Below are 141722 nucleotides of genomic sequence, written 5' to 3'. Positions count from 1 at the left end.
ACCATTAAATATCTCATCCCCCCTCTGACCCCTATAACTCCACTTTATGGCTTTTCCACATGGCCTCTGAAGAACTCGCGGGGGCTTTATTTTGGACCGCGCCATGTTTGTTCTGGGGGGCTCTGACGCTTTGCTACTCACACTGCATCCCAAACCACAGCACCCCAGGAACCTGGGAGCAAGCTGCTGGGTCTGAGAATTGGTGACCGTGGTCAGCGCAGTTCAGATGAGGTCATATTAAAAATGGTCTGCAGTGGTCGGGGACTCGTCGCAACAGGTCCAGGGTTTCAATGTGAGGTTGACAATTAGTGGTCAGCTCAAAACGGGAACTGTTTCCCATTTACATAAGCCAACAAACTCACTGTCCTCCTCCGTGAGTTCATCAAGTTCTCACCTATGTTATTCACCCTCGATTGTGGCGCTATCGACAGATGGCGGCTGAGAGTTTGACGGAGGAAAAGGGGAGGTAGGTGACAAAATGTGGGGAGAGATGACAGATGGAGGACGGTTGTATGAAAGAAGAGAAAATATGGACAAAGGGAGCCAAAGGGAATGAGGCAGAAAGAAAGACACAGAGAGAGGGAACACAGCAGGAGGAGAGTCCAGGGTGGAGCGCAACCAGGCTGAGACCACATCTCTTCTCCGCCTCACTACCTATACCGACCATCAATCAGCACGGAGAACAAGGAAAGATCAACAAAAACAGTCCAGCAGGGACCACAACACACTGTACCATCACATCACTCACTGACACAAGCCCACAGCCTCCTACATACATCAAGAAACTCTATTCTCTCGCTTCTCACTTCCTCCTGTTGCTCCATCTATCCTTGATTCTTTCCCTCTCCCACTCAAGAATCGTTTTTTTTTTTTTTATATATATATCTTTTTCCTCTTGTTTTCCCCCCCATCCATCACTGTCGCTATGGTTGATGTTAACAAGTCACTTTTGAGTAATTTATATCTTCTCCGAGTCATTACACCTCAACCTCAGAATCAAAACTCAGCGGAGGTCCCCTGGCAGACGCACAGCCGACGCCGGCGATGAAAGAGAACGCAAGATATTTGAGGTCACATCTGAGAAAGTTAAATTGAATAACCACAGAATGTGTTCTCTGCAAACACGGACATGTTGCCGCATTGCAAAATGTGCATTGACGGCGTGCTGCTTCTGACACGTCTCAGAGCATTCGGTGAGGAACAAAACATCATGGCCGTGTTATGTTCCTGAGGCTCTGACTGAAACAGCTTCCGCCTATTTCATGTCTGGGTTTCCCCCATGTGGGTAAGTGGCCACCTGCAAAGTCTATGGACCTTCACAAAATGTAAACCTCAACTAATGACTCGCAAAAGACATTAAATACAACATGATTTGTTTCATCCAAAAACTGAGGGTAATAACTCAAATCATGTGACTCTCAAGGACTTTGAGTGCCAACTGAATAACACAGCAGAGAAAATGATAAAAAACACAAAGGCTGGCGCTCACTAGGGGATTTCTAACTCTTAACCGATAAAAGAAAAAATGGGAGACTACAGACATTATGACAAATTTAATGGATTTCGTAATATAATACATTGAATCAATAAGTAGTATTTTGATTCTTTTATAAACCCCTGAAACTGTCCCCCACTCCGAACAAGCCCGATCATCATAGAGTGTGCACCAGCCCAAAGACATATTCATGCAAAAGAATTGGTTCTATTGGCATTGGAACCAGAATTGGAATCTGCAGTAAAAGCCTTCTATTTTCTTTTTTATGATAGAAAAAAAACTGCAATCCGAGTCAAACCAAAATTTTACTTGGATCCCATTTTGTGACTTTCTTTTTTTAATATAACATTTGAGATGGAGGAAGGATCTTTCTCAGCCTGTGAAGGGGGACAGGCCAGACAAAGTTTAGCAAATTCCAAATCCAATACAATTGAAGTAAAGGGCGACCACAGCTTAGAGTCAAATTTAAGTGCCGTGTTTTTTAACCCTTGGATGACTCCACAGGAGCAGAATGGAGGCACATTATGTTTTTTCAGTTGTTTTTTACGTTTGAAGGATCGGTCGGCAGTTACTTCAACTGCATTGGATTTGCCTGCAACGCTGTTTACCCCTGAAACTCCAAAAGTGTTTTGTGGACTCAAACACTTCACCTACCCCTCCACCGGCATAGTGGTGAGTAAATAATCAGTGAATTTCTATTTAATATTAATTCCAGTCAAATTGTGCAAATAATTGTTGTATAATTTAAATATTTGCAAATGTTATCTAGTAATATTACTGTATGTCCTTTATTTCTTGTCTTTCACACTGTGAGGTTATGATGATGAGAATGCCTTCAACATTTTTAGTCAGAAAATAACATTTTCATTAATGTCCTTCTTTCTTTAATAATATAATTTATACTACTATTAATTTCTCTTTCATTGTTTTGTCATGGTTGTACAGTACTTTGATCTTACTCACACCACTCATGTTGTGTTTTGCCCCTAAATCTAACTCGATGTGCAACTGAAACATGGAATTAGATTTATGGGCAAAACATAACAAACAAATTCTGATTTTGCCCTCTTTAGTCAAACCTCCTTATTTTCCTAATTCTGTTCTCAAAGAAAACTAAACACAGTCTGAGCACCTGCGAGCCCTTGAGTTGGGGCTTGTTTCTTGAGCGCTGGCTGGTTAAAAATGCAGGAAGGTCTCTGATAGGTTACCTGATCTGCTGGATCATAGTTACAGCCCCGCATTGTCCTGATCGAGGCAGGAAAGACACACACACCTACTGTATTAAACAGGTTCGGTTTCCACAGACGTGCAACACACACACACACACACACACACACATTATTTTCCACATTTTCCAGCTATGTGGAGACAGATTCAATCACGCCCATTTAGAAGCTGTCCTTTACTTTGACTGACAAATAAGTACACCTCCACTTTCTCATTCCCTCGCTCACAGGCCCTGCTCTGTTCGGCAGCCAGTCCACGCTCAGTCCCGTCCTGATGTGAATTGCTTTTAGAGACAAGTGTCTGGGAGATGAAGCTGCTCCTCAGGACCGGGACACACCGGCCTGTCTCCGGGGAAGAGGACTATTGTACCAATGTCATTCATGATGAAAACTACCAAACACACACACAGGGAGGAGGGAGTATGATGGGCCAATAGTCATGAGTTGGACAAAAAAGCATCAAACATGTTGCTCTTGAGGAATTTTAAATGAGAGGAGAGAAAACTGAATCAAACTGCAGAGGGGGAGATGAAGTAATAATGATTGGATGGAAGGAATGAGGTGAAAAGAGAGATCCTTTGCTCCCTGACTGACAGAGAGCAGAGGAATGCAGAAGCATGGCCGGCCTCGTGCTCACTCAGTATCTCTACCCATCCTCTGCTCTGCCCACTTATTCCAGGAAACCTTAGCCGTTCCCAAGTGGGGAGAAAAGGTCAATTGCAGGAAAAAACTACAGATTGGGGATGAGAGTTTAGTAATCAGCAAAGTCAGCATGTGTGTGACTGTGTGTGTGTGTGTGTGTGTGTGTGTGTGTGTGTGTGTGTGTGTGTGTGTGTGTGTGTGTGACTGTATGAGTGGATAGCTGTAGCCTAGGAGAAGTGACGACAGGGCAGGTCACAGAACACACTGAGTCAGGAGCAATGCTGTAATGTCAAACAGTATCTTGTCATGCACCCATATGACAGATAACACACACAGGGATCATTTTCATTTTCATTTTCATTTTCATTTGGCAGAGAAATATCTCAATAACCGAACCATCAACTTAGCTGTCGGTGAAGGTGGACAATGATATCTCTCCCTGACATGTTTCACCAGGTCGGTTCCTTTTAAAGAATGGTCCAACATGATGAAACGTCTCATAACCTGTTAATAAGATGCACATTTCTCCATTTAAATACAAAAAAACACTGAAAAGATTGACCTTACTGGCTCAAACCCACGGCCCCATTGAACAACTGACCAGTATCGGAAAGGTTTTGTATTAAATGTTTATATTAAACCTGGAAAAAGTAATGAAGGGGAGTAGTACACATAGTGGGCGGCTCCATTTCAGCAACATCTCCACTTCCTCCAACAACCCAGGAATGAATCCAAAATACACAAACTGTGTCTGTGCAGCAGTGATCAGGTTCCCACAGACACACACAGCTCAGCCTCAGTCTCAGCAGGCAAGCGTCATGTTACATTCTGTTTTTATATCATCTAATAACTAATTAAAACCAAACCTAACAGAATAAAATTATTATTGGATTTTTACTTTGACTTTTTAGTCCGGTCCATGTCCCGTCCAATAACAGGGAGGAGGATGGATTTATGACCTATACTAAAGCCAGCCACCAGGGGGCCATCGAGGTGCTTTGGCTTCAATTATTGGGAACTGTCATGTCATCCATCTTTATATACGTCGACTGTACCCAGTAACTCTGGTCCCTCGAATATTCACAACTAATTACCAAAACCGACATAACAAGCACAACATGACATGAGTCAAAATAATCTGAGAAACAAAAATATAGAGATCCATTACATACTAGAGAGCAGGTTCTACATTTTTGTTTTGAAATAATTGTTTTATTATATTTTAAATTTTATTATTAAAGATTATGTGGCCACTCTGGAATTAAATTAATTGAACTCTGTGGTACAGACGGAGAACTTTAAGCCCTTGAGGCCCCGAATTACCAGAACTTATCAAAAGTGCGAACAAAGGAGACGTCATAGTGACCCACCGCCTGCAGAACCCTTTTATCTCCCTCTCTCTCTCTCTCAGGGGGTTATCGGAGGGTAAATCATAAACTGATGAGGTAACACGTGTCCTGATCTTGCCATAAAGTTACACGTACAACAAAAGCACCAACACATTATTCACACATGATTTCAGTTGGACACACAAGCACAAACAAGCACACACATAAAAAACACCACCCACTGAAAAGCAATTCTTTTAAGTATGATGTATTCAGCGAACTGCGAGGACCAAAATTCCTTGCACATGTAAGGACAATTAGGCCTAATTTTGGCCCAAATTGCTTCCTGTAATGATGAGTGGACATAGTTAGCGGGCCGCTCTCAAACTGCCGAACACAAAGAGATCTAAAGTATCAGTTCCAGGTCTAGAGTGTGATGGAGAAAAATGCTAAATGATCTCCATTGCCCCCCCGCCACCTCACACACACACACACACACACAGATGCACACCTCCAAATCCCAGCATGCAACGCACGTCCATTCCTAACAGCAGTGATAAAATCGTAAGAGTCATGGAGTCGAAAAAACATATTCAAAGATGAAGATGAAAAGCTGCCAGCTTTCTCCAGCCTTCTGACCGACTGACCCGCCCACACGTGGAAGCCCCCTGGTGGGCTCACAGAGCCACACACGTAGGATCCTGTACGACTGCACAGTTTCTCCTTAAGTTTCTGATGTTGTGTATCTGAGGATGAATGCAATGCTCTGGAGGTCCTTGCATGAGTGTTGTTGCAACGACTCCTTATCCTCTCACATATCTCAAGTATCTGTGCATGGGACCTGTTCATCGAGGCTACTTTTCCAGGAACGGTGCACATGATAAACATCACTGTTGATGTGCCAGCATTAATCTAGCAGCAAATGTTCTCTGCTGACCCCAGACTACAACCTGAAGGGCACTCAGAGAGCACATACCTCTGCCAGGGCGAATGCCCTATGGTGCCATCTTTAATCCTGGATCTGCCCATTTATCCAGATCCGCCCGGGATTGTAAATACATACTACTATCCAATACATTTTATAATCAAAATAATGGCATAGAAAGTGATTAAGACCCATAACATAGTACGGCCCTTGATGGCCTGATTGCAGCCATCGACAGACATTTTCAGGTAGTCACATCCATCTGAGGGTGTTTGTATCTTCACGAATGTTGGAGTGGGTCTGTGCATCAGGGGGAGTTTATTTGTGAGTATTATCTGTGTGTTACTGGTGTGTGTGTGTGTGTGTGTGTGTGTGTGTGTGTGTGTGTTGTTGTGTGTGTGCACACTGACCTCTGTCTGCAGAGTGCTGGCACGTTGCTCCTTGGCGCTGAGTGATTCCTTGAGCACCTCGATGTGTTGCTTGCAGTCCGAGTTCTGATTGGTCAGTGTCTCTAGTTTGGTCTGCAGGGTCTGCATCTCTGTCTCCTTCCTGTTCAGCTCCTGCTTCTGCTGCTCTATCTGCCAATCACAGCCACACACAAACACACATGAACACATTTGTGTGTGTGTCCTCTTCCAGTGAACTGATACCTGAAGGTAACAGAAAACTTTCCAAAGAGAGAAGAAATATGTCTTTTCCCTTTCAGGCAAACACAACCAACACACAAACATGCAAGTGTTAAAAAAAGCACACATTGCTTTGAATACAACAAGAGGGTTTAAATGTACTATTTCAAAAAGAAGTGGCTGAAATGAATAGATTAATAGTTATCTCATTTTCTATCTTTTGTTATTTAAAAAAAAGGAAATCTCAATATTTTCGAAGCTGTGAAACATTTAGTTAAAACTTCACTTGTATCATTCATTCAGACATGAGATTATGAATTGAGGTCAAACATTGAATTATCACCCAGCCCTATCAGTCCTCACTCAGGGGAGTCCCAGGAATACTGTCTGTTCTCTGGACACACCAAGCTAAACAGCCAAAGGGTAAAACATACATGCAGGCAGATAAAGTTATGGAGAGCAATATTACACTCGCAAAGCTGAGAGATCAGATTGTTTTCAGAAAGGTCACACAGGACAGGACAGAGAACCACAAAGGAAATCAAATGCACTAACAGAGGGAGGTTTTTCTGTGTGCTGAGGCTGGCTTTGTGCGGAAGATTGGCATCTGTCTACCGCTGCCAAAAATGCACAAAGCTGATGCGAGGAGAGATTTCTCTAATTGTGTGTGAGCAGAGTTCACCTCATAACAAGGGAATTCTGCTTGGACCAGAGCTTGGCCGAGCGAACCCCTCAGTCAAAGACTGAGAAAAGAACCCAAGAGAGCAGGGAGAAAAATGGATACAACAATAGGAGACGCAGGGGCCAAAAGATGAAGTGGAGTCACATGGGAACTAGGAGACACGTGATCCTTGAGCCGAGACTGGTGAGAGGATGGAAAGACAGTGAGGGAATGAAGCGGGCAAATGGAGAGGGCAAAAAGATGTGGAAAGAAGGAGGAGGGAATTCCAAGGATATCAGGCAAAATTGAATCAATAATGAGAGACTAATGAGAGGGGTACTTCTGCTTGTTCTGTGATCCAAGGCTGTTGGGAAGGGAGGAGGAAGCTGGGAGCTGGTCTGAAGGAAGACACACATGGGGACAAGGCCTGCTCCTAGAGAGACAAAGACAAGAAGACAGCAAGCCACTAAACTACAGCACACAGCCAGCAAGCGATACCTGCTCACCCCAAATACCCGAGGCTTTCACACACATAAAGAAATGAGTATCTGCATAAGTAAAGTCACCAGCTCGACTCAGAGGCCACTTTATGTGCTCGAGTGGTTCAAAGCCAACAGAGGAAACCAGAGAGGACAGCGACTCCTGTCCTCTCTGGTTTCCCTCTTATCACAGTCTCACCTCAACACCGGTCTCCAGCACCGCTGAAAGACCAGGACCCTAAACGCTTCAAGGATATAGAATGAATCTGTCTTGTCTTCTCTGTGTTTCTGTGCGACTGTACGCAGAAAGACAAGAAACGGGCGAGTGAGCCGGGGGCCATCACCGCGATGCGTTATCGTCTCGGGGGCGGCGCAGGTGAGGAGAGAGCTCTGTCCTCTGTACGTTGTAAGCTCACATTCATCTCTCAGAGCCCCATTCATAAAAAAACTTCTCTTTTATGATGGCATCAGGAAGTCCCCCCCCCCTCCCCAACCGATGCAATGACAAACGGGTCCTACAAAGAGCGCCATTAATGAGACATTTTCACATGGAGAGATTCTGCCATCATGGACACACAGCTAGAAACTCTGTGTAACCTGAAACCACCTTTTTTTTACAACATAGTTTCTGTGGATCCATATACATAGTTTAATTCGTATGTGTGTCGTAGTATGTCCCAAATGAATAAAAACACTACAGAGCCTGGGACAGAGGAAATAGTAGTCAGGCATTTTTAAAGCTCTTTCTGCCAGCTAATGGTAGAGGAGTAAAAAGAGACGCTGCACTGAAAGCTGATAGCGTTCCCTCCGAACGGTCGGCCATCACAGAGAGAAGCACAATGCTTGGTCATCAAACAGGTAAAGTATGTAACGAATAGAAGAACTGAGGAAATACTTTTATAGGCAAGTTTTTGGTATTCAAGGTCCAGCGTGTACGATTTTGGTGAAAGAGATCTATTGGCAGAAATTGAATAATAGTTTTTCCTCTAAATTGTACGAATTGTTGTTTTTTCTTTTCCCCAGAATGGTCCCTTTATATTTACATTGGGAGCTGGTCCTCTCTATGGAGGCGGCCATGTTTGTTACAGTCGTCCAAACAGGAAAAACACACTTTAAGCTTTTTTTTCTCTTTCATGTTAGGAAGGGGAGGGTGACTGGTATTCAGCTGCAACATGCAACCTCACCACTAGATGTCACTAAATTCTAAACACTGAACCTTTAATGCAACAAAGGAGTCCCAGTGCCTTGATGAAGCAAAAAACACAACACACTGCAACATAAAGTCTGGCATTAAGATGTATCCCCTTTCATCTCCACTATCATGCAATAAAGCCATGCAATATGCACGCAACAGGTTCTCGTGCAGTTGTCATTAAGGTATTTAGACAAACATGCATCATTGAGGTCATGCAACACGGCGGCGTCTCAGGTGACGAGCAGAGACATTCTACCTTGGTCTTCATGAATTTCGAATGGCTCTTGTAGACCTCCACGTGCTTGACCTCATCCTGCCTGTCGTCAGGGTGCAGCAGGCCGCTGGTCTTCATCATCTGGACCTCATCCTCTAAGTCTCTGATGTTCCTCTCCAGGGAAGAGATTTTGGTGTCCTGCACCAGCGACAGTAGGCAGGCAGAGAATCAGGAAAGAGCTGACCATAGATGTAAGCTTTTAGGCTCACCTGTTAATGCTCTGTCATGTTGATCTATCAATTCCTCTTTCTAAAATGTCATGCACAAGAGGAGGGAAAGATGAGGCCAACAACCCTTTGTTGAGAAGAGAAAATATTGGCCCGGTCAAGTCGACACACAAATTTCCATTGGATGGATTATATACGAATTAGTTGAGAAGAAATTAAAGTATGATTATAACAGCCAGCTTCTTTACTGAGGCATTAAAACAAACCCTGTCTATACCTGAATGGATGCCAACACTAACTAAATGAGCTGCATCAAAACTAAATATAACTACTAACTATGGAGAATAATGAGCTGACACACTAACCTCTGAGTCACTTTGAAAAGCATTTGGCATTTGGAAATATAAAAACAGCAAACTTAACTCAATGCATCCTGTAAATAGATGAGAACCTATTAATGTATTGTCCTACATCTGACTAGAATGTTTTAATTGGGGGAAATATCTAGGAAAGAGTTTGTGTGCAGCCAAGCTGTTTTCCGATGCAGTATCTATGAGGGAATGGAAGGGTCTGTCACGGACAGGTCCTGAGGTTGTTTAGCTGCATGGGATCAGACATACGTTAAATGCTAAACCTTGGAAGAGAAGAGGAAGGTAATTGAATAAATGGAAACAGCCTGCATGATGCCATCAGCACAAACCACAGGCAGCATGTAAGCATCTGACCTCTATTACATCCCCTGACATCAGCCCTGCTGAGCACACAGGTTGTTACCATCCTTAACACACATAGAGCAGGCGAGCAGGAATCTATTCAACATGAGCTGAATGCAAGGACATTGAATTTCAAAGTTTACCCAGAAGAAATTCAAATGTCAAGGTGGGGCATTCAGGCATGCAGGGGAATCGCTCCACCTTGAGCAAAGAACACACATGCACGCAGGAGACACACATGACCACACGCACTACGCTGCTCGATCACTTCCATGGCTTAAGGATAACTTCTGTATCATAAGCCAAGTCCTATGTTTAATAACTGATCGCTATCTCTTTCTGCTGCAAAGCGTGGAAAAAGAAAACATCACCCAGAGGAAGAGAAACAAGGCAAATCCAATGAAAATACAGAAGAATACAATAGGAATACATGTAATGAAGGCTGCGGCTCAAAACCACTGAAACATAAACTCCTGTACACGTTGGTGCTGCACTCCAACCAAGAAGGAATTTATAATGGGCACAGAGGGAAGCACAAGCGCTGTATACTCGCAGCCCATGCTGAGTTTACAGACGAATCGAGAGGTGAGAACTCATTACTGTACCTGCCAGATAACGTCAGGATCAAAACAGAAAGGGTGGTTGGTGTTCTGCAATTACAAAGCGCAAAATATACACAACTTAAGAGGCAGCAGCAACACAAACTTGGAGAAACAGTGACAGGAGAACAAGTCATCGTCCACATCACCCAGGAAAGTCAGCGCACATCTCCCACGTGCGATTCCTCCGACAATCTCCGTCTTGCATTTTCTAATGAATACAGTCAGATTGAAGTTTGCCTCTTTCATGCACTCACAACACTGTGGGCATCTCTGGCAAGCACATGTGCACTCTGTTAATGGGCAGACAAATAACAAAGTATGTGTGAAAAATAACTGTGGTCTCGCTGTAAAGGAGCCACATTTAGAACAAGCACTAAGCATGTGTGCGCGGGGGTGTGCACACAGACACATGTGGAGTCAAACTGCATTTTTCACAGCTTTAACGACTTCAAAGGGCTGAGATGAGAGTGAAAGCTTCCATATGTGACATTTGAAACAAATTGAATAAGTGCTCAACCCGGCATGGGCCAATAATGGACTTAACTTGGGCACGGCCGCCAATGCAGACACCAGGCAACAATAAGGCAGTGTTCCTCCAATTATTCCTACATGTATGCTTTTGTCTAAGCATTGTTGGTATGAAGCTGATATCAAACTACATCAGAAAACTGAGGGAACAATCTTCACTTTCCCCTGAATCCAGGTCACAACAAGTTATTATTACAATCCACCAATCACAGCTTAGACTCGCTGATTGGATAATGTTTTTGTGGATAAACTGGCTGAAGTTATATAAAACCTGACATATATGACAGCTGAGATCTGATCTGTTGCAGTAACACACACTCATCACACAGCAGGTTATTACTTCAATTGCTGCCTGCTCCTCTTTCAATCGCTGGAAGTCCTACCTTCATATCAATGACAGTCTGCAGAGCCCTGGTCTTGGCCGGATCGGCCTGGAGCTGGTTCCGACGATGGAGCTCCTGGGGGGGGACCCGGTAAAAATAAGCCTGTCGGCCCATCATCTTTAGTCCTCACTATCACCCACAGCGTCAGAGACACAACACTGAGCAGTCCCACTCGTCACGGTTTCTGTTTGTCCCTGTTTATTTGGTTACATTTGTCTTTTGTCCTTTGTTAAATATTGTTACGATATCCCAAACTGCCCAGCCTTAAAACCAACTTTTCCTATGATCTGATCTTTAAGCTGGTTTTCTGGTTTGGTTTGCTCTCCTGAAGAATTCTGCTGGTATCTCTTTCCCTGCCCCGCTCTCTTCCTTCTGTCTTTTCCGTCTCTATTCGTTAACAGGTAGAAAATTGCACTCAGCTACAGGTCATATGAATCCATCACTCTTTTGCTCTGATTCTTTCTATTTCTTATCGCTCACTTGTTTTCCCTGTCTCTCTCACGGACGTCTCTGGCTCGCTGAAGCTCTCGCTTAGCAACACTTACTGCCAGCACATGCGCTCACCTTCTTCTATCAATAATTAATGGTAGAGCTCTGACCTACCACAAAAATCTACACAACAGCGCACACACACATTTGTGTTAGTGGGCATGCAGAAAAACACACATTGGTACTTGTTCAAAAGGATCATTTGTTTGTGTTGTTGATGTTAAGTCCATTTGAGAGAGGAAAAAACATTGTAATCTAATGATTCATTTCTCAGTATTTAACAACTGGACTGACTGTTGCCTGCGTGTGTTCTGCTGTTGCACCATCTCGTGTCTGATCATGTATACATGAGATAGACCAAATATTAGAATTTTAATATCGAATACGAAGCTACCGATGCAGCTAAATCAACAACTTTCTATACCATAGAACAGAGGTCTTCAACAGGGGGTCCGCGACCCCTAGGGGGTCCGCAGAGGGGTTGCGAAATGTTTGGTTGATTAAACAATTTTTGATATATTTTCTAACAAATTTTTTCCCCACAAATTTAAATGTCTTTAAAACACACATTAAGAAGCCTCCAACATATTGTGAGGCTGATTTAAACCTCTGTCAGACAACCTCCATCCGTCCAAGGTTAGATAAGTTCTATGCTACCCATCAGGGTCCGACATTTCACTAATGTGGGAGTATGTGTGGCATCCACAGATGGCTTGAGGATCACTATCTCTTCTACATGTATGTTTAAAATAAAAACATGAATCTGTGAATTACTTTAATAGCTTAGTGTTGTATGCAAGAGGTTTGTTTATGAATGGCAGTGGCATGGCCACCCTGTACCCTTGCACATAAAAACATGAATATATGAACCCGTGTAATATTTGAATAGCTTAGTATTTAATGCACAATAACAGGGTTGCTATGTTTATATATGGCACTAGGCCCAGTTTAATATATAACACAATTTTATACAATATATACAGTAGGGGGTCCCTGCTCCATCTCTCCACCAGTTTGGGGGTCCTTGGCCTGAACAACGTTGAAGACCCCTGCCTTAGACATTTCTCTGCTTCTTCCCACTCACATAAAAGCTAATCCTAATTGTCCAGGATACGGGTCCAGCCATTTTGCCCATCTGACATAATTTGGGGTCAGAATCTTTGCAGTAGTGATCGTGAAGTGGAGCCACGGTATCGACCAATCGAGAGCCATTTGCAGTTGTAAATCGTGACATTCCACTTGGACATATAAGAACTGGCGTTGACATGATACCCAATTAGATTAATATATTCAAAGCCTCCTCACTCCATGATCGCAGTCAGAAGATGTTGAACCATTAAATATAGATATATAAATACTTCCACACACTCTTTCTCAGATTCTTTGGTGTCTTGATTCATAGGAAAAACTAAATCATCACGTTAATTTACTGGCCGCACGAGAGGGAGGGCGACAGTAAGCGCCCTCTGCTGGATCAGGAGGCAAACTACTTCAGTCTGATGCTGGTCTTTACTCTATATTATGAATTTGAACGGGTCGAATATGAGCTAACCTAAAACTACAGAAAACATTAAAAAAATACTTAAACATATAATTTGGCAGGAGATGGGATTTATGGCCGGTACTGCACCCAGCCACCAGGGGGAGATCAAGATGGTTTGAATTCACATTTGGGAAGCTACGATGTTGTATATCTTTTTATAGAGACTTTGCGCTGCTCTGTGTAGTTTTTTAAACCTTTAATCAACCAGTGAATTATCACTGAGAGCAGTTTTCTTTTTTTACGAACGCTTTGTTCACACCCACGCAGCCACATACATTCACTTACACCCATACGCCACCCAGCACGACCAGTCCAATCTGCTGGCCACTAAGCAGCTACACTGGAGCAGTTGAGGGTAAGGGGAACCTCAGTTGTGGTAGCGAGGGAGTGGTCCTTGCTCAGGGGCACATCAGTGGTGCCGAGCGATGGCCCCACCCAGATTTATCTGCTTGTCAAAGGTCACATCCCACCACCTCCAATTTCACAGAGGAGTCATCACAGGGTTATTGCATTGAATTGCATATTTCTACAGTGAATGCATAGGATTATAACAAACACATCTATAAATGTAATTATAACTTATGAGAGAAATCGTACCCCATACCACAATGGTTAAAAGAAAAAATCATATTGAAGTGCATGGAGCAATTAAATTACATAGGATCTCAAGAATCTATGTTATTTTGAACCTCAAATGAAAATGAATAGCTTTGAGTGGCATTGAAAAATGAGGAAAACTGCCTCTTTCCCCAGTGAGTCACAGATACACAGAGCAAAGTCACAGATGAGTTACAGGGAGAAAAACTCAAATACTATCAAAGTCAAACATGGAGAAATGAAAGACAGTCGGTGGGAAGAGAAAAGCCACCAAATCAGACAGAAACCACATGGAGATGTTCCTACTGAGGGAGTTCATCAGGCAGTCAGAGGAAGAAAAGACTCGAGATACAGGGAGAAGCAACAGGTTGGCATGGTGTCCCATCTGTCCCAGTACTTGATTAGTTCAGAGAGAAATCAAAGGCTTTATCATCTGGTCCATCAGTACATTTACAGTACACTATCCACTCCAGCAGCACAAGAACACTTTCCTCCTGGACACCGACACAATCATTGCATTCTGTACCATAGGGTCAGACCCATTCCTGTATCTGTAATATGTTCTCCCTATGTATGTGTGATTTATGTATGTATGTCGGTGAGGTGTATACGCTTATGCTTATAAGTGTATAAGCTACTGGATGACCTAAATTTTCCTCGGGATTAATAAAGTATCCATCTATCTAACTATCTATATTCCACTATCATTCAGAATTTGGATTCAGGTCATGTAAACAGCAGATTCTACTTGGATACTCTGAATTTGTTGTTTTTGCCGATATGATTCAAGTTTATGGAGCATTCTTTTGACAGTATTTCTGATACATGTGTCAATTGGGATTTTTTACGGCATAGCCGGTGCGTTTTACACAAAACAAACCATCTTTTACAATAAAGTGGTCGGAGGAATGAAAGAGGCTTTAGTTTGAAGACATGGTCAAATGAGTCCAACACAAGTAACATGGCACAAGCGGCTCCTCTCAATAATCTGCACAACTGCATGTGAACGGAACTTCTTGTAGGATATATAATTTATGAGCCATAAACAAGAATATGATTTCCTTTATTGATAAGGACAAAACTTAGACTATTATGTGCATGTAAACAAAGTGCATGCCGGCTGTTGATTGATCTTCCCACAGACGGGGGTGCCCACTGCTGCCACAACCCTAATCTTCTATTGACCGTGTGGGTATGAGTATGTCGCTGGTTTCTTTCTCTCTGCATGTGTATCTGTCCCCTGGAGAAAGTGTCTTATCTGTGCAGTTAGCGCAGAGTTCTCGAAACCGTTGTGTCCCTCAGTGGGGGAAATTAAGTCATGCAAGAGAGCATGTCATCAAAGACTGTCTTCTCAGCTCCACATGTGTCAGAGGACCGAGCATATGGAATGAATAGGATCAAACGCAACACATAGCAATAAGTGCCGACATCCTGAATGAAGGATACGGTCAAAAAGTTCAATTCTAGCCTGAAGGCAAAGGTGTCATATATGCCTCACATAGGGCTACAAAGTGCACATATTCTACATTGACACCCAGATTCACTCACGCTCACACACACACTCATCAATCACATTCATGTCCCTTTTCCACCAGGAAAAAAGGAAATACGTTTGCTTGCCAGAAATGTGAAAAGGTGACCGGCTCTCAGCCTAAAAGGGAAGTTTCCAAAGACAAAGGGAAACTCGGAGGGAGTCAAAGTTTTGCCCGAGAAACAGGGAGACGGTGAGCAGAAGGTTCGAGGGGTGTAATTTTGTCTCGATAAACTTTTCCGCTCAAACATTCTGGGAGATCAACAGAGCATGGCGGGTATGTGGTGCCCGGGGTGTGGTGCTTAGGGAGAACTGGTGTGTTTGTGTGTGTGTGTGTGTGTGTGTGTGTGTGTGTGTGGGTGTGTGTGTGTGTGTGTGTGTGTGTGTGTGTGTTGTGTGTGTGTGTTTGCTGAGGGTATTTACAGTGGTCTTCTCATTTTAGTTCCGAGGGGCTTCATTAGCAGAGGCTAAAAGTAGCCAATCAAGAACAGAGCCCTAAAAAAGTGCCCCACCCAGGACAGATTAACCAAACCACAGCAGATAGCACATCAGCCTGAAGAAAAAGAAAGAGTGAGTCAATGTTGATGGATAGACAAAGATGATAAATGAGAGAGGAAAAGACGTCAACTTTGCAGAGCTGATAAGCCAGTGGCATTGGAAAGTGAGGAAAAAGGAGGAAGGAGATTACGAAAAAGACGGATTCGGTGACATGAACTTCCAGTTTTAAAATGTTTGATTTTTTAAGTTTCATCTGTGTTTGAGACGGGGGTGCGGGGGCAGACGGAGAGGCTGTGCCAAAAACAGCAGCAGGACTTTTGAAGCCAGTCATACTATAGAAAAACAAAGGAGCCATAAGTGCTTTGCCCTAACGTTCATACTCACTGCGGATGAGATATCGTCGAATACAGTAGGGGGCCTAGCTCTACCCAGAGTACCCCTGAGGACCATATGAGATCTGCAGTAAGAAAGTAGATATGCCATCTCCAAGTAAAAAATCTCACAGTGAGACGTACGTGTGTGTGTGTGTATGTGTGTGTGTGTGTGTGTGTGAGTGTGTGTGTGTGTGTGTGTGTGCACCATTGGCAGCAGGTCAGGGCTAGGCAGGAACAGACCAGTGGTGCAGCTGTTATTATTGGGTCTACGGGGAACTGGCGGCTGGGGAGAGTCGATTAGGCCCAGATTTATGCCTCCCAGCATGTGTGTGTGTGTGTGTGTGTGTGTGTGTGTGTTGTGTGTGTGTGTGTGTGTGTGTGTGTGTGTGTGTGTGTGTGTGTGTGTGTGTGTGTGTGTGTGCCATCACACGGAATTTAGGCTCAGGGTTTGTGCGTAGATTCTTGTAGAACACTGTCACCGTGTGGACGCAGCCAGTACTACAAACATTTACATTTGAATTGAGTGTTGCAGAGGGGCTGTTTGCGAAGAACTCAAACAGTAACTGCTTTGCACAAGGCTTCCAAATCATTCTAATAAGTGTAATAGTTTTAGAGCAAAGTGACTTAGATGTGCCAGTGTTGTGTGTCAGGTCTGTAAGATTTTAAAAGCTGACAAAGTCAAAAAGGAAAGACAAGTGAGAGAACACACATCCTCAGGTGAAGGAGTGATGGAGTGCAAACCAGCAGATCATGCACACCAACAGCTGGTTCCAGTAACTCCACATCTGGCCATGCTCTGTAAGTGCTGAGCGGTTCAACAGAGAGAGAAAGGAGCAAAGCTCTCTGAGGCCTTTTACTCAATTCTCTAGGTTGAGTCATACAAGACAACATATAGGTCCATGCATTTTTACACCTGTCGCCCAACCTTTCTTACATTGAAGGAATTAAGAAAACATAAACACAAATTTAAGGTGATAATTTTCTCCTCAAAACCAGCAAAAACACCATGAAAGCCTTCCCCCCCCCCCCCCCCCCCCCCCCCCCCCCATGTCAAACCCTCCGCCACGTTTGATGGATAAATGAGAGAAAAACTGAAAAGGAAGGCATTTATTATCCCGGCTCAAGCTAAACAAGCCAGGCCATTTAAAAAAGAGTAATGGCCGCAGTAATGAAAGGCAGTTGAGCTGGTTTCCTTTGGAGCTAATGAAAAAAAAAACTAATAGTGCCACTGCTATGACCGGCCCGCCTTCCCCAGCTGTGACAAGTGTAAGTGTAAGGCTAAATTATCGCTGTGACACATAAACAAGAGGCCTTCACAAGACGTAGGTCTCTACTTACAATTAAAGTGGAGTTTAGAAATCCTTCCCAACCTTTAACACTCAAATTCCACCTCCACCACAAACAGCGCCACACTGTCTAACAACCCGACTCTTGAACTCTCTGGGATACACAGAATTTAGCATTTTAGGTCTGAAATGGCTAAAAATATATAAATATTCACTGGCATGAAGATTTTTTAGATCAGTGTTTTTGTCATTTGCACTGAAAATGTGGATCTAGTGAATTTAATGTGGTTTCATGAGGGGACTGTTAGGCCTTTGCTGCTAATATATATATACTCAATGAAAACATATATATATATATATATGCCATCCACTCAATGTAAATACAACTAGCAATTCCAATAGCTCTAAAGCAGTGGTTCCTCTTAACTGACACAAACAAGACCACAGACCCCATTTGACAAGGTGTTTTGCTTTTTGAAGTTTTATCACAGGAAGTGAATGAAATTCAGATCCTAAGTTGTCAAACATTCTGCTCGTGTGTAAATTATGGATAAACATTGACTTTGGTCCTTCTTTAACTTTTAGTGAGGCTTTCGAAAAATGAGGTGGCTGCAGGAATCAATTCAGCTTGATTCAACACTTCAAAGTATGCGGGTGTGTTTGTGTGTGTGTGTGTGTGCGTGTGTGTGTGTGTGTGCGTGTGTGGAGGCCAAAGGGGACGAGGGGCGGGGGGGAAAATGAAGGAACAACAATCACGTCTCTTTTCAATCAGGGCGGTCAGAATGTTTTCCCTCATTAATCATACATTAATATTCAGACAAACACAGCCTGTTTTTCTACCGTGGAAAAACTAGAAAAACACTCCTTCCTCCCATCTCTCTCTCTCTCTCTCTCTCTCTCTCTCTCTCTCTCTCTCTCACCTCACAGACCCGGTCAACCCTCCTCCCCCCCTGCATACACACAGTATGTCTTAAGCAGTCAAGTGGTTAAAAATAGCACAGCACAGAGAGTGTGTGTGAACAGTTACTCACCTTCTACACACACAGCATGGTCAGGTCCTCTAGACATGCACGTACGCACACGCACACACAGAAGAACACACTTGCACAGCAGTGTCTGCATTAGCATGGGCTGAAACACCCACGCTCCCCTCTGGACAAAATCACCACAGTGACCAAACACCCGGCATGGGTGGATATCCCATCAGCCACCGGCCGCCCAGCGAGGGAGTGTCCTCGCTAGAAACGCTAAGCCGAAAGGCCCCAGATGTGCACGCATGCTCCCATACACACAGACACACACACACACACACACAATCATTCTGACTGGGCCCAGCGAACAGAGGCAGATAAACAACACAAAGACGCAAAAAACAAGAACATCATGACACAAACAATAGTGAAGGCAAGGACAGACATGCAACGTCCACACACACACACACACACACACACACACACGCAGTAACACACACACACACAAACACTGATAGAGAGGTAGGGAAATTAAAGGCTAAGAAGATTTAGGAGTTAAAAATAAACAAGGCAGGAGTGAGGAGCACAGAGCAGCCTACTACTGACCCTCTGGATCAGACACACCTGTGTTACACCAACTGCGAATTTCTGGTGACCTGCAATAAAACTCTCTAAGTATAAATAATACAGAATATACAAAATAAAAAGAACTATTAGAATAAATACCAAAAACAATGTCCAACGCATAGACACCAGGCAAACAAGCAACAGTGATGTCATCATAGTTGCCAAGGAAGGTGCATACGGACGGACGGACGGACACACACACACACACACACACACACACACACACACACGCACACACTCACAGTCTGATTGTAAAACTGTATGGCTGAACACAGGCTTAGAGCTCTCCGTATGTTAATCCGGTCCATTGATAAGACCTGCTGAGCTGCTTTTTGCTTCAACACTCATCACACCACAATTACACACACACACACACACACACACAAATATGTGCACAGTCAAATATAGTTAATTAATCATATCAATTAATATGTAAATTAAATAAATACACAAACAATAAATCGTATATATCTTTAGGGGATAGTATAAAAAACACATATACTAAATATCACAATATCAGTTTTGGGGTTGAAAATCAAAAGTCAGATGATGTTTTGTAAAATCATTTTGATGCTATAAATCAGGGGTTTTCAACTGGATTTGTCCCAGGGACCACCATTCTGACTAGAAAGTAATCCAAGGCCCACTGATGTGCCCACGCGCGCGCGTATGCTCGCATATGGATAGAAAGAAGTTTTAACATTTGGTTTTCCATGATGGTTTTATTTAAAAACCTCAAACCAATCTAGAAAAATCTGTTTAAAACAACAACAAAAACGGTTGATTTTCGATGCTTAAGAATTGAAAACAAAATTAAACTGCAGTTTGTAGTTGTACTAGATTTCAGAACCATATGTACATCAATATATAACGTTCATGACTTAAATGTACAGACATGTAGCTGACATGTTGAGAGAACGTTAAAGTAACGGTGATCAATAACAATCAACATAAAATGGGGCTACAACTGAAGAGGGAAGATGACAAAGTAATGCAGAATATGTCACAAATGATAATCATACAATATCACACGAACATTTGAGGCCTATTTAAGTTTAACCTCATGATCACCAGCAGCAAATCCCACCTACTGCTAGTGTTGGGGGGGAGGGTGGTGGGTGAGTAGTACTTCTGTGTGTATGTGTCTTAGAGCTCTCCTAAGAAATTGTTTCTCAACCAGTGAACGTGGTAAAGTTGACTGTTATGGCAGGTAATTGTTTTGCCAATTTATTCTTCCTATTACAAAGTATTTGCTTTTCGCTCTTTTGTTTTATTTAATATTTTCATTATTAATTCTGTCCATTTGGGCCTTATTTTTGGGAAAATAAAAATTCCCATCATACAAACTAAATCTCCAAAACCTCCTGAGAGTTTTTCTACCTAGCTCAACCACTCTTCTACATCTACCTTTAACACGCATGCACAGGGGGAAACTACTGGCAGTTTCTAGCCCCAAGCTGGTTTCAAGGTTCCCCTCATCACCTTAATATAATTTTAGACATATATTTCTTATTTTATATGTTTTTCACGATATTCCAGAGTAATCTGGAAATGGTTTGAAATATCAAAGCGAATTTCGCGGACCCCCTGCAATGCCGTCAGGGGGCCGCGGACCCCTGGTTGAAAACCCCTGCTATAAATGAATGGTTCAGACAACATTAAGCTCCGGTGAGTGTAAAAAATTATAAGGAATAAAAACACACCTCTCTCACATGCATGTTCTCCAGCTGTGCCTCGGCCTCCTGCGCTGCCATGGTTATGATGCCTGTTCGCTGCCCCCGACTCCACTGTTGACCTTGACCCTGAAGCATCTCCAGCAGCCTCTGGATGCTCTCGTCCCTGGCGCCCAGCGTTTGCTTCTGAGAGTCAATTCTCATCTCCATCTCTTCCATGGTCTTCCTCAACAGGTACAGCTCCTTGGCCTGCCGCTCGTGCTCCGACTGCAGCCGGAGGAAATTGTCCTCTGAGGGATCTGCAGGAGGGGGCGAGGAGAAGCCGTCACACCCAGGCACCTGGCAGGGACTGCTGGGCCGAAGGGAACTAGAGCTGGGCGCTACCACCGGTCCTTGGCTGGGACCGTAGAGAGGCTGATTTGGGCTGTTCCTTGGCTTAGGCTGAAGGGTGTTGGCTGGGCTGATTCTCTGCGAGGCCACTGTTGTGTTGCAACCATACCCAGGGCTGTGAATGATGATATCTGCTTCCTGTTGCCTTGGATTGTAAGTGTTGGACGGGCTGGCTCTGGGGCTGTTCTTCGGTGCAGGACTGTGCAGGTTGCTAGGGCTTTGTCTAGGGCTGTGCCCAGGACTGAGCCCCCCTCTGTGGTCCTGGTCCATGTGGAGTTCCAGATAGGAGCCGGAGTTTCCCTGCGGTCGTTGTTGCTGCGATCGACTGTTCATCTCTCTGTGAGCCCTCAGCTCCTCCTGAAGCTCCTGGACTGTCAACGGAAGCTGCTGCAAAGACAGAGACAGTTTGAGCTCCCATTCATTCAATAAGCACATGAATATACCACATACACACACACACACACACACACACACACACACACACACACACACACACACACACACACAAAATACATGATGCACATGTAAAATAATATATTGTTGATATGTAAAACAGACCTTGTTTCTTCTGATATCCCCATGCTGCAGCAGAAAGATGTGACACACACACAAACACACACACACACGCACATGCATAAAGCCAAAATAGAAAGCAGACAGAAAAAAAACACTTTGAATGTCTTCTGTCTTCTCGATTCGTTAAATTGTTATTTGATGGTAACATGTATTGGCCACAAGAGGGCGACATCTCTCCAAATTACAAGGAGAATGCCTCCTGTGTGGCGTTTTTAGAGGCAGGAGTGACCAGGGTTCTTTGCAATGAGCATCAAAAGGGAGAAAAGACAGGGTAAAGAGTGTGGATACAGATGAGAACAACGAAAATGTACAGATCATGTGGAGAGCCTTCTGAACAATAAATCAATAATCGAATAAGGATGCAATATGAAAAAATGACAGACGCACAAACATGTACAGTTTCTTAGCTTTACAAAGGTATAAAAGTCAACTCTTAAATATCATGTGCACCATCTTAATAACGTTCCCTGTTATGTGGAAGGATGTGGATTTTGAAAACCTTCTTTGACTTAAATATAAATACATTTTTGTGAAGTTGTCTGCATAAAGTGAATTTGTGAAGATTGAACTCAGTGTATGAATAAGTGTTAAGACTTTTGCACTGACTGGTTTGTTTGTCCATTCATTTATTACTCAAATAATTGCAGAATTTAAATCTGTGCTTAAAACAGGACATGGACGCAGAGTATTGTTTATAATTGACCAAGCAAGGAAAAAAGACACACACACACACACACACACACAGTGTCACCATACAAAACATAGAAATGGAACAAACACACAACTACTCAATTGCTAATCTCTTCATTCGAGAGAAGATATTACAGATTTTTCCTCAGATATCCTTAAACCTCTGTTCAGAGTGTGGGGAGCACCAAGGACACACAATCAGGATGGAGAAGGGAGGAGAGGGTGAACATGGATAATCAATTCAACAAGCTAGCACTGAATATTAAGTTGCACACACACACACACCCTAATACATACACTACAAACAAACAGATGGTTAGCGGACAGCTCTGGTCACTGCATTGCAGCCCTGAGAAAAGGTGACATTCCTTATGCTAATGATAAACTTCTCTTGTCAGGCTGAACTCCTCCCGAGTGTCTCAAAGGGCAAAAAACAAGAGAAATGTAGAAAAATACAAGACCAAAAGAGGAGAAAAGAAAAAAACTGAAAGGAGAGCAAGAGGATGGAGGCGATAGAGGTATGGATAGATGGACAAATAGATGGGACGGAAAGAAAGATATTTGAGGTAACTTAAAGAAAACAGACTGTCTTGACAACTGATACTAGAAATGTATACGTTATATATGTGTGTGTGTGTGTGTGTGTGTGTGTGTGTGTGTGTGTGTGTGTGTGTGTGTGTGTGTGTGTGTATACTGTATATTAACACATTTGTTTGTCACATTGTTTTTCTTTATGAAGTGATACTAAACAGAGACAGATTGTGTGAATTAAATTTCAAGGGAGTGATCATGAGTTCAGCGTTTTTTTAAATCACCACAGGCTACATATGAGGGCTGGAGGACACATCATAATTTAATGGATTCTATCATTTGAGCAATGGCAGCTGTTTAGACCTCCAGGCCTCATGATATATATTCTATTGTATCGGCTTTACCTGTCACCCCTTCTGCTGTGGGTCTTTTGTGTGCCCAGTTCATCCACTCTGTACTGACACTATATGACAAGATTTAAGCTCTAGTTTGTATGTTTCCCGAGTTTCTCCAGGAAACAAAATTTCTAATAAAAATACTTTTTAATTGTTGCAAATGTCTCATCTGATTCCTGCTTTTTGTCCAACATTTGTTTGTCGTATTAGAATTCAGTGCCAGTTTAAATTCGCATTACGAAATGAACTAATTCTGCTCCAGTAAGGAAGGTATGTTGGGTTGCAGGGTTATAAATCTACTGGTACGGTTGTTTCACTAGACAAAGGTCAAAGGAGAAAGGGGTCAAGGTAGAGGACAGCACGAGAGAGTGTGGGAGAGACAGGTGAGCCGACTCTTGAAAGACAGTATCTGTTCAGGTCGGACGCTTGACGGATCAGAACAGAGGAAAACACATCCATCTATCACAGACAGGGTCAAGTCAGGAGCGGCCTGCAGATACACACAGACATACTGGTATACCATTGATTGTCCGGCTCCTCCTAAATGCTGCAGATTCTAAGTAATTCATTGGACCATTTATGGTCTCTAAATCTTACTGAATTCCCTCTGGCAGCTTTGTTGGTGATAAGATAATGTGTGTATCTTTTTGTGTAGCTGTGAAGAAGAGAATGGTGACTGCTAAGGCAGATCATCGCATTTTGAGAAACATGTATCAATTGCAATTAGTAAATTAACTCTCTGAAAGAGCCATGGTTCTGGTTTAACTTTCAAACTTTCAGTTTTTTTCGATTTTTGGAAGGTGTGTGTGTGAGTGTGTGTATGTGCTTGCGTGCGTTTGTGCGAGTCACAGTGTCTAAAATACAAATAGAAACGAAGAGGTGGCTCCTTGGTAACAAGAGGAAGGAGTCAGATGAACAAGTGCAGATAAGAAGTTTTTGCATGTTTGTGAGAGAGAGATAAAGCGATGAAGACACTAAACAGATTGTACAGAATGAAACAGGATGAAATGCATCTTCCAAGTGTTTCCCTCTGGAGAAACACTTGTGTTTCACCAGCAGACACACACCAGGAAATAAAACGCCACACAGACCAATGTAGAAACAGAATACCGGAAAGATAGAACCAGGATAGAACACATGAGAACAGAGAAAGAAAGAGCAGATACACCCGGTGAGACAGGCAGACGGGTGGTGCCTCAGACTGAGTGGGCCGGACTCCAGGGAGAGGTAGCACAGGACATACATGGCGCACTCTCCCTGCAGGAGGAGCTGTGAGCTTTTTTAGAATCTAACATTTAGACTGGCTGCCACTAGAGCATGTTCCCATGGAAACGCAGACAGCTCCGAGCCGGCGAACGTCTTTACAAATGAACGACACAGAAACCTTCCTGGGCAACCTTGGGAGACAGGGACAAAAGGTATGATGCTGCAGAGGAGTGAGGTGGGTCGACACACAGAGTCAGGGTGAGAAAACCAATCTGAGGGTTTCAGTTCAAGCGAAAATTCAACACTATTTGAAATGTGTGACGTTTTCTCGTGAATAAAGACATGACGTGTTGAAGTGACTGATTCATGTTGAGTTTTGGATGAAACTGTGTTTTGGTAACATCCATTTAAAAATTGTCCTCGACGTGGACATGTGTTTTGAATCTCACCTGCAGATCCTCTTGGTTCGTCCTGTATTGGTCCTTCGGCACTGCGGTCCTCAACCCCTCGTCCCGCCTCACCCCCTTGTCTCTCTTCACGTCAGGGCTCCAGAAGTTGACGCTGTTCACGCCGGGGCCCGTCTTTCCATTCCTCCCTCCATCCATCTCTCGCCTCAGGTTGTCATTCTCCCTCTGCAGCTCCCTCAGCTGATTCTGGAGATCAAATGAGGAAGCCTCTCCCCGTCCAGCAGAATCCAGATGTCTCCCCGACTGACGCCGCAGACTGGCCGTCCCTGTGGGAAGCAAGGTGTGGTCTCCGTACTGGTCCGACGGCTGATGCAGCCCAGAGGAGGTGATGTTTGGGCTGCTGCCCATGCCTGACATCCGAGCAGTGTAAGAGGAGCGGCTGGTGCTCCTGCCGAGCGTCATGGTACCTTTGGGATACCCACCCGGGGGTTCCAAGGAATCCCGCTCACCGGGATACATGGTGCCTGAGGTGGCATAGGCAGCACTCAAGGACTGGATATTCTCCATAGACAGGGTTTTACCACCTGGTGCTGTGGCTGAACCACGAGCTGCTCCTTTGTCTGGTACTATGGCAGGTTTGCTCTTTGAACCAGGCCTCGCCACCAACCGTTGACCTCCTGCAGGTTTAGGTGCTGGTGCTGGTACAGGCCCACCTCCTGACACAGATCCAGCTTCTAGCCCTGAGCGGCAGCCTGGCGTTGAGCTCGTGGCCTGTTTGCCTTTCCCCGGTTTGGGGGATCTCGAGAAGCGTGAATGAGACGCGCTGGCCTCAGTCGGCCCGGCACTCTTTGGGCCAGCGGACAGCCTGCTCTGTGAGGGCTTGGCTCTAATATTCAAAGGCATTTTTTTATATGGCAAAAGTTGACTTCTGAAAGGAAAATGTTATGGTTGGGTATATTTTCCTATGGTTTGGGACTAAGGCCACCTCTCAGCCTCCTAGCTTCTCCCTGTCCATCATTGATTATTTAGGGCTTGAGGCTGAGTCTGAATTAGTCCTATTGGAAGAAAGTAGCAGTGACTGTTGGCTACAGGGCTCCCAGACACAGAGGCCAAAGTTCTTGTGTTTTCAGCTACAGTGCAGCACATCATGGATCCTAGACAGGGGGGGGGAATACAAACGTTGGGAAAGAAAAAAATCACAAAACATGTTTACTCTTTAAAAAATTACTTCAGCAGTACAAAAAGAGTCAGAGAGTGATAATAATAATCAAAACCTAAAAAACTTTCGAAAGATAAAGATACAAACTGATAATAAAAAGTGTGGGTCACGGTTGGGAAGCACTAATCACAGGGACACATGTGGGTGAGAGTGACGGGAGGACAGGAAACAAAAGCCTCGATAGTAAAAATGCCGCAGATATGTGGTACGGCATGCTACCGGTCACTCGTGGGCCCGTCTCATGATGCTTAAAACACCTACAACACAGCCTCAGTCACCACAGTAGATGGTGAGAGGGAAAAAAAGGTGAGGGATGACAGGACCACTTCAGCACCATGGACAGCACTAGATAAAGCACATGGAGTCCTAAAGAGAAAATGTGCTCTCGGCAACACCCAATGGAGGAAGTTTGAAGATCAGTCTCTATTATCTCGTATCCCCACAGGGCACAGGCACATTCATCATCAGTTTTCATCGAGCTGTAAGACCTATCAGTACCTGAGGCTTCAGCTAAAAATAGAGGACGGAAATAGGCAAATTGAATTTGATCTCAATTATAATTGGAAGGTGCATAACGTTAAGACGGTGCCAATATAAAGGCAAAATCTGTGCATATCATATTACATCTCTATATCATATTGAATGGAATAGGGTCATGTGTTGTCTTTAATGTGTAAAGAGCCAAACATGGAACATATCCTCAGGGAATCAAAGTAAGCACAACCTAGGCTGTGATGGACCAGATATTAAAGACTGTCTGCAAAGCAGAGGCAAATCCAAATTATAATCCCTCCTCTAATCCAAGAGGATTGGGTGCTGGGAGCCACTGTACAGGATTCAACTGAGAGATTGGTTAAGTCTGCTTGTCAGTCATAACATATCTGTCAATCCCTTTTCCATCATTGTTTGAGACAATGAATTCAGCCGTATGAGAGCCAGCGATGGAGCCAGCGATCCCGTGTGTAGGCCTTTAATTTCTTTGTATATGAGATGTGAAATTTACACATAACGGTAAAGAGATGATGATCCCAATGAAACAACAACAGATAAAGCTTTTAAAACAAGGACACATGTTAGCCTGGTGCTGCTGAAGCTCTGTGCATCACTTGCGTTAAGACGGAGATGTGATAAATCTGTGTAGCTGGTCTGTTTCCATGGGTGCGCGCCAGGTTTACGCAGCTGCATGTCAAACCACACGGACAGAGGGAGGAAACCGAAAAAAAGAAACGCAGAAATAAAATGCCACAAGTAGGTAACCACCTCACTTCATACCGGTGCCCAAGCCTCTGCACTTACTTGTGAGCTGGCAGCCAGCTGTTGCCGCGAGGAGAGAAGTGGAGTCACCACCCGGACTGCAACGGAACCAGTAGTCGCTGACGTGCGCAATGATATGTAGTCCATAGGATCCTCTGTGCCCAAGCTGTCATTTAGTCCTCACTGTGGTTCATGGGGGGCACGAGTACGACGCTGGTCGTGCATGTGACTGTGCAGCCCGCACACAGAAGCCGGAATAACTCTACTACGACCACGGCATGAAGGATTAGTTTCTTGCTCATATGCGCACGGCTCCATGAGTTCGAGCCTGCGCCTTACATAATAATTAATCTGCCGGACAGCACACAGATTCATTTGTTCAAATTGTGTCGCCGGAGTGATGCCACGGAGTCCGAGGCTGTGCGTAAAAACTTCGCCTCACCGGACAGGCGCCTCTCCATCACCGCTGGGTCTCCGCCGTCCCCCCCGTCCGAGCGCAGCGTGGGCTCTATGATGTCATCGGCTCAGCTCGCTCGTGATGACCTGTCCGGCCATCGGGTCCGCGTGGGCGCGCTCTCCAGCAAGCTGGCGTGTGCGCGACCTCCGTGGCGTGGCGTGGCAGCAACAACAGCAATGATGCAAACACCTGACATGAGCCTCAGTGAGGGATTTCACTGAGCTCCCCCACCCATAAAAAAATCACGCAAATTGAAGCAATTAAATAAATTGAATCGTATTCCAATCTTTTTCCCCCAATACAGATCAGACAACAGATATCCTGACAGTCATCAGTAATTTAATCCCATGAAAGAGTTTGTTTCGTACATTAGATGTCCAGATGCGAATCCAAAATTACACAACAGCGACTGTGGACCTGGGCCCCCAGATGGCTAACACGGATGTAATAATGCAGCACCTCTGGCCTTCTTCCGGCCAGAACACATAGGATGTGAGCCTAAAGTTGACCACTTGTAAAATAGCCCGAATATTCCGAAACAAATGCTGGCCTTTTTCCGGCAAACATGCAGTGATCTCTGCAAGGTGAACTATGTGTACATAAAGTGGCTCTTCTGGTAAAATGTGAATAGGTCCCAAATAGCACTAAGCAAATTCAAGCCATCTTTAGCACCTTCAGTTGAAATGCAATATTGCGATGGCTCGCTTGTGGCCCAGATCTGCCAAAGTGCCATCCTTTAACGTGGTATGTGGGCCGGATGTGGGCCGAAAGACTTTTGCTATGTGACCAACTACCTTTGGAAACTTAAATCAGGGAACAGGAACTGCTCCCTCTACAGTTATTTACTCAGAGAATCAAGAGAACTATTTCGGGCAGAGGTTTCAGTTTCAGACAAAACGGTGTTTGCTAGTATTACTTCCCACATCATGAGACGAAACACGAAGCTGGGACTGAAGGCTAAAATACATGTAGGCTACAGAGCAAACGGCAGTACTGTCCACAACAGGTGTTGTTTGTATTTGTCTGGTTACGTTTGTAGCTTGGAATGTATATATTATTTTACTAAATTAGTTTGACTGCACTGACCTTAGGGAGAATCATTCTGCTTTTATTTTAACTCCTCATCCCAGACCTGTTCTTTCATGTTACTGTAAATGTAACTTTGCTGATGACGTTGTTAGTCATCCTGACCTGAAAGAGACAATCACTTGTTTCATTCGCTCCCCAAGAGCTAAAGAGAAGTGGAATTTGGACATTGTGGTGTGAACAGACAGAAAAGTCTGTCCTTGAAGTGCAAATAAAACTATAAATTAAATAGAGCTACCAGAGTGAAATTAGGAGAAATTTATTTGTAATGTGGAATACACATCTCATTACTCAAACCAACTCAAGCTCTCTGAAGACAAAGACAAACTCATTAAACCAAAGATAAAGCAAATTCAGGATTGGAAAAATAAAGAATTCATAACAATGACAAATTATTATAAAAAAAAAAAAATCATAAGTCAAAACCAAACACCATGCCAATATCTTACTTTTCTTTGTTTGAAAGCAAAGAAGAGCTACTACGTTTGAATTCAAATGGTAATTAACATATTAAAAATATAATTATGTACAGTATGTCACATCATCGATCACTTTCCACTAAAGGGCTCACCATCAGCTGTTAAAATGGAGTCAGATAAAACTTTCACTCATGTTGTTGTCATACAATTTGAGATTATCTGACGACAATGCCATTCTCATTTCATTCCAGAACAGGGGTTGAGCCTTTGGGTTTTTTGGCCAGGTCAACACAGACTTTCTACACAACCTCTTCCTCAGCTCGAGGTACTTCAGTTTGGGAAACATCTCATCCAACAGAACAAGCACGGCTGTGTCCACCTTGTTTGGATACAAATCAGAGAACATTTTGTGTTATGTTACCCATGCTCAGTCTCACCACTTCCACAAAATGAACATGATGGTGAAACTACATTTTACTGACCTTTTCATCCAGGAGCCGCTGCTGTACCATATAGAAAGCCTGGCGGATCACACCATTCACTGTATCACCACCGTCAGAGCCGCTGGACAGCACAAACACCGTCTTCACACTGTTGTGGACGGCGCTGTGTAGATTCTCAATACACGACAGCCCAGGAATCCAATCCCTCTCTTCCAAACAGAGACTAAACCTCCTGTGACCGAAGTTCTCCAGATGGACAGTTAACTCATTGTAGACCCAATCCCTCATCGCCTGGTTGCTGGTGTCAAACACCACAAAAGCATCATAGCGGTTCTCTGAATCAGTACCAGTCAGCTGGGTATATCCTTTATGCCCTGCCCAAAGCACCTGTAAGCAATACCACAAGTCCCAGCCATAGAGATGCTTCAGCAGGGGCAGAGCAGTGAATGTCAAAGCCAAGAGGGAACAGATGAGGAAAGCTAAGCTGCCATATATGTCCTGGCAGGAATGCTGGTCCATTGATAGTATACTCTTTCCCTGCTTCGACTCTGGGAATCCACAATATATATGTGTGACATGAGGAATCTGGACTGTGGTAGTGCGCAAGAAGTCCACAAACCAAGATGTATCACAATCACATTTAAAGGGGTTGTGATGTAGGCCGAGTTGCCTAAGGCCACTACCGTTGGTAAAAGGGGTGGGTAGGTACCGATGGTCCAGCTCCTTGATCTGATTGTGGCTGAGATACAGATATTGCAAGGATTTTGACTCTTTGAAGAGTGACTGAGGGATATAACTAAAGTGATTGTGACTGAGGTCCAAGAGAGACAAATTTGCTCCAAATTCTATGTGTTTATGGGGCCAATGAAAAAGGTTATTTTCACTGAGGTCCAGGTGACACAAATTGCCAAGTGCTTTGAGTTTGAACCATGGGAAATAGTCAAGCTGATTCTTGCTGATAATGAGGGCTTCAATGCTTCCTGGGAGGTTGCACAGAATCTCGTGTGAGATCGAGGTCAGGTTGTTGTTGGAGATGTCCAGGTAGATGAGGCTTGTCAGGTTTTGGAAGAAATGGGTGTACTGGTTGTTGTCAGATTCCCACATAACACTGAGTTGATTTCCAGAGAAGTACAGGTACTTGACAGAGCTGCTGATCAGTCCACGACTTATTCTCCTCCCAATGGCATTGTTGGCAAAACTTAGGACCTCCAAGTTGTTCAGGTTAGGAAGGAACTCAAAACTTTGGCCCATGCCCCTCATTCTGAAGTAAAAATCATTGTTACTTACGTCTAATACCTTGAGAGTACTTTTTAGCTCACTGAAAGCATTAGAATAATAAAGATCAAGCCTGTTGTATGACAAATCAAGAAAAACTAACTTTTTTGTGCTGTTAAACTGCCCACCCATCAGTGCCTGGTTCATGTAGTTGAAGGAGAGATCCAAACAAACAGCATCTTCCATGCCTAGTAACACATGTTTGTTAATAGACAGAATGTCATTTTGAGACAGGTCAACTGTTAATTCATTTTCACAGAAATGAACTCTAAAGTAAAATAGTGATGGGTATTTTGGCACATGGTCCTCGTTCATTCCCAGCCCCTTTGATTGGTTGGGTTCCCAGATCTCATTTCCTGATGGGATTTCACGATTACGTACAATAATGGGTTGTTCATGGAAATTGTGTGGACATAAATTCTGGTCCTGACAGCTTTTCTGTGCCACAATCTCAGATGGTGGACTAGAGTCGCACGGGAGGAATGAAAGCATGTTTTGGGAGATGTCGATATCAATGAGAGATGGTAACTGTGTCAGAGCTGTCAAGTTACAATTAGTAATGAAGTTCATTCTCAGTTCCAGTCTCGTTAGATTTTTAAGCTCGGACAGAACATCCAGGCTGCTAAGAGAAAGCTCGTGGAAAAAGTTACCACTCAGAAGGAGATGTCTTAGACCAGATATATTGCCAATATGTGGGGAGAGGGTCAGTCTGGCTAATGTCCGCAGCGGCTCATAGTTGTAGATAAGGCTAATCCAAGTGAGGCCCTTCAGATCTGCAAAGAAGGTGCCATTTTGCATAGCTAATGCAAGGAGGTTGTCAGAGAGGTCCAAACGCTTTAAATTGTTCAAAGGTCGGAACATACCCTCTGGAAATGTTTTCAAAGAGTTGCCCCTTAAACTTAGGTAGGTCATCGAGCTGGTCGCAGCATAGAATGAGTTTGAATACAGGAATAGAGGGTGATTATTTGGACAAGGAAAACAGGGCCTAGCTGAATGGTCACAACGTTGGCAGTTCCACGCCAGATCCAAACTCTGGAGCTTTGTGAGGTTTGCAAATGCTCTATCTGAAACCTCTGGGATTGTATTCTCTTTTAAATCAAGACTCTTCAGTGAATGTGGCAGTCCCTTAGGGATAGATGTCAAATTATTATACCCTAATGTAAGGCGTTGGAGTTTATGAAGCTCTCTGAAAACCGTCTCACTGATGTAAAACGTTTGGAAGCAAGGATTTGCATAATAGCAGTTCCTACTGAGGAAGAGCCCTTCCAGATTAGGAGTTTTCAAAGGTTCTGTAATTTGGAAGATGCAATTATTCTGTAGATCAAGAACCTTCAGGCTTTCAGGTAACAAGGGGATAGATGTGAGGCTGTTTCCTGATAGATACAGAGATGTAAGGTTGTGTAGGCTTTTGAAGGCTTTAGGGTGGATCCTCATGTTGCATGTCTCGTCATTTAAGGCTCTCAATTGACCTGGTTGGCAATTCCACATTATTTTCAGAGTTTGAAGGTTCTGGACACCTACAAAAGCATCCCTCCTTACATGGTTTATCCTAGTCCGACTTAAATTGAGAGACAGCACAGTGTTCGACGTAATGGAGGGGACATCCTTGAGCGATCTGCCACAGCAGTCTACCGTGGTGGCATTCTCATCACTGTCACATGGGAAGAACTTGACATTTTGGGTCCTCACTAATGGAAGAAGCTGACCAATGATGAGGATACTTCTCAACAAAGCCTGAGACAAAACAAGGAAAACCAAATTCATCTCAGTGGTTGTTGATAGCTCAGTAAATATAATCGGACGATTCTAAACAATATCACAATGTCATACATTCAATCAATTGAATCCTAGAGTTAAAGTGGCTTCAAACAACTGCAAATTAAATCACTTTGGCTTTTTTAAGCCTTTCTAATCAGACTTGTCTGTCTTTTTCATGTAATAAGGAAAATATGTGTCTGTCAAAAGCAGTATCTTACTGATGGTAGATAATTAATGTCACTTACCATTGCAAGAGGCATGTAAATAATTCTAATCAGGAGGCAGATGAAGCAGTCTGATATCCAGGTTCAAACAGAGCAGATAAAAAAGGGTGTCGAAAAGTCTGTTCAGTGACAAGAGACGGGATGTACTTATGTAGAAGTGAAAGCAAATGGGAACACATGAAAATGAAAAAAAAAAAGCATGTGACCCATGACAAACTTTTGAGAGAGTGACTTTTCAAGCAATGCAGTCATTTTAGAATATATGCGTGGAGAAAAATGTAAAAAATTTCCCCCCCAGTAGTGAAGAAAGTAGGATGACTTCATTGATTCCTTACATTTTCTAAATGTTTTATGATATAATATAGCACTTAATCTTCTGCCTCAAAAATGCTTCTATCAGAGAATGGTTGTGTATCCAAGATTCATCCCACACTGGTAATATTTTCACAATCATTTTATTAAGTGCACTGAATCAGGAAATCCATGAAACAAAGAGAAAAAGTTATTTTTGTTTTCAAGCAGTAAAAGTGAACAGAGAGTGATTAACAAATTCCTTTCCCTTGTTAATGGAACCTCTAACCCAGAAAACCCCTTCATATTGTATTAAAAACAGTAGCAGAAAAATGCAGAATCAAAAGTGCCTGTATTCATGTATTGTGATAAAACAATTTTTTTTCACAATTATTGAAAGTAATTGTGGCAATCATCATCGGACCACAGAGAATACATTCATGTACATGAACATGTAGTGTGTTCTGGTTGGACAGCACATTCAGAGCTTTGGAATGGACCCCACACTGTCTTGAAAACAGAAGCATCATAGCCTTGACACACAGCAGTGTCCTGCTACCTGTTCCTGGCATCAACGACAGCACTAGTTCACTACCATATATGGGCCTGATATTTACTGTCCCTGAGTGTGTTGGATTATCCATAGAGCGGAGTTCATAAAGCCGTCAGACTCGGCATCCACCTTGGAGAGAGAATGGCCGTTCCCTTGGTACCACAGCAGCCTAAACAACACACGTTGGAGCACCTGTCATACAATGCATATCTGAGTACTGTGCGTTATTGGTTATTTCAGACAAGATGCTTACCGGACTGGAACCTGCTTTGCTTTCAGCGCCCTGTAATACTCAATTCCCTGCTTGCTCGGTACACGCTTGTCATCTTCCCCCAAGAGAAGCAGAACCGGGGTCTGTACCTAAGAAGAGAGATCTCCTTAGGTTACTACATTGTGTAATAACGCCAATGAAGTCACATAGGCAGTCAAGGTGCAGGAATCCTCACCTGTGTCACGTGTTTAATGGGGGACTTGTTCAACATCTGTTCCCAAACTGCAGGGTCAGGTAAACAGTCTGTGCTGTAGTTGAAGCCGGCCTCAACCATGCACCTAGTTAAGTATAAAACAGAAAGTACAAAAAAGAAAATCACTGAATGGTTTTGAGGGGAAGTCCCTGTCTAGTGTTCATTACTGAAAATGTCCTACCCTTACAACGAGACATACACATGCCCTTCACCACATTCACTTGCATAGAGCTGCCAGGCCAGACTGTCAGAGCTGACACTGATAAAACACCACACGTGTGTACCTGTGCATGACTTACGCAGACATAAAACATGGGTAACAACATGTGGGGAAGAGACGTACCAGTCTGGGATGTCTGTGCTGCCAATCATCGAAGCCAAATTGATGACAGGGTTGCGAGCCACGCAGGCCTTGTAGAATGCTGGGTACTGGCCAATCAGATGACAGGCCAGGAAACCACCGTGGGAGCCTCCTGAAAGTGCCACTCGCTGTGCGTCAAATTCATCACCTTTCAGAACACTTTCCACAGCAAACTGTTCGGAAGCAAAAAGCAGAAAACTTTTAATGAACAGAGGGACAAAAGTCATTTTTACTTGTAGGAGATGAAGGTACTTTCAGAGCGTATCAAATTCATGACTTGTTAAACATTCTGTCCATTGTTTTAAAGGGATTTAAAAGTGTTTAGTGGGAAACAAGCCAGGGATGCAAATTAGGGGGGACTCATATTTGACCTGGACTTTGGCTTTTGTAGCTTCCGAGACCTTTTACATGCACAAACAAAGCTATATAACACTAAATAAGATTTTTAAAAGCCTTATATGGGCTCATTTGTGGCGCTTTTTTGTTCTTACTTGAACATCTTTGACATCCTGGTTGCCAGCATTGCCGGGTAATGAGAGGATACTGTCCTGTCCATATCCAAGAGAGCCACGATAGTTCACTAGGATAAAAAAATAAAGCAAATCAAAATCACATTACTTTCTACGTATCATGGCTGGATATTATGATGTATTCTTGATCAGATAAAAACACATTTATTAAAGCCGACAGGATCCTGAAAATCGAAGTGCTGCTGCTGGTTACAACCTGGGCCATGTGAAAAAACTTGGTTGAGAAATGACAACGAGTCATGCTTTTTGTGGTCTCAGTGATGACACACTTCTGCTAAGTAGTCAAAAGTACTCACTACTATTTCCTCATTTAATCTTCTAAAGAAAATCTTTAGAGAAACCAGTTAAACAGCTGTCTGCATAGGATTGATGAACCTGCACATACTACAAGACATACAACAGCAAGTATGAAGTATTCATGTTGACAAAACCTAAGTTATCGAAGCCAGGATAGTTTTGCATTCGTAAATGTGCTGGCAAAACAGCAACCTATAATTGGTTTTGCCTGTGAGCATTGAGCAGCATGTTTCTGAAGTATGTGAGAAAATGTGTGTGAATAAATGTTAATCTCTGTTCATCTTTGACACACAGAGTTTGTATTCTATCAGTGGATGTCTGCCTTCTGAGCAGGTGTCTAAACATGAACTCACCCAGCAGTACAGCAAAGCCCATCCTGCACAGCACAGAGGACGACAGGAGCCATTCAGCTACAATCACTGAGTGGGGACCGCCTTATGAAAAACAAACAATACAGATTGACAGTTATTATTCAAAATTGAGTGTCGTTTTTGCCTTAGTTCTGTGCAGCATGAATGTCACATTTATATTGTAAATGTAAATACTATACATTAAAATATATTAATTGTATTACAGCATTGGAAATCCCTGTTACAAAGACCATCCTTGGTTGTAAGAGTGTGATTTAACATTTTGCCACCAAGGACACGATTGTCATAGCAACCACTGTTGCCTTTGCCATCTTATCTGTAGAAGTAGCTCTTGACTGAGCAGAGACAAATCCCTACACTCACACAATCCTCAAATTAAACTCAGCATGGATTAATAGCTTGTTTCACAATGGAAGCATAATGATGATCGATGCAGAACATTGTTAAACAATGTAGTTGTTACAGTGCGACAATCTTCTACCTGACTTATTTTTGTTTACAGTAGAAACAAGTAAGGGCAGCAGAACCATGAGGAGAGGAACCAACCATGAGGAGTGACGATAAGAGGCAGCTTCACTCCTTCTTTCACCTCCTTTGGTTTGATCAACAAGGCTTCAAAGTCAAGGCCAGCTAGAATTAAAAAAACAATTAGTTAGTCTTATTTAATATCACATATATTGTTCTATTTGTCTCACAGTAAAACCGAAGTCTTTCAAACCCATCATTGACACAATTATTATATCTGACTTAAATCTCACTGTGAGCTTTCACTGATTAACTTCTTTTATCCTTCTCTGATAAGAGAAGTTGCAAACTGATAACAGGTTTAACAAAGCAAACAAAGCAAATAAATGTGTTGATAAATCTGTTCAGCCCAGATCAGCTGAGGTTTGTTCTTTCTTAGAGGAAAGTGGCTGTTAGCTTTACTTGGATGTACGTCCTTACTAGTTTACTAGGGAAACCTGGGCAAAATTAATGTAATTCAATTTGACAATTTTGTTATAACTCTACGATTTGTGATCTAACTCATACTCAAAGTTTTTGTGAATTCTGTCAGAAAGGTGTTTATCCAATGGATTATTTTAGGCTTTAGATGTTTATGTTGGGGGTATTTGAGAAAACTAGTATATGTAGAGGTGTTTATCAAATTTTCTGTTCCCCTCATATATGTGAAACAATTTAAGAGTAGACAAAACTAACCACATCTCATCAGACCATTTGAAAAAAAACTAGAATGAAGAATTTGAGGACTTACAGTATTGACTGTTGTCCTGATCTGGAGGAGGTGTGAAGGTCAAGATCTGCCAGTGAATATCGGGTAACACCTGAGAGTCTTCCAAAGTCACCCACTCAATTTGCTCCTGAGAATCTCTGGCTGGAAGGAAACCAACCCTCTGGACAGAGAAATGACATTGCAGTGAGTGATGTAACTTATTCTCCATCTTATGAAGTTTTATTTTTTGCATTGCAAAGCACCCCAGCACAAACCCCATATGTCATTAGTGTAAAACATACTTGATATATATATATATGATATATATTATTACTGACATAAAGAACATTCTTAGTGAAAACACTGATCCTACCAGACTTGGGGGGTAGTTAGGAGAAGAGAAGCTGACAACCATCAGATCTCTCTCTATGGTCAGCAGACACCAGCTCCCAGCATCACACTCTGCAGACAGAGGTCATTATCAGAACAGTGCTCTAAGTAAATTAATTTGTGGAGACTGTCAGCACAAAATCTGTAAACCAAAAAAGTGTCCAGTGACTCACTTGACGTCAGAGAGGTGACTTTCCCTGTGCTTATATCCACCATCAACAGGTCCTAGAAGAGCAAAATTCAAATCCATCAGAAAAAATTTTGAAAACAATTTGTCGATTGACATAATAACAAGTCACTTCTCTGGGGCTGGCTTTACCTTGCGGCTGCGCTGAGGACAAGCTACAAGAACACACTGACTATCGGCTGACCAGCATTTAAGGGACAACTGAGAGCTGTAGAGGCCAGTGAACCCATCTGTAAAGACAAACCAATGCAGACAGATATAATAAGCTTAATATTTACAGTGGGAAAGAAAGGGGGACATTGATATGACTATCAACTATTCCTCACCTTCTCCGGGTCGCTCTACCACATCCACCACCACTGAGGTTTTCTTGGTATACCAGTCATACTGGAAATAATTTGAAAACACAAAGTAAGCATCTGGAGCAAATTGAATGTACAGCTGCAAAACCTTATTTATATGTCAACAGAATGGGAAAGCACAAGATGGAACATTACGTGTAACTACTATCTTCAGTGAAGACAGTACCATTTGTAAAGAAGGGAAAGTAGACACACCTGGCACCTTGTACAGACCTGCTGTTACCATCTGTACTGAGAGTCTGACAAGTGGTCGACTTTAAGTTCCTCTATTTGCACCTTCCATCTACTGTGACCACTTGTGATCTGATCTCACTTCCCCTTTATGTATATATGAATGAATATGTAAGTCATTTTGTTTGCAAAGACCACATTATGTTGTTTTTACCAAGCCGGATTTTCCATATGTTTCCACTGTATACGTGTTTGTGTGTGCCTGAGAGCAAGAGAGAGGTGGAGAAGGAAGAGAGAGATAGGTATGTACAGAAATATGTCTGTACTGTATGTACTGTGTGTACTAATGAGAGATGTGAAATACTTTAGATTCATTGTGAAACTGTAGCTATTCAAAGGACGTCGTCTCAGTGGGTGGTTTTTCATATATGGTTAAGGACATATTTCCATTCACATGTGGCCCAGACCATCTGCGAATGTGCCCAGAGTGATTGAAACTAAAGTTGCCATGACGATGCATTTGGGTGCATTCAGATCTGTACTAGTGATCGGATCACTCAGGATGAATGTAATAACACATCAGAACGGGGATCGTGGGGAAAAGAGGCTTCTTTCTGTCTCACCATACAGAGCTTGCTGCACTGCATATGTGGGCCGTAGACAGAACATTCCAAGTAGACAATTCGACACTGGTCTGGACTCAGCCTGGGGGAATACACTGCACTGGTGCCTGATGACAGCTGCTCTGATGGACATAAACAGATACATGTGAACATCCGCAATCACTAGCTATAATCTTTCTACACTAGACAAGCTGTTAGGTGTGAAATACATTAATACGTGTCAAAATCAGTTGTGAAAACCTTGCCTTCATGCAGAACTCTTGCTTGTCATCATACCATAAATAACCTGGTTGATGATTATCTAATATGAACTATAGACATAAATGATAGAAGGAACAAAACCGAACTTACCACATTTCCCCCCAGTGAGGTCCACATAGAATAGAGACGACCTGACAGAGAAGGGGGAAACATTACCGAAGAGCATTATCAGCCTGTGACCCTTACAAAGATATACAGTTCTCACAGTCCAGCTTTAATTTGAACTTTTCTCTGACACGGGTAAACAGTAATCACCTCCTGTTGGGGCAGAACTTGAGACCAAGTCTGAAAGGCTCATGCCACCAGCCTACAAACACCACACCTGTGTCACCTGGAGCCCAAAATGCCTGCAGAGACCGAGATAGAGAAAGCAAAAGACTATGATGACTACAAATAGACAAATGTTAAAACAACACTCATCATTGCAAGAGACCGTTGAACAAACCTGTCCAGGGGAGATATTTTCAGGCACACCTTCCAGCACAGAGACGTTATCGCCCTCGATGTCCAAAACGCAAAGCACCGGGCAGTTCTTACCAACCAGTGCTTCTCCCCAGTCCTCACGGAGGACAAACTGCTCCCCCTGCAGGAATGATTTTTTTTATAAACCAACTCAAACTACAGACAATTGACATAGGAATGTAAAATGAAACCTTTAATGAGTGAAAATGTTTTCAATTTTGAAATTTGACAGTGTTCATTTCAATTACTTTTACAGTCTCCTTTTTCTCCTCTCTCATGGTTTCGTCCTCATCCCCAATAGAAGACAGCTCTGGTGACACAGTCTACAAGCAGACAAGGAGACAGAATAATGAGCAATGACATTTAAATTACATTAATTCTACCCACACTGCCTAGGAGCTATGGTCAATGGTGAAAAAATACTAAATCATATACAGGCCAGAAAACATGCTACACTGTTCTGACGTCTACATTCCAGCAGGGCACGTCGAGGTATTACATTTTTTAAAAAGGTGAAAATACCTGGGATGCATTCAACATGAAACATTTCAACATGCACCGGTTTGCCGAGTTGTTTAACAATAAGCAGTGGCATGCAACAACTACTGAGATATATCTGCTCCATTGTGTCGAGTCTGAATCTGCTGAAGTCAACAGTCTACAAACTTAGTGATTCAGGATCTGCAAGAAAGGTTTTTCAGTTTTTTAATCCCCATCTTGGATTCTTGGTTTAAATTCTTCACAGAAACTCAATGATTAGCTGGACACTTGTATCTACACTGGGCAAAAAAGCAGTCAAGTAACCATGAATAGAGTTTAAAAGTTTGTTATATTTTTGCAGTACTGAACACATTGTCACATTGAGGGGGAACGCAACATGCTTGAAACTCTTTGATTGTAGAGCACAGTGCGGCAGCGTTTTGTGTGACTCCGTTTGTGCCGACAGACCTGAAAGAAGGATTCAGCCTTGGGCCTCTTTTTCTCCGCCACATACAGAAGGTGGGTCTCAGAGTGGGACCAAACCAAGCAGCCAAATTGCTCTAGGGATGCAAACAGTTGTGTGATTAACACCTGCACTGGCACATGTAAAAAGTCAAGTTTCATAGAAACTGATTAACAGAAAAATTCTGATGACTCACCGTCTTCATAGACTTTGCCGTGCTTCTTTAGGGCTGTTAGATCGATGCTCTTCATCTTGATGTTTTTACTCCAGATCTGCAGCGTCACAAAGACATCAGGAGAAGAGAGAGGTCAAAGATCTTGGGTGGAAAATGTAAAGTCAGGTTATATTTTTAATAAAGGCTATATGTTGATAATAAAGCAAACAGAGATATTAATGAGAACCATACAGGGGATATAAAAAAGTAAAGTGCAAAATATGCGACGTAGTTGGTTTTAGATTTGAAAAGTGATAGACACTCACTCCGGGTCACAGAGCTTTCACTTGTCAGTAAATTCACGTTTCAATAGGAGATAACTGCATTGCTTCCATGTTATGGGACCCACTGACTGCCAATCTTACCAGATATTATTACTACACTAGACAAATATGACACAGCTTTTTTAATGGATTTAATATTGTCCTCTATTCTATAGTATTATAAATATTATTATTTTTAAATACGTATTTTTGATAGCTTCCATATGACCCACTGACTCCAAACCAACACTGAATTGTATCGATATCCTAAACACACAGGACATGTGTCTTTTGCTTAAATTTTTTGCTCCTGATATTTGAATATTAATATAAAAAAATACAGATCTTGTGTCTACTGACTCCCAACAAAGGATAACTGGATTATTGTATTAGGAGAAGGATGACCACACACCTCCAGAAACTGCTTGTCCTCCGCTTTGATTTTACACTCTCTGACAACAGCCTTCATATCACCTGACGGGGAATCCTTGCTCAACAACCTGACAGGAGACACACATTGATGAGACGCAGGTCTGGGGGAACACTATTATCTCCACTCCAGATAAAAGAACAAAATGTTGTACGTACTCTCCTTTAATCTCAGTGCAGTTTCCTGAAGCTCCAGAGAAGACCACCGACTTATCATCGTGGAATACAATGTACTGCCGGCAAAACTTGACATTCTCATTCCTCTCCAGGTCACGTTGGCTCCACTCTGCAATGGAGAGTAAACAAATACAATCATTTTCAAAAAAAGAGCCCACACAAAGACCTGGGGAGCGTTCAAATACTCCATTCAAGTTAGGAAAGATCCAAACTGTCATACATGATCTGGAAGTATTTCAGTAGCTGCAGAAATAAGAACTGCTTGAATTCTCTAAATGATAAGGAAAGGAGCTTCAATGCATCCTAACTCATCTCCTCAAGGACACACCGGATCTTCCTTTAAGAAACTAGCAGAGAAAATGCCATCCCAAAATTTTTGCAGCAGCAACATTTAAATCAAGTATATCTGTCCAGTCAGGTGTCACAATGGACAACAGGCATATTGAACTTTTAGTTCACAGTATCATCATCAGAACTACATATAATTATAAATATAATAATCTGAACTAAATAGTAATATAAATATTATCATCAAAACTAAGTAAGGTTAAAGTATAGTTATATATAGTATAATGCACGCTAGACAAATATTTCTACTTCTATAAGCTTTTCTCCACAAATATTCCTCACATGATCATTTTACTTCAACATTTCAGTCCCAGTTAGTTTCACTTTAATTTCCGAGGAAATCTATTTGTTCCTTTAATTAAACTGAGACCTCACATTTTCATTTTTTCAGTTTCTCGGGACGTGTCCTTCTGTTGTGGACAGGAAACTTTACCATAACTGTGTGTATGTGGATTTTTTTGGGGGGAGGAGGTGATTGTGACAGATCGTGTTGGTTGTGGTACACACACGCACCTGTGTAGATGTTGCTGTATTTGCCTCCATACTGGGAGGTGACGACAGGTCCCACGTCGGCTCTGCTCAGCGAAGGGGAGATGCTGATCTCCCGGTAGAGTCGGGCTATCTCCTCCGGGTTGCTCATGACCTGACAACACGCAGCAGACAAACTCACAGCACGTCTCGGTGACACAAACCGTCTCACAGCGAACAATACCTGAGTCATGTCCTAGCCGGGAAGCTAGGCGGCTAACTCGGCTAGTTTACCACCCAAAAACACGGGAGTGTATGACACATTAGCTTTTATACAAGCAGGAACTTCCTATTGCAGCTGTCAGGAAACAACCGGGACAGAGTCCGCCTGCTCGCCCTACTAGACCGCTTGCTAAGTGAGCTGGTGTCAAAACACTTAGCAAGTAACTAAGGCAAGTTGTACATTTAGGCATTTACACTTAAAGTTGATTCTGTCAGCGTGTTTTTATCCCTTCAAACAGTCAGTTAAGTTGAATCTTACATGTGACGCCATGACAGTGACGCTGCTCCACGGTTGACAGCACAGAACACAATGGACACAGGAGCGCTATGATCAAGCTGGCCCCAAAAAAACATGTTACTACTTCCTGTAACTTACAAAATAAGATAAAATCTGAATTTTGCAGGGCTTGAATGGGCCAAAACCAAAATCAAGGAATATGTTAACGATTAATGGGGAATAAATTCATCGCCTAAAGCTGTCTAGAGCAGCTAAAAACATGTTTAATAAGAGTTGATTAATACCAGTAATATATACACATGCTTTTATTTTGTAGGAAAACAACCACCGCGATGCCCCGAAAAGGAAGTAGGAAGTATAAACAACCTCTAGCGCCCTCTTGGGTTGTAATTAATTGTCTCTCGGGTCCGTGCAGGAAGTGAAATTCACCTGCAGTTGTTAAGGTTCCTGTCCCGTCCTGTCCAAACCCGTCCAGTCCTGTCCTGTCTTGGTTCTGCCAATCCTGTTCTCTCCTGTCCAGTTCTGCCTTGTCCTGTCCTGTCCAGTCATGTCCTGTCCTGGCCAGGTTCTGCCAATCCTGTCCAGTCCTGTCCCGTCCTTTCCAGCCCTGTCCAATCCAGTCCAGTTCTGTCCTGCCCAGTCCTTTCTTGTCTTGTCTTGTCTTTACTTTACTCAAACATGTAAATAAAAAAATAGATGTAGAAACAAGTGGGGAAAAAATGAAAAAATAAAATTATTTATAAACTGATTACTGATTACTCTTAATAATTTAATCTACATATCAGATTACCTTACCCTAAATAATGATGTTGTTTATGTTTTCATAAAACATTTAATCAACATCTGTTAAGTATATAATGCACATTGAGTTGCTGTGACCAAAACCGAAATTATTTGAAATTCTAAAATAAAACAGACTATGATCTGAAACTTACAATATAGATGGCGATTTTGAAAAGATATATCTCTAAACAGATACATTTCAGAGACACTTTGTCAATATATATTTCTAAACAGATGTATTTAATATTTATTTTCTAAAGCAATATTTATAAAAAGACATGTTTCATAGCTATTTTGAAAATAAATATTTCGAAACATAAATTTCATAGTTATTTTGTAAACCTATATATTCTTAAACAGTTGTATTTGATATAAATTTGTAAAGCTATATTTTCAAACAGATATATTTGATAGTTATTTATTTTGTAAAGATATATTTCTAAACAAAATCCTCATGTGATTGAACCGCCGCAATGGTTTTGTCAGTCAGCTGGGGTGGGTGGGGTCACAAAGAGCCAAGATGGCCGACTTCGAGGATCCGCTGTCAGAGGAGGAGAAGGTTTGGAGACTGTTTTATTCTTTATTCCGAGACATTTCTTCTCGTACGTGGAGACCTGTCTGTGCTGAACGTTCGCACGAGTCAATGGTTCGTTTTTGGGAAGAGAACGCCAGTTTCTGGTCACGCATCGGAATGATCAACTTGCGCGTTTAAAGCTACGCTCAGCTAACTAGCCAATGCTAGTCAAAGCTTGCGGCTGGATAAAGACAAACAACTTTCTAACCACTCGTTCCTGCGCGTGCGGACGTGGATTTGCCGATGCGCCTCCGAATGTCTCGTGTTCACAGTAATCTGCAATAAACGCAGGGGGAGGGGGGGGGGGCGACGTTTTCTTCCCGTACTCCGTTAAGCTAGCGTTAGCGGCTAACGTCACTCGGCTGTGGATTTCTGGGTCAAACAGATACAGTTGCAGCTCAAATGCTCCATCGCCTCACATGGGCCGATACCGGGATACACGGGTGTGTGTGTGTGTGTGTGTGTGTGTGTGTGTGCGGATTAGATGGAGCCTGTTCGGAGCTGGAGGGAAGGTTCACTTTATTAGGAACGTGTCTCTGCTTGTGAAGGTGGACACAGACGCTTAGGTCATTTTTTTTATGAGCCCTACAGGACATCAGCTTCTCCTGATGACACCCAGAGGCGTTTTATTAACCATCATGGTGCGATAATATAATAAAGACGAGCCCGGTGGATTCCACAGTGTTTGCAATGCGTTGATGTTTATAAAAGCTGTAATTACAATCTATATGTTTATCTTTCTTTTTTTTTTAAATGCTATTTGTGTCATTGTTGACCAACATTCGTTAAACTGAGATGTAATTGTCAGTTCTGGTTGTCGGGCTATGGGTAATAATTTGCCCAACATAATTTTTAGCAAAAGCAATATGACAGAAGTGCAATATATGTATTAATGTAATGTTCATGTGTTTATGCCATGTGTAAACGTAATGAGGAAGTATGACTAAATTGGTTTACCGCAGATGCTATTTATCTCGCCGTCTGTTTTCTGCGGTCTGTTATTCTCTGTTCTTAAAAATCGCTCATGATGCAAACCAAAAAGTTCACCTGAAAAGATTATTTCAAAACCGTACAACTTAACTGGCATCTGAGTATCAGCTATTGCAATACGACAAGGCCACAACAAGTTTTCTAAGGAGGTAAAACGTTTTTTTCCAACTTCCTCGACCTGTGCAAGTGAGATTATAGATTTGTTATGCACATTGAACAATGAAAATCCAGTTAATGGCAGGCATTGGTCCGTGGTGTTGTTCTATTGAACTGTGTCATAATTGCTGAATTGATTAGTTGCATTGAATCTTTCTCCATAGGTTCGCATAGCGGCTAACTTTGTGACTCATGCCCCCCCAGGAGAGTTCAATGAGGTCTTCAATGGTAAGGAAAGAGCAGCTCTGGCAAAATAGCCATGATAATGACATTTTATTTAATATATTGTTGGCTATTTTGCCTCTTTTACAGACAGATTCTTTTTTTTTTGTCTCTGAAGAGTCCTTTCATTAACAATTTATTTTTGTCTTGCTAGATGTGCGGCTTCTCCTCAATAATGACAACCTCCTTAGGGAGGGAGCTTCACAGTAAGTCAGATTCATCTATAAGTAACATACAAGCAAAATGTATTGGTATTTTACACAGAATCTACACTGTTTAAAACACTCAAGCCTCTAGAGGGGGAGTAAACATTGAGATTCATTATATGTTGGTGATACAAACATGGTCAGTGTTCTCAGAATTGTCTGAAAAATCTTTGATGTCAGATAATGATTGTTTGTTCCCATTCTGTTTCTCTAGCTCCTTTGCTCAGTACAACATGGATCAGTTCACTCCTGCTAAGCTGGAGGGCTACGATGAGCCGGTAGGTTTCATCCTGAAGTCTTTCCTATTTATTTCCCGTAGAGCAAGTGTCTGAGCCACACGTCCTCATTCTTCCCTCTCCCTTCTTTTTAGGTCCTGATCACAGAGCATGGCGACTTGGGTCAGGGGCGTTTTCTGGACCCCCGTAACTCTTTGTCCTTCCGCTTCGACCACCTAAGAAAAGAGGTGAGCGACGTGGAGCCGTATGAAGGAGATATGGCCCTGAGAAGCTGGAGAGATGGCTGTGATACTGCCCTTAGTGCCTACGTCAAAGAGCACTATCCCACTGGAGTCTCCACGGTAAGGTGCACAAAAATGGTGATTTAAAAATGTAATTTAGCCAATGTAGACTGCATTTTTACCTATATCATGTGTGTGTTGCAGGTATATGGAAAAACGGTCGATGGTCAGCAAACCATCATAGCCTGCATTGAGGGGCACCAGTTTCAACCTAAAAACTTCTGGTAGGTTGACCGTCCTGCAAAAGATTAGACTTTATTGTCAGAATCTCATTTGAAACTTGACTTGCATCCTCATTGCCTCGCATAAAGAAAAACATAATTACACAACAGAACAAAACAGGTTTCTGTATATACAGTGCCTTGCATAAGTATTCACCCCCTTTGGACTTTTCTACATTTTGTCATGGTATAACCACAGATTAACATTTATTTCATCGTGAGTTTATGTAATGGACCAACACAAAATAGTGCATCATTTGGAAGTGGGGGGAAATATTACATGGATTTCACAATTATTTACAAATAAAAATCTGAAAAGTGTTGAGTGCATATGTATTCACCCCCTTTACTGTGAAACCCCTAACAAAGATCTGGTGCGACCAATTGCATTCACAAGTCACATTTGCAAGTCACATAATTAGTAAATAGGGTCCACCTGTCTGCAATTTAATCTCAGTATAAATACAGCTGTTCTGTGACGGACTCAGAGTTTGTTGGAGATCATTACTGAACAAACAGCATCATGAAGACCAAGGAGCTCACCAAACAGGTCAGGGATAAAGTTGTGGAGAAATATGAAGCAGGGTTAGGTTATAAAAAAATATCCAGAGCTTTGAACATCTCTCTGAGCACCATAAAATCCATCATAAGAAAATGGAAAGAATATGGCACAACCGCAAACCTACCAAGAGGAGGCCGTCCACCCAAACTGAAGAGTCGGACAAGGAGAAAATTAATCAGAGAAGCAACCAGGAGGCCCATGGTTACTCTGGAGGAGTTGCAGAGATCCACAGCTGAGGTGGGAGAATCTGTCCACAGGACAACTATTAGTCGTCTACTCCACAAATCTGGCCTTTATGGAAGAGTGGCAAGAAGAAAGCCATTGTTGAAAGGGATCCATAAAAAATCCCGTTTGGAGTTTGCCAGAAGCCATGTGGGAGACACAGCAAACATGTGGAAGAAGGTGCTCTGGTCAGATGAGACCAAAATTGAACTTTTTGGCCTCAATGCAAAACGCTATGTGTGGCGAAAACCCAACACTGCCCATCACCCTGAGCACACCATCCCAACAGTGAAACATGGTGGTGGTAGCATCATGCTGTGGGGATGCTTCTCTTCAGCAGGTACAGGGAAACTGGTCAGAATAGAGGGAAAGATGGATGGAGCCAAATACAGGGAAATCCTTGAAGAAAATCTGATGCAGTCTGCAAAAGACTTGAGACTGGGGCGGAGGTTCATCTTCCAGCAGGACAATGACCCTAAACATACAGCCAGAGCTACAAAGGAATGGTTTGGATTAAAGAATGTTAATGTCTTAAAATGGCCCAGTCAAAGCCCAGACCTCAATCCAATAGAGAATCTATGGCAAGACTTGAAGATTGCGGTTCACAGACGGTCTCCATCCAATCTGACTGAGCTTCATCTTTTTTGCCAAGAAGAATGGACAAACCTTTCCATCTCTAGATGTGCAAAGCTGGTAGAGACATACCCCAAAAGACTTGCAGCTGTAATTGCAGCGAAAGGGGGTTCTACCAAGTATTGACACAGGGGGGTGAATACTTATGCACCCAACAGATGTCAACTTTTTTGTTCTCATTATTGTTTGTGTCACAATACAATTTATTTTGCACCTCCACAGTACTATGCATGTTTTGTTGATCAAACGGGAAAAAGTTTATTTAAGTCTATTTGAATTCCAGTTAGTAACAGTACAAAATGGGAAAAAGTCCAAGGGGGGTGAATACTTATGCAAGGCACTGTATGTCTTTAGACACGGTCAACGTGAAATACTTGCTCTCAGTTTTATAAATCTCCTGATGCTGCTGTCTGATTGTAATAGTCACGTCACTTAATTTCCCTAACACAGGAATGGTCGCTGTAGGTCAGAGTGGAAGCTTACCATTGGTCAGTCCACTGCCCAGGTGGTGGGAGTTTTGAAAATCCAGGTACATTCAATTTATCGTGCTCATCTGCATAAACAATATCAAGGCAAGAAGAATATTGATTGAAAAACACCATCTTACCTACAAAGTTCTTCCCTGTCTCCAGGTTCACTATTATGAAGATGGAAATGTGCAGCTGGTTAGTCATAAGGAGGTAGAAGAATCAATACCAGTGACTGTAAGTAGATAAACCCGTCAACACAAACATACCTGTGCAGTTCTTCAGCATTTCACACATAGTATCAGTCCTGCTGTGTCATCTCAGGTTATAGTCAAAGGAGTTCATCCATCTGTGCTGTAGATTTAAGATGATGATTACTTGTGTGTTTTTGAAACAGAGTGAAAGCCAGACAGCCAAGGAGTTTGTTGACATTATCGAGAACGCTGAAAATGATTACCAGGTAAGCTACCTTTTATTCACTCTGCATTTTATACTCTAGTATTTGAACTCTGTTCTACTGTTATTAAAACATTCATGAAGGAAAGATATTTATATAAGAAAATATTTTCATGGTTTCCTCCACTTTGTATCCTCAGACTGCAATCAGTGAGAACTACCAGACCATGTCTGACACAACTTTTAAAGCCCTGCGTCGCCAGCTACCTGTCACACGCACGAAGATCGACTGGAATAAGATCCTAAGTTACAAAATTGGCAAGGAGATGCAGAACGCCTAGTGGAAGGTCAGGGACTGACCAGGGAGACGCACGCTTCGCTTGTCTCACAACCCAGCTACGCGTGAGCAAGGACTAACCAAAGCAATGTCAGTATGGGGCAAGGAATTAATAATAAAAAAAACGAACAAAAAAATAGTAACTGAAGTTTTGCAGACTGTTGGGCACAGGTATCTGTCTGCGGTAAAGAAGTTGCAGTGTGGAGATAGATGGTTTGGAGAAAATGGTTACTTGAGGATGTGTGGTGTGAGAGAGTTGTGTTGGGTCAGTGTGCAGGACTGTGCTCAGGACCGCTACATTAGAGGAGTGAATCTTCCTTCGGCCATTTAAGGAATCCCAGGCCTCCCCACTTCATGTGTCAGTGGTTACGTTACTCCTCCTTTATCAAACTGTTGCAGAACTGTGATCACAGTGGAGATATCAGCCCACACGGACAAAAAACAGAACTGCACAAGGCAGCTGATTGGAGAAATTAAGCACATCAATACATATCAAGAGTTGGTTTTTGGAATACAATATTGATTTTGTGAAACGTTTCTTTATAGAATTGGGAAACAAGTACATTAGGAAAATTTGGCACAAAATGAGGTCATCGGACTTTTTAACTGATACTGACAGAACTTAGTTTAACATCGCTCATGGGATTGGCAGTTTTTTTTTCCATCTGATAACATTTAGAAGTAGCACGATTCTCAGCATAGCTCTGTTCCTGCACTGTTGACCTCTGATGTCTGTCGGTGTCCATCAGGGCTGAGGGAATGTGTATTTACTTTCTGTGTTGTGTCAATGATCTATGACTCTCCACCAATGCAAACTATGATGACTGAAATAAGATAAATCACCCTCTACGCTGCTGCATCTATAATGCATTCTCTGGTCTCTTACTTTGACAAACACCACTTCCACTGCTGTACAGCTTTTCCTTTGTGAAAGGAGAAACATACTCATAATAACCAAGATTTATTTGCCAAAATCTCTTTCCTATGGTAAAGAACTCCATCCTCCTACCCATGTATGCAAATTTCTATTTTAATATGCTGGTTTTTGTTGGAGTCTTATAATATTATTGCACTCTAAACTGTAACAAACTGTGTATTGGTCAATGCCAAGTGAATGCAAAGCTGTTGCCATGTAAGGCAAGATCATATATACTGTATACGTTACATGACTTCTGGAAGGCCACATCATTCTGTATGTGTTACACGACTTCTAAGTAGGCTGACTCTGGATCAGTTACATGTTATCTAGACTGTGCCGTGTTCAACCCTCACACAATACAACTGTGTGCCGATCAGTTATTAAGCTCAAGACTGTACTGCCCCATTCTGTTGTACAAATAAATGGATTGAAGAGCTTGGCTAGATTGTTGTTTTGATTTTAATGGAGTCGCAGGTAATAAAAAAACACACTCATCTTTAAGGCATGGGTAATTTATTTAAAATACCACTAGGTGTTGCAGGTGTTCAACATATGCATATTTTCTAGAGAAAGCTGAGGGACGTTGGCCCTCACAGATAAGCAGTGTGTATATAAATTGACATTTAAAAGGCTAAAATAATTTCTTTCAATGATTTCTTTTTTAAAGCTAGAAAACAAAACATAAAACACAGTAAATGTAAAATCAAATAAAACATGTTGCATCATTAGAACAACACAATAATACGTAAATTATTTGATATGTGCTATAGAGACAATCGTTACAGTAGCAAGATTCAACCCTTTACACCAAATGGTTCTCGGCCGAGGACTCAGTCCTTCTCGGTTCTAGTGAGACGGAAATGCATCTTTCCCTGAATAAAACATCTGAAATTGTAGACATACAGTGTCCTAGAGAAATGTAGTGCAAAGTGTGCTCTCCCTTTTCAAGACAAGATTCAGTGTATCTGTGACTAGTAGAAAAAAACTAAAAAACAGCACATGCAAGTGATATTTTTCATTTAAATTATTTACAGTATAATATTTCCATGGCCAATCTCCACAACAGCTGCGTAAGAATAAGTTGGCAAAATATTTCAAAGTAACTATTTTATTGTGACATGGTGACAGCTACACGTTCACTATGCTCTACATCTATATTTTGGCCCCTCCACTAGCTAAACAGTGCTGTATCTGACTAAACTCTTATTTTATTCTAACAGGCAGTTGGAAGCATTAAAGGGTTAAGAAAAGAAGGGCTGTGCTTTAAGATCCCATTGACATTTTTTTTTTTAAAGTCAACAGTTTTTTTTATATATGGTTTATCAACACCCCTAATGTAGGGTTTAAGTGAAAAATAACAAATATTTTTTACTCTAAAATTTTAAACTCAAATATTCTACATAAAGAACCAAAGACAGGAATGTAAGAAATATCCAATGAAAGCATCCATAAAAGACTTAGGGGGGTGGGGGGGATGCATAGACTGTAAATAAAGATGGACAACATGATTATAGGTGATAAATCCCACCTCCCCCATGTTAGTGGATGGGACATGGACCAAACCAGTACACGTTCAAAGTACGAGATGGTTACAGTTTTTGATAGTTCTTATCACACTGATGTATGTTCAAGTTTTCATTTTTACCCTCCGTGTAGTTTTTGTTTTGTTATGTTCTAAAAATGGGAAGAAACATTGTGATTGACAGCTGAGACTGATTCGCGGTTGGTGAAGCGCATATACAAGCAGGACCTCGATACTGTGGCTCCGCCCCACAATCTCTACTGGCTCCAAATGACCTCAAAAGTGCAAGATGGTGGCACCATCTTAGGAATATTTTAGCTTCCTAATAATATGATAGGCGGATTTGTATACAGTCTGTGGTTTGAACCAGTCCATCTGCGGGGGAGTGCTATGAGGTGGGCTTGAGCGCCAGTGAAGCTGAAAATTACAGTAAACGTTGATTAAGGTCTGACTCGTTTAGAAGTGAGTTTATGTGAACCGGCCGTTAGCTGCTAGAAAATAAAAGGTCTGATTCCGTGGCTCCCTCCTTGCCATTGTTGCTATGCCCACAGGTGCCGGTCAGCTCGGGGAAGAGGCTGGTCCGAGCAGAGTGACTTGGGGAGCCTGGAGTTGGACTCATGCCTGGCTTCTTGGGAGGGAGCGGAGGAGGATGGGTCCTCTCTGAGCGAGGAGTGAGGGGGGAGCGGATGCCTGGAGATAAGGGCCCTGCAGAAGGTGACCTCCCACCAGGAGGGGTCGCTGATAGGTTTCGGTAGTCTGTACCGAACGGAGAGCTGCTGAGAGGGGCCAGCTTGACTCCTGCTTGCTGGCTGGTGAAGCGTGACAGCACCTGAGTGACAGTGTTGCGGGCCAGCTGCTTAGCTGTGCTGTGCTCTGGTGGGGGAGGAATGGAGGAGGTGGTGGGGGAGAGGTCCCTGGGGGAAAGCGGGCCACCCTGCTGCTGCTCCAGCTCAGCTTGGCTCTGGAACTTGTGCCTGGCCGCCTGGAATCGCTGGTTGACTCCGGCCTGGTAGGAGGACTGATGCAGGCCTGGGCTGCCCAGGCGCTTGGCAAGGATGGGGGAGGAAATGGGGGAGCAGGAGAGAGAGGAGGAGGCTGTGCTGGAGGGAGAGTGAGGGTGGGGGTGAAGAGGGAAATGCAAAGGTGCGGCTCCTCCATTCTCTATCACCCCTCCACTGTCTGCTCCCCTCCCCTCTTGAGTTGGTTCAGTCTCTTTATGATTGTGATGGCCGTTGACCTTTGACATTGAGGTGGATTTAGGAGTGACAGTTACCTTTCCTTCCGGTACAGTCTCAGCAGAGGCGGACACGACCATCGCCTTGGATAGCGTCTCTTTCACCTCTGTCACATCCTCCTGCACTCCCTCTTTACCTTCTTCAGGCTCAGCCAACCTCTTCCTCAGCTCCTCCACCTGTCTCTCCAACTCCCTACTCCTCTCCTCCTCTTTGCTGACCCTGGCTTTCATCCGCTCTAGTTCGGAGTCAAACTCAGCCTGCTGCCCCTCAGATCTGGCCTCTAGCTGGGCCGCCCTGCTCCTCTCACCTTCGAGGATCCCCTGGATCTTCTCTAGAGCACTGGTCTCATCTTGGAGCAAGGTTTGAAGTTGGGAGACCTTCTGAGCCTCCTCCTGAGCCTGGCTGCTGGCTTTCTGGAGCTCCAAGGTCAGATTGGAGGAGAGCTGCTGCTGCTGGGACAGTGACTCCTCCACCTTGTTCACCAGCTGTGCCTGTTCCTTCTCCAACCTCCGCACACTGTCACGCTCCCCTTCCAACTAGAAAGAGAGGGAGAGGAATAAAAGTCAAGTAAAGTCTTCCAACGTTGACCACAAGGAGGCGAAAGAGCACTGCTTTGTTGCATTAAATCAAACAGCATGAGAAGCAAATGAAAATAGAATTGTTGGAACAATTGGTAAAAAAACATTAGGACCTGCATTTAGCAAAAAAAAAACTGTTATGACTGAGTTGGCAGCATATTTGTATAAATGTCCAAATGGACTGTATTTCTTTCTATTTTGCATTCCTTTTCATATATTTTCAATTATATGCCAATAGCATTCATGACACTGACTCTAGTTGGGCTATTTCAATTAAATGGCTATTTGCAATAGATTAATTTGAACACAATATGTCCTATCTTTTTCATTAGACACGGCACATATGAAAATGGGGCCAACTCAGACAGAACAAAATGTTTAAAGGTTTTTAAGAATTAAAAAAATGTCTGACATCCTTTGTAGGTAATCAAAGCCTAACTTTCTTGGCTCCATCTACTTAAGGTTTTGTCTGTTGAATATGAATGAGGTCCATGTGATTCATAGAGGAACGCAGATAGATTATGTGTTTTTAAGACTTTAGAGTCGGACCGGGGGGGCAGTTTTTAGCCTTTTGCCTTGTGAAGTTATTTTGCTTACATGGCATGTTTTTTGGAAAGTTCAGTGTGCTCTGAGGTCATCATCGGGTGACTGGACTGCTTAAAAGCTTTGGTGAATAGAAGGAAATGGGAGGTGATAGAATAAAAAACTAATGTATACGATTAGTGTCCAAAAAACAACACATGCAGGAAAGCCAGAGGAAGACTGGGAGACACTCAGGGACCCTTTCTTACATAAGACTTGTGCTTAGTTTGTATGGTGCGTGTGTGTGTGTGTGTGTGTGTCTGTGTGTGTGTGTACAAGTTGACCTTGCGTAAGGCATGGTCATCCATTATCTCAGGTTTCCTGAGGCCATAAAGCCCCTTGGCGGCTGCACAGCTACACAATGGCCCTTTCCTCCCCTGTTTCCTCTAGAACAGCCTCTGAACGGGTGCCTCTGTGTGTCAATGTACTTTTTACAGCCCTCTCCACACTATTGACTCACACAGTGGAGCTGCACTGATGCTTCGCTGCTCGGTATGACAGATGAACAATGTGCAGACAGGCAGTGGAGAGGGAAAGAGGAGGAGCAGAACGGAAACAGAAAAATCTCTCCTAACAGATGTTCAGATACTGTACGTCAGCCAGTGAGCACAGGTTTAGCTGAGAGTTTCACGTCTTAACCAAACAAAACCGCATACAAATACACACACAGTACAACCATATTTTATCTTTAACATGTCAGGTGCACCTGTTGCAGCAGTTGGTCTCTCTCCGTCTGCAGCATGACGGTTAAATCCTCACTATGAGCAGAGTCCTGGGCGTGCCGGCGTTTCTCCTCCTCCAGATCAGCTATCATCTAAAAAGCATACAGCCAAATAAAACAGTTATATCACATTACATGCAGGCAGGGTTTTTGGTTTCGGTGCATAAATAGGAATCTTGCACGTCATTGATTTATTTTTATCAGAGTAACTGTCCTGCCCCGCACAGTATTCCTGCTGTGAAACTGATCAGCTGGGTAGAAGAACCCCAACTTCATGACAAGCTTTTGTCTGTTTCCTCAAACTCTCTGAAGTTGACTCAGAGACAGTCAGCAGTGACTCCAATAAACCCGCTGTTATGAAGCTCCATATGCCCTCCCAAAAGTCTAGGGGCGCCTATTTCTTTCTGCCTCTTTCACTCAAGCCAAGTCTACAGGGTCTGAAACATGGAGACATGCATGTAGGTTTTCTCCCATTCTCATGCATAACAAACCCATCTTCCTCATACAGGACAGGGGAGCTGCAGAACTTACTGAGTGTGTTATGCCTCTTACCCTCCTGTGACTGGTCTCAGCAGCAGCCAGTTGTCCCATCATCCTGTCCTGCATCCTCTTGCAGTGAGCCATGACGAGTTTAAGGACAGCCAGAGGGTTCGGGCCCACCGCCCGACCCTGCAGGTGTGTTTGATGCTCGGTGAGTGGGCTCTGACGCTCCGCCGACTCGTTGTCCCGCTGCAGCGCCAGGAATGGATCGCTAAGGTCATACTGGCCGTAGCGCTCTTGGATGAAAGCATCTCTGTGTTGAGCCTAATGGATACACAGAAACACACAACGCACATTTATCATTTTGTTTTTAAGCAATAACTTACACTGATATCCTAACTTGATAAGCACACACCACAGGAAGACATGACAATCAGTAGAGCACATCCTTCTGCCAAGTCCTGACGGATTCCTTAAATTCCGCACCAAGTAGTTCATGTTCATTGGACACACTTCTAAAACTGTTGAGGATACATATTGACCACTCATTTGCTGAGTCCACATTATCTCCGCTACACATTGGTAGGAGTTACAGGTTTGTAGCCCTGTATATTACTTTACAGAAACTGAAGAATTCCCAACCACATTTAAATCTGCTAGATACAATAATATCCAATCTTAAAAAAAATATCCTGTCTTGCAATGTTAAAAATAAAAATTCCCGGATCCACCTCTTTGTCCAAATCCACATCAAAATTACTAACCAACAAACAAATGGACAAAACATAACTTCCTCGGTGGACGTAATGAAAGTGCTGTGTGTGTCTTCACTGGCTACATGTGACTTACAGAGAAGATGAATATACTGTGAGTCCATGTACCTGCTTAGTCGTTTGTCAGTAAATGGTTTTGATAGGATGAGTTCTCTTTTCAACACTGTAGCACAGGAAAGAATGTGCTCAGAAGACAACATGGGGCCCAACCACTAGTGCCAAGAAAAACACAAGGTAACTCATCACAAACATACTGTATAAGTATAGAGACACAAACCTAAGCACGTCCTGCACAAGCACAAGCGAAGACTGGCTTGTAGGTTATAACTTTAGGAATTCATATCACCATCGAACATAGACTAAGAAGTGTGTGTGTGTGTGTGTGTGTGTGTGTGTGCAGGAAACCTGATTTTTATTGTCAGTTTGAACACAAGCAGATGGCTCTACCCCTCAACTCAAACACAAAGAGGTGAGGCCGGGCTGTCCAACCCCCACCAGGGGCAGATGCTAACTCCTCCCCAGGGATGCAGGGGTGAAGGTCCAGGCCATGAAATCAGACACAAACACTCCAGAGCAGTATTAATTAAGTTTTTGGATGATACCTAAACTAAAACAGATTAATTGAATGATAAGTGGTAGCATACTTGGTTAAAGGTGAAAATGTATGTAGGACACAAGATTATTATTATTAATCGGAGGTGAAACGTGATAGCGCTCTGCTGACCTGACTCCCGCTCAGACCGATTTATCATTAGGTCTCATTGACTACATGCAGTTAGTAGGTTTGAGTTCTGGCCTCACAGGGTCAGCTGGCAAAGCTGGTGATGCAAGCACATGCCTCAGGGTTCACTCCACGTGTCTCCGGGACACCCGTCTCCGTCTCCCAGTGCAGTCCTCATCAACCCCCCCCCCCCCCCCCCCCCCCCCCGCCCCCCTGCCCAAACACGCATGGCACCGCATTCCTCTGCCGGTTCATCATCATTTCTCAGAAAATGCCTCTCTCTACTTCCGCCTCTCTCTGTCAGAGCCTTTTTTTTTCACACGCCCTCGGACCACTGCAGCACACACAAACACACACAGACACACAAACAGCCGGAGGGCACCACTAAGGAGGCTGTATTTGAGGCTTTTTCTATGGCTGCACAAAGAATGTGACCCTCAGTGAGGAGATTACAGGAATCGCACAAAGACACTGTCTCAATGCCTTCAGCCTCATGCATTGTCTCCATGTCTGACCCAGTAGGCTTCAATGTGTGAGATTGGGTGTGAGAGTGTGAGTGTGTAGTGTGTCTGTGTCTTTTTACTGTGTGTGTGTTTGTGTAGGCCATTGTGTGCATGTTTACTTGTGGCTCTGTGCATATGTTTTATGTGCTGGGCTTTGAAAAGCAGTAACGTTTTTTCTATATATAGCTGGAGTGTTTAAGGGCCGTGCTGAGATTGGATTGCGTGGTTGTGTGTGTGTGTGTGTGTGTGTCTGTGTGTGTGTGTTAGGTGTGTGTGTGTGTGTGTGTGTAATAGTAGTAATAGTAGTAGTAGTAGTAGTCGTGGAAGCTGTAGCCTAGCGTCTGCTCCCTCCTGGTTTTCTCAGGATACATCCGATCATAATGACAGAGTGTGCTTTCCTTTATGACAGAGCACAACAACCAAGCCCTCTCTGCTGCAGGGTTCTCATTTCTGCACAGCCACTGGACAAAAATGTCTCTACAACTAATTTGGGCAAGAAATAGATTATATGCTGTCAACCTTTTTTTTAATTGACTGTTTAGTTGATCTGTTAAATTTGCACCAAGTATGCAAGAATTCCTCTGCTATTACACGCCGTGCATTTGAAATTGGTCAGCGGCAGCTGGTTTGATCACTGCCTCCTTCATCAGCCTTTATCCTCTAATGCATTCCCACAGCTGTAACAAGGTGTGAAAGACAACCTGATGCTTTCCACCTGGAAAAGTTGTCTGTCAGTCAGGTACCTACAGCCTCGGGGCACAATCATGCCCTTGTGCGAACTGAAAGGAGCCAGGGAATCTGGTTTCCTTCCTGAGCCTCTGGAATGACTGTCACACAATGAACTCTGCAGGTAGCAGGGACAAAATTACAGCTCTGGGTGGTTTTGGATGCATACCTCCTGTTACAAATGTCCAGTTTGGCCGTTATTCAGACTCCGACATAAAACTTTAATTGACTATGTGTGTGTGAATCTATGAGTGTGATGCTAGTGTGTGTGTGTGTGTGTGTGTTTTCCATCCTGCATGAGGTTCTTAGCATAACTGGCTTTCTCCAAGGTAACGTCTCAACTCCAGAAGCTTTGCAGTGGGGCTTATGGGAAAGTATGCATTCCTGATGAATTAGTCTGCTCCTCAGAAGAACCATTAGACACACGGATACAAAAGAACGGCACAAACAGACCTGTCAGATATTTAAAGCCTCTTACATGGAACTCAAACATGAGGAGTCCAGTGAAAGCATCTTCCCAAGAAGAGGACAGAGGACAATGTATTAAGATGCTCCAACATCTTATTTATGTAAAATATACAGGTGTTTTAGGTTGGCTCTGAGGACTATTCTATTTCAAAACAAAGAAAAGTTGTTCATCCAGTAAATCTGCAGCGCAAGAAAAGCACATTGTCAAGTTTGTGCATGTACGAGAGCAGAACATTTGAATCGGCAAAGAACAACTGTAAGACTATAAGTCTAGACAGAAGTGATCGTGGAGTGAAGTGGGTGTATTGTGGTGCGGCCGATACAAACGCTTGACCAATCACAAAGGCAGTCTCAGCTGTCAATCTTGATGTTTCACCGTGTTTAATACCATCAAATAACTTACTAAACATAAGCTTGGTGGAAAAATTTGCACTTCACTTTTTGTAAAAAATGTATTACAGAAACCAACAGTCCATGTCCCATCCACTATCAAGGGGGAGGTAGAGTTTATGACTTTTACTGCAGCCAGCCACCAGGGGGCAAACAAGATAGATTGGCTTAACTTTAAGGGGAACTGTCATGTGTCACCCTTCTTTACATACAATCTCTGGTAAAAACAGGGAAAAACCAAAAAAAGACAGTAGCATTTAGCCTTAGAGGTGCCGTTTTTTCATCCTTGGGTGAATTTGCTTATTTTCTAATCAGCTAATTGGCTCTCGTGAATAGTGGGAGAGAAAGTATTGCCAATGGACAGCTTGTCATCAGTATTGAATGGCAGGCTTTCCAAGTGTATATCACTTCACTGGCAGACAAGTCTGATTATAAAAGCTCTGGTGACACCTGTATATCAAGCCATCCTATGATGACCTCTGTGCTGTGAAATGCCATACACTAATAACATGTCACACAAACAGCTCAGCAGTATGGATGCCTTTGTTGTTCGGAGCACTAAAAATAGAGTCTGCCATGGTGTTGGGAACTAAGGACTAAAGCTCACTGGCCACAATGGACAACCTAATCATTAGCTAAACAACACTTAGACAGGATGAGAACTTGGGAGAACTCAGAGGCCGTCTATGGGAAGACCCTAATTCAAAATGTACTTAAAGCTGCATTCATCATTGACTTCTTTTGGCCACTTATAGAGCTGAGGAGCTGTGCAACAACCTGGAAGCAAATGGATGAACATATGATCACCTGTTAAAGTTGTAAAGAGGAAGTTCAAAATTAATTTAGAGTAGTCTCCCTCCCGTATTCTAAATTCTGAGAAATGTCTGGAACATTAGCCAAATGTACAACTTTATTTACCAGTTAAGCAGCTAATCAGTAACTCTGAATAACGGTTGGTGCTGAGCAGTGAACATACAGTAGGTCACTGCTGGACATGGGGTTTGTGACAGTAATGAGACGCAGCCACACGTTCTTTTTTGAAGCTGTAAAACTTAAACGAGAAGTTTAAAGAAACTAAGACATATAGCGAGGCTCTCTGGTGACAGAGTGTGGTGGGGATATAAAGCTGTGTCGGTTTCACACTAGCAGCGACCCTTTCACATTACATGTGATCATTTAAAAATAATTAGTGGAGAGGTCATTTTTATATCGAAAATATGTACATTTTATATACTGTTTAGGAAGTTGACATAGCACATAACTGGGTTTACAATATGAACAAAACAAGCGAAGCGGGGCGACACATTGGGTGAGAGAAGAAGGGTTCATCCAGGCCAGTGTGTCACAGGGCTGGTTGACAAACAACCATTCATCCTCACATTCACAGTCAATCTAAATTCACCTAACCTGCATGCCTTTGGGCTAATGGAGGAAGAATTTGTAAGCTGCACACAGTAGGTTCAGACCCAGAACTTTCTTGCTTTGAGGCAACAGCGGAAACCATTGCACAAAAGAAAGAAACTGTAGATTAAATCTACCTTAGTCAGTGAATGTTTTAATTCACTACACTGATTAGTTTGCCCAGATGACGTGAAGGAGAAGTCCCCATACTTCCATAATAGTGTAACCTGGTGAAGGATCATGCTATTGATGCAAGGTATACACACGTGGTAGTGCAGCAAGTTTCCTCGTGATTTTGGTGAATAAACGTAGGAATCTGAAGGTATGACTGATAAGGGGACAAACATTTACTTAAGAGATGGCTATGCATAATATTCTACATGTTTTTTTAATCCAGAAGACAGAAAGTAAGAGAAAGAGAACAAGAAAGAATGAAAGAAAAAGAGGGTGAGAGAGCGAGAAAGAGAAAGACTGGGTGGTTGGGGGTTGGGTTGCTTTTTGAAGTGTAAGCAAAGGTGTGTGTGTCTAAGGCTTAAGTTGTATCCTCCGCACCTTCCGCCCACACATCAACCACAGACGGCACTGAGATAACTGGGAAGACACTAAACACAAAAAGCACTAAAGTAACGTTTACTGCCTCACACGATATCCTCAGCAATTAGTGATGAATCATGGAAGCAGGTGATCTCACCCTGTGGTCAGGAGAAGGTTCTGGAGAAGCATAACATATCATTATTCATATTTAGTTATTATCATTGTTATTATTATGTGGAAAGTAGAAGTGAGGGGGCATTTCTCGAAAGAGAGTCAAGAGTTAAACCGACGGGGTGAGTCACTGATACTGATTTTATTGGAGAAGCAGTGATTGTTCTTATCTCAGACTGTCCGTTATCTCGGTTTGGCCTCACCTCCTTTACCACTATTTCATGTGTATTAGGCAAATACTCTCCAAGTCCAAAAGACAGCCACGGGTTTGGTTGATTATTATTACAAATATGTAACTTTATTTTCTTGCTGGGTCTATGGAGAAGAGAAACTGCCATAATGAATTTCAAGACAAACGGCAGCAGTCACAGGCCGACCCTTCATTAGCATCACAATCAAACACTAACTCAGCTTCAAAAACTTCACAATAGCCACATCTCTAACTTGGTTAGAAAATAAAAAATCATCTCATATAATCCACTATCCAGATTTCACTCTCAATAAATAACCTCCGAGAAAATGGAAAGAAAATGGGATCACACACCTCCAGTACATTTTTGGACTGTAGCTTCATGTTAACACTCCAACAGGCCATTGACATATATGGCATGGAGAAACAGCAACCAACCACTCTGGAAACTGTATTAACTTCTATATTCAACTGACGGTTCCCCTCATATTCCAATTAACAAATGGGAAAGAGAACTTGACATCCACTCTCGTTAGCAAGTTTGGAATGAGATCTGTAATAACACCTTCAGCATGTTACACATTCAGCTATAATACAATAAAAAGTAATTCACAGAACAAACACAACTCAGCATAAGACGCACACAATGAGAGCAGCTGGACACATCTCTGGGATGAAACAACCACCACACAATCCCTGTTCCTTGGTTGCAGCATTTAATTATCTCCTTCCATGTGGATACTTGAGAGATCTGGATGTACTCTACACACTCAAAATGAATCACCATAACCCTGCTGTCTTTATCTATCACCAAGAATATAACACCACTAACCTGGAAAAGTAGGAAAAGGGAAATGTCTCATCATGGTTGAATCTCCTCACACAACAGTTCCATCTATTCATCTACACCACTGCCACATCATCTTTGCTCAGTTGATATTGGGCTAAAGGCGAGGTACACCCCAGACAGTTCGCCAACGAAGCGCAGGGCCAGCACGCGCTCACATTCATACCTACGATCCATCTAGTCTCTCCAATTAACAAAACACTAATCTGCGTGTCTTTGGACATTAGGTGGAAGTAGGAGTGCAACACATGTTTAAACAGAAATAAATAATAATACTGAACCAAACCAATTCTACTGAGCTGAATTGCAACCAAACCCAAACTGATCATCAAGATCATCCCATCTGTTTTTCCTGCTGTTGACATTTTTTTCGTGTATCTTTTCTTCCTTCACATCACCCCTGCTACCTATATCTAAGTACATTTATGTTCTATAAAAAATACCATCACTTGTTGCCTTTGTATTTGTTAGTATCCACATACTTCATGCACTGAACGCGGTGGAGGTCGGACCACAATTTTCTGTTTGAACCTGTCCAAGCCCAAGAGAAAATTTCCAGAGCACATGCAGTGTAAAGACTAAGGTAGACCGCGCAGAAAACGTGACCGAATCTAACCCGAATATAATTGGGTTGCTAAGGGCTAATGTATGCACTAAATGTTGAATATAATAAAAGAAGGGATTCAAAAAAAGAGGACAAAACACTGAAAAGAGTCCATTCATTGAAAAAAGCTGTGATTTCTCTTATCTCCGTCTGGCTGTTATCTCGGTTTGGCCTGACCTCCTTCACAACTATATTGTATGTGTAGCTGGTAAATACACTCTCCCGTTCGGAGCAAACAGGAGTGAAGGGTGGAGTTGATTATCGTTACAGATATTAACCTTTATTTTCTAGCTGCGTCTCCGGCGATAAGAGAAGCAGCCTTAACAAGGCATCCTAAAGGAAACACGATCCGATCGATGTCACTCATATGGGCGTGTTGGGAATTGTGTGTGCGTGATGTACTTTATGTGTCTCTTTGTATAAATTCCGACCAATAAAAGCATGAACGTTTTATCAGGTGTGCTGTTGTCATCTGAGCTTTTTCAGGTCAGGGAGCTTTTCTCTCCCAGGCCTCGGGCGGTGGATACATTTAACTGTCATCACACAGATAAGTATCCGGTATTACCTTGCCACTAAGGCCACCCCATGTGTAGCTGTGTGGCCTCTACTTTCTTTCTTTGTTTGTTGTTTTTATAACTCGTGCTGCTTTGGTCCCGCTCGTATCATGACGACGTGTCCGAATTAGGCAGTGATTCTTGTCAAAGCAACTAAACACACAATGTTATCTGACCTGCACATTCAAAGCCAAGCCCTATTGTTTATGGAGTCAGGAAAAGACGTCAGCCTGCAAAAATAGACAAAGTGTTTTAGGATTGTAGGATATGACATAATACGAAAGGGGGGGGGGGGGGGGGGGGGGGGGAAGGTCCTTCTGAGCGTAACCATAGGAACAAACCTGAGTCTGAGTAAACAAACAGTTAACAGTTATATATAAACAGCTATATTGGTTTCGCAACCACAGGTATTTGAAAAAATGAAGGTTCGAGGCGTATCTCGATATTTTAACCTTCAATGTTCCAGGTTTGTTTTCCACTTTGCTTACTTGTTTACTTATTGTCTCAGAAGCAATGCAGAGGACTGACGTTGGCCCCTCCTCTGCGTGTAGTTCAGGGGCGGGTAGCAGCGACAGTCTATTTCCATATCTGTAACCAACAATTCTATGCAAACTTGCTTCATGCTGGATTCGTGCCATTATTGCCTGAGAGATAAAAGCTCATTATAACCTCAGTTCCTGTGCAGATATAGACAATCATCTACTCAACAGATATATGCCACTCCTGTTGGAATGCAGGACCCGTTTCTGGTTTCATGTTCTCAGGAATGTTCCCTTGAGTAAAACCGCTTATCTGTGTCCATAGCGATGAGACGTGGAAACACTATGATCACGAATCTGTGGAGACAAGTCCCATCGGTGACGCCATCTCAAGCTGTAACTAAGTAAACACTCTTTTACAGATGAAGGCTTTAGGGTGAGGGAAGGGTTAGAAAGCACCTGAATGCTGCTCCCCCAGAGAAAAAAACCAAGGCCCGATCAAGTACATGGGGAAAGGACACAATATTTCAAGTGGGAAAAGAGTGGGGAGGATTTGAGAGCCATCCTTAAGTGCAAGTAAACATTACTGGCACACACAGAGCTTGGTTAACACGCCATGTTAGCTGACAGCACTTGAGAGGAGACTGCTAGCTAGTTCTTAGAATTGTTCGTGACATATCAAGATCCCGGGAAAAAGATAAATCACAGTGGGAATATGAAAAACAGCCAACGGCCAAACGGCCCACCTGCCAATTTAATACAGAGACTAACAGCTCAATATTGGACACATTAGGGTTTTATCAACCCGTGGCAATCTCCTCTGCAGCCACGTGTCTCCGCACACAATCTGTCCTAACATGGACCAGACGGTTAAAATGGTGCACAGGCCCCCAGTGGGAACAAGGGAAGTCAGTGATTTGAGCCTACAACTCTTGTACATCCTCTCCACAATAAACACCGCAGCCTCCAACAGGCCCACAAGAGACCACCGGAGTGTGTGTTCGGGAGTGAGTGGGCAGATCGGACATGGGTCATGGTCAAACATGAAAGACCCCATGTAACGTGGCTGTGTGTGAGTAAGAGAGGAGGAAGAGAGGAGGGAGAGGAAAACAAGCAGTCTCCGTCGGAGATACGGAAAGAGGAATACGTACAGACAACAAGGCGACTGTACATTTGTCCTAAGGGAATGTGTGTGTGTGTGAGTTTCAGGTCAATCCATGCATGCGTCAGATCTGGACAGCTGCCATTCGAGTTGCATCTGAGCGCCTGTGGTTAAGACTGGCTCCTCCTCGGGCCCTGACACTGAAATTATCTCATGATTACTGCCTCACTTGCTTTCTAGAGAAACTTCATGATTAAGGCCCATTTATGAGAACAAGACGCTCCCGGCTGCTACTTGTCCTCATCGCAAACCCCGACCACTTATTTCAGACAATAAGTCAAGCATTCAGGGCGAAAAGCGGGTTCATCCGAGCATGGAGCAGCTGCTGTGGTCATGAGTGTGAAAAAGCCGCCAGAGACATGGAGGGAACCAATCGGACCGGACTGAAATACTGTAGAGCTTTGTGGCTGTGGACGACCGAGGCTGCTTCTTTGAACAGGAGTGAATGAGCTTCACAAAACGGAGGATTAAAGCAACAACTGTGCGAGAAATCATAATATAAGAGAAAGAGCACAGGTTTTAGCTGTGGACTGGTCTGAGAGGGGGTACTGTTGGTTCTGTGTAAGAATAAAAGGCCTCGGAAACCAGACGGGTGACTGTGCCATTGTCTTCATCAGCTCAGTTTCCTCACTTTCCTGTTTACACATCCCCTCCCTGTTGCTGACATTCTTTTTGGGGGTGTAATGCCGAAACAGGTTCATTTCATGAGGGCATCATCAGTAACGAAGAGAAGAAGAAAAATACAAGTTGTGTTCAATCGTTTGTTAGAATGGCTATAATATTATCTTCTGTGATAGTTATTGTATGTACATAATCCTAAAGTCCATGTGGAGATCTGTGTCGGTGCGCTGCAGAGTCCAACTCACCCTGAGGGTGTGTATGACCTCATCCTGGGCCTCCAGCTCTCCCTCCAAAATACTGAGGAAGGTCAGCAGCTCTGCTCGGCTCAGAGCCTCCACATTCATTTTCTCCTCCTGACGAGAGATAGACAAACAGAGGGAATGAGAATGATATATTCTTTATGGTACAGATATGTATGATATAGTTTATAAAACCTGGTTGTATTGTGCAAAAATAAACAAATGAACATAAAATGCAATCAAAATGATCCATCAACACAAGGAATATGAATGCCTCGGAATATTGGGAACGGATTTATGGGCAGAGAAGTGTTTATTGGTAATTTTGTTTAGGGCATTTTTCAGTGAGTGGCACAGAGACCCTTGGTCCCATCTGTGGACTCGCTGGGTTGTGCTCAGGCTCATAAACAGGAAGTCATTAGCATATCTGCATTTTAAGTTGCTTAGGGGATATACTGAGGACAGTTGTCCAATGCAAAGTTGCAGTGAAATCTGAAAAGCCATGAGGTGAATGTGATTCCATGAAACGTCTTCTTTCTCAAACACTTTTAAGGCTTTAGCCATCCAACACTCCACTCCACACTCTGTGATTCACCAGCCAGGCCCAGTCTAGTCTCAGGGACCAGACATAGTAAACCTCACACGGCTGACATCATCCCTAATTAAGAAAATGACAAAATTCAAAGTCTTTAGCGTCGGGGTGAGGTCGGCCTTTGGGTTGTTGTCGGTGCCTTATAATGATGCTGTGGCTGCTGCTCGGTGTGCTGATCATCTGTTGGAAACTATAATGATCAGCTTGTCTCTTGCACCTCTCATCCCTCTCTCACACAAACCGTGGCACTCAGTAGAGTGCATGAAATTCAATCAAGCTGCACCAAATTTCACACACTCATTCATGTCACTCCCCTTCTATACCAGTGGTTTTTTCCTGTTAAGATCCATGAATTATTCCCTGGGAATCTTTGAAAATGTAAAAAATAAATAAATGTGTATGTTAAAAATGGTTTCCTGGCCCCTTTGGTTGGTTCCAGGCCAAAATTGAATGGGTTCTTTCTCGGCTCATATTTTGAATAATCCTGCTGACAAACAAACAGACGAGAAAGCATAACCTTGGCGGAGGTAATATCACAGCTCAGTGCAGCAGATAAGTAGTATGCAGAATATAGATGCAGATGTTTGTCAAATTAAAGTAGAAATCTAACATAAAGTGTTAAACCAAGGCTGACCATTGGCTATCAGAACAGCTTCACTTCTTCTTGGTGTAGACACTCAAACTCTCTGAAACTGTATCCGAGCAATTTCTCCAAAGATATTTGGTGTCATGATGATGATGATGTTGAAGAGAGCATATAAGGGTTCTTTCGCTATAGGTGTCCAGCTCCGTTGGGAGCTCATCCGTCTGTTACTGTTCTCATCTTAACTTTAACAAACCTCTCCTCCCCGCTGTCTGCAAGGTCTCTCCAAAAATTCCTCTGTGCATTCTGTGGCTCACCGCACGCTCACAGCATAGAGACGTGTTGTGAATCACTACTTATTTACTGGCTAAAAACTTGACATGCACTGCAAGGGTAGTTTCCAGTCCTGCCCAACCACACACACGCACGCGCACACACACACACGCACACACAAACAGTTTTGTTATCGGAGTTAGTTTAGTTATATATTTGTGTGTTTGAGCTGCTGGATGTCAGGGCAAAACTCTCCGTGTGTCACCTGATATCTCAAAATCAGCGTCCATGGAAAATCATTCCCACATTCCAGGGATGCCCACACCATGGGAATTGTCACTCAAGGGCAAAATCCCTGAATCCCACTCTGTGGCCCCCGTGGTTTCAAATGGCAGTGTTGCAGGTTGTGCATCATTTGATCGACAAACTTATAACATGTCTCGTCATGGGTTGTTGCATGCATATTGTTCAAGCTAATTTACAAGTCAAATTGGAAGCATATCTCCTAAATGTGACTGTCTGTCCGTCTGTGGAACCCTTATCTCAGAAACCATTCATCTAATCGGCGTCGCACTTTGCATGTGTATTGTAAATTGGCCAGGGTGCGATTTTGACAAGAAATGCATTCAATATAAAAAAAATATGTTGACTATGAAATTGTCATTGTAAATAAACCAAGAAGGATGAACACCAAGTATCCAAACTTTACTCTGCACCATAGACTGCACACAACGTCCAGCACTCAAACAGTAAGAAATGAGGCAGTAAAGCTCTGGACCCTACATCAGATGATTCTTTCTCATTAGTGAGTCTACAATATAGTATCGGTTTTCTATTGATTGAGAGCTGGACTTTGTGTGCAGAGTAAAGCTATAAAAACCTTGTGTTTATCCTACCTGGTTTATCTGCAATGAAGATTTTACAGTTGTTCATAAAGTATCGTTAATATTTTTTGCCAATATTGTTGGATGGATGATTTGTGAGCTATGCGTTTCACATACAGAAAAACAGAGGTTCGTGAATTTACTACAAGCTCATTTGACAAAGCTGATGTGTGGATAGCATCAATAAAATTGGCCCAATGAAGACAGTTCACTTTACAAACGATCATTTCACACAGGTAGAAAACAAAGTCTGGGTTAAACCTGAACTCAATCAGGCTGATGAACCAGTAAGGACTCAGTGCTGATGGGATCGACGTGCAGGACACACTGCTCAGTGCCTCCAGAGGAATAAATGATGGCTGTGGTTGCCCAGGAACAGCAGAGCTTCCACCTGCCACCCTGTTGGTCCTTTGTCTGACACAAGGGGCTGTTGTTGTTATTATCATTTCCAGGGCCAGAAACATTCAGCTCAATTAGTAGAGTATTGCAAACATCACCATATCAACACATTCGCCTTTATGTGTATAGATTAACTGGAGCGATAATGGTAAAATCAATACCATACACACCCATTAGGCTGAAAATGAACTCAACACAGGACCTCTGCTGGATCTTTGAGATTCTTACTCATCCTGACTCATTTAAATTTGTTTGGCATTATCGTTGACCAGTTTCATATAAAGTAAAGTTTCATATATAACCAGAAACGCCAGCTCCGCAGCAAACAGCAGGTGACGCCCGGACCTGTCTATGGACTTTTGCATTTTGATTTCTAACTCAAAAAGAAATCCTCCCAAAATGTCTGGATTAAATCTCTGGAGTTCAGAAACGCGTGTGAACACGTACCTTCATGCGCTCTGCTCCGGCCGCATTAAATGTTTTGCAAGTCCAACAGAGAGGAGACACTCGGCAGCATGAATCCAGTCAGTCCACTGACACTGCACAGATACTCTGAGGCCACCGTGAACAACAGACGCTCAGCGACGAGCCGGACAGCCAATCAGAGGGGCGCGCTGCAGCCATCTGACCAATGAGCTGCGGGATTGTCATCGGTGGGGCGGGGATCAGAGCTCGCCCGGGTCTGTGGGATAAACCTCTTTGTTTCAGGCACTGGTGTGTCCCATGCGCTTTTGGGAGTGTGCGGAAGATTTGGCCTATTTGCACCATTATCGCATGCGAGGTTGTAGTTGTAAGTGCACAATTACAAAATGGTGAAATGGTTGAATTGGAAATATTGTGCACAAACAGGTCGTGCACTCAACAAACTCGTAGAACCGGTCATTTCTCTGACGCTCATGGGCTTGCGCCGTCTCGTGCGGTTGTGTCTCCCCTTAATGGCCAAACGACAGCATCACAGCACAACCATCCCTCACCCCAGAGTGTGTGTGTGTGTGTGTGTGTGTGTGTGTGTGTGTGTGTGAGCGTGCATAAAAAAGCATCTGAAACGTGCACAACGAGATTTCCACACACCTCCACACTTTAGTGCACTCCTGCTCGTCTCGTTTTGCAGCTGTATGTCACAGTAAATCAGATAAGCATTGAATCTTTAAGTGAGGTAAAACTCTATATATGCATTAGTACTGTCCTGTAGGGTCTCGTAGAATTGCATTCGATCCATTTGTTCTCAGTGATGTTTAAATATCGTTGATTCAAAATACTGAGGTCGAAAGTAATCGAATAAACCAATGTCAGTTTTTGGGGGGCAACACTATGCTATCAGAATCAGAATCAGAATTATTTTTATTGCCATGTATATTTGCACATACAGGAAATTGCCTTGGTGTGGTTGGTGCACTGTACAAACAACAATATAAAAACAACAATAAAAACAAAAAAACAATAGAACAACAATATATACAGTAAGAGAGTTATGGGCACGTGCAGTTCTAAGGTGCAGAGATTGGTGATAGTGCAAATAATATATAGTTATAAATTATGTGCGGGGTGGGTGGGTGGGGGGGGGGGGGTCAGCAGAGTCAGTGTGATGCAGGGGGCTTGTTTGTGAGCCCCACTGCTATAGGGAAAAACTGTTCAGATGACGCGAGGTTTTAGTCCTGATGGCCCCGAACCTTTTGCCGGATGGGAGTCTCTGGAATAGGTGGTGACCGGGTTGGGAAGGATCAGCAATGATCTTGCCTGCTCTCTTACTGGTCCTGGAGTGGAACAGGTCTAGGAGAGCCGGCAGGTCACAGCCGATGACTTTCTCGGCTGACCGAATGATCCGCTGCAGTCTGCCCTTGTCCTTGGCAGTGGAGGCAGCAAACCAGATGGTGATAGATGAGGTGAGGATGGACTCAATGATGGCTGTGTAGAACTCAACCATCACTTTCCGCGGCATGTTGAATTTCCTCAGTTGCCGCAGGAGGAACATCCTTTGCTGGGCCTTCTTGATGGTGGAGGTGATGTTCTCCATCCACTAAAAAAACATTGCAAATCTCATCATTTGATCAACATCAAACTCTTCTGACAATGAAATGTAATTGAGGCCTGATATTTACAGTTTATCCTTTATTTCAAAATAATCATTTTTAATGAAATAAAAGGAAAATTAACAATTCAACCAAATTTGTGCTATAGAAGTTGCATTTAGAGTAAAGTAAAACATGTTTATGTATAACATAAACCTACATACATATCTTTTCTGGTTTATTCTGTAAAAGTCTTCATAAAAAACACTGATATATGTGGAAGGCCCATATCTAGCTCGGGCTCCAGAAGGAAGTGCTGGTTTAATATTGTGGTGTGAGGTCATAATTGGCTCAGTCACCTCACAATGTTTTAAGATTTAAAATGTAAGTTATTTTGTGAAATACAATAGAAAAATTATGTAATGTTTAAGTTTTTAATTCCGTTAATCTGTTGCAACTATAATTTAACTGATCTGCTCTGACCTAAACGTTTTTATGTCCATTCTTTTCTTTTTTATGTGAAAACGATATGGAAATAGGCCCAGTTAGCTAACTCTACTTAAACTCTCTTGATTGTGTATTTGAATGTACAGTAAATAAATTATATGGAAATTCATTAAACTTTTGTACTACATAAAGTGTAACAGTTACATTATGAAATAACTTTACTTGAGAGATTCGTAAATGAAAAGTTGAAGACACACAAACTGTAATGATTTTGCAATTTAATTCTGCTTCACAAAAGTATCAAAAAGAGCAGTGGTTTAATAATAAAGATTTAAAAAATATTAAAACACCTTGTATTGTCTACCAAATAATGATGACGAAAAAAAAAAGCCTCTCAGTCTATCACATCGACAAAAAAAACCAGCAGGGCTTTGTTTAGTAGAACCAAATGTTGATTGTTATTGAAAGGCCATCGAAATGATTGGTGAAAATAAACATGATCTGTAAGATGTCGTCATTTGGAAAATGATTTGAATTCTATACATTTCTATAAATCTTTACTAATAACCTTACTATACGCTGCAATTTATTTTGTGCTTTATTTCGTATGGTACTCTATGAATGTCTTTAGATGAGTGATTTGTCCACAGGCTTGAACTCGAACAACCTTATATCTGAAGAATAAGAATATACTGATTATCTTTTGTATTTTTCTAAAAGTGGAACATAAACTGTTGACTTGATAGTGAAGCAGGTTAGAGTGAGAGCTGTCAGGTTACTGCCACATGATCAAAGTTAGATTGAAAAAGAATCAGTGGCTCTGGGTTCGAGTTTCAGTTTGATGGGCACCGCAGGGGTGACAAAACCCTCCACTCCGAGCTCCAATGGAATCTGGGGGAAAAAATGTGTAACAAATAAGCTCTACCAAACTCACATCCTATTTCAAATGACCATACTTAATAAAAAAAAACAGTGTTCTCACCTGTGTCTCCTTGCAGGGGACAAAGCTAAAGTTCTGAAGGATCATGACTAAGGCCAGCTTCATCGCCAAGAGAGCAAATCGCATTCCAATACAGTTCCTTGGTCCTGCTCCAAAGGGCAGGAAGGCATAGGGGTCGACGTTGTCTTTGTTCTCTTTGCTGAATCTGAAAAAAACATGAACAAATATCAGTAAGTTGACTCATCTATACTTTTCTCATTTACACAAGATCAATAAGATGATTAAAAAGGACGGTTCAGTGATTGGCCTTACTCCACTCTCACTTGAGGTCCCCTTACAAAAGAGAACAAGGACCAAGCCTCAAACAGTCCCCTACACAGTGTTTTTAACAGACTCATTCAGTGATCGACTAGTGATGCCTTAGTATTTCTACTGAACGACTAAGAAGGTTTTTTATTCCAGCAGCAGTCCGATTTTTTAAAAGAACACTTTTAGTTTTGGGCTTTCCGGCAAATGTCAGATGATAATCATTTCTCAAATGGCTTTTTATGGTTTTCATTATTGTGAAATGTACTGTGAATGTAACGTTTATTGTTCACCAGGTATTAATTAAATCTGATCTAATCTACCCCTCCATTCTTTGAAAGTGGGGGTCTGGACATGATGTGAGAGACAGGGTACAACCTGGACAAATCGAGTATATCGCAGATATAAAGACGAGCAATATCCGGAAGTTTATTAGTCACATTCATTTTGGGTTGAATCTGAATTAATCTGACATTAATCTAGCACAGTACCTTTCAGGTTTGAAGGCCTCAGGTTCAGGCCACAAAGCAGGGTCCCGGTGCAAGGTGTAAATTGGTACCACGATGACAACTCCCTTAGGAACGGTCACACCATTCACTTCAACTGAGGCCTTCGTCATTCTCTCCAAGCGACTGGCAATAGGGAACAGCCTCATTGACTCATTCACCACCATGTCCAGGTATTCCATCTGCATCAGGCCTTCATAGGTGGGCTCACACTAGAGGAAGTACATTTTAAAGTTATAATGAGTTGGTGGCACAGAATCATTTGCTAATTAATTATAGTTGTTTAAGAAAGACAAGTTACCTTTCCTGGGAAGGTTTCCTCAATCTCCTTTTGCAAGATCTTTTGGATGTGAGGGTTGGTTGCCAGGAGGTAGGATATAAAGCCAAGTGTGTTGCTGCTGGTTTCATAGCCAGCAAAGATGAAAAACATGGCCTGAGCCAGGATTTCATTATCTGTCAGCCCTGCAACAAACACACACAACATAATTAAACAGTTGTATTGTTACTATTATGACAATACTTAAAGGCTCTGCTGGGGAAAGAATGATTATTCTTTCCTTCAGTCATAGCAGGGAGAAGGGTATTGATGTCACCCCAGAGTGTGTGTGTGTGTGTGTGTGTGTGTGTGTGTGTGAATGTGTGCAAAACAAATCTGAAACGCGAGGACGTATTTTAACCAAACTTGGAGGGTATAGGGTATAGGCTCAATAGAGTATCTCACCCTATGGAGCTGATTGGCTGTGAGGGAACATGGAAAAAGCACGTGCAAACGGTTCTTCAGTAGAGAACAGAGCCAGTAATAAAGGGATAGTTCACAGAAAAATTAAAACTCACTCACCATCTTCTCACTACTATGCCGTTGAGGGTTGGGTGAAGTTCCACAAAGAGTCCAAAAAACACCTCTGGAGTCTCAGGGGTAGACTTTGTTGCAGCCGAATCCAATACAATTAAAGTAACCGGCTACCTACCCTTATGACGATTTGAAATAAGAGAAAAAACATAACATGCCTCCATACTGCTCCTGTGGTGTCATCCAACTGACAGCAAGCCCCGACATTCGTATTCGACTTGAAACGGCGACATTTACACAATGTTTTTAACCTGAATGTCCGCGGTGATCTTCCTATGAGGTGCATTCACGGACCATCGGACCATCGGACGCACCATCGCATGGCTACGTCCGCTAGTTTGGCCATTTACAATTGACTTTTAGGCTTGAAACACAGTGTAAATTACCTTGTTTAGATTTGAACGCAAATGTTGGGGCTTGAGGACATTTGGATGACACCACACGAGCAGCATTGAGGCATGTTATATCTTTTCTTTTGTCATATTACATCTGAAGGGTAGGTCGCCAGTTATTTAAATTGTAGTCAGCTGCATCAGTTTTTACACAAGACTCCGGAAGTGTTTTTTGGACTCAATCACTTCACCCAACCCTCCATTGGCATAGTGGTGAGTAGACGATGATTGAATTTTCATTGTTATGTGAACTATCCGTTAAAGCTGAGGCCTACCTACCTACTGAGAATTGTATGTTCGATCACACAGTGAAAGCGGTATCTACGAAGGTTATGCTGAATTCTACCTGCCTGCCGAGAAAGGTAAATCACCTGTCCTATGCTTCTAAATATTGTCTGATTATTTGTTTGAACTTCAGCAGTTAAAAGTTTCTGACCAGCAATGATCGCAAATATACGACAATACTTGTTGTAGAAGAAGAAGAAGAAGAAGCTTTCATCTCAAGTTCCCTCCAAACTTCCAGTTTTACTTGTCAGTAGTCGATAACATTCAGTTCAACAACTATGCACAATGAAACACAATGTCAACATTGATATCTTTGACCACACTCTTTGTTTACATGTACAATATACTAAAATAAGCTTAAGGTATGACTCTAGAGAAAACTATGAACTTAAATGTGTCCATCCAGTTTCTTTCTCTACCTTTTTGCAAACTGCTGTCGTTTTTATTGTTCTCTGAAACCTGAGAGTCTACCATCAGCTGCATGAAGTCCACTCGGTTCTGCCAGACAAAAAACACACAGTTGTTGTTCAAGGGGAATCTTACACAAAACAAAATTGAAAGAAAACAAAACTTCACAAATTCAATCCACTGTAGCTGCGGTGATTTACTTTGTGGTCAGCCTTATTCCGATCGTTTTTTATCATCTGCAGGAACCTGTAGAAGTACTTAATCACATCAGTAGGGAATAATGCCAAATCCATCTTATCAAAGACTGGTCCCAAGAATGGAAACAGAACTGAAAAGAATAAGAAGAGATACAGTTCATTTAAATGTCAAAGAAAGACAACAAAATAGATATTCTGGTCAGAGAATAATGTTCAACATACCGGTAAGCACAAGTAATGGATTCATGAAGTTGAACTTGACCATTTTTTTGATGTTTGTTACAAACGGATCAGAGGGATGATTGATGGAATCAATGTCCACGCTGAAAGCAGTGCTGGTCACAACATCCATACTGTACGGTCCAAATACTCTGTAAAAAAGGCACGTAATCCCAATTGAATACAAATTTGTATCTTTTTCATTTTGTTTGCGTGGTAGATACACCCGTCCACCCGTCCACAAAGTCTTGAGGCCGAACATTTGTGTTCACACATACTTCCCCTCTGGAGAATGCAGGGGACTTCAGTGCATGTCTGAACGCAGCTTAACATTACTCACTCTTTAACTTCAATGACTTCATCCGCCCCGACTTTCTTGTGAAGACTCTCGATCAGGTTAGTCGAGTGTTTAAACATTATTGTGTACATCTGCCCCAAAAAAAACAATAAATTGTCAAATCTTTGCATATAGACATCAACCAGTTTTAGTGTGAATATGTGAATAATGCAAAAAAAATTAAAGTACACATTTTGTACCTCTTTCAGTCGGCCACTGGTGAATGACGGTGAGAGCACATTGCGAATCCTCTTCCATTCCTCATCTTCTACAATTGATACAGCATCACGTAAGGGTCCGTTTAGGCCAAAATCCTAAACAACACACCCACAGAGGACACCGTCATTACATTTGGTTCAATTATTAGTCTTCAGCCCCGCCCCCTTGTTGCTTTTCCTTACCCGTCTGTTGGTGAAGACAGAATAACACTCCTTAACCAAGACTGTTTTGATCATGTCTGTGTCCATTATAGCCAAGAGAGGTTGTCTGCCATCGTAACACCTTATATTGCAACAGCAGATATTGAAGTGAGTCGAATACAGCGTGGGACATCGCATGAGACATGTAGTATGTATCCTTAATTCATATCAAACACTTACCCCCAAATCCTGCCATATTTCTTGAAGCAGTCCGTGTCAAAATTTTGGATCCCCTGTGGAGACGAGTGACAGAGGAATCAAAAGAGTCAAAACCATCATCAGCAGAGTGTCAGCTTAGATCATTGGAAACGTGTCTCACCTTCCTGTACCCCAAAAATGTCCCAATGAAGGGCAAAGGTTTGGGTCCACGGATGCCTAACTTCTTAAAAACGCCATATGGAGCATATCCATAACTGGGGATTAAAAAAGCAGGAAAGTGAGAACAAATCCATTATTACTGAATAATATTACTATACAATATATATATATATATATATATTATGACTACATATTATAAAAAAGTTTACAATTGTTTTCATGTTTCGTTGAATATCTTTGCCTTTTATAAGAATTCACTGTTGTAAACCTGATACTTGATACCCGAAGCTTCAACTTAGTTTACAGTTTCATAATTTTTCTGTCATCAGCTGCATTTTAGCATGCGCAAAATATTTGAAAACATAAAAATCCTTTCTTTCAGTTTGGTAACCCTAACCCTGCTGTCGAAGGAGCCCATTAAAACAGCCTTTATTATCTTATCAGCTATGCCTGTATGTGAACATTAACATATATAACTAAGGAAAGGTGTATTAGGTGTCCACTGATTTGTTTCTAATCCCCTGTACACATATGGTACCCTCACATGGAGTGATATGAATTATTGTCTGGCTGATTAGAGGTTGTCTTAGGTATATATAGATGATAACATGACTAAATGATCATCATAAACCCCACAGTCTACTGGTACAATAAGACATGTAGAATAGTTCTTACCACACTGATGCATGTCCATGTGTTCATTTTGTACTTTTTTTTCTAAATTAAGTATTTGATGCATGACAGCGTGGAGACACATCATGATTGACAGCTGAGACTGACTCGCGATTGGTTGAGCACAAGACTCTGGCTGCAAATTATAACATCAGGGAAAATTTGGCTTCATTTTTGCACAAAGGGAAGTGGAGACACACTGTTCATCTTTATATGCTGTCTATAGCATGCTGTTTGATGTATATATATAAATAAATAATTTTTAACAGCCACCTTTAAGGCTCTTTACAATAAATTGGCTGAATCAGCATGCATGTTTTCAATCCAGCATTGCAATTGAGAGAGAAATTCTTTAAGATTCATTTATAAACAAAACTGAGCTCAATTACGTACCTATATAGCACGTCTATATGTACATAACCTTGCAGCAGACAATATTTACTTTTACCACTGTTATTGGTACAAAGGATTTATCATAAAGCTGAAAAAACATAAAACAAGTTTGTGCACAGACAATTCAACATATGTATAGTCTGGTATAAGAATCCATTTTAGACCCTAGAGTCTTTTTAATTGGGACACATTACAATCATCTGTAAATTTTTAACTGTAGTCTACCTTTAGTCCAGTCAATTCATCACGTGTGCCTTCATGTACTGTCAAACCTCCAGGGTTGTGGCTTTTTTTTGTATCAGTAACTCAAAGGTTATTTGCCCTTGTTTTCTCAAATTTTGATACATGTATTTGTCCGCGACAAATAAAACTCACCTGGACCCATAAGCACACAAAAATAATTCTGAACTCAACAGCTCATCTCAATTGTGTGATTTCATGTTAGTGATGTGACTTAAAGGAACAGGGGGCTATTTTGGTTTACAAATCCACTGGTGGTATAGGAAACTTAGGGGCACACATAGAAATCATACTATTCAAACAAATGTTTTTTTAATTTGATGCCTCATTAAAAAAGAAGTCTGAGAATCATCCAGTATTTGTTAACTACACGTTAATGTGAGAAAGTGTCTGACTAAACGAGAAACCAAGATGAGAAAAATCAGATCTTACTTAATCTTGATCATTTTATAATGTTATATTTTCTTTTTCCTCTTTTATGATCTCTAACATTCTTTAACTTATGTGCTCTAGTGCTGTGTGATCTTCAATTTGCTTTTAAATTGTTTCTAATTGTTTGCTTTTTAACTTTAAGTACACTTTTTTTCCCTGTTAAAAGTCTTGGGTAGTATTTTCCCTCACTCTTGCTGAGAGTTAAGGGCAGAGGGTGTCGCACTTTTTGATTTGTGGTTATGGAATGGTTGAATTTGATTATTAATATTATTGTTGTTGTTGTTGTTTTTGAGAATAAAGACTTGAATCAGTGTCTTCAGCTACGGAAAAGAACAATGACAGTGTTGCCCTGTTTTCCGCTTTAAATGTTGCGGACTCAAACGTTACCGTTTTCCCACGTGGACTCACCACCTCAAATTAAACGTCAGATAAATAGTGCGCGTAAACAAGAAACTAGAAACTGTCACACAGCCTCCTACAAAGAGCTGTAAGGAATGGAAACAGCCCGATTGAGTGTTTCCGCCTTTGTGCGGAATTGTTCACTTTTGTGGGAAACTGTTCAGATCTGGAAGACACACACACAAACAGAATCATACTCACACTGCGATGAGAGTGATGACAAACACTATCAACGTCCAGGTTTCGATGGAAAAGTCCGGAAAGTAGCCCATGGTGCGTTCTGCTGTGCGCCCTGAGCTCTGCGCTCCGTCACCGCTTCTTGAGGTGTGTGAGCTGCACAGAGGTGGTGCCACGGTTAAAAACATGTTGCGTAACTTCTTATCGTCACCATCAGTGCGTGCTGGCCCAGTCCAGGTCAACTGATCAATAAACTTTACCTTTCTCCCACCTAAAGACATAGTTCACCCTAAAATGAAAATGCACTCATTATCTACTCACCACTATGCCGATGGAGAGATGGGTGAAGTGTGCAGTTCAAAAAATACTTTCGGAGTTTAAGGGGTAAGCAGCCAAATCCAGTGCAATTGAGGTAAATGGTGACAAATTCTTAAAATGTAAAACACATAAATGCTTCCATGCTGCTCCAGTGTCCAAATTCAACTCGAATCAAGATCATTTACACCAAGGTTTTAAGCCCTAATGTCTACCATCGTGTCTCTGTCTCCTCAACTTGTCTTGTATCTCTACACTTGCAAAGCCTCTGTTTATGCATTCATTTCACTGTAGCCTGTCTCAGCGAAGAAAATGAGAAGAGAGACAGAAAGGGAGGGAAAGAGAGAGAGAGAGAGAGAGAGAGAGAGAGAGAGAGAGAGAGAGAGAGAGAGAGAGAGAGAGAGAGAGAGAGTGGAGGGGGGGGGACACAGAAAGAGACAGACAGGGAGGGACAGAGAGAGACAGAAAAAAAAGAGAGACAGAGGGGAAGAGAGAGAGACAGACACAGACAGACAGAAACAGAGAGAGAGACACAGGGGGAGAGAAGGACACAGAAAGAGACAGACAGGGAGGGTCAGAGAGAGACAGACAGACAGAGAAAGACAGAACGGAAGAGAGAGGGGGACACAGAAAGAGACAGACAGGGAGGGACAGAGAGAGACAGTAAAAAAAGAGAGACAGAGGGGGAGAGAGAGAAAGAGACATGATAAAATTAAAACAATAAATCGGTCTAATCTGGCCATAGATAAAAGAACCTCCCAGCTTTGGACCCAAGTGTACTGTCTGTATTTGTCATGCATTTCTATCCATATGTCAGTTAACCTGTGAGTTTCCACCACCTGTTTCATGGCTGTTTCGAAGCAGCATGAGGTTCAATGTGATTTCTGTCCAGCTGATCGTTCTCTGTGCAGTTAAAAAAAACTCTTCAGGCCCACACTGACTTAAAACCCCACTAAACTAATTGTGGTGACTATTCAAAAAACAAAACTTGTCACCTGATGGTGGTTTGGGATGGTTCTTAACTCGATTCCAGAGTGAATAAAAAAGAAAGGTTGCGAAGGTTATGATGTCTTTGGGTGAGGTTCCCGTTTATTTCAACAAAAAGAATAAGGCAAGTTGACAAACAAAAAGCTTCTATTGATTCTCTGGCTGTCGTGTAAAAACTGTGTCTCTCCCACCACCACTCAACTCAAACTAATCAGCTCTCCTGATCTCTAACAGCTGGGGCAGATTCTGGGGTAAAAGAAAGGAACAGAAACAATACTGCACCCTAAGTAAATACCTACACAACATAAAAAATGGCTCCTACACTAATGAAAATAATTATTATTGTCAGGTCCTGCGTTGGGAGCGTATTCATTTATTAAAATATAACCTATTAAAGTCTATAAATTTGCTCGTCAGTATAACCTACAATCTTCAACTTTGATTTTGTTCATGTTTTTAAATATAATGCAGGAACTTTTTGAATCTGTTGCACTTCTTAAGGTTTGTCCTGCTGCGAATGAGCAGTCGGTGAGAGGCTGGTTATCTTCAGCACAGTCCTCCTCCTCCACCTCCTCTTCTTCCATGCTGGACTCTGGCTGTTTCTCCTGCTGCTTCTCCCTGGTCCTGCTTGTTGGTCCTTTCTTAGCATGAGAGACACTAATGTTGCTCAGCTGTTTTCTTTTGAGAACAAGGACTTTAAAAAAAATTCTCCACCATCAGGTCTTCATCATTGTCCCTCACTGTGTCCCCTGCTGCTCTGTCTGCAGTGTTTGAATCCACAGTCTGCTGCTTGTCCTTTCTTTGACAGCTGGTACACTCTGGTTGTCTTTTAATGTATCTGTGTCTTTCTGACCCTGCCGTGCCTCTTTTGTCCTCTCACTATCTTGTTGGGTCTGTCTCTGAGTGTCTCCTTTCACCTCCTCCCCTTTATCAGCAGAGGAGACGGAGAGGGAGTGACACAGAGTCAGTCTCAATTGGGCTCAGAGCAAACTGAAGATGTTTGGAGCATCAACAGTCACACTGGTGATTATTGTAGCAAAGATGTTAACCGAGACAAGGCCGACATGGAGGTTTTGTGGGCTGCATAAAGGTAAGCATGTGTTTTTGATTATGTCATGAGGATGAACATTCAACAGAGCTAAGAAAGTAGGTGTTTGTGGTATTGTGAGGCTAACTGAGTATCGCTAATGAAAACTTGTTGTGGGTCCCATAGCCATGGGCATGATATAGTAAATATAAACATTAAATATAATATAGGTATTTGGTAGATAACATTAGTTAAATTTTTCAGGTGTAGCAACATGTAAAATTAATTAATGCATCAATAAAGTTAACTACATAAACATTGCTTATCCTTTTTACATCTGTCAGTGGAGTTATAATTAGTCCTGTAAAAACAATTAATTTGATAAATATATTTCCTCATATATATCTATAGGAATACTGTAAGTATATCCCCCAAAACATTGCTTCTGCGGTATCAAATTTGACAAGCATTTTCATGGACACCTGTAAAACCATATGCCTTGTAGTGACTTGTAGTTTCAAACACACATGAGATCAATAAGTAAATATTGTACACATTTAATATTATGATCATTTATCAATGCTTTCAAGGGATCTGTAAGATTTCATCAATAGACATTGTATACATTTATATACGTTTTCTATACATCTCTATAAATCGGAAAAACATACTATATTATGGTACTAAAACATGTCTTTAGATGAGTGATTCGCGAACTTGAACTACAGACAACCTTATAACTGAAGAATAATAATCTACTGTTTATGTTATTTTTTCTAAAAGCTGAACATAAACTGTTGACTTGGTAGTGAAGCATGTTAGAGTGAGAGCTGCCAGGTTACTACTACATAATCAGAGTTAGATCGAAGAAGAATCAGTGGCTCTGGGCTCGAGTTTCAGTTTGATCGGCACCGCAGGAATCGTTAAAGCAGCCAATCCCAGCTCCATCGGAATCTACGAAAACAATATGTATCAGAAATGAGGCTATATCAAAGCTCACATCCTAATTCAAACGACCAAACTTAATAACAACCAGTCTTCTCACCTGTGTCTCTTTGCAGGTGACAAAGCTAAAATTCTGAAGGACCATGACTAAGGCCAGCTTCATCGCCAATAGAGCAAATCGCATTCCAATACAGTTCCTTGGTCCTGCTCCAAAGGGCAGGAAGGCATAGGGGTCGATGTTGCCTTTGTTCTCTTTGCTGAACCTGAAAAAAACATGAACAAATATCAGTAAGTTGCCTCATCTATACTTTCCTCATTTACACAAGATCAATAAGATGATTAAAATGGCCAGTTCAGTGATTGGCCTTACTCCACTCTCACTTGAGGTCCCCTTAGAAAAGAGGACAAGGACAAGCCTCAAACAGTCCTGTCCATTGAAGGTTTTTTATTCCCACCCGTCAGATTTCTTAAAGAAGGCTGTGAATTTAACACTCTGAATTTAACCTGCCATTAAACCAGTACAGTACCTTTCAGGTTTGAAGACCTCAGGCTCAGGCCACAAAGCAGGGTCCCGGTGCAGAGTGTGAATTGGTACCACGACAACAACTCCCTTAGGAACGGTCACACCGTTCACTTCAACTGAGGCCTTCGTCATTCTCTCCAATCGACTGGCAATAGGATACAGCCTCATTGATTCATTCACCACCATGTCCAGGTATTCCATCTGCATCAGGCCTTCATAGGTGGGCGCACACTAAAGGAAGTCAATTTAAAGTTGAAATGAGTTGGTATCACAGAAACACTTACTAATTAATTATAGTTATTTAAAAAAAAAAGTAAAGTAACCTTTTCTGGGAAGGTTTCATCAATTTCTTTTTGCAGGGTCTTTTGGATGTGAGGGTGGGTTGCCAGGTTGTAGGATATAAAGCCAAGTGTGCTGGTGGTGGTTTCATAGCCAGCAAAGATGAAAAACATGGCCTGTGCCAAGATTTCATTATCAGTCAGCCCTGCAACACACAAACAACATAATGCAACTGTTGTATTGGGACTATTATAAAAAACCCTATGGACTGGTGGCCATCATTGTGGTATTAAGGCTCAGAAAATGTTTGCTTGGCAATGGATGATATTCATTGTGAGTGTGTGTCTGTGTGTGTGTGTGTGTGTGTGTGTATGTGTGTGTGTGTGTGTGTCTGTGCGTGTGTGTGTGAGGTTGTGAGAGCTGGTTATAAGCGGAGTTATGCCTACCTGCTGAGTATTGTATGTCACATAATAACGCAAAGTGAAAGCGGTATCTACCAAGTTTATGCTGGGTTCAGCCTTCCGAGAACAATGCAACCCCCGTTGGATGCTTCTTAATATTGTCTGATTCTTTGTTTGAACTTGAGGCTCTAAACAGCAGAGATGGCAATCATATGAAAATATTTGTAAGATAATACCCCACCTAGAGGGAGGGGAAGCAAAGAGGCAGAGAAGTACAACAGTTGATGTGATTAATGAACATTGATTTTTGGTAGGCCAATAAACCTAACGAAAAAGAAGAAGAAGTTTGGAGTCATCTCTAGTCGCCTCCAAACTTCCAGTTTTACTTGTCAGTAGTAGACAGCATATAGTTCAACAACTATGCACAATGAAACACAGTGTGAACATTGATATCTTTGACCACATTCTTTGTTTACATGTAAAATATACTAAAATAAGCTTAAGGTATGACTATAGAGAAAGCCATACCTAAATGTGTTCCTCCAGTTTCTTTCTCTACCTTTTTGCAAACTGCTGTCGTTTTTATTGTTCTCTGAAACCTGAGAGTCCACCATCAGCTGCATGAAGTCCACTCGGTTCTGCCAGACAAAAACACACAGTTGTTGTTCAAGGGGAATCTTACACAAACCAAAATAAAATTAAAATTAAACTTCACAATTAAATCCATTGTAGCGGCAATGAATTACTTTGTGGTCAGCCTTCTTCCGATCGGATTTTATCATCTGCAGGAAGCTGTAGAAGAACTTGGAAACTTCAGTTGGGAAGAATGCTACGTCCATCTTATCAAGGACTGGTATCAAGAATGGAAACAGAACTGAAAGGAATAAGAAGAGATACAGTTAATTTGAATGTCAAAGAAAGACGACAAAATAGATATTCTGGTGACAGAATAATGTTCAACATACTGATAAGCACAACAAGAGGTATCACGAAATCGAACTTGACCATTTTCTTGATGTTTTTTACAAACGGATCAGAGGGATGATTGATGGAATCAATGTCCACGCTGAAAGCAGTGCTGGTCACAACATCCATACTGTACGGTCCAAATACTCTGTAAAAAGGCACGTAATTCAAATTGAGTACAGTAATACATATAATCCTTGAGTAAGAAAAAGTTAAACAAATGGGAAAATAATAATCAATCTCCTCACAAAGAGTAAAGCAGTTTTCAGACACAACCTTTGGAGGATATCCTGAGAGTTGGGTCTGTGATGCAATATATAATATGTATTCATTCTGCTGTGGCAATCACGTGTTTCGGTTTACAGCACACTGACACTAGCATCGGCCCTGATCACCAAAATCTCTCTTGATCTATTCACCAGTGTCTTCTACGTTCTTTTATCATAAGACATTGGATTTCTTTTTATCTTATTAATTTTGTACCGTGTACGATATGTCATTAACCCCCCCACTCCACGAAGAGTTCTCAGAACCGCTCCTCCAGACTTTCTGAGGACTTAAACCCAAGTCCACAAAACCTGGAGGTCGGACATTTGTGTTCACACATTCATCCCCTCTGGAGAATGCAGGGGAGTCAGTGCATGTCTAAAAGCAGCTTAACATTACTCACTCTTTAACGTCAATGACTTCATCCGCCCCGACTTTCTTGTGAAGACTCTCGATCAGGTTAGTCGAGTGTTTAAACATTATTGTGTACATCTGCCAAAAAGAAAACAATGAATATTCCAATTCTAGCATTTAGACATCAACCACTTTTAGTGTGAATATGTGAATAATGCTAAAAAACTGTACACATTTTGTACCTCTTTCAGTCGGCCACTGGTGAATGATGGCGAGAGCACATTGCGAATTCTCTTCCATTTCTCATCTTTTACCATTGATACAGCATCACGTAATGGTCCGTTTAGGCCCAAATCCTAAATAAAACGGCCACAGAGGACATCGTCATTACATTTAGTTGAATTATTAGTCTTGAGCCCCCCCCCCCCAGTTCTGCTTTTCCTTACCCGTCTGTTGGTGAAGACAGAATAACACTCCTTAACCAAGACTGATTTGATCATGGCTGTGTCCATTATAGCCAAGAGAGGCTGTCTGCCATCGTAAAACCTTGTAAAGTAACAGCAGATATTGAAGTGAGTCGAATACAACGTGGGACATCGCATGAGAATGGAGAAACACTTACCCCCAAATCCTGCCATATTTCTTAAAGCAGCCCATGTCAAAATTGAGGCCCTGTGGAGACGAGTGACAGAGGAATCAAAAGAGTCAAAACCATCATCAGCAGAGTGTCAGCTTAGATCACTCGAAATGTGTCTCACCTTCCTGTACCCCAAAAATGTCCCAATGAAGGGTAAAGGTTTGGGTCCACGGATGCCTAACTTCTTAAAAACGCCATATGGAGCATATCCATACCTGGGGATTAAAAAAGCAGGAAAGTGAGAAAAATCCATTATTAATGAAGTCATATATATATATATATTATTTAAACATATTATAAAAAGTTTCCAATTGTTTTTATGTTTGTTTAATATATTTATTCCTTTTATATAACTTAACTGTTGTAAACCACTTTCAGCTGCATTTCATGTATGAAAGGTACAATTTAAATAAAGTTTAGTTTTTTCTCTTAATCTATTTATTAAATGAAAATTGTGAGAAAAACAAGTTGCCTGTTTACTTACTTCTTGCACCATACTATCAAACAACATGAATCCTGTCCATGTGTAAATGTCATGTCTATTTGATAACATTATAGTATCAGTAAGATGCCTTAGTGTTCTTTGATGGGTTTTTCAGCCAACTACCTAAGGAAAGGTGTATTAAGTGTCCACTGATTTGAAGGCCCCTGTACACTTATGGTACCCTCACATGGAGCTATATCAATTATTGTCTGGCTGATTAGAGGTCGTCTTAGGTCCCACACAGACCTCAACTGTCAACTCCTCATGAGTCTCCCACCAACTCAGCTGCACCAGTTTCAGTTGAAAAATATAGGATTCACAGACTGTATATATAGATGACAACATGACTAAATGATGATGATCACCCGCCGGTTGCTGCCTGAAATACAGGTCATAAACCCCACGGCCTACTGGTACGATAAGACATGCAGAATAGTTCTTACCACACTGATGCATGTCCATGTGTTCATTTTGTAAATTTTGTTTGAATTAAGTATTTTGATGCATGACGACGTGGAGAAACATCATGATTGACAGCTGAGACTCACTAGGGATTGGTTGAGCACAAGACTCTGGCTGTGATTTACAGCATCAGGGATAATTTGCACAAAGGGAGGAAGTGGAGAGACATTGTTCATCTTTATATGCTGTCTATAGCATGCTGTTTAATTATATAAATATATAAATATTTTAATTTTAACAGCCACCTTTAAGGCGCTTTACAATACAATGGCTGAATCAGTATGGATGTTTTCAATCCAGCATTGCAATTGAGAGAAAAAAATCGCTATTGTTATTTACAATATTTACTTTTACCATTGTTATTGGTACAAACAATTTATCATAAACTAGAATAAAATAAAACACTTTTGTGAACAGACAATTCAACATATTTATAGTCTGATATTAGAATCCATTTTAGACCCTAGTTTTTTTAATTGGGACACATAACATTCATCTGTAAATCTTTAACTGTAAGCTACCTTTAGTCCAGTCAAATCATCACGTGTGCCTTCATGCACTGACAAATTTCCAGGGTTTTTTTTTTTTTTGTATTTGTTTATATGGATTATTATTATTATTATTATTATTTGACAATAAAGACTGAGCCTTAGAATATATTGGTTTATTTTGTTTTTTGATAATAATTAGCCTTGAAACAGTGTTTTCAGCTATGAAAACAACATTGACAGTGTTGCCCTGTTTTCCACGTCTGATAAATAGTTTGCGGAAACAAGAAACTAGGAACTGTCACACAGCCTCCTATAAAAGGAGGTAAGAAAAGGAAAACAGGGAAATTGTTCTCTTTTGTTTGGGAAACTGTGCAGATCTGGAGGAGACACACACAAACAGAATCATACTCACACTGCGATGAGAGTGATGACAAACACTATCAACGTCCAGGTTACGATGGAAAAGTCCGGAAAGTAGCCCATGGTGCGTTCTGCTGTTTGCCCTGAGCTCTGAGTTCTGTCACTGCTTCTCTCGGTTGAGGTGTATAAGCTGCAGAGAGGCGGTGCCACGGTTAAAAACATGTTGCGTAACTTCTTATCATCACCATCAGTGCATGCCAGCCCAGTCCAGGTCAACTGAACAATAAACTGCATATTTCTCCAACTCACCACTATGCCGAGTTGGTGAAGTTTTTGAGTCCACAAAACACTTCAGGAGTTCTAGGGGTAAAAAGTGTTTCAGCCAAATCCAATATAATTGAAGTAAATGCTGACTAATTCTTTAAACGTAAAAAAACAGCAAAAAACTAAAACAGAAAATGCCTCCATACTGTTCCTGTTGTGTCAGGCAAGTGTCCGTAAGCAACTAAATTCAAATTCGACTCGAAAGAAGGTCATTTACACCATGTTAATGTCTTTAGACCAGTAGTAGCCAACCAGTCGTACGTGATCGACGGCTCAATCTCGACCTTCGTCATTAACGATCCCCCTAACTCTGTGGACTCACTGGCTCCACAGGGCTACAGGGCCACAGCTTGTGGTCATTTTTTTGCTTTAAAATATTTGGTACATTACATTACATTACAGTATAATTGATCAGGTGTAAATTCAATTATTTTAATATATCTTTAAAGTTAAGTACATAAACATTTTAAAACCTTTTTTTATCTGTCAGTATAATTATAATTAGTCCTATTAAAATAATTTAAAAAAATTTAATTTTCTAACAATCAGATTAATATGTCTTCTGATATATGTTTATAGAACAAATATTTTGCTAATAATTGACTAATAATTTTGCTTCGGACAGCATGACCATGTGAAATTAAATATATTCACTATCAAATTTGACAGGCATTGTAAAAGCATATGGCCTTGTAATGACTGTTTAAAAAAACACACTAGATTATTAAGTAAATACATATTTAATATTATGATCATTTATCAATGCTTTCCAGGGATCTTATATATATATATATATTATATTATTTTTCTTAATACATACATTTCTATAATATTACACAATATTACATAAATTGTTAGTTGAATACTATTAACACCACCATCAATATTGATCAGAACCTCATATTTCAGAGACAAATACTATAAATATCTATTGAGTAGCAATTAAGTTTGATCAAAAATAAGAATTGCAAATGTCCAGTGCAAAACTGTTAATCTAATGTCTGGTTATTCCCCTTTGTACAGTAGCACAGGATTGGCCTACAGATTTAGCACCTTGTAGATAATTCTGGTGCAGTACCGAAGAACACCTCTAGGGCACGGGGTCAGTAAACAAAAAGTGTGTGAAAGTTTTAGGGAAAAAATGCACTTATGACCCAAACTGAGGACCCTTTCTAAAACTCAGAGAATATCATCTATTTAAGATTAGGAGGCTTTATAGAGGCAAACAGAGTTACGACCGGCCAAATGTCCTCACTTCCCTCACTCTGTTGCTTAAAAACTAAAGCCGGTCCTCACTATGTAGCAACTCCAAGGAAACACACAAACACACAATTTGTTATCACAGTTAGTTTAGTTACATATTTGTGTGTTTGAGCTGCTGGATGTCAGGGCAAAACTCTCCGTGTGTCACCTGATATCTAAAAATCAGTGTCCATGGAAAGTCATTCCCTCATTCCAGGGATGCCCACACCAAGGAAATTGTCACTCAAGAGCAATGTCCCTGAATCCCACTGTATGGTCTCAAATGGCAGTGTTGCAGGTTGTGCATTCATTTGATTGAGGAACTATTAACATTTCTTGTAATGGATTGTTGCATTCATGTTGTTCAAGCTAATTTACACGTCAATGTAGCAGCATACCTACTAATTGCCACAACATCTGTCTGTCTCTCTGTCTGTCTGTGGAACCTTTATCTCAGAAACCATTCATCTTATCAGCGTCACACTTGACAACAATGACAGCAAATGGAAATCTGTAAGATCTCATCAATATACATTCTATACATCTATATACGTTTTCTATACATTCCTATAAATCATAAAAAAATAACCATACCATATGCTGCAATTTATATGGTGCTTTATATTGTATGGTACTCTATAATGTCTTTAGATGAGTGAATTGTGAAGAATATACTGTTTATGTTTTGTTTTTTTCTAAAAGCGGAACATAAACTTTTGACTTGATAGTGAAGCAGGTTAGCGTGAGAGCTGCCAGGTTACTGCCACATAATCAGAGTTAGATTGAAGAAGAATCACTGGCTCTGGGCTCGAGTTTCAGATTGATGGGCACCGCAGGCGTGGTAAAACCATCCACTCCGAGCTCCAATGGAATCTGGGGGGGAAAATGTGTAACAAATAAGCTCTACCAAACTCACATCCTATTTCAAATGAGCATACTTAATAAAAAAAAACAGTGTTCTCACCTGTGTCTCCTTGCAGGTGACAAAACTAAAGTTCTGAAGGATCATGACTAAGGACAGCTTCATCGCCAAGAGAGCAAATCGCATTCCAATACAGTTCCTTGGTCCTGCTCCAAAGGGCAGGAAGGCATAGGGGTCGATGTTGCCTTTGTTCTCTTTGCTGAACCTGAAAAAAACATGAACAATTATCAGTAAGTTGCCTCATCTATACTTTTCTCATTTATAGCAGATCAATGAGATGATTAAAAAGAACGGCTCAGTGATTGGCCTTACTCCACTCTCACTTGAGGTGCCCTTAGAAAAGAGAACCAGGACCAAGCCTCAAACAGTCCTGTACTTTGAAGGTCATACCTGACACAGTGTTCTTAACTAACTCATTCAGTGATCGACTAGTGATGCCTCAGTGTTTCTACTGAACAACAAAGAAAGTTTTTTTATTACACCAGCAGTCAGATTTTTTAAGCACTTTTCAGTTTTGGGCTGGATCTATGGCAACTGTCAGTTGATAATGATTTCTCAAAGGGCTCTTTATGTTGTTTTCATTATTGTGAAATGTACTGTGAATGTAATGTTTATTGTGTGTTGTCTGTTTTTGGTCGCAAATTAAGTTTCTGGGGATTAAGTAAACTGTCTAATAAAATCTATCCTTCCATCCTTTGAAAGTGGGGGTCTGGACATGACGGGAGATACATTGACACCCTGGACGAATCGAGTGTATTACAGATATACAAACAAGCAACTATACAAATATCGGGAAGTTTAGTCGAAAGACTAATTTTGGATTAAATCTAAATTTAACCTGCACCTAATCTAGCCCAGTACCTTTCAGGTTTGAAGGCCTCAGGTTCAGGCCACAAAGCAGGGTCCCGGTGCAGAGCGTAAATTGGTACCATGACGACAACTCCCTTAGGAACGGTCACACCGTTCACTTCAACTGAGGCCTTCGTCATTCTCTCCAATCGATTGGCAATAGGGTACAGCCTCATTGACTCATTCACCACCATGTCCAGGTATTCCATCTGCATCACGGCTTCATAGGTGGGCTCACACTAGAGGAAGTGGATTTTAAAGTTGTAATAAGTTGGTAGCACAGAACCAGTTGCTAATTCATTGATAAAGCCCTATGAGACAAATTGTGATTTGTGAATATGGGCTATACAAATAAAATTAGATTGATTGATTGATAATTCATTACAGAGTATAGATACCTTTTCTGGGAAGGTTTCATCAATCTCCTTTTGCAAGATCTTTTGGATGTGAGGGTGGGTTGCCAGGAGGTAGGATATAAAGCCAAGTGTGCTGCTTGTGGTTTCATAGCCAGCAAAGATGAATATCATGGCCTGAGCCAGGATTTCATGATCAGTCAGCCCTGCAACACACACACACACACACAACATAATTCCACTATTGTATTGTTACTATAATGACTATACCTATAGACTTGTGGGCAACACTGTCGTCTATAAAGAATCTGAAATGATTTGCTTTGGAAATAATAGCAGGGAGTCGGGTATTGATGTCCTCACAGAGATAGATTGTGCAAACGAAATCAGAAACATGTAAAATATACTAAAATAAGCTTAAGGTATGACTCTAGAGAAAACTATAAACTTAAATGGGTCCATCCAGTTTCTTTCTCTACCTTTTTGCAAACTGCTGTCGTTTTTATTGTTCTCTGAAACCTGAGAGTCCACCATCAGCTGCATGAAGTCCACTCGGTTCTGCCAGACAGAAAACACACAGTTGTTGTTCAAGGGGAATCTTACACAAAACAAAATTGAAAGAAAACAAAACTTCACAAATTCAATCCGCTGTAGCTGCGGTGATTTACTTTGTGGTCAGCCTCCTTCCGATCGGTTTTTATCATCTGCAGGAACCTGTAGAAGTACTTAATCACATCAGTAGGGAATAATGCCAAATCCATCTTATCAAAGACTGGTCCCAAGAATGGAAACAGAACTGAAAAGAATAAGAAGAGATACAGTTAATTTGAATGTCAAAGAAAGACAACAAAATAGATATTCTGGTCAGAGAATAATGTTCAACATACCGGTAAGCACAAGTAATGGATTCATGAAGTTGAACTTGACCATTTTCTTGATGTTTGTTACAAACGGATCAGAGGGATGATTGATGGAATCAATGTCCACGCTGAAAGCAGTGCTGGTCACAACATCCATACTGTACGGTCCAAATACTCTGTAAAAAGGGCACGTAATCCCAATTGAGTACAAATTTTTATCTTTTTCATTTTGTTTGCGTGGTAGATACACCCGTCCACCCGTCCACAAAGTCTTGAGGCCGAACATTTCGTGTTCACACATACTTCCCCTCTGGAGAATGCAGGGGACTTCAGTGCATGTCTGAACGCAGCTTAACATTACTCACTCTTTAACTTCAATGACTTCATCCGCCCTGACTTTCTTGTGAAGACTCTCGATCAGGTTAGTCGAGTGTTTAAACATTATTGTGTACATCTGCCCCAAAAAAAACAATAAATTGTCAAATCTTTGCATATAGACATCCACCAGTTTTAGTGTGAATATGTGAATAATGCAAAAAAAATTTAAGTACACATTTTGTACCTCTTTCAGTCGGCCACTGGTGAATGACGGTGAGAGCACATTGCGAATCCTCTTCCATTCCTCATCTTCTACAATTGATACAGCATCACGTAAGGGTCCGTTTAGGCCAAAATCCTAAACAACACACCCACAGAGGACACCGTCATTACATTTGGTTCAATTATTAGTCTTCAGCCCCGCCCCCTTGTTGCTTTTCCTTACCCGTCTGTTGGTGAAGACAGAATAACACTCCTTAACCAAGACTGTTTTGATCATCGCTGTGTCCATTATAGCCAAGAGAGGCTGTCTGCCATCGTAACACCTTATATTGCAACAGCAGATATTGAAGTGAGTCGAATACAGCGTGGGACATCGCATGAGACATGTAGTATGTATCCTTAATTCATATCAAACACTTACCCCCACATCCTGCCATATTTATTAAAGCAGTCCGTGTCAACATTGTGGACGCCCTGTGGAGACGAGTGACAGAGGAATCAAAAGTGTCAAAACCATCATCAGCAGAGTGTCAGCTTAGATCACTGGAAACTTGTCTCACCTTCCTGTACTCCAAAAATGTCCCAATGAAGGGCAAAGGTTTGGGTCCACGGATGCCTAACTTCTTAAAAACACCATATGGAGCATATCCATACCTGGGGATTAAAAAAGCAGGAAAGTGAGAACAAATCCATTATTACTGAATAATATTACTATACAATATATATATATATATATATATATATATATATATATATATTATGACTACATATTATAAAAAAGTTTACAATTGTTTTCATGTTTCGTTGAATATCTTTGCCTTTTATAAGAATTCACTGTTGTAAACCTGATACTTGATACCCGAAGCTTCAACTTAGTTTACAGTTTCATAATTTTTCTGTCATCAGCTGCATTTTAGCATGCGCAAAATATTTGAAAACATAAAAATCCTTTCTTTCAGTTTGGTAACCCTAACCCTGCTGTCGAAGGAGCCCATTAAAACAGCCTTTATTATCTTATCAGCTATGCCTGTATGTGAACATTAACATATATAACTAAGGAAAGGTGTATTAGGTGTCCACTGATTTGTTTCTAATCCCCTGTACACATATGGTACCCTCACATGGAGTGATATGAATTATTGTCTGGCTGATTAGAGGTTGTCTTAGGTATATATAGATGACAACATGACTAAATGATCATCATAAACCCCACAGTCTACTGGTACAATAAGACATGTAGAATAGTTCTTACCACACTGATGCATGTCCATGTGTTCATTTTGTACTTTTTTTTCTAAATTAAGTATTTGATGCATGACAGCGTGGAGACACATCATGATTGACAGCTGAGACTGACTCGCGATTGGTTGAGCACAAGACTCTGGCTGCAAATTATAACATCAGGGAAAATTTGGCTTCATTTTTGCACAAAGGGAAGTGGAGACACACTGTTCATCTTTATATGCTGTCTATAGCATGCTGTTTGATGTATATATATAAATAAATAATTTTTAACAGCCACCTTTAAGGCTCTTTACAATAAATTGGCTGAATCAGCATGCATGTTTTCAATCCAGCATTGCAATTGAGAGAGAAATTCTTTAAGATTCATTTATAAACAAAACTGAGCTCAATTACGTACCTATATAGCACGTCTATATGTACATAACCTTGCAGCAGACAATATTTACTTTTACCACTGTTATTGGTACAAAGGATTTATCATAAAGCTGAAAAAACATAAAACAAGTTTGTGCACAGACAATTCAACATATGTATAGTCTGGTATAAGAATCCATTTTAGACCCTAGAGTCTTTTTAATTGGGACACATTACAATCATCTGTAAATTTTTAACTGTAGTCTACCTTTAGTCCAGTCAATTCATCACGTGTGCCTTCATGTACTGTCAAACCTCCAGGGTTGTGGCTTTTTTTTGTATCAGTAACTCAAAGGTTATTTGCCCTTGTTTTCTCAAATTTTGATACATGTATTTGTCCGCAACAAATAAAACTCACCTGGACCCATAAGCACACAAAAATAATTCTGAACTCAACAGCTCATCTCAATTGTGTGATTTCATGTTAGTGATGTGACTTAAAGGAACAGGGGGCTATTTTGGTTTACAAATCCACTGGTGGTATAGGAAACTTAGGGGCACACATAGAAATCATACTATTCAAACAAATGTTTTTTTAATTTGATGCCTCATTAAAAAAGAAGTCTGAGAATCATCCAGTATTTGTTAACTACACGTTAATGTGAGAAAGTGTCTGACTAAACGAGAAACCAAGATGAGAAAAATCAGATCTTACTTAATCTTGATCATTTTATAATGTTATATTTTCTTTTTCCTCTTTTATGATCTCTAACATTCTTTAACTTATGTGCTCTAGTGCTGTGTGATCTTCAATTTGCTTTTAAATTGTTTCTAATTGTTTGCTTTTTAACTTTAAGTACACTTTTTTTCCCTGTTAAAAGTCTTGGGTAGTATTTTCCCTCACTCTTGCTGAGAGTTAAGGGCAGAGGGTGTCGCACTTTTTGATTTGTGGATATGGAATGGTTGAATTTGATTATTAATATTATTGTTGTTGTTGTTGTTTTTGAGAATAAAGACTTGAATCAGTGTCTTCAGCTACGGAAAAGAACAATGACAGTGTTGCCCTGTTTTCCGCTTTAAATGTTGCGGACTCAAACGTTACCGTTTTCCCACGTGGACTCACCACCTCAAATTAAACGTCAGATAAATAGTGCGCGGAAACAAGAAACTAGAAACTGTCACACAGCCTCCTACAAAGAGCTGTAAGGAATGGAAACAGCCCGATTGAGTGTTTCCGCCTTTGTGCGGAATTGTTCACTTTTGTGGGAAACTGTTCAGATCTGGAAGACACACACACAAACAGAATCATACTCACACTGCGATGAGAGTGATGACAAACACTATCAACGTCCAGGTTTCGATGGAAAAGTCCGGAAAGTAGCCCATGGTGCGTTCTGCTGTGCGCCCTGAGCTCTGCGCTCCGTCACCGCTTCTTGAGGTGTGTGAGCTGCACAGAGGTGGTGCCACGGTTAAAAACATGTTGCGTAACTTCTTATCGTCACCATCAGTGCGTGCTGGCCCAGTCCAGGTCAACTGATCAATACACTTTACCTTTCTCTCACCTAAAGAGATAGTTCACCCTAAAATGAAAATGCACTCATTATCTACTCACCACTATGCCGATGGAGAGATGGGTGAAGTGTGCAGTTCAAAAAATACGTTCAGAGTTTAAGGGGTAAGCAGCCAAATCCAGTGCAATTGAGGTAAATGGTGACAAATTCTTAAAATGTAAAACACATAAATGCTTCCATGCTGCTCCAGTGTCCAAATTCAACTCGAATCAAGATCATTTACACCAAGGTTTTAAGCCCTAATGTCTACCATCGTGTCTCTGTCTCCTCAACTTGTCTTGTATCTCTACACTTGCAAAGCCTCTGTTTATGCAGTCATTTCACTGTAGCCTGTCTCAGCGAAGAAAATGAGAAGAGAGACAGAAAGGGAGGGAAAGAGAGAGAGAGAGAGAGAGAGAGAGAGAGAGAGAGAGAGAGAGAGAGTGGAGGGGGGGGGGACACAGAAAGAGACAGACAGGGAGGGACAGAGAGAGACAGAAAAAAAAGAGAGACAGAGGGGAAGAGAGAGAGACAGACACAGACAGACAGAAACAGAGAGAGAGACACAGGGGGAGAGAAGGACACAGAAAGAGACAGACAGGGAGGGTCAGAGAGAGACAGACAGACAGAGAAAGACAGAACGGAAGAGAGAGGGGGACACAGAAAGAGACAGACAGGGAGGGACAGAGAGAGACAGTAAAAAAAGAGAGACAGAGGGGGAGAGAGAGAAAGAGACATGACAAAATTAAAACAATAAATCTGTCTAATCTGGCCATAGATAAAAGAACCTCCCAGCTTTGGACCCAAGTGTACTGTCTGTATTTGTCATGCATTTCTATCCATATGTCAGTTAACCTGTGAGTTTCCACCACCTGTTTCATGGCTGTTTCGAAGCAGCATGAGGTTCAATGTGATTTCTGTCCAGCTGATCGTTCTCTGTGCAGTTAAAAAAAACTCTTCAGGCCCACACTGACTTAAAACCCCACTAAACTAATGAAAATAATTATTATTGTCAGGTCCTGCGTTGGGAGCGTATTCATTTATTAAAATATAACCTTTTAAAGTCTATAAATTGGCTCGTCAGTATAACCTACAATCTTCAACTTTGATTTTGTTCATGTTTTTAAATATAATGCAGGAACTTTTTGAATCTGTTGCACTTCTTAAGGTTTGTCCTGCTGCGAATGAGCAGACAGTCGGTGAGAGGCTGGTTATCTTCAGCACAGTCCTCCTCCTCCACCTCCTCTTCTTCCATGCTGGACTCTGGCTGTTTCTCCTGCTGCTTCTCCCTGGTCCTGCTTGTTGGTCCTTTCTTAGCATGAGAGACACTAATGTTGCTCAGCTGTTTTCTTTTGAGAACAAGGACTTTAAAAAAAATTCTCCACCATCAGGTCTTCATCATTGTCCCTCACTGTGTCCCCTGCTGCTCTGTCTGTAGTGTTTGAATCCACAGTCTGCTGCTTGTCCTTTCTTTGACAGCTGGTACACTCTGGTTGTCTTTTAATGTATCTGTGTCTTTCTGACCCTGCCGTGCCTCTTTTGTCCTCTCACTATCTTGTTGGGTCTGTCTCTGAGTGTCTCCTTTCACCTCCTCCCCTTTATCAGCAGAGGAGACGGAGAGGGAGTGACACAGAGTCAGTCTCAATTGGGCTCAGAGCAAACTGAAGATGTTTGGAGCATCAACAGTCACACTGGTGATTATTGTAGCAAAGATGTTAACCGAGACAAGGCCGACATGGAGGTTTTGTGGGCTGCATAAAGGTAAGCATGTGTTTTTGATTATGTCATGAGGATGAACATTCAACAGAGCTAAGAAAGTAGGTGTTTGTGGTATTGTGAGGCTAACTGAGTATCGCTAATGAAAACTTGTTGTGGGTCCCATAGCCATGGGCATGATATAGTAAATATAAACATTAAATATAATATAAGTATTTGGTAGATAACATTAGTTAAATTTTTCAGGTGTAGCAACATGTAAAATTAATTAATGCATCAATAAAGTTAACTACATAAACATTGCTTATCCTTTTTACATCTGTCAGTGGAGTCATAATTAGTCCTGTAAAACCAATAAATTTGATAAATATATTTCCTCATATATATCTATAGGAATACTGTAAGTATATCCCCCAAAACGTTGCTTCTGCGGTATCAAATTTGACAAGCATTTTCATGGACACCTGTAAAACCATATATGCCTTGTAGTGACTTGTAGTTTCAAACACACATGAGATCAATAAGTAAATATTGTATACATTTAATATTATGATCATTTATCAATGCTTTCAAGGGATCTGTAAGATTTCATCAATAGACATTGTATACATTTATATACGTTTTCTATACATCTCTATAAATCGGAAAAACATACTATATTATGGTACTAAAACATGTCTTTAGATGAGTGATTCGCGAACTTGAACGACAACCTTATAACTGAAGAATAATAATCTACTGTTTATGTTATTTTTTCTAAAAGCTGAACATAAACTGTTGACTTGGTAGTGAAGCATGTTAGAGTGAGAGCTGTCAGGTTACTACTACATAATCAGAGTTAGATCGAAGAAGAATCAGTGGCTCTGGGCTCGAGTTTCAGTTTGATCGGCACCGCAGGAATCGTTAAAGCAGCCAATCCCAGCTCCATCGGAATCTACGAAAACAATATGTATCAGAAATGAGGCTATATCAAAGCTCACATCCTAATTCAAACGACCAAACTTAATAACAACCAGTCTTCTCACCTGTGTCTCTTTGCAGGTGACAAAGCTAAAATTCTGAAGGACCATGACTAAGGCCAGCTTCATCGCCAATAGAGCAAATCGCATTCCAATACAGTTCCTTGGTCCTGCTCCAAAGGGCAGGAAGGCATAGGGGTCGATGTTGCCTTTGTTCTCTTTGCTGAACCTGAAAAAAACATGAACAAATATCAGTAAGTTGCCTCATCTATACTTTCCTCATTTACACAAGATCAATAAGATGATTAAAATGGCCAGTTCAGTGATTGGCCTTACTCCACTCTCACTTGAGGTCCCCTTAGAAAAGAGGACAAGGACAAGCCTCAAACAGTCCTGTCCTTTGAAGGTTTTTTATTCCCACCAGTCAGATTTCTTAAAGAAGGCTGTGAATTTAACACTCTGAATTTAACCTGCCATTAAACCAGTACAGTACCTTTCAGGTTTGAAGACCTCAGGCTCAGGCCACAAAGCAGGGTCCCGGTGCAGAGTGTGAACTGGTACCACGACAACAACTCCCTTAGGAACGGTCACACCGTTCACTTCAACTGAGGCCTTCGTCATTCTCTCCAATCAACTGGCAATAGGATACAGTCTCATTGATTCATTCACCACCATGTCTAGGTATTCCATCTGCATCAGGCCTTCATAGGTGGGCGCACACTAAAGGAAGTCAATTTAAAGTTGAAATGAGTTGGTATCACAGAAACACTTACTAATTAATTATAGTTATTTAAAAAAAAAAGTAAAGTAACCTTTTCTGGGAAGGTTTCATCAATTTCTTTTTGCAGGGTCTTTTGGATGTGAGGGTGGGTTGCCAGGTTGTAGGATATAAAGCCAAGTGTGCTGGTGGTGGTTTCATAGCCAGCAAAGATGAAAAACATGGCTTGTGCCAAGATTTCATTATCAGTCAGCCCTGCAACACACACACAACATAATGCAACTGTTGTATTGGGACTATTATAAAAAACCCTATGGACTGGTGGCCATCATTGTGGTATTAAGGCTCAGAAAATGTTTGCTTGGCAATGAATGATATTCATTGTGAGTGTGTGTCTGTGTGTGTGTGTGTGTGTGTGTGTGTGTGTGTGTGTGTATGTGTGTGTGTGTGTGTGTGTGTGTGTGTCTGTGCGTGTGTGTGTGAGGTTGTGAGAGCTGGTTATAAGCGGAGTTATGCCTACCTGCTGAGTATTGTATGTCACATAATAACGCAAAGTGAAAGCGGTATCTACCAAGTTTATGCTGGGTTCAGCCTTCCGAGAACAATGCAACCCCCGTTGGATGCTTCTTAATATTGTCTGATTCTTTGTTTGAACTTGAGGCTCTAAACAGCAGAGATGGCAATCATATGAAAATATTTGTAAGATAATACCCCACCTAGAGGGAGGGGAAGCAAAGAGGCAGAGAAGTACAACAGTTGATGTGATTAATGAACATTGATTTTTGGTAGGCCAATAAACCTAACGAAAAAGAAGAAGAAGTTTGGAGTCATCTCTAGTCGCCTCCAAACTTCCAGTTTTACTTGTCAGTAGTAGACAGCATATAGTTCAACAACTATGCACAATGAAACACAGTGTGAACATTGATATCTTTGACCACATTCTTTGTTTACATGTAAAATATACTAAAATAAGCTTAAGGTATGACTATAGAGAAAGCCATACCTAAATGTGTTCCTCCAGTTTCTTTCTCTACCTTTTTGCAAACTGCTGTCGTTTTTATTGTTCTCTGAAACCTGAGAGTCCACCATCAGCTGCATGAAGTCCACTCGGTTCTGCCAGACAAAAACACACAGTTGTTGTTCAAGGGGAATCTTACACAAACCAAAATAAAATTAAAATTAAACTTCACAATTAAATCCATTGTAGCGGCAATGAATTACTTTGTGGTCAGCCTTCTTCCGATCGGATTTTATCATCTGCAGGAAGCTGTAGAAGAACTTGGAAACTTCAGTTGGGAAGAATGCTACGTCCATCTTATCAAGGACTGGTATCAAGAATGGAAACAGAACTGAAAGGAATAAGAAGAGATACAGTTAATTTGAATGTCAAAGAAAGACGACAAAATAGATATTCTGGTGACAGAATAATGTTCAACATACTGATAAGCACAACAAGAGGTATCACGAAATCGAACTTGACCATTTTCTTGATGTTTTTTACAAACGGATCAGAGGGATGATTGATGGAATCAATGTCCACGCTGAAAGCAGTGCTGGTCACAACATCCATACTGTACGGTCCAAATACTCTGTAAAAAGGCACGTAATTCAAATTGAGTACAGTAATACCTATAATCCTTGAGTAAGAAAAAGTTAAAAATAAATAATAAAAGGGAAAATAATAATCAATCTCCTCACAAAGAGTAAAGCAGTTTTCAGACACAACCTTTGGAGGATATCCTGAGAGTTGGGTCTGTGATGCAATATATAATATGTATTCATTCTGCTGTGGCAATCACGTGTTTCGGTTTACAGCACACTGACACTAGCATCGGCCCTGATCACCAAAATCTCTCTTGATCTATTCACCAGTGTCTTCTACGTTCTTTTATCATAAGACATTGGATTTCTTTTTATCTTTTTAATTTTGTACCGTGTACGATATGTCATTAACCCCCCCACTCCACGAAGAGTTCTCAGAACCGCTCCTCCAGACTTTCTGAGGACTTAAACCCAAGTCCACAAAACCTGGAGGTCGGACATTTGTGTTCACACATTCATCCCCTCTGGAGAATGCAGGGGAGTCAGTGCATGTCTAAAAGCAGCTTAACATTACTCACTCTTTAACGTCAATGACTTCATCCGCCCCGACTTTCTTGTGAAGACTCTCGATCAGGTTAGTCGAGTGTTTAAACATTATTGTGTACATCTGCCAAAAAGAAAACAATGAATATTCCAATTCTAGCATTTAGACATCAACCACTTTTAGTGTGAATATGTGAATAATGCTAAAAAACTGTACACATTTTGTACCTCTTTCAGTCGGCCACTGGTGAATGATGGCGAGAGCACATTGCGAATTCTCTTCCATTTCTCATCTTTTACCATTGATACAGCATCACGTAATGGTCCGTTTAGGCCCAAATCCTAAATAAAACGGCCACAGAGGACATCGTCATTACATTTAGTTGAATTATTAGTCTTGAGCCCCCCCCCCCAGTTCTGCTTTTCCTTACCCATCTGTTGGTGAAGACAGAATAACACTCCTTAACCAAGACTGATTTGATCATGGCTGTGTCCATTATAGCCAAGAGAGGCTGTCTGCCATCCTAAAACCTTGTAAAGTAACAGCAGATATTGAAGTGAGTCGAATACAACGTGGGACATCGCATGAGAATGGAGAAACACTTACCCCCAAATCCTGCCATATTTCTTAAAGCAGCCCATGTCAAAATTGAGGCCCTGTGGAGACGAGTGACAGAGGAATCAAAAGAGTCAAAACCATCATCAGCAGAGTGTCAGCTTAGATCACTCGAAATGTGTCTCACCTTCCTGTACCCCAAAAATGTCCCAATGAAGGGTAAAGGTTTGGGTCCACGGATGCCTAACTTCTTAAAAACGCCATATGGAGCATATCCATACCTGGGGATTAAAAAAGCAGGAAAGTGAGAAAAATCCATTATTAATGAAGTCATATATATATATATATTATTTAAACATATTATAAAAAGTTTCCAATTGTTTTTATGTTTGTTTAATATATTTATTTCTTTTATATAACTTAACTGTTGTAAACCACTTTCAGCTGCATTTCATGTATGAAAGGTACAATTTAAATAAAGTTTAGTTTTTTCTCTTAATCTATTTATTAAATGAAAATTGTGAGAAAAACAAGTTGCCTGTTTACTTACTTCTTGCACCATACTATCAAACAACATGAATCCTGTCCATGTGTAAATGTCATGTCTATTTGATAACATTATAGTATCAGTAAGATGCCTTAGTGTTCTTTGATGGGTTTTTCAGCCAACTACCTAAGGAAAGGTGTATTAAGTGTCCACTGATTTGAAGGCCCCTGTACACTTATGGTACCCTCACATGGAGCTATATCAATTATTGTCTGGCTGATTAGAGGTCGTCTTAGGTCCCACACAGACCTCAACTGTCAACTCCTCATGAGTCTCCCACCAACTCAGCTGCACCAGTTTCAGTTGAAAAATATAGGATTCACAGACTGTATATATAGATGACAACATGACTAAATGATGATGATCACCCGCCGGTTGCTGCCTGAAATACAGGTCATAAACCCCACGGCCTACTGTCACGATAAGACATGCAGAATAGTTCTTACCACACTGATGCATGTCCATGTGTTCATTTTGTAAATTTTGTTTGAATTAAGTATTTTGATGCATGACGACGTGGAGAAACATCATGATTGACAGCTGAGACTCACTAGGGATTGGTTGAGCACAAGACTCTGGCTGTGATTTACAGCATCAGGGATAATTTGCACAAAGGGAGGAAGTGGAGAGACATTGTTCATCTTTATATGCTGTCTATAGCATGCTGTTTAATTATATAAATATATAAATATTTTAATTTTAACAGCCACCTTTAAGGCGCTTTACAATACAATGGCTGAATCAGTATGGATGTTTTCAATCCAGCATTGCAATTGAGAGAAAAAAATCGCTATTGTTATTTACAATATTTACTTTTACCATTGTTATTGGTACAAACAATTTATCATAAACTAGAATAAAATAAAACACTTTTGTGAACAGACAATTCAACATATTTATAGTCTGATATTAGAATCCATTTTAGACCCTAGTTTTTTTAATTGGGACACATAACATTCATCTGTAAATCTTTAACTGTAAGCTACCTTTAGTCCAGTCAAATCATCACGTGTGCCTTCATGCACTGACAAATTTCCAGGGTTGTTTTTTTTTTTGTATTTGTTTATATGGATTATTATTATTATTATTATTATTTGACAATAAAGACTGAGCCTTAGAATATATTGGTTTATTTTGTTTTTTGATAATAATTAGCCTTGAAACAGTGTTTTCAGCTATGAAAACAACATTGACAGTGTTGCCCTGTTTTCCACGTCTGATAAATAGTTTGCGGAAACAAGAAACTAGGAACTGTCACACAGCCTCCTATAAAAGGAGGTAAGAAAAGGAAAACAGGGAAATTGTTCTCTTTTGTTTGGGAAACTGTGCAGATCTGGAGGAGACACACACAAACAGAATCATACTCACACTGCGATGAGAGTGATGACAAACACTATCAACGTCCAGGTTACGATGGAAAAGTCCGGAAAGTAGCCCATGGTGCGTTCTGCTGTTTGCCCTGAGCTCTGAGTTCTGTCACTGCTTCTCTCGGTTGAGGTGTATAAGCTGCAGAGAGGCGGTGCCACGGTTAAAAACATGTTGCGTAACTTCTTATCATCACCATCAGTGCATGCCAGCCCAGTCCAGGTCAACTGAACAATAAACTGCATATTTCTCCAACTCACCACTATGCCGAGTTGGTGAAGTTTTTGAGTCCACAAAACACTTCAGGAGTTCTAGGGGTAAAAAGTGTTTCAGCCAAATCCAATATAATTGAAGTAAATGCTGACTAATTCTTTAAACGTAAAAAAACAGCAAAAAACTAAAACAGAAAATGCCTCCATACTGTTCCTGTTGTGTCAGGCAAGTGTCCGTAAGCAACTAAATTCAAATTCGACTCGAAAGAAGGTCATTTACACCATGTTAATGTCTTTAGACCAGTAGTAGCCAACCAGTCGTACGTGATCGACGGCTCAATCTCGACCTTCGTCATTAACGATCCCCCTAACTCTGTGGACTCACTGGCTCCACAGGGCTACAGGGCCACAGCTTGTGGTCATTTTTTTGCTTTAAAATATTTGGTACATTACATTACATTACAGTATAATTGATCAGGTGTAAATTCAATTATTTTAATATATCTTTAAAGTTAAGTACATAAACATTTTAAAACCTTTTTTTATCTGTCAGTATAATTATAATTAGTCCTATTAAAATAATTTAAAAAAATTTAATTTTCTAACAATCAGATTAATATGTCTTCTGATATATGTTTATAGAACAAATATTTTGCTAATAATTGACTAATAATTTTGCTTCGGACAGCATGACCATGTGAAATTAAATATATTCACTATCAAATTTGACAGGCATTGTAAAAGCATATGGCCTTGTAATGACTGTTTAAAAAACACACTAGATTATTAAGTAAATACATATTTAATATTATGATCATTTATCAATGCTTTCCAGGGATCTTATATATATATATATATTATATTATTTTTCTTAATACATACATTTCTATAATATTACACAATATTACATAAATTGTTAGTTGAATACTATTAACACCACCATCAATATTGATCAGAACCTCATATTTCAGAGACAAATACTATAAATATCTATTGAGTAGCAATTAAGTTTGATCAAAAATAAGAATTGCAAATGTCCAGTGCAAAACTGTTAATCTAATGTCTGGTTATTCCCCTTTGTACAGTAGCACAGGATTGGCCTACAGATTTAGCACCTTGTAGATAATTCTGGTGCAGTACCGAAGAACACCTCTAGGGCACGGGGTCAGTAAACAAAAAGTGTGTGAAAGTTTTAGGGAAAAAATGCACTTATGACCCAAACTGAGGACCCTTTCTAAAACTCAGAGAATATCATCTATTTAAGATTAGGAGGCTTTATAGAGGCAAACAGAGTTACGACCGGCCAAATGTCCTCACTTCCCTCACTCTGTTGCTTAAAAACTAAAGCCGGTCCTCACTATGTAGCAACTCCAAGGAAACACACACACACACAATTTGTTATCACAGTTAGTTTAGTTACATATTTGTGTGTTTGAGCTGCTGGATGTCAGGGCAAAACTCTCCGTGTGTCACCTGATATCTAAAAATCAGTGTCCATGGAAAGTCATTCCCTCATTCCAGGGATGCCCACACCAAGGAAATTGTCACTCAAGAGCAATGTCCCTGAATCCCACTGTATGGTCTCAAATGGCAGTGTTGCAGGTTGTGCATTCATTTGATTGAGGAACTATTAACATTTCTTGTAATGGATTGTTGCATTCATGTTGTTCAAGCTAATTTACACGTCAATGTAGCAGCATACCTACTAATTGCCACAACATCTGTCTGTCTCTCTGTCTGTCTGTGGAACCTTTATCTCAGAAACCATTCATCTTATCAGCGTCACACTTGACAACAATGACAGCAAATGGAAATCTGTAAGATCTCATCAATATACATTCTATACATCTATATACGTTTTCTATACATTCCTATAAATCATAAAAAAATAACCATACCATATGCTGCAATTTATATGGTGCTTTATATTGTATGGTACTCTATAATGTCTTTAGATGAGTGAATTGTGAAGAATATACTGTTTATGTTTTGTTTTTTTCTAAAAGCGGAACATAAACTTTTGACTTGATAGTGAAGCAGGTTAGCGTGAGAGCTGCCAGGTTACTGCCACATAATCAGAGTTAGATTGAAGAAGAATCACTGGCTCTGGGCTCGAGTTTCAGATTGATGGGCACCGCAGGCGTGGTAAAACCATCCACTCCGAGCTCCAATGGAATCTGGGGGGAAAAATGTGTAACAAATAAGCTCTACCAAACTCACATCCTATTTCAAATGAGCATACTTAATAAAAAAAAACAGTGTTCTCACCTGTGTCTCCTTGCAGGTGACAAAACTAAAGTTCTGAAGGATCATGACTAAGGACAGCTTCATCGCCAAGAGAGCAAATCGCATTCCAATACAGTTCCTTGGTCCTGCTCCAAAGGGCAGGAAGGCATAGGGGTCGATGTTGCCTTTGTTCTCTTTGCTGAACCTGAAAAAAACATGAACAATTATCAGTAAGTTGCCTCATCTATACTTTTCTCATTTATAGCAGATCAATGAGATGATTAAAAAGAACGGCTCAGTGATTGGCCTTACTCCACTCTCACTTGAGGTGCCCTTAGAAAAGAGAACCAGGACCAAGCCTCAAACAGTCCTGTACTTTGAAGGTCATACCTGACACAGTGTTCTTAACTAACTCATTCAGTGATCGACTAGTGATGCCTCAGTGTTTCTACTGAACAACAAAGAAAGTTTTTTTATTACACCAGCAGTCAGATTTTTTAAGCACTTTTCAGTTTTGGGCTGGATCTATGGCAACTGTCAGTTGATAATGATTTCTCAAAGGGCTCTTTATGTTGTTTTCATTATTGTGAAATGTACTGTGAATGTAATGTTTATTGTGTGTTGTCTGTTTTTGGTCGCAAATTAAGTTTCTGGGGATTAAGTAAACTGTCTAATAAAATCTATCCTTCCATCCTTTGAAAGTGGGGGTCTGGACATGACGGGAGATACATTGACACCCTGGACGAATCGAGTGTATTACAGATATACAAACAAGCAACTATACAAATATCGGGAAGTTTAGTCGAAAGACTAATTTTGGATTAAATCTAAATTTAACCTGCACCTAATCCAGCACAGTACCTTTCAGGTTTGAAGGCCTCAGGTTCAGGCCACAAAGCAGGGTCCCGGTGCAGAGCGTAAATTGGTACCATGACGACAACTCCCTTAGGAACGGTCACACCGTTCACTTCAACTGAGGCCTTCGTCATTCTCTCCAATCGATTGGCAATAGGGTACAGCCTCATTGACTCATTCACCACCATGTCCAGGTATTCCATCTGCATCACGGCTTCATAGGTGGGCTCACACTAGAGGAAGTGGATTTTAAAGTTGTAATAAGTTGGTAGCACAGAACCAGTTGCTAATTCATTGATAAAGCCCTATGAGACAAATTGTGATTTGTGAATATGGGCTATACAAATAAAATTAGATTGATTGATTGATAATTCATTACAGATTATAGATACCTTTTCTGGGAAGGTTTCATCAATCTCCTTTTGCAAGATCTTTTGGATGTGAGGGTGGGTTGCCAGGAGGTAGGATATAAAGCCAAGTGTGCTGCTTGTGGTTTCATAGCCAGCAAAGATGAATATCATGGCCTGAGCCAGGATTTCATGATCAGTCAGCCCTGCAACACACACACACACACACAACATAATTCCACTATTGTATTGTTACTATAATGACTATACTTATAGACTTGTGGGCAACACTGTCGTCTGGAAAGAATCTGAAATGATTTGCTTTGGAAATAATAGCAGGGAGTCGGGTATTGATGTCCTCACAGAGATAGATTGTGCAAACGAAATCAGAAACATGTAAAATATACTAAAATAAGCTTAAGGTATGACTCTAGAGAAAACTATAAACTTAAATGGGTCCATCCAGTTTCTTTCTCTACCTTTTTGCAAACTGCTGTCGTTTTTATTGTTCTCTGAAACCTGAGAGTCCACCATCAGCTGCATGAAGTCCACTCGGTTCTGCCAGACAGAAAACACACAGTTGTTGTTCAAGGGGAATCTTACACAAAACAAAATTGAAAGAAAACAAAACTTCACAAATTCAATCCGCTGTAGCTGCGGTGATTTACTTTGTGGTCAGCCTCCTTCCGATCGGTTTTTATCATCTGCAGGAACCTGTAGAAGTACTTAATCACATCAGTAGGGAATAATGCCAAATCCATCTTATCAAAGACTGGTCCCAAGAATGGAAACAGAACTGAAAAGAATAAGAAGAGATAGTTAATTTGAATGTCAAAGAAAGACAACAAAATAGATATTCTGGTCAGAGAATAATGTTCAACATACCGGTAAGCACAAGTAATGGATTCATGAAGTTGAACTTGACCATTTTCTTGATGTTTGTTACAAACGGATCAGAGGGATGATTGATGGAATCAATGTCCACGCTGAAAGCAGTGCTGGTCACAACATCCATACTGTACGGTCCAAATACTCTGTAAAAAGGGCACGTAATCCCAATTGAGTACAAATTTTTATCTTTTTCATTTTGTTTGCGTGGTAGATACACCCGTCCACCCGTCCACAAAGTCTTGAGGCCGAACATTTGTGTTCACACATACTTCCCCTCTGGAGAATGCAGGGGACTTCAGTGCATGTCTGAACGCAGCTTAACATTACTCACTCTTTAACTTCAATGACTTCATCCGCCTCGACTTTCTTGTGAAGACTCTCGATCAGGTTAGTCGAGTGTTTAAACATTATTGTGTACATCTGCCCCAAAAAAAACAATAAATTGTCAAATCTTTGCATATAGACATCCACCAGTTTTAGTGTGAATATGTGAATAATGCAAAAAAAATTTAAGTACACATTTTGTACCTCTTTCAGTCGGCCACTGGTGAATGACGGTGAGAGCACATTGCGAATCCTCTTCCATTCCTCATCTTCTACAATTGATACAGCATCACGTAAGGGTCCGTTTAGGCCAAAATCCTAAACAACACACCCACAGAGGACACCGTCATTACATTTGGTTCAATTATTAGTCTTCAGCCCCCCCGCCCCCTTGTTGCTTTTCCTTACCCGTCTGTTGGTGAAGACAGAATAACACTCCTTAACCAAGACTGTTTTGATCATCGCTGTGTCCATTATAGCCAAGAGAGGCTGTCTGCCATCGTAACACCTTATATTGCAACAGCAGATATTGAAGTGAGTCGAATACAGCGTGGGACATCGCATGAGACATGTAGTATGTATCCTTAATTCATATCAAACACTTACCCCCACATCCTGCCATATTTATTAAAGCAGTCCGTGTCAACATTGTGGACGCCCTGTGGAGACGAGTGACAGAGGAATCAAAAGTGTCAAAACCATCATCAGCAGAGTGTCAGCTTAGATCACTGGAAACTTGTCTCACCTTCCTGTACTCCAAAAATGTCCCAATGAAGGGCAAAGGTTTGGGTCCACGGATGCCTAACTTCTTAAAAACACCATATGGAGCATATCCATACCTGGGGATTAAAAAAGCAGGAAAGTGAGAACAAATCCATTATTACTGAATAATATTACTATACAATATATATATATATATATATATATATATATATATTATGACTACATATTATAAAAAAGTTTACAATTGTTTTCATGTTTCGTTGAATATCTTTGCCTTTTATAAGAATTCACTGTTGTAAACCTGATACTTGATACCCGAAGCTTCAACTTAGTTTACAGTTTCATAATTTTTCTGTCATCAGCCGCATTTTAGCATGCGCAAAATATTTGAAAACATAAAAATCCTTTCTTTCAGTTTGGTAACCCTAACCCTGCTGTCGAAGGAGCCCATTAAAACAGCCTTTATTATCTTATCAGCTATGCCTGTATGTGAACATTAACATATATAACTAAGGAAAGGTGTATTAGGTGTCCACTGATTTGTTTCTAATCCCCTGTACACATATGGTACCCTCACATGGAGTGATATGAATTATTGTCTGGCTGATTAGAGGTTGTCTTAGGTATATATAGATGACAACATGACTAAATGATCATCATAAACCCCACAGTCTACTGGTACAATAAGACATGTAGAATAGTTCTTACCACACTGATGCATGTCCATGTGTTCATTTTGTACTTTTTTTTCTAAATTAAGTATTTGATGCATGACAGCGTGGAGACACATCATGATTGACAGCTGAGACTGACTCGCGATTGGTTGAGCACAAGACTCTGGCTGCAAATTATAACATCAGGGAAAATTTGGCTTCATTTTTGCACAAAGGGAAGTGGAGACACACTGTTCATCTTTATATGCTGTCTATAGCATGCTGTTTGATGTATATATATAAATAAATAATTTTTAACAGCCACCTTTAAGGCTCTTTACAATAAATTGGCTGAATCAGCATGCATGTTTTCAATCCAGCATTGCAATTGAGAGAGAAATTCTTTAAGATTCATTTATAAACAAAACTGAGCTCAATTACGTACCTATATAGCACGTCTATATGTACATAACCTTGCAGCAGACAATATTTACTTTTACCACTGTTATTGGTACAAAGGATTTATCATAAAGCTGAAAAAACATAAAACAAGTTTGTGCACAGACAATTCAACATATGTATAGTCTGGTATAAGAATCCATTTTAGACCCTAGAGTCTTTTTAATTGGGACACATTACAATCATCTGTAAATTTTTAACTGTAGTCTACCTTTAGTCCAGTCAATTCATCACGTGTGCCTTCATGTACTGTCAAACCTCCAGGGTTGTGGCTTTTTTTTGTATCAGTAACTCAAAGGTTATTTGCCCTTGTTTTCTCAAATTTTGATACATGTATTTGTCCGCAACAAATAAAACTCACCTGGACCCATAAGCACACAAAAATAATTCTGAACTCAACAGCTCATCTCAATTGTGTGATTTCATGTTAGTGATGTGACTTAAAGGAACAGGGGGCTATTTTGGTTTACAAATCCACTGGTGGTATAGGAAACTTAGGGGCACATATAGAAATCATACTATTCAAACAAATGTTTTTTTAATTTGATGCCTCATTAAAAAAGAAGTCTGAGAATCATCCAGTATTTGTTAACTACACGTTAATGTGAGAAAGTGTCTGACTAAACGAGAAACCAAGATGAGAAAAATCAGATCTTACTTAATCTTGATCATTTTATAATGTTATATTTTCTTTTTCCTCTTTTATGATCTCTAACATTCTTTAACTTATGTGCTCTAGTGCTGTGTGATCTTCAATTTGCTTTTAAATTGTTTGCTTTTTAACTTTAAGTACACTTTTTTTCCCTGTTAAAAGTCTTGGGTAGTATTTTCCCTCACTCTTGCTGAGAGTTAAGGGCAGAGGGTGTCGCACTTTTTGATTTGTGGATATGGAATGGTTGAATTTGATTATTAATATTATTGTTGTTGTTTTTGAGAATAAAGACTTGAATCAGTGTCTTCAGCTACGGAAAAGAACAATGACAGTGTTGCCCTGTTTTCCGCTTTAAATGTTGCGGACTCAAACGTTACCGTTTTCCCACGTGGACTCACCACCTCAAATTAAACGTCAGATAAATAGTGCGCGGAAACAAGAAACTAGAAACTGTCACACAGCCTCCTACAAAGAGCTGTAAGGAATGGAAACAGCCCGATTGAGTGTTTCCGCCTTTGTGCGGAATTGTTCACTTTTGTGGGAAACTGTTCAGATCTGGAAGACACACACACAAACAGAATCATACTCACACTGCGATGAGAGTGATGACAAACACTATCAACGTCCAGGTTTCGATGGAAAAGTCCGGAAAGTAGCCCATGGTGCGTTCTGCTGTGCGCCCTGAGCTCTGCGCTCCGTCACCGCTTCTTGAGGTGTGTGAGCTGCACAGAGGTGGTGCCACGGTTAAAAACATGTTGCGTAACTTCTTATCGTCACCATCAGTGCGTGCTGGCCCAGTCCAGGTCAACTGATCAATAAACTTTACCTTTCTCCCACCTAAAGACATAGTTCACCCTAAAATGAAAATGCACTCATTATCTACTCACCACTATGCCGATGGAGAGATGGGTGAAGTGTGCAGTTCAAAAAATACTTTCGGAGTTTAAGGGGTAAGCAGCCAAATCCAGTGCAATTGAGGTAAATGGTGACAAATTCTTAAAATGTAAAACACATAAATGCTTCCATGCTGCTCCAGTGTCCAAATTCAACTCGAATCAAGATCATTTACACCAAGGTTTTAAGCCCTAATGTCTACCATCGTGTCTCTGTCTCCTCAACTTGTCTTGTATCTCTACACTTGCAAAGCCTCTGTTTATGCATTCATTTCACTGTAGCCTGTCTCAGCGAAGAAAATGAGAAGAGAGACAGAAAGGGAGGGAAAGAGAGAGAGAGAGAGAGAGAGAGAGAGAGAGAGAGAGAGAGAGTGGAGGGGGGGGGACACAGAAAGAGACAGACAGGGAGGGACAGAGAGAGACAGAAAAAAAAGAGAGACAGAGGGGAAGAGAGAGAGACAGACACAGACAGACAGAAACAGAGAGAGAGACACAGGGGGAGAGAAGGACACAGAAAGAGACAGACAGGGAGGGTCAGAGAGAGACAGACAGACAGAGAAAGACAGAACGGAAGAGAGAGGGGGACACAGAAAGAGACAGACAGGGAGGGACAGAGAGAGACAGTAAAAAAAGAGAGACAGAGGGGGAGAGAGAGAAAGAGACATGATAAAATTAAAACAATAAATCGGTCTAATCTGGCCATAGATAAAAGAACCTCCCAGCTTTGGACCCAAGTGTACTGTCTGTATTTGTCATGCATTTCTATCCATATGTCAGTTAACCTGTGAGTTTCCACCACCTGTTTCATGGCTGTTTCGAAGCAGCATGAGGTTCAATGTGATTTCTGTCCAGCTGATCGTTCTCTGTGCAGTTAAAAAAAACTCTTCAGGCCCACACTGACTTAAAACCCCACTAAACTAATTGTGGTGACTATTCAAAAAACAAAACTTGTCACCTGATGGTGGTTTGGGATGGTTCTTAACTCGATTCCAGAGTGAATAAAAAAGAAAGGTTGCGAAGGTTATGATGTCTTTGGGTGAGGTTCCCGTTTATTTCAACAAAAAGAATAAGGCAAGTTGACAAACAAAAAGCTTCTATTGATTCTCTGGCTGTCGTGTAAAAACTGTGTCTCTCCCACCACCACTCAACTCAAACTAATCAGCTCTCCTGATCTCTAACAGCTGGGGCAGATTCTGGGGTAAAAGAAAGGAACAGAAACAATACTGCACCCTAAGTAAATACCTACACAACATAAAAAATGGCTCCTACACTAATGAAAATAATTATTTTTGTCAGGTCCTGCGTTGGGAGCGTATTCATTTATTAAAATATAACCTATTAAAGTCTATAAATTTGCTCGTCAGTATAACCTACAATCTTCAACTTTGATTTTGTTCATGTTTTTAAATATAATGCAGGAACTTTTTGAATCTGTTGCACTTCTTAAGGTTTGTCCTGCTGCGAATGAGCAGTCGGTGAGAGGCTGGTTATCTTCAGCACAGTCCTCCTCCTCCACCTCCTCTTCTTCCATGCTGGACTCTGGCTGTTTCTCCTGCTGCTTCTCCCTGGTCCTGCTTGTTGGTCCTTTCTTAGCATGAGAGACACTAATGTTGCTCAGCTGTTTTCTTTTGAGAACAAGGACTTTAAAAAAAATTCTCCACCATCAGGTCTTCATCATTGTCCCTCACTGTGTCCCCTGCTGCTCTGTCTGCAGTGTTTGAATCCACAGTCTGCTGCTTGTCCTTTCTTTGACAGCTGGTACACTCTGGTTGTCTTTTAATGTATCTGTGTCTTTCTGACCCTGCCGTGCCTCTTTTGTCCTCTCACTATCTTGTTGGGTCTGTCTCTGAGTGTCTCCTTTCACCTCCTCCCCTTTAGAGGAGACGGAGAGGGAGTGACACAGAGTCAGTCTCAATTGGGCTCAGAGCAAACTGAAGATGTTTGGAGCATCAACAGTCACACTGGTGATTATTGTAGCAAAGATGTTAACCGAGACAAGGCCGACATGGAGGTTTTGTGGGCTGCATAAAGGTAAGCATGTGTTTTTGATTATGTCATGAGGATGAACATTCAACAGAGCTAAGAAAGTAGGTGTTTGTGGTATTGTGAGGCTAACTGAGTATCGCTAATGAAAACTTGTTGTGGGTCCCATAGCCATGGGCATGATATAGTAAATATAAACATTAAATATAATATAGGTATTTGGTAGATAACATTAGTTAAATTTTTCAGGTGTAGCAACATGTAAAATTAATTAATGCATCAATAAAGTTAACTACATAAACATTGCTTATCCTTTTTACATCTGTCAGTGGAGTTATAATTAGTCCTGTAAAAACAATTAATTTGATAAATATATTTCCTCATATATATCTATAGGAATACTGTAAGTATATCCCCCAAAACATTGCTTCTGCGGTATCAAATTTGACAAGCATTTTCATGGACACCTGTAAAACCATATGCCTTGTAGTGACTTGTAGTTTCAAACACACATGAGATCAATAAGTAAATATTGTACACATTTAATATTATGATCATTTATCAATGCTTTCAAGGGATCTGTAAGATTTCATCAATAGACATTGTATACATTTATATACGTTTTCTATACATCTCTATAAATCGGAAAAACATACTATATTATGGTACTAAAACATGTCTTTAGATGAGTGATTCGCGAACTTGAACTACAGACAACCTTATAACTGAAGAATAATAATCTACTGTTTATGTTATTTTTTCTAAAAGCTGAACATAAACTGTTGACTTGGTAGTGAAGCATGTTAGAGTGAGAGCTGCCAGGTTACTACTACATAATCAGAGTTAGATCGAAGAAGAATCAGTGGCTCTGGGCTCGAGTTTCAGTTTGATCGGCACCGCAGGAATCGTTAAAGCAGCCAATCCCAGCTCCATCGGAATCTACGAAAACAATATGTATCAGAAATGAGGCTATATCAAAGCTCACATCCTAATTCAAACGACCAAACTTAATAACAACCAGTCTTCTCACCTGTGTCTCTTTGCAGGTGACAAAGCTAAAATTCTGAAGGACCATGACTAAGGCCAGCTTCATCGCCAATAGAGCAAATCGCATTCCAATACAGTTCCTTGGTCCTGCTCCAAAGGGCAGGAAGGCATAGGGGTCGATGTTGCCTTTGTTCTCTTTGCTGAACCTGAAAAAAACATGAACAAATATCAGTAAGTTGCCTCATCTATACTTTCCTCATTTACACAAGATCAATAAGATGATTAAAATGGCCAGTTCAGTGATTGGCCTTACTCCACTCTCACTTGAGGTCCCCTTAGAAAAGAGGACAAGGACAAGCCTCAAACAGTCCTGTCCATTGAAGGTTTTTTATTCCCACCCGTCAGATTTCTTAAAGAAGGCTGTGAATTTAACACTCTGAATTTAACCTGCCATTAAACCAGTACAGTACCTTTCAGGTTTGAAGACCTCAGGCTCAGGCCACAAAGCAGGGTCCCGGTGCAGAGTGTGAATTGGTACCACGACAACAACTCCCTTAGGAACGGTCACACCGTTCACTTCAACTGAGGCCTTCGTCATTCTCTCCAATCGACTGGCAATAGGATACAGCCTCATTGATTCATTCACCACCATGTCCAGGTATTCCATCTGCATCAGGCCTTCATAGGTGGGCGCACACTAAAGGAAGTCAATTTAAAGTTGAAATGAGTTGGTATCACAGAAACACTTACTAATTAATTATAGTTATTTAAAAAAAAAAGTAAAGTAACCTTTTCTGGGAAGGTTTCATCAATTTCTTTTTGCAGGGTCTTTTGGATGTGAGGGTGGGTTGCCAGGTTGTAGGATATAAAGCCAAGTGTGCTGGTGGTGGTTTCATAGCCAGCAAAGATGAAAAACATGGCCTGTGCCAAGATTTCATTATCAGTCAGCCCTGCAACACACACACAACATAATGCAACTGTTGTATTGGGACTATTATAAAAAACCCTATGGACTGGTGGCCATCATTGTGGTATTAAGGCTCAGAAAATGTTTGCTTGGCAATGGATGATATTCATTGTGAGTGTGTGTCTGTGTGTGTGTGTGTGTGTGTGTGTGTATGTGTGTGTGTGTGTGTGTCTGTGCGTGTGTGTGTGAGGTTGTGAGAGCTGGTTATAAGCGGAGTTATGCCTACCTGCTGAGTATTGTATGTCACATAATAACGCAAAGTGAAAGCGGTATCTACCAAGTTTATGCTGGGTTCAGCCTTTCGAGAACAATGCAACCCCCGTTGGATGCTTCTTAATATTGTCTGATTCTTTGTTTGAACTTGAGGCTCTAAACAGCAGAGATGGCAATCATATGAAAATATTTGTAAGATAATACCCCACCTAGAGGGAGGGGAAGCAAAGAGGCAGAGAAGTACAACAGTTGATGTGATTAATGCACATTGATTTTTGGTAGGCCAATAAACCTAATGAAAAAGAAGAAGTTTGGAGTCATCTCTAGTCGCCTCCAAACTTCCAGTTTTACTTGTCAGTAGTAGACAGCATATAGTTCAACAACTATGCACAATGAAACACAGTGTGAACATTGATATCTTTGACCACATTCTTTGTTTACATGTAAAATATACTAAAATAAGCTTAAGGTATGACTATAGATACAACTATGAACTTAAATGTGTTCCTCCAGTTTCTTTCTCTACCTTTTTGCAAACTGCTGTCGTTTTTATTGTTCTCTGAAACCTGAGAGTCCACCATCAGCTGCATGAAGTCCACTCGGTTCTGCCAGACAAAAACACACAGTTGTTGTTCAAGGGGAATCTTACACAAACCAAAATAAAAAAAAAATTAAACTTCACAATTAAATCCATTGTAGCGGCAATGAATTACTTTGTGGTCAGCCTTCTTCCGATCGGATTTTATCATCTGCAGGAAGCTGTAGAAGAACTTGGAAACTTCAGTTGGGAAGAATGCTACGTCCATCTTATCAAGGACTGGTATCAAGAATGGAAACAGAACTGAAAGGAATAAGAAGAGATACAGTTAATTTGAATGTCAAAGAAAGACGACAAAATAGATATTCTGGTGACAGAATAATGTTCAACATACTGATAAGCACAACAAGAGGTATCACGAAATCGAACTTGACCATTTTCTTGATGTTTTTTACAAATGGATCAGAGGGATGATTGATGGAATCAATGTCCACGCTGAAAGCAGTGCTGGTCACAACATCCATACTGTACGGTCCAAAAACTCTGTAAAAAGGCACGTAATTCAAATTGAGTACAGTAATACATATAATCCTTGAGTAAGAAAAAGTTAAACAAATGGGAAAATAATAATCAATCTCGTCACAAAGAGTAAAGCAGTTTTCAGACACAACCTTTGGAGGATATCCTGAGAGTTGGGTCTGTGATGCAAGATATAATATGTATTCATTCTGCTGTGGCAATTACGTGTTTCGGTTTACAGCACACTGACACCAGCATCGGCCCTGATCACCAAAATCTCTCTTGATCTATTCACCAGTGTCTTCTACGTTCTTTTATCATAAGACATTGGATTTATTTTTATCTTTTTAATTTTGTACCGTGTACGATATGTCATTAACCCCCCCACTCCACGAAGAGTTCTCAGAACCGCTCCTCCAGACTTTCTGAGGACTTAAACCCAAGTCCACAAAACCTGGAGGTCGGACATTTGTGTTCACACATACAGTACATCCCCTCTGGAGAATGCAGGGGAGTCAGTGCATGTCTAAAAGCAGCTTAACATTACTCACTCTTTAACGTCAATGACTTCATCCGCCCCGACTTTCTTGTGAAGACTCTCGATCAGGTTAGTCGAGTGTTTAAACATTATTGTGTACATCTGCCAAAAAGAAAACAATGAATATTCCAATTCTAGCATTTAGACATCAACCACTTTTAGTGTGAATATGTGAATAATGCTAAAAAACTGTACACATTTTGTACCTCTTTCAGTCGGCCACTGGTGAATGATGGCGAGAGCACATTGCGAATTCTCTTCCATTTCTCATCTTTTACCATTGATACAGCATCACGTAATGGTCCGTTTAGGCCCAAATCCTAAATAAAACGGCCACAGAGGACACTGTCATTACATTTAGTTCAATTATTAGTCTTGAGCCCCCCCCCCAGTGTTGCTTTTCCTTACCCGTCTATTGGTGAAGACAGAATAACACTCCTTAACCAAGACTGTTTTGATCATGGCTGTATCCATTATAGCCAAGAGAGGTTGTCTGCCATCGTAAAACCTTGTAATGTAACAGCAGATATTGAAGTGAGTCGAATACAACGTGGGACATTGCATGAGAATGGAGGATGTATTCTTAATTCATATCAAACACTTACCCCCAAATCCTGCCATATTTCTTAAAGCAGCCCATGTCAAAATTGAGGCCCTGTGGAGACGAGTGACAGAGGAATCAAAAGAGTCAAAACCATCATCAGCAGTGTCAGCTTAGATCACTCGAAATGTGTCTCACCTTCCTGTACCCCAAAAATGTCCCAATGAAGGGCAAAGGTTTGGGTCCACGGATGCCTAACTTCTTAAAAACGCCATATGGAGCATATCCATACCTGGGGATTAAAAAAGCAGGAAAGTGAGAAAAATCCATTATTAATGAAGTCATATGTGTATATATATTATTTAAACATATTATTAAAAGTTTCCAATTGTTTTTATGTTCGTTTAATATATTTATTCCTTTTATATAACTTAACAGTTGTAAACCACTTTCAGCTGCATTTCATGTATGAAAGGTACAATTTAAATAAAGTTTAGTTTTACTTACTTCTTGCACCCTACTATCAAACAACATGATGATGATCACCAGCCGGTTGCTGCCTGAAATACAGGTCATAAACCCCACGGCCTACTGGTACGATAAGACATGCAGAATAGTTCTTACCACACTGATGCGTGTCCAAGTGTTCATTTTGTAAATTTTGTTTGAATTAAGTATTTTGATGCATGACGACGTGGAGAAACATCATGATTGACAGCTGAGACTCACTAGGGATTGGTTGAGCACAAGACTCTGGCTGTGATTTACAGCATCAGGGATAATTTGCACAAAGGGAGGAAGTGGAGAGACATTGTTCATCTTTATATGCTGTCTATAGCATGCTGTTTAATTATATAAATATATAAATATTTTAATTTTAACAGCCACCTTTAAGGCGCTTTACAATACAATGGCTGAATCTGTATGGATGTTTTCAATCCAGCATTGCAATTGAGAGAAAAAAATCGCTATTGTTATTTACAATATTTACTTTTACCATTGTTATTGGTACAAACAATTGATCATAAACTAGAATAAAATAAAACACTTTTGTGAACAGACAATTCAACATATTTATAGTCTGATATTAGAATCCATTTTAGACCCTAGAGTTTTTTTAATTGGGACACATAACATTCATCTGTAAATCTTTAACTGTAAGCTACCTTTAGTCCAGTCAAATCATCACGTGTGCCTTCATGCACTGACAAATCTCCAGGGTTGTGTTTTTTTTTGTATTTGTTTATATGGATTATTATTATTATTATTATTATTATTTGACAATAAAGACTGAGCCTTAGAATATATTGGTTTATTTTGTTTTTTGATAATAATTAGCCTTGAAACAGTGTTTTCAGCTATGAAAACAACATTGACAGTGTTGCCCTGTTTTCCACGTCTGATAAATAGTTTGCGGAAACAAGAAACTAGGAACTGTCACACAGCCTCCTATAAAAGGAGGTAAGAAAAGGAAAACAGGGAAATTGTTCTCTTTTGTTTGGGAAACTGTGCAGATCTGGAGGAGACACACACAAACAGAATCATACTCACACTGCGATGAGAGTGATGACAAACACTATCAACGTCCAGGTTACGATGGAAAAGTCCGGAAAGTAGCCCATGGTGCGTTCTGCTGTGCACCCTGAGCTCTGAGTTCTGTCACTGCTTCTCTCGGTTGAGGTGTATAAGCTGCAGAGAGGCGGTGCCACGGTTAAAAACATGTTGCGTAACTTCTTATCATCACCATCAGTGCATGCCAGCCCAGTCCAGGTCAACTGAACAATAAACTGCATATTTCTCCAACTCACCACTATGCCGAGTTGGTGAAGTTTTTGAGTCCACAAAACACTTCAGGAGTTCTAGGGGTAAAAAGTGTTTCAGCCAAATCCAATATAATTGAAGTAAATGCTGACTAATTCTTTAAACGTAAAAAAACAGCAAAAAACTAAAACAGAAAATGCCTCCATACTGTTCCTGTGGTGTCAGGCAAGTGTCCGTAAGCAATTAAATTCAAATTCGACTCGAAAGAAGGTCATTTACACCATGTTAATGTCTTTAGACCAGTAGTAGCCAACCAGTCGTACGTGATCGACGGCTCAATCTCGACCTTCGTCATTAACGATCCCCCTAACTCTGTGGACTCACTGGCTCCACAGGGCTACAGGGCCACAGCTTGTGGTCATTTTTTTGCTTTAAAATATTTGGTACATTACATTACATTACAGTATAATTGATCAGGTGTAAATTCAAATATTTTAATTAATCTCTAAAGTTAAGTACATAAACATTTTAAAACCTTTTTTTATCTGTCAGTATAATTATAATTAGTCCTATTAAAATAATTTAAAAAAATTGAATTTTCTAACAATCAGATTAATATGTCTTCTGATATATGTTTATAGAACAAATATTTTGCTAATAATTGACTAATAATTTTGCTTCGGACAGCATGACCATGTGAAATTAAATATATTCACTATCAAATTTGACAGGCATTTGTAAAAGCATATGGCCTTGTAATGACTGTTTCAAAAACACAGTAGATTATTAAGTAAATACATATTTAATATTATGATAATTTATCAATGCTTTCCAGGGATCTTATATGTATATATGATCTTATATATATATATATATATATATATATATATATATATATATATATATATATATATATAATATTCTTTTTCTTAATACATACATTTCTATAATATTACACAATATTAAATAAATTGTAAGTTGAATACTATTTACACCACCATGAATATTGATCAGAACCTCATATTTCAGAGACAAATACTATAAATATCTATTGAGTAACAATTAAGTTTTATCGAAAATAAGAATTGCAAATGTCCAGTACAAACTGTTAATCTAATGTCTGTTTATTCCTCTTTGTACAGTAGCACAGGATTGGCCTACAGATTTAGCACCTTGTAGATAATTCTGGTGCAGTACCGAAGAACACCTCTAGGGCACGGGGTCAGTAAACAAAAAGTGTGTGAAAGTTTTAGGGAAAAAATGCACTTAAGACCCAAACTGAGGACCCTTTCTAAAACTCAGAGAATATCGTCTATTTAAGATTAGGAGGCTTTATAGAGGCAAACAAAGTTAGGACCGGCCAAATGTCCTCACTTCCCTCACTCTGTTGCTTAAAAACTAAAGCCGGTCCTCACTATGTAGCAACTGCAAGGAAACACACACACACAATTTGTTATCACAGTTAGTTTAGTTACATATTTGTGTGTTTGAGCTGCTGGATGTCAGGGCAAAACTCTCTGTGTGTCACCTGATATCTCAAAATCAGTGTCCATGGAAAGTCATTCCTTCATTCCAGGGATGCCCACACCAAGGAAATTGTCACTCAAGAGCAATGTCCCTGAATCCCACTGTGTGGCCCCCATGGTTTCAAATGGCAGTGTTGCAGGTTGTGCATTCATTTGATTGAGGAACTATTAACATTTCTTGTAATGGATTGTTGCATTCATGTTGTTCAAGCTAATTTACACGTCAATGTAGCAGCATACCTACTAATTGCCACAACATCTGTCTGTCTCTCTCTCTGTCTGTCTGTGGAACCTTTATCTCAGAAACCATTCATCTTATCAGTGTCACACTTGACAACAATGACAGCAAATGGAAATCTGTAAGATCTCATCAATATACATTCTATACATCTATATACGTTTTCTATACATTCCTATAAATCGAAAAAAATTAACCATACCATATGCTGAAATTTATATGGTGCTTTATATTGTATGGTACTCTATAATGTCTTTAGATGAGTGAATTGTGAAGAATATACTGTTTATGTTTGTTTTTTTTCTAAAAGCGGAACATAAACTTTTGACTTGATAGTGAAGCAGGTTAGCGTGAGAGCTGCCAGGTTACTGCCACATAATCAGAGTTAGATTGAAGAAGAATCACTGGCTCTGGGCTCGAGTTTCAGTTTGATGGGCACCGCAGGCGTGGTAAAACCATCCACTCCGAGCTCCATCGGAATCTAGGAAAACAATATGTATCAGAAATTAGGCTATACCAAAGATCACATCCTAATTTTATCGACCACAATTAATAAAAACCAGTGTTCTCACCTGGGTCTCCTTGCAGGTGACAAAGCTAAAGTTCTGAAGGATCATGACTAAGGACAGCTTCATCGCCAAGAGAGCAAATCGCATTCCAATACAGTTCCTTGGTCCTGCTCCAAAGGGCAGGAAGGCATAGGGGTCGATGTTGCCTTTGTTCTCTTTGCTGAACCTGAAAAACACATGAACAATTATCAGTAAGTTGCCTCATCTATACCACTTTTCTCATTTATAGCAGATCAATGAGATGATTAAAAAGAACGGCTCAGTGATTGGCCTTACTCCACTCTCACTTGAGGTGCCCTTAGAAAAGAAAACCAGGACCAAGCCTCAAACAGTCCTGTACTTTGAAGGTCATACCTGACACAGTGTTCTTAACTAACTCATTCAGTGATCGACTAGTGATGCCTCAGTGTTTCTACTGAACCACAAAGAAGGTTTTTTTATTACACCAAAAGTCAGATTTTTTATGCACTTTTCAGTTTTGGGCTGGACCTATGGCAACTGTCAGTTGATAATGATTTCTCAAATGGCTCTTTATGTTGTTTTCATTATTGTGAAATGTACTGTGAATGTAATGTTTATTGTGTGTTGTCTGTTTTTGGTCGCAAATTAAGTTTCTGGGGATTAAGTAAACTGTCTAATAAAATCTATCCTTCCATCCTTTGAAAGTGGGGGTCTGGACATGACGGGAGATACATTGACACCCTGGATGAATCGTCTGTATCACAGATATACAGACAAGCAACTATACAAATATCGGGAAGTTTAGTCGAAAGACTAATTTTGGATTAAATCTAAATTTAACCTGCACCTAATCTAGCCCAGTACCTTTCAGGTTTGAAGGCCTCAGGTTCAGGCCACAAAGCAGGGTCCCGGTGCAGAGCGTAAATTGGTACCATAACGACAACTCCCTTAGGAACGGTCACACCGTTCACTTCAACTGAGGCCTTCGTCATTCTCTCCAATCGATTGGCAATAGGGTACAGCCTCATTGACTCATTCACCACCATGTCCAGGTATTCCATCTGCATCACGGCTTCATAGGTGGGCGCACACTAAAGGAAGTGGATTTTAAAGTTGTAATAAGTTGGTAGCACAGAACCAGTTGCTAATTCATTGATAAAGCCCTATGAGACAAATTGTGATTTGTGAATATGGGCTATACAAATAAAATTAGATTGATTGATAATTCATTACAGATTATAGATACCTTTTCTGGGAAGGTTTCATCAATCTCCTTTTGCAAGATCTTTTGGATGTGAGGGTGGGTTGCCAGGAGGTAGGATATAAAGCCAAGTGTGCTGCTTGTGGTTTCATAGCCAGCAAAGATGAATATCATGGCCTGAGACAGGATTTCATGATCAGTCAGCCCTGCAACACACACACACACACACACACACAACATAATTCCACTATTGTATTGTTACTATAATGACTATACTTATAGACTTGTGGGCAACACTGTCGTCTGTAAAGAATCTGAAAAGATTTGCTTTGGAAATAATAGCAGGGAGTCGGGTATTGATGTCATCACAGAGATAGATGGTTCAAACGAAATCAGAAACATGTAAAATATACTAAAATAAGCTTAAGGTATGACTCTAGAGAAAACTATAAACTTAAATGGGTCCATCCAGTTTCTTTCTCTACCTTTTTGCAAACTGCTGTCGTTTTTATTGTTCTCTGAAACCTGAGAGTCTACCATCAGCTGCATGAAGTCCACTCGGTTCTGCCAGACAAAAAACACACAGTTGTTGTTCAAGGGGAATCTTACACAAAACAAAATAAAAAAAAAATTAAACTTCACAATTAAATCCATTGTAGCGGCAATGAATTACTTTGTGGTCAGCCTTCTTCCGATCGGATTTTATCATCTGCAGGAAGCTGTAGAAGAACTTGGAAACTTCAGTTGGGAAGAATGACACATCCATCTTATCAAAGACTGGTCCCAAGAATGGAAACAGAACTGAAAGGAATAAGAAGAGATACAGTTAATTTGAATGTCAAAGAAAGACGACAAAATAGATATTTTAGTGACAGAATAATGTTCAACATACTGATAAGCACAACAAAAGGGTCCAGGAAGTTGAACTTGACCATTTTCTTGATGTTTGTTACAAACGGATCAGAGGGATGATTGATGGAATCAATGTCCACGCTGAAAGCAGTGCTGGTCACAACATCCATACTGTACGGTCCAAATACTCTGTAAAAAAGGTAGTAATTCCAATTGAGTACAGTAATACCTATAATCCTTGAGTAAGAAAAAGTAAACAAATGGGAAATCACAAAGACTGAAGCAGTTTTCAGATGCAACCTCTGGAGGATGTCCTGAGAGTTGAGTCCGTGATGCAGATGCAGGCAGAGGCAGGACATACCATGTATTATTTCTGCTGTGGAGATCACGTGTTCCTGTTTACAGCACACTGACACCAGCATTGGCCCTGATCACCAAAAGCTCTCTTGACCTTTTCACCAGTGTCTTCTACGTTCTTTTATCATAAGATTTATTATTTCTCATTTCTCTGTAAAAAAAGTCTTGAGGCCGAACATTTGTGTTCACACATACATCCCCTCTGGAGAATGCAGGGGAGTCAGTGCATGTCTGAAAGCAGCTTAACATTACTCACTCTTTAACTTCAATGACTTCATCCGCCCCGACTTTCTTGTGAAGACTCTCGATCAGGTTAGTCGAGTGTTTAAACATTATTGTGTACATCTGCACAAAAGAAAAAAAAAAATTGTCAAGTATTTGCAAATAGACATCAACCAGTTTTAGTGTGAATATGCGAATAAACTGAAAAAAGTTAGTATTTTTAACCTCTTTCAGTCGGCCACTGGTGAATGACGGAGAGAGCACACTGCGGATCCTCTTCCATTGCTCATCTTCTACTATTGATATAGCATCACTTAAGGGTCCGTTCAAGCCAATATCCTGAACCACACACCCACAGAGGACACCGTCATTACATTTAGTTCAAATTAAATTAACCAAATGTCCCCCCCCCCCCCCCGTGTTGCTTTTCCTTACCCGTCTGTTGGTGAAGACAGAATAACACTCCTTAACCAAGACTGTTTTGATCATCGCTGTGTCCATTATAGCCAAGAGAGGCTGTCTGCCATCGTAAAGCCTTTTAATGCAACAGCAGATATTGAAGTGAGTCGAATACAGGTTGGGAAATCGCATGAGACATGTAGTATGTATCCTTAATTCATATCAAACACTTACCCCCACATCCTGCCATATTTATTAAAGCAGTCCGTGTCAACATTGTGGACGCCCTGTGGAGACGAGTGACAGAGGAATCAAAAGTGTCAAAACCATCATCAGCAGAGTGTCAGCTTAGATCACTGGAAACTTGTCTCACCTTCCTGTACTCCAAAAATGTCCCAATGAAGGGCAAAGGTTTGGGTCCACGGATGCCTAACTTCTTAAAAACACCATATGGAGCATATCCATAACTGGGGATTAAAAAAAGGAGGAAACTGAGACCACGTCCATTATCAAAAAGTTTACAATTGTTTTTATGTTCATTGAATATCTTTGTCTTTTATGTGAATTCACTGTTGTAAAGCTCTTTCAGCTGCATTTCATGTATGGAAGGTAATAAAAAAATGTAATAAAGTTTTCAATATGAACAATTCAAATTAAGTTTTTCGTGCATCGACTTTTTTCTCTTGTTCTATTTTTAAATGAAAAATGTGAGAAAAACAAGTTGTCTGTTTACTTACTTATTGCACCTTACTATCAAACAACATGAATCATGACTTCATGTGACTGTCATGTCTATTTGATAACATTATAGTATCTGTGTTCTTTGATGGGTTTATCAGTCAAAACCCAGTACTTGATACTCCGAAGTTTCAGTTTACTTTTCTGTCATCAGCTGCATTTCTCTATCTGCAAACGGGCTAATTGTGATTTGTGAAAATGGGCGAGACCAATAAAATGTTTTTTATTGTTTGAACTGGTTCTTATTGTGTGACTTGTGTTTTGAAAGATGCTTTCTAAATAAATTATTATCGTGATCCTGGATCATGACCATTATGGTGGATCATGGATCATGGCGGGAGCTGATTGTGGATTATGATTATAGCTAGATTGCTTACAATTAAAATATACCTACTCACATATACAACCAAAATATACCTCTTTATTAATTCTAGATGCAGTCTTTTCTAATAAAATGTTTAAATTTTCTTGTTTTGATGACTTCTATTGAACTTCTGTCCGTCCTGTGAGAGGGATTCGTCACTCTTGTCGTTTTTCCACACTCTTGTTGATGATGTTGCAACTTGTTAAGCCCTATGAGGCAAAGTGTGATTTGTGGAGGATTATTATTATTATTATTATTATTATTATGTGACAATAAAGAATTAAGCGTATAAAGCCTTAAAATTAAATAATCATTTATTTTGTTTTTCTGATAATAAGCAGCCTTGAATCAGTGTCTTCAGCTACGGATAACCACAATGACAGTTTTGCCCTGTTTTCCACTTTAAATGTTACGGACTAGTATTCCCCTCTCTGCTGGAGAGGTTGTGGTATAATTTGCGACTTTTCCCACATTTTCTGGGATTGCCCTAAATTGCAGAAGTTCTGGGAGGGGGTGAAGGGGGAGGTACGTGAGATCTTGAACTTGACCTACAACAGCTGATTTTGGGAACTACACCTTCAAGGGGGCTAAGGAAAAATTAATTGTATATGATCAGAGTTATGATGCTAATTGCCCACAAAATTATCACAGTAAATTGGCTAAAGCCCCACCTACCGTGGACCAGTGGGCCCAGAGGCTCCAGGCCTTGAATTGCATGGAAAGTTTAACTGCAAGCCTAAGACTCCGGATGGACATTTACTTTGCAAAGTGGACACCTGTGATAACGTATCTGTTAAAATGAATATTCTGTTGACATTTTACTGGATAAGCTGGACTGGATGTGAAACTATGTGAACCTATTGGGATAACTCTTCTGCCATTTGTGTTCTCTTTTTATTTTGTCTTCACTTGTAATATTGTATGACATGCTGTGTGAGACTCACTGTCAAGGTACTTGTTCTAATGAAAAAGTTTTAAAAAAAACGGACTCAAACGCTACAGTTTTCACACGTGGACTCACAACCTCGAATTAAACGTCAGATAAATAGTGCGCCGAAACAAGAAACTAGAATCTGCCACACAGCCTCCTACAAAGAGCTGTAAGGAAAGGAAACAGCCAGATTGCGTGTTTCCGCATTTGTGCAGAATTGTTCACTTTTGTTTGGGAAACTGTTCAGATCTGGAAGACACACACACCAACAAAATCATACTCACACTGCGATGAGAGTGATGACAAACACTATCAACGTCCAGGTTTCGATGGAAAAGTCCGGAAAGTAACCCATGGTGCGTCCTGCTGTGCGCCCTGGGCTCTGCGCTCCGTCACCGCTTCTCTGGGTTGAAGTGTGTGAGCTGCACAGAGGCGGTGCCACGGTTAAAAACATGTTGCGTAACTTCTTATCGTCACCATCAGTGCGTGGTGATTCAGTCCAGGTCAACTGATCAATACACTGCACCTTTCTCCCACCTAAAGAGATAGTTCACCCAAAAAACGAAAATTCATACATTATCTACTCTCCACTATATATAGTATAGTATAGTATACAGTATATATATATATCAGTAAGCAGAGGACATTTAGGCCATCAACATGGCCATCGCCATTTACTTCAATTGGATTGGATTTGGCTGTAACGCTGTTTAACCCTTGAACTCTTGAAGTGTTTTGTGGACACTTCACCCACCCCTCAATCGGCATAGTAATGAGGGGACTAATACTGAATTCTCATTTTTGGGTGAATTATCCCAAAGAAAGAACATCATAATTAGAGGAGCATGACAAAGCTATTAGTGATCTTTGTGCCACAAAATAAAATGTACCTGAGTTTGATAATCTGGGACAGGTCACTATGTAATCTGGGACACTTGTATTCGGCTTGTGAACATTATGACATTTTTTTAGAAAGCTGAATAAGAAAATATGTATTATTCATAAAAATGTCATTAATTCACATGAACATGTAAAAGTCATATTTCTTTCATAGAGAACCCTTAATCTTAAATCAAGAAGCTATAATATTCATTCAAAAAATTATAATATCAATTCAAATTCAACAGTAATAAAAATAACTAACCTATTTATTAATTCATTAAATCACTATTCTATTGGGGAGACTCAGGGAACTTTCCTTGCAGGTGAGAGTCAGATAAACACTGATCATCCCATCGTCTTCTCCACATGTTCTAATGAAACAAATGGCTGTAGACCATAGGACAGACACGTTTCTGTGCACACTGTATTTTACAAAACCCATTTTAAACAACTCAATGCATAAACAAACCTAATTTGATAACGATAAAGAACATTGTCTAATTTATGACAGATTTATACCCTTAACACTAATCTTATCAGAATCTTACGTCACCGACCTTGGCATGCAATTTCAAGGAGGAGCTTCTGATTGACACTTTCACCGAACCCTCTGTGACATCACCTCCTTGAAGTCACATGATGTCTATACATTAAATAAGTCACAAGCCAGACATCGCTAGACTCCACTGGTTGAAATTACATCCTGCTTTTTTGACCGTGCCCAAGAATCTTATCATAGCAAGTATCTATACCAAATTTCGAACCACTGATCTATTTAATCCAATCGAATTCAATTCAATTTTATTTGTATTATCTCTCGGGACCTTAAAAGTTATAGAGGAAACCCAACAGTTCCTAAAAAAAGCAGTCACTTTGGCGAATGTGCAGAGAAAATTAACTCCCTCTTTACTGGAGATCGTCTGGCAGAACCAGGTTCAATGTGGGCAGCAGCCTGCGTCAAGCATGCTTGACCCTGAATTCACGTTTCAAAGGGCAGGAGGAGTCTATTTTATAGGTTTACTCCACTTGTTTTCATGGAGAATCTGCTATCAATAATATCATATACTACCTAACAACAACTATGATTTAAATATATTTGATTTAAACTGAAATTAGGAAAAAAGTTTTGGGAAAGTTTATTATATTAACAAGTCAATTTTTGCAACTATAAGCTCAGTCTGACCTGGAAACTCTGGGACCGTATAGTCCTATGCACCCCCACAAAACCCCCTAGCCCTATTTTTATCCTTTCTGGTTAGCTGGGTTTCATTTATCAATTTTTAGGTATATTGTAACAGTTGCAAGCTTTTGTGCTTGCAGCTGCAGATCTCAAGACAGTGTGGAGGCTTATGACCTCATGTCCTCTATTCCTTGTGTTCTATTTCTTCACTACTATCACTACAGTCCAATAACATATATTCACAGGCATGAAATCTACAGTTTTCACAGTTTCTAGTTTTCCCCAAAGTATCAGTTCCCTTGATTTCACACCCAATGGTTGATCTGAAATACATTTCAATATTTACCATTCAAAAATTTACATTTAAGTTGTTTCTGCAGTCAAATGTCAAACCAGTACAAATTTGACACAAACATTATGTAAGAATAAAAGTTGGGAGCTGATTGGAGTAAGATTCACCAGCATAGGAACTTTTTCAGCTGGTGTGTGTCACATAACCTCAATCAGTAAGTTACAAGGCAAACATGGTCGAAGTGTACAGTAAAAGTTACAGGCACAACCATTGATGACCTTTAATGGACAAAACTCTCAGAACATTTCTGTGAAATCCTGGCAGACCCTGGCCATCCCTTGTTCTTTATGTCTAAGTGTGTTTCCATACAGTTGGCTCAAATGTAGGACAAAGACATACAGGAGTTAATTCCTCCTGCAGCTGCCGTTAGACTTTAAATCATTTATTGTGATTCTAATTCATTAAGACCCTGCACCGTGCTTTTACATTTTTTGCTTAATTTCATTTTTTTTTATAGTATTAATCTTCCATCTTTTGTGTTTCTGCTGAGGATTTCCCCTTTCATCCACTTTTCCCAGCCCTATCAGCATTGTCTCATTTCCTCATAATCACATGCTTAGGCAAACGTCATACTCATTATTCCTCAAATGACTCAAGTCCTTAGTGATTAGTGGTTTAAGAAAACATGTGACATTGTGTTTAACTTTGGTCTCCTTTCTGTCCCTGTTTACTTAGACCATAAAAGCGACTGATCTTTAGCCCTCTACAGGATACGGTGATTGCTGCTATCAGCTTTCGGATCAGTCAGTTTGTGCCGACACTCACTCTTTGCCCTACTCTTTAGATATAAAAAAAAAAAGCATTAGATATACCACTGTGCCGTGAGAAGTTTTCCTCGGCTTAGAATAAATAATAATTGTTGTAAAGGTTGCATGTCTCATTGCTTGTCTTTTATGTCTGTGATCCGAGCAGCAGTATGGTGAGAGAAGTCAAGGACATAAAAACCTCATGATGAGGTCTGAACGAAAATCTGTGGAAAGACTGAATATAATGTGGGACTGGATTAACCAAATTATTGATTTATATAGATATAAATTGACTGTTTTATGTCCCTCCCTATGCACAGGATTTATGCACTTCAACATTCGGTACAAGGGTAAAAACTGAGTCATTAGGCCGCGATTACATAGTTTCTGTTGCTATTCTGAGCGGGGGGGGGGGGGGGGGGGGGGGAATTAAGAGGTGTGAAATAGCAGCTTGGTGGCCACTGTGTCGTCCAGATGTTGTCTGGGAAATGGTAATTGACCTGCTAATTGAGTCTGGGCTCCTCGCGTCAGCTCTGAGCCTCATAGGGTTTTCGGCCTTATTAGAGACACCTGCCTATCTGACAGCAAACCTGAGACCCACAGTAAAGTGATTGTGTCAACCCCTCTCTCGATCTCTCGGTCTCTTTCTCTCTCTCACACACACACACACACACACACACACTTACCCTTTCCTTTACCTAACCCCTCGGCCATGTCTCGCAGCAACAGCCTGCTCGCTGAGGTCGTAAGTCATTATATTGACTAACACTGATTTTTTCAAGACTTACTCTAACCCTAACCAAGGTTCCTGTATGCCTAACCCTGACTCTTACCCGAACCCTGCCTAACCCTAAGATTATCTAACGTTAAGCTTATGTCTTCACCTTAAACTCTAAACATTTACGTTATGAGGACTTGCTTTTTGTCCCCATTAGTCCCCATAATGTTAGTGTGTAAACAGATTTAGGTCCCTACAAAATACTTGGACCCACATACACACACACACATACAGTGCCTTGCATAAGTATTCACCCCCTTTGGACTTTTCTACATTTTGTCATGGTATAACCACAGATTCAAATTTATTTCATCGTGAGTTTATGTAATGGACCAACACAAAATAGTGCATCATTTGGAAGTGGGGGGAAATATTACATGGATTTCACAATTATTTACAAATAAAAATCTGAAAAGTGTTGAGTGCATATGTATTCACCCCCTTTACTGTGAAACCCCTAACAAAGATCTGGTGCGACCAATTGCATTCACAAGTCACATTTGCAAGTCACATAATTAGTAAATAGGGTCCACCTGTCTGCAATTTAATCTCAGTATAAATACACCTGTTCTGTGACGGACTCAGAGTTTGTTGGAGATCATTACTGAACAAACAGCATAATGAAGACCAAGGAGCTCACCAAACAGGTCAGGGATAAAGTTGTGGAGAAATATGAAGCAGGGTTAGGTTATAAAAAAATATCCAGAGCTTTGAACATCTCTCTGAGCACCATAAAATCCATCATAAGAAAATGGAAAGAATATGGCACAACCGCAAACCTACCAAGAGGAGGCCGTCCACCCAAACTGAAGAGTCGGACAAGGAGAAAATTAATCAGAGAAGCAACCAGGAGGCCCATGGTTACTCTGGAGGAGTTGCAGAGATCCACAGCTGAGGTGGGAGAATCTGTCCACAGGACAACTATTAGTCGTCTACTCCACAAATCTGGCCTTTATGGAAGAGTGGCAAGAAGAAAGCCATTGTTGAAAGGGATCCATAAAAAATCCCGTTTGGAGTTTGCCAGAAGCCATGTGGGAGACACAGCAAACATGTGGAAGAAGGTGCTCTGGTCAGATGAGACCAAAATTGAACTTTTTGGCCTCAATGCAAAACGCTATGTGTGGCGAAAACCCAACACTGCCCATCACCCTGAGCACACCATCCCAACAGTGAAACATGGTGGTGGTAGCATCATGCTGTGGGGATGCTTCTCTTCAGCAGGTACAGGGAAACTGGTCAGAATAGAGGGAAAGATGGATGGAGCCAAATACAGGGAAATCCTTGAAGAAAATCTGATGCAGTCTGCAAAAGACTTGAGACTGGGGCGGAGGTTCATCTTCCAGCAGGACAATGACCCTAAACATACAGCCAGAGCTACAAAGGAATGGTTTGGATTAAAGAATGTTAATGTCTTAAAATGGCCCCGTCAAAGCCCAGACCTCAATCCAATAGAGAATCTATGGCAAGACTTGAAGATTGCGGTTCACAGACGGTCTCCATCCAATCTGACTGAGCTTCATCTTTTTTGCCAAGAAGAATGGACAAACCTTTCCATCTCTAGATGTGCAAAGCTGGTAGAGACATACCCCAAAAGACTTGCAGCTGTAATTGCAGCGAAAGGGGGTTCTACCAAGTATTGACACAGGGGGGTGAATACTTATGCACCCAACAGATGTCAACTTTTTTGTTCTCATTATTGTTTGTGTCACAATAAAATTTATTTTGCACCTCCAAAGTACTATGCATGTTTTGTTGATCAAACGGGAAAAAGTTTATTTAAGTCTATTTAAATTCCAGTTAGTAACAGTACATAATGGGAAAAAGTCCAAGGGGGGTGAATACTTATGCAAGGCACTGTACATACACACATACACACTGAAATGAAATAAGCTAAACCCACTTAACAGCCACATCATCTTTATCTAAAGTGCTTGTCGATCAGTCTATTCTTATCAGGCTTTTGCATTTCAATTCATGTGTAGGGAAGGAAGGTGACTTATAAAGTTTCTACACCTTAATTACACTTTTCATCACGCTCACAAACATACACATGAGATAGTCGCTGTAGCACAGCTGCCAGGAGGCTCTCAAAGTGAACGGTGCCTTTGTACAGTTGGCTGTGACCACCCTATCTCGCCTGGTGATTTGGCAGACGGCCGAGTGAATGTCACCTTCCAGAGCAGTGAGTCTGTGCATTTATGTGTGTGGGTGTGTTTGTGTAAGACTCTGTTAATGACGTGCGTGTGTAAGCTGTGCACGGTGAGTCATGCTGGGTAGAGGTCTGGTCACATGCTGGAGGTGAGTGAGAGATGTTGAAATAGCAGCGTGGAGAGGGTGTGTAGTTCTTAAACGTGAAAGAAAAGTCACTTTTTAAATCGATATCATCAATACAGAGGTACAGCCAGAAGTCACGCGGCGTGAACCTGAAACAGTTTTTTCTTATGACTGATTTTCATTCTCATCCTATCCACATGAGACTTGGGTTTGAGTGCATCTACCAGCAGAGGGCAGTGCAGGGTAACATGTGCGATGGTCACATCAGAGAGCAGGGAGTTGCTGAAAGTTAAAATGTAAGTGGTCACCTCCACACAACGTTTTCGTGCTTTTTAAATGGTTATATAATATGAGGCCCCATCAATTTCACTACGGCCGCTGATGAAATGAAATGGCGAGACACGCACCCTCTAATCAGTGTTCTCTAGCTTTTCAGCAGCTCATCTCTCTGTGGCGCTGTCGCCTCCTCTCTGCAGGCTGCTGCACCTTTTACCAATTACTTTTAGTCCTCTGAGCATCAGTCTGAGTGCACAACCCCTGACGGCGTCTCACAGGAGGAGCCACATGGCCGCGTGGAGTCACCGGGGGTGTCAGACAGGGACAGTTAATGGAAGGCAGGCTGGTGCAATGTGTTTCTGTGCAGCAGTAGGTACAGGGACCCACCAACCCCCCACCCCGGGGAGCTGAGTAACATTGTGTCCCGACTGAGCCACTGCAAAGTCACACACCTGCACAGCGGCCTCGGCCTGCCTTCTCTTTGTATTTCACATATTTGTGTGTTCCCTGTTGGAGGGACAGCAGGAGGAAGAGAGGGAGGGAGAAGGTTAGAGGAAGAAAAGATAGCTGCATGCAAGAATGAAAGAGACACTGCAAGCTTCTCAATGTGTGAGTGTGTGTGTGGTGTTTACTTGTCCAATGCCAAGTCCGGTGTCCAGTCATTAATTTAGACAGGAAATCATGTCCTCTGTCTGTCGGCCACTTTCAATGACTTATGGCTGCTTGTCCGAGCAAGTTGTTGCGATGAAAGGCAACGTTGCTGAGAAAAGTGCAATAAGAAACAAGCGAGCACAAACAAAAAAAGCTTGCATGCACACACACACACACACACAGTGCAGTGACAGGGTGATTTAGTGGCTTTTAATCATTCCTGAATTCCCTCTCTCACAGCAGCACTTGATTACACACACTGGTGCACTACATGAAGCAGAATCCGGCTCCACTCAGACACTGGCAGAAACCTGGCCCACAGTTTTGTGGGTGTTTGGGCTATAGAGTGCCTCAGGGGTCCATTACATTGTTTCTCGTGTGAAGTGTGAAATCGGGGGGGGGGGGGGGGGGGGGGGGGGGGCAGGCAGAGTGTGCTGGGAGGGCAGCGAAAACCTTCATAGATCTCCACTGTAAAGAGCAGGACAGTGAAACCCAAGAGTCCATCATTGCCGTCAGTGGCGTGCGTCAAATCGCTGAATCCCAATAAATCCACTCCTTCCACATTCGGCTGCCTTTCCAAAGGATTTGTGAGAGGTACCGAGCCAGTTTCTTGTGATTCTTAACTCCCAGCTCCATGTACAGCCAAGCCGATGTATGAAACAGCCTGAGGGTGGAAAGCTTCGGACAGATCATGAGTCTTTATCTGACTGCTATTTTAACACTCTACTACCATTCAGTCTACAAATTGTAGAGTTAACAGAGCCATTATTGTTATCCCTTACTCACAGTGAGGCATGGACACAAAATTAAATCACAAATTCATGTTTTATATCATTATAGCTCATGAATAAGACCATTAGAATGGACTAATGCCGAACCTAAGCTTGTTTATAGTGTTGGGAAAGGATCTGACATTTTCTGCAATCCAAAGCAATGGGTCCCAACTTTACACATGAAGCAGTGTGTAATATGTCTAAGTGTTTTAGTAGATTGGTAGATAGGTTGGTAGGTACTTTATCGATCCCAAGGGAATTTGGTTGTGATTTGTTTGACCAGTAACCTAATCATTTCATGTTTTTTTTAATGGCCTGAACAGGTCAAATTAATTTACCACCAATAAACTTCTTACAGGAATGTGAAAATTAGGAATCAGTTTGTTTAGCAGGAACATTTTTATACTCTCCAATCCTTCTATCAGTTAAATCAGTGAATGTGAACATATGATTTAAGCTACCTTCACAGTTTAGAACTGCACACACAATATGCTCGTGGAGTCTGTTCAGAGCACATTTATGCAGCTCTCGACCCCGGCAAGCGAAAACAACACATGTGTTTTGGCTGCAGTCGCAGCTGTTAACACCCAGGGCCCTTTTGGGTCATATTTTCAGATGGCTCTCTAATAGAGTATATACTTCGGGACATGTGAAAGCTGCTTGAGAGTGAGAGGTCATAATCTGTCAATCTGTCGTTGGGTTGCTTTTGAAGGATTTGGAGTTTTGCTGGTTTGTTCGGGTTTAGTTTGTGTGACCAGGGTCTGACTGACAGACACTGGAATCAAAACATGTGCATGTAACTTTTCCAAAACAGCAGCCTCCACCATCTTACTTGGTACTTACAAAATAGACACCACAAATTTGCCGTAGTTTCCAAAGATGTTTAATGTGTCACAGCATTAACCCACTGGTATACAGGTAAGGATGTAGTGGCAAAACGTATGATTAGGACGAAATAAACCAGGACAGGATTAATTACTTCCATCGATGACAATATGTTTTCACTGATTTCTATTTGTTTTGGTTGATTATAAGAAAGATAAAACAGAAACTGCAGAATGGATTTTCACAAAACCTGATGGAAGCATGTTTTCCCAGTGAACAGTTAATGGATCATGATGAAAAACAATCAGGCACATTTAGGTAAGTGATATCTATGCGTGTGTGAAATTTGGTGCAGCTTGATTTAATTTAAAGGAACTGTTGGGCCCTGGCGGAGATATGAGCTCTACTGAGTGACATCTAAGTTTCACAATTAGTTTTATTCTTCATATTTCTTCTTTCAAAACTGAAACAGTCTTTCTTCAATGCTGCTAATCCACAATAACAGTTTTACCTTCACTTTACTCTCGTTTTTACTTTTTACTGTATTAATCGTCCATTTTTTGTGTTCAGCTGAGGTTAGCTGTCTGTCTGAGACCTGACATCAACAGGCTTTCACCTTCGATCCACTTTTCCCAGCCCTATCAGCATTGTCTCACTTCCTCATAATCACATGCTTAGGCCAACGTCATACTCTTTATCCTCAAATGACTCAAGTCCTTAGTGATTAGTGGTTTTAAAAAAGCAGGTGTCACACATGTGCCTTTCTGTCCCTGTAAACTTAGACCATAAAGGCGACTGATCTTTAGCCCTCTACAGGATTTAACTTGGCTGCATTTTGGCCTTGCAGGAGAAATGTTCTGGAGTCAGACAACATTGCTTCATTTTTGGAGGGATAAAAGATATTACCGGCTGGACGTCCTTTTCATAATTAAGGGATGTGTCTCCCAAATGTGACACAATGTCTATTTTATGACATTGACAACAAGTCAGACAATACTTTTTAGAAAGATACATTAATTTCATATTTTGGATTTGTTATGGGATTTGTTGATGATATTAAAAATCCAATCAGCAAAAACATGTAGGGCATCTTTTATCACTTGATGAATCGTAAAGTTCGAGAATTTATATCTTACAGCTGTGTTGGGCAAGGGTCCCTGCTGAACTGGCCATGTGGTGGGACCCACACAATGAGTCGTAAAAGTAAGGCCTGTGAGCCAAGATGAAACCAGCTCTAAAGTTTCCAGCTAAGATCAAGCATGGAGATAGCATCTCCTCTGGTAGTAACTTCATCCCTGAGGTTTCCCCAGAAACCCCTGCTCTGCTCCTGGCCGTTCCCACTCTGATCTGACCTCTGACACTCAATTGGCTTAAAGCCAGCATCATCTCAGAACCACACCTCAAGGAGGCTGGGCCTCCACAGGTTAATAAGAGGGGCTGCTCATCAATAATCGCGGCCCATTCCCGATTCCCTGAAGATAGAGCTGACCTTTCCAGTTAGTTGATCCGGGGGACTTTTTGTTATTTTAACTTGAAGGAGATCGCCAAAAGAAGTCCACTCGCCGGCCGAGATCACAGACTTTATTTTTCACGATCCCCACAACAGCGCCACAGCTGATCATCCCTGCAGAAGAGACGAGGCCGAATTCCGTTCCAAGAGCAAGAGAAGTTCGCTCTATTCGGCCCAGCGCTGACCTCCGTTGCAACCACGAGACCCAGCGGAGCCCCGCTTAAGAGGCCAGGACTTCACTCACCTAATTCCGAGGATTCGCTGACCGCATGTACCCCGAGGAACACAACACGAGATTCACTGGACTTCCCGAAAATCCGCGCGACACGCGCAAGCAACACCGCGAAGGTCACAGTAAGAGGCTTTATTGTCTGGGCAGAGACTAGTTTAAATACTTAGCGTGTCATGTTTATTTGAGTGTTTGTTTGTAGATCGCTGATCTGTTTTTAGCCGTGTAACGCGTGGCGAACTGGAGACGTCACATCCGGTTCCTTTGTTTACTATGTTCTGAGAAGCGCGCGTAATAAGCCGGCACTTCCCTTTTTAAAGTGGTACCGTCAGAGATATTGTGCGGAGATTTACATCTGTTAAAAGATACATCTCACGTAACTGGACTGCCCGCTTCGCCGGAAGTTTGTCTCTGACGATGTTTTGAGAGCTTTCCTGATCTCTCTATCTCTCCCTCTCTCTCTCTTTTCTCCTAAACCTGTTTTTACACACGTCCCGACCTACACTTACATATTTCATGTGGCATAGAAAATTCTAGATTTAAGGAGCCTTGATACATCTCGAGGCCATTCAGCGCCAGAACCAGGAGATAAGAAATCCCTTTGTCTAAAGATCCCCTTTGTTAAGTTCAGTGACCGGCAGCCATTTTGCTTTTCGCAACGTGGCTTCGTTCATAAACCTCCATCTTGAAAGTACGTGAACGTAACATCCTGATCCTGGCCAGACTTCGTCACCACGTGATCTCGTCATTACGCCATAGCCACTCCCCTTTTTTCTTTAGACACACACCCACACACACACATAGAGACACAGACAGGCAGACACACACGACCACACACACACACACACCAGTAGATACCCAGTATTACCTGTGTGACCATTGTGATAAGTGCTGCTGCTGCTGTTGCCATCTTTGAAATATTGGTTTTGTTAAATGAAGAATCATTGAAATAACATTAACTTTATTTCCCCTTTTTAATAAATACTTTTGTAATTAAAGTATTTGTATTTCTGTGAATATTTGTACATGTGTATGTGAATACAGCTGGATTACTATAGCCTGTGCTCGAACTTAAAACCCTTCATTGTTTATTATATAATCATTAATATTAAATATTGAGATTATTAATATAACATTTATCACTTGAGACTGATAACTATAGTTTAACTCGTTGGTCCCTGTAACCAGGGTGGTGCCCCGCTACGATAAGCATTAATTACAGATTGTTTCATTCTTAATTGATAATTTTATTGTTTTCATTAATTATTTAACCATTATTAATTGATAACCGTATCATTTATAATTAATTATTTTACTATTCTTAATTACTAGCTTTATAATTTTTAATTATTTTTAACAAATAATTTCTACTTTAATAATCATTTCTCATGATTATTAATAATTAGCCAACGTCAAATCTACTACTACTATTGCACAACAGCTGATTTAGAGAAACTAGTTCATGCATTCATCTCAACATTCAGGACTTTCCCTCACTGAAATGGGAAAAAGCACCATCTCTATCAAAACACAGCAGCCCTCCCTCACTGACGCACACACAGTTGAATGTGTTACTTTATTCACTTTACTGGATGTCCGTGTAATATAGAATCGACCCTTTATTTCAAATAGCACATATAGCACTAACTTGTTTATCTCCCCTACAGTTCTGCATTGCTCACTGATGCAATCCAATGTAATCTTGTCTACATGTTACCCGTGTTACTCCATGCAATTGTCATGCAAAGTACATTGACTTTGCCAAAAAAAAAAAGGGAAGTTGCATTTAAAGGCACTAAATGAGGAGTCGGGAGAACAGTTAGAAAACAGTTATGCCATCTATTCTAATTTCAGCCCTCTCATGGTCATTTGTCTCCGAGCGGCAGTTTGGGTGACAGCTTTACAGCACCCGGCGCCATTAAGATGACACTTTGATCTCAGTGTGATATCTGCAGCGCCGTTACAAATAATCAGAGAGATGTCCGTGGTGTGGCTGCAGGATCGTCTGTGCACCAGTGTCTGCCCACACGTCGCTTCAACCTCCCTTCTAATTTAGAGCACTATTGAATCCTACAAGAGACAGTGTCTATTTATGTGTCCTTCCGACTGTTACAATGGGCCTCTCTCTCTCTCTCTCTCTCTCTCTGTCTCTCTCTCCAGTCCTCTGTGTGAATACAGTCACTGTGAGGACATTTTGGCAAATTCAAAGGACTGTTTGAGGTTTAAGTCTTGGTTTTAGGTTAAGGGTTTAGAATTAGGCTTAGGTTAGGGTAAGGGTTATGGTAAGGTGTTTAGTGGTGATGGTTAAGGTTAGGGTAAGTGGCTAGGGAATGTGTGTGTGTGTGTGTGTGTGTGTGTGTGTGTGTGTCTGTATCTCCCCTGAATATGATGTGTGTAACTGTCTCTGGGGCTTATTGAGATGAATAGTGTGACACAGCTGTTATAATACTGAAGCCCCCCGACTGTGTCAGCCATTGACATCGATCCTGATTTTCAGAAATGAGGCTCTAACATAAACCGTGCACACAACACAGACACACACATTCTCATTTGCTATGTTTCCGTCACATTATTGGGACATCTGCGCTTGCATGAGTGTGTATATGTGTGTCCTCTCCACTGTATCAGTGATGTGGGTCACAAACGTCTTACTTTTGCCCTCAAAGGTAGACTCTGATCCTCACAGGAGGGAAGCGATGTCCTGTTACGTGCATTAGTTGGATTTGGGTTCTGTTGCTTGTGCAAACCTGACATGGATTTACTGATGGAGAATCCAGTAATTCTTGCTTCCCTCTTCTCTAACCCCGAAAACCAGAGAGCAGCGAACACAAAGGATTAGTCCCACCCAACCAGGCTTTCCCTTTGAGCTTCTGATCTTTGACTCAATTACTTCTGTCCCGTCTGGGCTCCCAAGTCCCCTCTCTTTTTTACAACCCCAAAACTAGTTTTTTATATGGACAATTTGCACCATTTTAAAAATATGCAGCGTTTGCAATGACTTTGAAATGTGGAAGAATCCGAGGAAAGATGTGGGGTCAAATAACTGGAATTTTCCACAGTTTGCCTCAAAATGTTTTTAAATCAGATTTTTACGCAGATTTTATTGTGACCTTTACTTTTCGAGGATATCATTATTTTCACCATGAAAGAAAATACCTAAATCACCTGAAAGTAAAGGTCACAATAAAATCTGCGTAAAAATCTGATTTTAACACATTTTGAGGCAAACTGTGGAAAATTCCAGTTTCAATGTCTGCTACCTGCTTCAATGACTTGTACCATGAACTCCTTGCTTGAAACCAGTCTGATTGTGTGACAGGGTGTGTGTTCCATTCTTTATTGCTCCAACTGACTTTTGTTAGTATGGTGAGATAGTGACTGATAGAAATGAGAGTCATAACTATGAAGACCAAATCCATCCATCCATCCATCCAGATCATGTCATGGGGGCAGCATGCTAGGGTGTTCCATCCATCCATCCCTCTCACCCTGCTACGCTTTCCAGAAGGGTTCACACGCCAGATGGGATATGTCTTCCCTCCAGAGAGTTATGGGTACAGCTCTGGGTCTCCTCCCAGTTGAACATGCCCAGTTAATCTTTAGATGGAAGGTCCTGATGAGATATCCCAACAACCTCAACTGACCCCTTATGACTAGAAGGAGCAGTGGCTCTACTGCCCCAGATGTCCAGACTCCTCAGCATTTCTCTAAAGCTGAGCCCAGCCACCCTACGTGGGGAAATTATTTCCAAAGCTTGTATTTGCAATCTTCGGTCACAACCCAGAGTTCACCACCATAGTTGAGGATCAGTATCCAGTCGATCTACGTTTCACGAAAGAATCCAAGTGGCAATAACCAGAAACTATCTTCCCACGAAAAGATGCCTGTTGACTCATTTGATTAACCATTCTTAGCACATTTCCTTTTTGTCAGCATGGAAAAAAGTGCATTATGGCAAATGTATATATCGAAGCCTCATCACAAACGCCAAGAGGAAGGGGGATTAATCATTCTCCAGCCTGGCCTGTCAGTGCTGTGACGGACTCGCTCTGCTCATGGATCACTCAGCCTCCCATGCTGACCCACCATCCATCATCAGCACTTCCACATTGTAGGAACATGTGCGGCTGTGATACCCACACATACAACCACCCATGTAAACAGGGGAGCAAGTAATTAGGATTTGATCCACATGGACTTTTAGATATATTTATAACTGTGTATCAAGATCTGATAGACTGTGATCATATGCAAATTATGCAGGTTTTATTTCATGAAGAATGAACAGGATGCTCCATATCCATTATTTGTAATGGATGCCACCGATGGGCCAACATTTGCTTTGTAAACGTTCCTTGTTGCTGTTGTACACAAAGTGCAACACGGTGGCTTGTGTGTCTTCGTGTCAGATGTAAGGACATGTTGTTGACTTATTCATGGCTCTCTGTCACTGCTGCCCATCTGAACAGCCCAAGGTGT

General features: G+C 41.0%; 11 protein-coding genes and 1 pseudogene across 14 annotated transcripts in view; 1 reads left to right on the top strand and 11 right to left on the bottom strand.

Moving 5' to 3' along the window:
• LOC128442592 (ERC protein 2-like) overlaps nucleotides 1–27825 on the bottom strand; it is a gene marked incomplete in the record, with an annotated part of 144915 nt that extends 117090 nt beyond the window's left edge. The window contains 7 exon segments of the mRNA XM_053425129.1: nucleotides 6027–6194; nucleotides 8834–8989; nucleotides 10337–10381; nucleotides 20864–21610; nucleotides 21782–21805; nucleotides 25071–26182; nucleotides 27544–27825. Coding sequence (XP_053281104.1) covers nucleotides 6027–6194; nucleotides 8834–8989; nucleotides 10337–10381; nucleotides 20864–21610; nucleotides 21782–21805; nucleotides 25071–25931 — 2001 coding nt within the window.
• A 1462-nt stretch (nucleotides 27826–29287) lies between these two features.
• Nucleotides 29288–33315, bottom strand: tlr9 (toll-like receptor 9). Of its 3 annotated transcripts, XM_053425585.1 has the most exons (4): nucleotides 33185–33315; nucleotides 31285–32915; nucleotides 29946–31167; nucleotides 29288–29842 (listed from the first exon to the last, which is right to left on the bottom strand). In XM_053425585.1, exons 1-4 carry the CDS (start codon nucleotides 33197–33199, stop codon nucleotides 29636–29638), a joined length of 3075 nt encoding a protein of 1024 aa, XP_053281560.1. In that variant the 5' UTR covers nucleotides 33200–33315; the 3' UTR covers nucleotides 29288–29635. The 3 variants fall into 3 exon arrangements, with proteins under 3 accessions (XP_053281560.1, XP_053281559.1, XP_053281558.1); XM_053425584.1 differs by having other exon boundaries at nucleotides 29946–32915; XM_053425583.1 differs by lacking the exon at nucleotides 33185–33315 and having other exon boundaries at nucleotides 29946–32945.
• Nucleotides 33316–33602: 287 nt separating this feature from the next.
• apeh (acylaminoacyl-peptide hydrolase) lies at nucleotides 33603–43160 on the bottom strand. 2 transcript variants are annotated; one of them, XM_053425234.1, is made up of 23 exons: nucleotides 43083–43160; nucleotides 42587–42716; nucleotides 41708–41834; nucleotides 41532–41619; nucleotides 40839–40914; nucleotides 40648–40739; nucleotides 39948–40022; nucleotides 39683–39820; nucleotides 39493–39584; nucleotides 39328–39368; nucleotides 38977–39098; nucleotides 38147–38207; nucleotides 37953–38050; nucleotides 37807–37858; nucleotides 37617–37705; nucleotides 37286–37424; nucleotides 36577–36660; nucleotides 36013–36093; nucleotides 35324–35412; nucleotides 34815–35005; nucleotides 34454–34556; nucleotides 34261–34367; nucleotides 33603–34176 (listed from the first exon to the last, which is right to left on the bottom strand). In XM_053425234.1, the coding sequence occupies exons 1-23, from the start codon at nucleotides 43092–43094 to the stop codon at nucleotides 34068–34070; spliced, it is 2196 nt and encodes a 731-aa protein (XP_053281209.1). In that variant the 5' UTR covers nucleotides 43095–43160; the 3' UTR covers nucleotides 33603–34067. The 2 variants fall into 2 exon arrangements, with proteins under 2 accessions (XP_053281209.1, XP_053281208.1); XM_053425233.1 differs by lacking the exon at nucleotides 43083–43160 and having other exon boundaries at nucleotides 42587–43075.
• A 1170-nt stretch (nucleotides 43161–44330) lies between these two features.
• Nucleotides 44331–50705, top strand: LOC128441997 (F-actin-capping protein subunit alpha-1). Its single transcript, XM_053424146.1, has 10 exons — nucleotides 44331–44403; nucleotides 45729–45792; nucleotides 45941–45992; nucleotides 46207–46270; nucleotides 46363–46569; nucleotides 46654–46733; nucleotides 48598–48676; nucleotides 48780–48851; nucleotides 49012–49074; nucleotides 49211–50705. The coding sequence occupies exons 1-10, from the start codon at nucleotides 44365–44367 to the stop codon at nucleotides 49349–49351; spliced, it is 861 nt and encodes a 286-aa protein (XP_053280121.1). The 5' UTR covers nucleotides 44331–44364; the 3' UTR covers nucleotides 49352–50705.
• A 57-nt stretch (nucleotides 50706–50762) lies between these two features.
• LOC128441996 (CTTNBP2 N-terminal-like protein) lies at nucleotides 50763–69058 on the bottom strand. The gene is made up of 5 exons (XM_053424145.1): nucleotides 68946–69058; nucleotides 65774–65881; nucleotides 55457–55708; nucleotides 54890–54997; nucleotides 50763–53559 (listed from the first exon to the last, which is right to left on the bottom strand). The coding sequence occupies exons 1-5, from the start codon at nucleotides 68949–68951 to the stop codon at nucleotides 52273–52275; spliced, it is 1761 nt and encodes a 586-aa protein (XP_053280120.1). The 5' UTR covers nucleotides 68952–69058; the 3' UTR covers nucleotides 50763–52272.
• Nucleotides 69059–71215: 2157 nt separating this feature from the next.
• On the bottom strand, nucleotides 71216–78600 carry LOC128441990 (cytochrome P450 3A40). Its single transcript, XM_053424139.1, has 13 exons — nucleotides 78469–78600; nucleotides 76133–76226; nucleotides 75994–76046; nucleotides 75796–75895; nucleotides 75595–75708; nucleotides 75398–75486; nucleotides 75061–75209; nucleotides 74842–74969; nucleotides 74653–74731; nucleotides 73008–73168; nucleotides 72692–72918; nucleotides 71937–72099; nucleotides 71216–71845 (listed from the first exon to the last, which is right to left on the bottom strand). The coding sequence occupies exons 1-13, from the start codon at nucleotides 78537–78539 to the stop codon at nucleotides 71750–71752; spliced, it is 1524 nt and encodes a 507-aa protein (XP_053280114.1). The 5' UTR covers nucleotides 78540–78600; the 3' UTR covers nucleotides 71216–71749.
• Nucleotides 78601–81314: 2714 nt separating this feature from the next.
• On the bottom strand, nucleotides 81315–87132 carry LOC128441994 (cytochrome P450 3A40). Its single transcript, XM_053424143.1, has 13 exons — nucleotides 86995–87132; nucleotides 85267–85360; nucleotides 85131–85180; nucleotides 84955–85054; nucleotides 84751–84864; nucleotides 84558–84646; nucleotides 83887–84035; nucleotides 83668–83795; nucleotides 83481–83559; nucleotides 82565–82725; nucleotides 82246–82472; nucleotides 81819–81981; nucleotides 81315–81727 (listed from the first exon to the last, which is right to left on the bottom strand). The coding sequence occupies exons 1-13, from the start codon at nucleotides 87063–87065 to the stop codon at nucleotides 81632–81634; spliced, it is 1521 nt and encodes a 506-aa protein (XP_053280118.1). The 5' UTR covers nucleotides 87066–87132; the 3' UTR covers nucleotides 81315–81631.
• Nucleotides 87133–88598: 1466 nt separating this feature from the next.
• On the bottom strand, nucleotides 88599–95099 carry LOC128441991 (cytochrome P450 3A40). The gene is made up of 13 exons (XM_053424140.1): nucleotides 94947–95099; nucleotides 92593–92686; nucleotides 92454–92506; nucleotides 92256–92355; nucleotides 92055–92168; nucleotides 91858–91946; nucleotides 91520–91668; nucleotides 91301–91428; nucleotides 91112–91190; nucleotides 90678–90838; nucleotides 90292–90518; nucleotides 89473–89635; nucleotides 88599–89381 (listed from the first exon to the last, which is right to left on the bottom strand). The coding sequence occupies exons 1-13, from the start codon at nucleotides 95015–95017 to the stop codon at nucleotides 89286–89288; spliced, it is 1524 nt and encodes a 507-aa protein (XP_053280115.1). The 5' UTR covers nucleotides 95018–95099; the 3' UTR covers nucleotides 88599–89285.
• Nucleotides 95100–97422: 2323 nt separating this feature from the next.
• Nucleotides 97423–103268, bottom strand: LOC128441995 (cytochrome P450 3A40-like; annotated as a pseudogene).
• A 1465-nt stretch (nucleotides 103269–104733) lies between these two features.
• On the bottom strand, nucleotides 104734–111631 carry LOC128441992 (cytochrome P450 3A40). The gene is made up of 14 exons (XM_053424141.1): nucleotides 111357–111631; nucleotides 111060–111191; nucleotides 108728–108821; nucleotides 108589–108641; nucleotides 108391–108490; nucleotides 108187–108300; nucleotides 107990–108078; nucleotides 107653–107801; nucleotides 107436–107563; nucleotides 107247–107325; nucleotides 106813–106973; nucleotides 106427–106653; nucleotides 105608–105770; nucleotides 104734–105516 (listed from the first exon to the last, which is right to left on the bottom strand). The coding sequence occupies exons 2-14, from the start codon at nucleotides 111128–111130 to the stop codon at nucleotides 105421–105423; spliced, it is 1524 nt and encodes a 507-aa protein (XP_053280116.1). The 5' UTR covers nucleotides 111131–111191; nucleotides 111357–111631; the 3' UTR covers nucleotides 104734–105420.
• Nucleotides 111632–113871: 2240 nt separating this feature from the next.
• Nucleotides 113872–119337, bottom strand: LOC128441993 (cytochrome P450 3A40). Its single transcript, XM_053424142.1, has 13 exons — nucleotides 119200–119337; nucleotides 117847–117940; nucleotides 117713–117762; nucleotides 117516–117615; nucleotides 117314–117427; nucleotides 117121–117209; nucleotides 116445–116593; nucleotides 116226–116353; nucleotides 116039–116117; nucleotides 115122–115282; nucleotides 114803–115029; nucleotides 114376–114538; nucleotides 113872–114284 (listed from the first exon to the last, which is right to left on the bottom strand). Exons 1-13 carry the CDS (start codon nucleotides 119268–119270, stop codon nucleotides 114189–114191), a joined length of 1521 nt encoding a protein of 506 aa, XP_053280117.1. The 5' UTR covers nucleotides 119271–119337; the 3' UTR covers nucleotides 113872–114188.
• Nucleotides 119338–120858: 1521 nt separating this feature from the next.
• On the bottom strand, nucleotides 120859–127210 carry LOC128441989 (cytochrome P450 3A40). The gene is made up of 13 exons (XM_053424138.1): nucleotides 127052–127210; nucleotides 125108–125201; nucleotides 124969–125021; nucleotides 124771–124870; nucleotides 124561–124674; nucleotides 124370–124458; nucleotides 123797–123945; nucleotides 123578–123705; nucleotides 123390–123468; nucleotides 122950–123110; nucleotides 122568–122794; nucleotides 121746–121908; nucleotides 120859–121654 (listed from the first exon to the last, which is right to left on the bottom strand). The coding sequence occupies exons 1-13, from the start codon at nucleotides 127120–127122 to the stop codon at nucleotides 121559–121561; spliced, it is 1524 nt and encodes a 507-aa protein (XP_053280113.1). The 5' UTR covers nucleotides 127123–127210; the 3' UTR covers nucleotides 120859–121558.
• Nucleotides 127211–141722: the final 14512 nt, after the last annotated feature.

This window comes from Pleuronectes platessa, chromosome 6 (assembly GCF_947347685.1).
Source record: "Pleuronectes platessa chromosome 6, fPlePla1.1, whole genome shotgun sequence".
Lineage (NCBI taxonomy): Eukaryota > Metazoa > Chordata > Actinopteri > Pleuronectiformes > Pleuronectidae > Pleuronectes > Pleuronectes platessa.
This window is presented reverse-complemented; position numbering and strand designations above follow the sequence as displayed.

Coding starts and splice junctions, on each gene's coding strand:
- LOC128441993 (XM_053424142.1), bottom strand. CDS start 119,270: ATGGGCTACTTTCCGGACTTTTCCATCGTAACCTGGACGTTGATAGTG. Junction 117,210..117,313: donor CCAGTGGCCGACTGAAAGAG/GTACAAAATGTG, acceptor TCTTTTTGGCAG/ATGTACACAATAATGTTTAA. Junction 116,594..117,120: donor GAAGTCATTGACGTTAAAGA/GTGAGTAATGTT, acceptor GCCTTTTTACAG/AGTTTTTGGACCGTACAGTA.
- LOC128441994 (XM_053424143.1), bottom strand. CDS start 87,065: ATGGGCTACTTTCCGGACTTTTCCATCGTAACCTGGACGTTGATAGTG. Junction 85,055..85,130: donor AAATATGGCAGGATTTGGGG/GTAAGTGTTTCT, acceptor TTACTTTACAAG/GTTTTACGATGGCAGACAGC. Junction 84,865..84,954: donor CTGTCTTCACCAACAGACGG/GTAAGGAAAAGC, acceptor CGTTTTATTTAG/GATTTGGGCCTAAACGGACC.
- tlr9 (XM_053425583.1), bottom strand. CDS start 32,945: ATGAATTTGGTTTTCCTTGTTTTGTCTCAGGCTTTGTTGAGAAGTATC. Junction 29,843..29,945: donor AGCGGCTCCTGGATGAAAAG/GTCAGTAAAATG, acceptor TATCCAAACAAG/GTGGACACAGCCGTGCTTGT.
- LOC128441991 (XM_053424140.1), bottom strand. CDS start 95,017: ATGGGCTACTTTCCGGACTTTTCCATCGAAACCTGGACGTTGATAGTG. Junction 92,687..94,946: donor GTCATCACTCTCATCGCAGT/GTGAGTATGATT, acceptor TTTAATCCCCAG/GTATGGATATGCTCCATATG. Junction 91,429..91,519: donor TCCATTACTTGTGCTTACCG/GTATGTTGAACA, acceptor TATTCTTTTCAG/TTCTGTTTCCATTCTTGGGA.
- apeh (XM_053425233.1), bottom strand. CDS start 42,794: ATGACTCAGGTATTGTTCGCTGTGAGACGGTTTGTGTCACCGAGACGT. Junction 35,413..36,012: donor GGGCTTTGCTGTACTGCTGG/GTGAGTTCATGT, acceptor TTTTTATCCTAG/TGAACTATCGTGGCTCTCTT. Junction 35,006..35,323: donor AGGATGTCAAAGATGTTCAA/GTAAGAACAAAA, acceptor GCTTCCGAACAG/TTTGCTGTGGAAAGTGTTCT.
- LOC128441989 (XM_053424138.1), bottom strand. CDS start 127,122: ATGGGTTACTTTCCGGACTTTTCCATCGAAACCTGGACGTTGATAGTG. Junction 125,202..127,051: donor GTCATCACTCTCATCGCAGT/GTGAGTATGATT, acceptor TTTAATCCCCAG/TTATGGATATGCTCCATATG. Junction 121,909..122,567: donor GAGGCCTTCAAACCTGAAAG/GTACTGGGCTAG, acceptor TGTGTTTTTCAG/GTTCAGCAAAGAGAACAAAG.
- LOC128441990 (XM_053424139.1), bottom strand. CDS start 78,539: ATGGGCTACTTTCCGGACTTTTCCATCGAAACCTGGACGTTGATAGTG. Junction 75,709..75,795: donor CTGTCTTCACCAACAGACGG/GTAAGGAAAAGC, acceptor TGTGTTGTTTAG/GATTTTGGCCTAAACGGACC. Junction 71,846..71,936: donor TCCCCTGCAAGGAGACACAG/GTGAGAACACTG, acceptor TTTTTCCCCCAG/ATTCCATTGGAGCTCGGAGT.
- LOC128441997 (XM_053424146.1), top strand. CDS start 44,365: ATGGCCGACTTCGAGGATCCGCTGTCAGAGGAGGAGAAG. Junction 45,993..46,206: donor CTTAGGGAGGGAGCTTCACA/GTAAGTCAGATT, acceptor CTGTTTCTCTAG/CTCCTTTGCTCAGTACAACA. Junction 48,677..48,779: donor TGGGAGTTTTGAAAATCCAG/GTACATTCAATT, acceptor CCCTGTCTCCAG/GTTCACTATTATGAAGATGG.
- LOC128441992 (XM_053424141.1), bottom strand. CDS start 111,130: ATGGGCTACTTTCCGGACTTTTCCATCGAAACCTGGACGTTGATAGTG. Junction 108,642..108,727: donor CATTTTTGGAGTACAGGAAG/GTGAGACAAGTT, acceptor TCGTCTCCACAG/GGCGTCCACAATGTTGACAC. Junction 105,517..105,607: donor TCACCTGCAAGGAGACACAG/GTGAGAACACTG, acceptor TTTTCCCCCCAG/ATTCCATTGGAGCTCGGAGT.
- LOC128441996 (XM_053424145.1), bottom strand. Junction 54,998..55,456: donor CTGAGACCAGTCACAGGAGG/GTAAGAGGCATA, acceptor TATGCTTTTTAG/ATGATAGCTGATCTGGAGGA. Junction 53,560..54,889: donor GAGACCAACTGCTGCAACAG/GTGCACCTGACA, acceptor CTCTCTTTCTAG/TTGGAAGGGGAGCGTGACAG.